The following is a 120,959-nucleotide window of genomic DNA, read 5'->3' on the forward strand; positions in this document are numbered from 1 at the left end:
ACATAAAGCAAGTTATGGGAAAAAATGGACAAACAGAATATTAAGGATGTTTTGAAGTTTACGTGTTGATAGTATTATAATGGAAAGATAATGGCAAATAATGGGTCAACTGCCATTCGACCAAATACTTGACTGAAAACAACCAATACGCCATGCAGACAAAACATTTTGAAGCAGAGACACTCATCTCTGTAAATCATATTTTTGCGAACAGAGAAAGCTGATTAACATTCTCGGAACAAGGAAATATCATTGTATAAACCCAAGAGCTGCAATGAACCGAGTCAGAATGTACAGCAGGTGCATACATAAACACTCTTTACAATCACCAGTATTATTAATGAGTTTGCCTGAAACAATGTGAAAGCAAAGATAACGAAAAAGAAGAATGGAAAGATATTGGCGATACTCTTTCAGATCCGTGAGTCCAATCAAGTCAATTCCTGATGGGAAAAGTTAGATGCTCTGACATCCATTCAGCACCTCAAGAAGTTTGCTATGAAGACAAAAAAGGTTGCAGTTAATGGAGAGAAATCATTTACAGAAGCAGAAACAGAACTTACAAGAAACACAGAAATGGGCTTACATTTAAGCATTAATAGTGTTCTTCAGTGGAGCTTGTATTTCATGCTCAGACCACCATCACATCTAAACCTATTTCTCTTATTACATAGCTGTCTGAAAATGAAAGCCTAAATTTGTATAGTGATTTTCAAATCTTAAACGTATATGGGGATCTGTTTGGGCTGGATTCCCACCTCTTCTGATTTAGGATATGCTACCTCCCTGTAAATATTCATAGATTTCCCTCCTAATTACTGTGCTAGGACAATGACTTATCATCATTATTACTGTGTTTATATTTTGTAGTTTGTTTTCCTAAAGGTATGGTATGAAAGCTTAGGGGCAGTATTAATTTTGCAATTATAGAATAAGTCTTACTGCGATGCTAACTTAGACTTATTATTTTAATAAAATTAACTGAATAATGAAATATAAGGACTACAGCTTTCTTTTTATGTCAGTCAAATTAAAAATTTCTTATTTAAATATATGCCAAATATGCCTATATTTTTTTAATGAATGCGCCAGTTACTTTATTTTAATTTCAGTTTGAGCTAAGATATTATTTACAGCTACGATTTACAATTAGAATATCAGATGCTGACTGCTAATGCCTGTGTTATACACCATTTCTGAGATTGTGAGATCAGTGCAATGAGCTAAGTGTATAAAGATGGAATTGCAACATATCTATCTCTTTATGGTCTCTCCATATGTCCAATTAAAGTGACAGATCCATAAAACCATTAAGAGCATATATTAATAAAACTGAGTTATAGCTAAATAATAAGCAACGTGTGTTGAAATAATTAATCTATAATAGATAAAACACAATAAAATGTCATAAACTTCAACCCAAAGTAAACAAAATTCCAAGACAGTCTAAGAAAATCAGTAGCAATTCAAAATTTTAACTTAATGCAGTGTCAGTGATGCCTAAGGCAACGCTGCTAGCTAGTTAGGAGTTGGAGATCTTTGCAGAATTGACAACTTCTGACAAAATGGATAGAAGATTGCTTCCTAAATACACATTATTTTATTATTATTGGCTATTATTAATACATGCAGCGTAATACGCCCATTAAGAAATTTTCAGCAGATGTCAGTTAACAATTCAAGTAATCCACACATACAAAGAAAGCAAAGCAAAATAAGTTCAGAAATTACATTAAGTGTAGTAGTGAGAATAAAACAGGATAAAAGTACTAAACACCTTGAAGAAAGGAAAATGCATGGAAAATGAGGACACCAGTTCAAATCTGTCAGTGACTGAAAAAATAATGTATCATGATAGATGGACATTAATTAATATGACTCTTTCAGTCTCAGTTAGACTTATGAGAGGTGTCTCACCACCAACACTGTGTCACACAGAAACATTTCATGATTTGTAAAAGTATATTGTTACAAAACACTGTTGATATTGATTTACACACTTTCAAAAGATGTCATTGGTATACTATAATATTTTTATTTGTACTTTGTAGTCTTAACTTATTGTGTGTCATAAGAGAGAGACCACCATGCCATGCACCTTTTTTGGAGTTGATGTCCATAGAATATACATTTGTGTATAAGTAACAAAGCCATTTTAGTATGTTTTACAGCTCTTTTCTCAGGAGCTCTGTCAAACAGGTAGATTACTGTTTATGACCTCTCTTCTGATTATTTTGACACATGGCGAGGCTAGTCAAATGTAACAAACGTCACAATTATGTCACAGTGCTACATAAGGGAGAAGCCAAAATATCTTCATTGATATCAACTACAGCTGTGGTAAAACGCTGACTAACTGAGGCCACTGGATACCAAGCGATTGTCAATAAATTGAATAATAACTTAGCTGTAAAACTAGAATGTATATATACATCTGACTAGATAGACACTGTAGTTTGTCCATACTATGCAGAGATCTGATTCACCTCATAGATCCTGTCAGATCGTCCATCACTCCATCAAAGCTGAGAAAGAGGTAGATAACCTTTCCCTGTGAGGACAAAGGAAGATTCCAGATTGAGGCCATCTTTGCTTTTGATTTTCTGTAAGGCGGAAGTAGGATACCAGGTCTCGAAACACAGTTATCTCATGTTTAGCAACTGGGGGTCATGGGCAGGCTAGGGAACTCATATTAATGTTAAAAAACTCATAAGGTAGAATGTTCATGCCATCCCGGACCATTAACTATCACCCAGTCACATCGCTGCTAGAAATGTTCTCTCAGATCGTCCTGCTGGTGACAGTGATGTTGCTAAGTATGCTTCCTGAGATGATCATGATGTGGAGCCTTTAAAGTGTTGAGGCACGCTATTTGGAGAACCTTTAGATTAACACTCCAGAGTGTGTTTGATTCCACAATACCGAGTTAAAGTAACACTGAACCAGTTTGACTTAATTTCTGTCAGACAAAAGCTCTTAATGCAAATTAACAGAGTATTGTATTTAGTTTTATTTTATTGTTGGGCTATTGACCCTTACACTTTTTTATATTAATATACAACTGACCACTTATCAGTAAAAGTTTTCTTCTGCACTTATATTTTGTTATAAATGTGTTAAATTTACAACACAAGTCAAGGTCAAGAGCCCATCTAAAGCAAACACAGTGATGATTTGTGATCGACAATCTTCCTCTGCTGAGACTTTGATAATTGATAAATATAATATAATTGAAGTAACACAATGTATTGTCATAACTTCACACACTGTGTGTGTAATTTTATTGTTGTTTTTAACACACACATGTTTTTATCACACTAATGTGTCATAAATAACACAGTTTGCGTCAGAAATGTTCTATTCCTAAATATTCAATATTTTATATATTTGAAAAATATCAAGAGTGCAGAAAGAACGATACAGTGAGCGCTGTTGGGGCACACATTTGACCACAAACGGCCACGATTAGATATACCTGGAAAGATTTCTAACAGAGGAGTAAAAGAATTATCAGAAGAGTTGTCAAAAGCCAGGAACCACTTGTGGAGAGCTTCAGAAAGACCTGGAATTATCATGTACAATTGTTTCAAAGAAAACAATAAGTAACTGCTGTAACCTGTGCACAATCACTATGCAAAGATCTATTGCTGAAGAAAACGTCTGTTAAAGCTCATTTTACAGTTTGCTTCACAACATTTAAACAAAATGTAACACTCTGGATGCCATAATTTGAATGCCGTAATGTCAAATGGCACTGTACATCAACCCAAAACATGGTGTAGCACTGGCAAAATTCATATAATTAAGGGAAGGATGAATGGAAAAATGTAGTGAAACATTCTTGATAAAACATCTTCTGTCATCTACCAGGATGATGAAGATGAAATGAAGATAAGAAACCCTCAATTAGGTTTAGAGAAGGAAAGTAAAGCTGGTAGTATTGCCCAGCCAATCATCTTACTTGAAACCAATAGAAAATCTATGGAAAGATCTAAGTTTAGAGTTCATAGAAGAGACACACCTGAGCAATGCATACAACTAGCATACAACTTATCTTAAAGCTGTTAGTAATTTTCAGTTGAACTTTTATGATACTTTTTCCCAGGTAATTCCTTAATTTCTGAACTTATTTACAGAATTTTTGGGGATTTCTTGGTTGTTTCAACATCTGGTGAAAATTTCATGTCAACAGCACCTTACGACGTATATTTATTGAAAAAATTGTCACATGTTGAATCAATATTTTTATCTGCTGCGTTAATTCTTTAAATAGTGTTAAAATAGTTGTGTTGAAGTTGTTTGGCATACTGACATTTATACATTAACTTGTATATTTGACTATCAGGTACACCTGATAGTCCACTTTCAACATTCAACTATAAGTAATGTTTGCAAGTATATGTCAACTAACTCTCATTAGAGTAATAGCAGACTGCAAGGTTATGGTTAGTAAAAAAAAATTGACATTTCACAGTTAAAGTCATCTGTTGAGGGGCTATCAAAGCGAAGTGTTTGCAGACATTAAGCAGACAATCTACTAATGCTTCAATGACTTCTAGTTTATACATAGGCCTGGTTACAATGTTACTTAAATGTTGGAAATGGACTAGCAAAATAAAGTTTTACTTATTTATATAATATCTGATGAATACGTTATATATTAATTCCATGTGTAATAGTCTATATTCAAATATGCTCTTATATATTAGTCAGTGCTTTTGATATAGTATAAAATGTGCATTATTTGTATAAACATAATTTTTTAAACACTAATTAGTGCATACCATTTTTTTTTTCTTCAGCACTTGGGACATTCTCATCAGCAGATTAAAGTGCTAATGAGCAAAACAAGAGTACTTACTGTACAGCGTTGCATGTGCTGTTTTGATCATTCCTATTAATTGTTAAACTTTTCATTAAACAAGACGACGTCAACATGGGGCTGTCTACGTAATGGTTCCATGGCTCTCATGTTAAATATATTTACTGGAATTATTTTCATTTCATTATAACTTAGTTTATCAGCAACTCTTGTCATATGTGACTAATTATGAACAGATGTATCCAGTAGTGATTTAATTAGCTTCAGGCTGATTAAAAGTGTGCTCCTCTTCAGTTCTTAACTTCAGGGATCCCAGATGCTCCTGGGATTTATTGTTTCAGTGCTTGAACAGTCCCCTAGGAAACTTGAATCAGGGCACACACACACACACACATTTGCATTTGTAGTTTACAGGGTCTCGTCATAGAAGTAATTTTTTTATACTGTACAAACCATACAAACCCTGCACCAACTCTAAATCTAAAAACTACCCTAACAGGAAACTAATGGTTTTTTTTTTTTATTTTATTTCATAAACTACTGTTTAGTATGTTTATTAAAAATTTTGTTTATGGGCACACTCCTATGGAAAGTGTCCTCATAAACCATGTTTATGTTGTAGTACCCATCTCATTATACACGTGTGTCCATAAACCACAAATGCCAGTACACACACACACACACACACACACTATATTGCAAAAGTATTGGGACAGGCCCTTTTAATGAACAGCTTTGACTACTTCTGTAATTTCTACAAGTATAAATGTTAATGTTTAAGCATACAAACAACTCTTTTCTATTTCAACATAAGTGTCTCAGTATATATGTCACGTGCGCCTCGTGCGCTCCCTCCGTGCCCGCGCCCACCAGGCTCCATCGTCCCCTCGGCTCCGCCTTGGTCTGTCGTCGACCATCCGTCACCTCGGGATTCCTCTCCTCCGGCCGCCTCGTCCCTCCATCCCACCGGCTCTGTCAGGCTCCTCCTTCCCTCCGGGTTCACCTCAGTCCTCCATCGCTCTGGCTCCGCCCGCGTCCTTTCCCGCCCCCGTCTCCGTGTCAGTCGCCGAAGCCTGTGGCGTCGCCTAGGACCTCCAGCGCCTCGGCGTCACCCTGGCTCTTCGGCTCTCCATCTCCGCCTAGTCTTCTCCACCACCTGCTCCGCCGCCGTCGGTCCCATGGAGTCGATGGCGCTCCTCCCCTCCATGGCTCCTGTCTCTGTCGGCTCCACCGTGGACCACCATAGCTGGGCTCTGGATCTCCTCCTCCTGCCGGACTCCTCCTGTCTCCTCCCTGGCTCCTCCCTGGACTGTCTGTCTACTCCCTCCTGGGGGCCGTCCTCCACCAGAACCTCCTCCCAAGATCCGGTATCCCCAATTCCTAGTTGTTTTGTTTTGATGTTACTCTTTAGCTGTGAGGAGGCACCTTCCGGGAGAGGTGGTAATGTCACGTTCTCTGGACTTTTGTTATGGTTTTTGTCGTGTGCTTGTGTGTAATTCCGTAAAGTATTTAAGTCCTGTGTTTTCAGTTCCGTTTGTCCGATCTTGTCTTTATGTGTGTGTGACTTTGTCGTATCTGCCTGCCTGCCTGCCTGTATTTATATTGTTTATTTCATCCCTGAGTGGATTAAAACTCTTTATTTTCATTTAGGCTAGTTGTGTGCTCTCATGCTTACCACACTCGTGACAATATATGACAATATTTAAAAATAATACAATTATTCATTCAGTCAGAAAGCCATCTAAACACCTATGGTGTGACTTTAAATGCAAAATGTAACCAAAACTCATCACTAAACACCAATCACAAAAGTATTAGGATGCCCCCTGAAAAAAAAAACACTTTCAACACTGTTGCTGAAGAAATTTTTTAAATACATAAATTTATTTTAATTTTTGTTGCCGCAGTTTTGGAAGTGTATAAAATAACTATACTAAACTATACTATAATATAAGTGTTTGGCTTTTGTTTGTTGTGTAGACTATTTGCACATCCTAAATAATCTAAAGTGGAAACTATTCATCAATTGTAAATGCCTATAAACATTTTGTCACGACTCTGGTCCATGACCTTCCATACGATTACCACCAGAGGTTGCTTTTCTATTGTATTGACTCTCACTAGAGGTAAGAAATGCAGGGGCTAAAGAGTAAAAGTCTTGCCATAAATATCTTTCACCCATGAACTCAACAGCTGATCTCACCAGTGGAGGAGGAACCAATCATTACATTCAAGTCACAAGCAAATCTTGAGTCAAATCTCAAGAGATAATTATATGACTGATTAAATGATGATTGTGCATTAGTGATGAACACTTGCTGTTAGCAATCAACATCACTGAAGACAGAATACAAAGAGATATACAAGAACTACAACTGATGTGAAAAAAAGGAAAAGAAAAACATTACCATCATAACTGTGATCAATGTTTGCTTTTAAACAAAGAATACTCATTCATAATAAGTTATAAACAAAAAGCCTAGTTAAGGTGGCAATGTTTTTTTTTTCTTTTGATTTATCCAAGGCTGTGGCTGAAGTGAACTCTAAATACTGTATTTCTTCTTGTTTCTTTTTTTGCTGTTCTTCTCTTTTTTTCAATGATGTAGTTTAAGAGCTGGTGTTCTTTCATTTATTTTTAACACTGCTTCAGTGCTATTTTTTTTTTAACTTCACTGCATTTGGAAACAAATATGATTTCAGTTTTCTCTTTGTTTAACTGAAAAAAGTTTTGGCACTTCCAACTGTTAATTTCATCAACGTGTTTGCAGAGGGAGTCAATGGAGCTAGTCATTTGGTGATAAGGATAGGTAAATCTGGGTTTCACCTCCATAGCTGTGATAGGCAAATTGGTTCTTTCTCATTATTTGAATTAGTGGGAGCATCCAGGCTAAACAAGAGCAGTGCAAGACATGGACATCTACCTAAACTCTTATGCTCACATAATAACCTCTTCTTTCTAAGTATGACCTGTAACACCAGCACTGATATTTTGCCAGAATCAAAATACAAAGTAATATAATTTTGTTATTTTTATGAGAGCTGTCTCTGTGCTGTGCATTCAGAAACCGTATTGGAAACTGTCTAGGTATCCATTTGAGTTTAAGTGGTTGTTCAGCTGATTAAAAACTACTTTTTCAATTAACTTGTCTACAAAAGGTAGATTTGATGTAGAGTCCATACACACTGTATTACTCAAATATTACTTATGGGGGGTGTTAAATACAGCCCATTAAGTGCACTATTAGTATGCTTCTTTTAAACTAAAAATAGGAAAGTACACTTTTAGTCTACATTTTATTTACTTTTCAGAAATGGGCATGGTCTCAGAAAAATACTTTTAAGTATACTTATAATTAGAAAAAGTATATTCAGGCTACATTTGTGCTCATTGAATCTGTATTGAATGGTAGGGGCGCTAGTACATACATATTACATGCATCGACATGCATATTACAATGCAAAATGAGTATACGTATTTCCAAATAAAGCCAGAACTTGTGCAATTTTCTCGAACTCTTTTATGAATACTGAGGATTCAAATATACTTATTCACTTGCCTACTGCCTTTTGACTGCCATATAATAGGTAAGTATGCCATTTTGGATGCAGCCACTATTTTCTTATTAATCTGACTTTATTGAAGTACATAAAACATACAATGATATATCCACCCTTAGTAGGTTGCTAAAGGAGAGTCACAAAATGCATCACACATGGATCCAAAGATATTTGTGTACCCATGATTTCATTCTTTTTTATTAAGAATAAACCAACTCTAATATCTCTTCTAGATGCTTAAGAAATAATTTCAGTATATTTATAATGCAAAGCAATATAATTCAATAATTTAGTGAAAATAAAGAATATAGTGTTCAGGCTACATGGCACTGACACTGTAATAAGACAGTATCTGAAACACTACAGTCTTGACTGGCTGAATTTGAGGTCAGGTGATGTAGTGCAGAGCAAGACCATACAGAGACATTTGTCTTTAGAAATTTAGGAATGTCTTTGTATTTGTGTGCTGTATTGTTTGTCATGTTATTTATCACAATCTGTGTTTTAGGCAGTATGGCCAATAAAAAAAACTAAGAATTGTATGTGACTGTTTTTATGTTCTTCACTGTTCTTTTTTTTAAAGAAGGATGACACAAATGCTATATGGGTTATGTGTTTAGAAGTGGAGCATGCTTAGTTAGCTCTCAAAAAGAGAGACGGTGGCTGAAAACTCGTGGTTTCGAGTCCTGCATTTGCAGCTCAGGGATATTTTGTGATTCTGCACACTAAACTTTCTGTCACGTCTAAAATTTCCCATAATATCACATTACATATAAAAAAATAGTGTGATATGCACCCACAATTGTCCTGTCTCTGCAACTCTTCGGTTTTTAATCTTTTCAATAATAACTACTAATGGCAGAGGTAGAAATAATTATTAAGTTTATGTCATTAACATTTTAGAATAGAGGAAATAAAATGATTAAAAGCTAAACTAAGCTGGTTTACAATAATAAAATGATCTATCTTCTGTTTAATATTCATTACAAAAAAAAATTACTTGAATGGGTTTATGAGGCAAATAATTTTTTTGCGAATATCAGGCAGGTTTAAAGCATAAACAAGTGGGTTGAGGATGGGTGGTATGATAAGAAACTCCAGTGAAAGAAAAACTGACAACCCTACAGGAAGATTTAAAGTCACAACCCGACTTAAAGTGACATCAGAAATAACTGCAACTGAGAAATTCAAAAGGACCACTACATGTGGAATACATGTTTGATAGGCTTTGCCTTTGAATTGTGATGAGCTTCTTTGACAGATGATAAGAATATTTACATAAGAATATAAAATCAAACTTAATGGGATGACAGTAGTTACAATTGTTATAAACATACCAAAAACATTAATAACTATAGTGTTTTCACATGAAAGCTTTGCTAATTCATAATTGTGGCAGTATACCTTAAACAATTTGTTTCCACACATTTTCATTTTTGTAGTTAAAATACCAGCAATACCAAGCAAAATCATTGTATAAGTCAAGTTTATAACTATTAAAATAGTTAGAGACCGTGGTGTAATTATGGTGTGGTACTGTAAAGGTTTGCAGATTGCAGCAAATCTGTCAAATGCCATTAACATTAATATTGTATACTCATTTACTACATATGTGAATATCACAAAAGACTGTAAGATACATAATTCACGGGAGATTGAGTGTATATCAGACAGTAAGTCTGTCAGTACTCTTGGGAAAAAGGCAGCTGTACCAAATACAGAGTTAACAGACAAACATGAAATCAGAATGTACATGGGCTGGTGTAATGTCCTTTCCAGAAATATTGCAAGAATAGTAAGAATATTAAAAAATATGATAGTACAATACAGAATAAATGCCAAACTGAATAATACATATCTTGTATATCCAATATTTTCAAACAACATGAAGTAAAAATATGTTGAATTTTCCATATTGCATTAGCCAAAGTTTTGTCACTGACCTGTGGAAGGATTAGATAAATAAATAAAGTTTGCATGGTTTTTAAATAGCTTACAAGTGAGTATTTTACATTTTTAACATGTAAACAATAAGGCAAATGCGAATATTTAATTTGTTAAAGCCAACAATTTACAGCATTTATTAATGTAGTTGATAGACATTTCTGAATATTCTAATAGCTAGATTTCTAAGATAATTTACCGTTAGTTAATAAAGTATGAATTACCATTATCATTATCAATAAACAATAGTATATTTACAAATTAACATGAATTTAGATTAATAATTGCTGTAAATAATTGCATGATTATACATATAATCTTCAGGTTTATTCAGTTTACTTATCAAACATAATATTTTTGTAATAAACATTGGTCAAATGTTTCAATACCTTTAAAACAAACATTAAATTATTTATATACCTTGTGTGATACACCTTGGAATGATTATTGCTGCTTCTTTATTTGTGATGTGGCGATGTGTGAGAATAAACTGTTTTAGAAGAACTGCAAATCACCAGTATGCTTGTGCTTTTTATAGTGTCTAACAAGTCTCAGGAGGCTTTTGCAAGTATTAGACATGTTTAATGAGGTTTTTAGCTTGTACACTCATTTACTTTCAGCTAAAAATTTATTTACACATTATTTACTCATTTACACATAAGAAATTAAAATTAATCTACAAACATGTCAGTAGTCTACGAATCACTGTTAAACCCTTATTAATCCTCAGTATGTTGATGATGCAGACATGTTGAGACCATATCACCAGTGTAATACTACAGTGAATCACTTCATTTGCAGTCATAATTTATAGGCTATTGTAAAATACATGAATCATGGCTGAAAGCGAATACCATTTATATGTTGTTACATTACAGTAATGGGAATAATCATCCTAACATAAAGATAGCTATGAAACACATCTTTTGGAGGGCCAGTATCAGACAGCAGTTGAAGTGCACTTGTACCTGCAAAATACCTCAGGCCATCTATGCTCTGTAGCCATTGTGATTCTGCAAGTTCCCCTCAAACAAATACAGAAAGGCACTGATGCGAGGTTTATGCAGGAGCTGTACACAGTCAGTGGCGAATATACCACCACTGGAGAGGACCATGCTGCTATTCTGTCAACAAACAATTCTGTAATAAAGCTTTAATACTGAGAAGAAAAAAATCATGTTTACAATCAGGCTTTTAGGCATGAACATTTATCATATGACCTTCAACAGTGTTGACAATAATTATTCATGCTTGATGCATGATGGGCGTTTTTACTATGGTGTTAACCATGCATTGCAGCATAAAGCATATTGTTGATTGTCACCATTGTTGAGATTCATATCCTGCTTCTTGATGTCTGTCTGTACTTAAAAAAATTGGTCTGCCATTTACCAGTAAGTACTGAGAATGTTGTTTACTGTAACTGTTATTAAAGCGCTTTATAGTAAAGTACTTGACTTACCATGAATTCATGCATAAAGTAGTGCATTAATTATGCCTTTCTTCATTCAGTAATGTTTCACAAAAGGCATTTACTCCAACATGCTGTGACTAAACAGAAAACTATTACACAAAAATCAAAACATAATTTTAGGAGTGACTCCTGGAGCTCTACGTGGTCTCCCCCATGGTCGTGGAGCTGGTCAGTTGGGTCTGGCTCGATAGAACTGCTCGATGAGGGACGGATCCAGAATATCCCAGGCGGCTACCCATGATCTCTCCTCCGGTCAGTAACCCTCCTACCACTAGGTATTGGAGCTGACCCCCTCTTCGCCTAGACTCTAGCTAGCAACTCATTTACCCGATAGAGGCGAGAGCCCTGTCTATATCCAGAGGTGGTGGCGATTCTGGGGCCTCATGGCTGGGGTCAACATCCAAGTGAACCGGTTTGAGGAGCGACACATGGAAGGATGGAGAGATACAGTAATTAGCAGGAAGCTTGAACATGTATGTGACTTCATTAATTCTCTCTAGAATTTTGAAAGGGCCCACATACCTTGGGCTGAGCTTCCTGCTTGATAGCTGCAACTTGAAATCCCTGGTAGAGAGCCAGACCCGTTGACCAGGTTGGTAGGGAGGGTGTGGTCGTCTATTGGCTTGTAGTGCTTGAGTTCTGATGGCTCGTTGAAGCCTAACATGAGCACTGTCCCACACCCTCTCACTACGATGAACCCAGTTGTCCACGGCTGGAACTGAGGAAGGTTCTCCAGTCCGCGGGAACATGAGAGAGTGAAAGCCCAGAACACATTTGAAAGGAGTCAAGCCAGTGGAGGAGTGATTCAGGGAGTTCCTTTGCAGTAGGGAGTCCCTTAAGTGGGATTAGACGGCATGATTTAGAGAATTGGTCGATCACAACAAGTATGGTGATAAAATTTTCTGAGGGAGGTAGATCAGTTACAAAATCTATTGAAAGATGGGACCAGGGACGTTGAGGGATGGGTAGAGGCTGGAGGAGGCCAGAAGGTGGTTCCTTTGGTGTTTTGGATTGTGCGCAGACATGGCAGAGTTCTGCACCAGGCAAATAGTTCGAGATATACCGGGTTGTCCCACACTCAGGGAGGTGTGTACCCATTGCATAACACAATGTCTCAAGTTGGAGGGGATATATTGCTTGTTGGGAGGATATTGGTCAGGTGTGGGTTCTTGAACCTGTTGTTTTTTTTCATTATATCCCAGGATACGTGGCGCCAAGACTACGGTGGGTGGTAGGATGGTTTCTGGGTCAGAGCATCTGCCTTACTGTTCTCCAGGTCGATATCTAACAGTGAATTGAAAGCAGGTGAAAAATAGAGCCCATCGGGCCTGACAGGGATTAAGGCATGTAGCAGCCTTTATATACTTAAGATTTTTGTGGTCCATGATCACTTGAAACGTGTGGACTGCGCCTTCTAGCCAATGATGCCACTCTTCAATAGCAGCCTTCATGGACAGCATAGTTTCCGAGAGAAAAAGGCACATGGGTGCAGTTTACTAGACTGTGGTTGCTTTTGGGAAAGGACAGCTCTAATGCCACAATCAGACGCATCAACCTCCACTATAAATGGAAGGTTAGGTTTGGGATGCTGGAGAATGGGAGCTGAAGTAAACCTTTCCTTTAAGGCCTCAAAGGCATGGGTGGCTTCTGATGTCCATCTAAACGTGGTGGGCTTGCCCTTTAGAAGAGAGGTTAGTGGGGCAGCAACCAGGTTATAGTTACGAATAAAGATCGATATCGATAGAACATCGATAGAAATTTGCAAACCCTAGAAATCTCTGGAGTTCTTTGATAGTGTTAGGTTGAGGCCATTCAATCATACTGTGTTGACCTTCACGTCGTCCATTTTGACCCCCTGGTGACTGATGTGGTAGCCCAAGAATGCGGTTTTGGCGCCTTCACATACAAGTGGTGCTCTATGAGTCGGAACAGGACTGTTCTGACATGGGTTATATGTTCAGATTCTGACTTGAAGGATACGAGTATGTCATCAATGTAGGCAATGACAAACTGGTTGATAATGTCTCTGAAGATCTCGTTAATAAAAGATTGGAAGACTGCTGGTGCATTTGCAAGTCCATAGGGTATAACAAGATACTCATAGTGCCCCTAGTGGTAAGGAAAGGCCGTCTTCCATTCGGTAGGTTGTAGGTACTCCTGAGATCTAACTTGGTGTATATAGTAAAAACTATGCAAAAACTTGATATAACTGAAACTATGCACTCTCTTTTTTCTAGCACTTTAGATACAGTTGCTCCTTTGCACTTAAAAAAGATAAAAGAAAACAATCTGACTCTATGGTATAATGAAAACACACGCACCCTAAAGAGAGCAGCCCGGAAAATGGAGCGCAGGTGGAGAAAAACTAACTTAGAAGTATTCCGTATTGCCTGGCGGGACAGTATCCTGTCATACAGAAAAGCATTAAAAATTGCAAGATCTGATTATTTTTCATCCCTTTTAGAAGAAAACAAACACAACCCCTGGTATTTATTCAGTACAGTAACTAAATTAACAAAAAATAAAACATCAACATGTGCTAATATTCCCCAAGAGTATAGCTTGTGGGATATTTTCTATCCTTTGTGAATATATATTACTGATGTTTTATTTTTTATATTATTATCATTATTATATTTTTATTATTATTAATTCACTGTTTATTTTGAGCATTATATTCCGCTATGGTATTTAAATACAAAATAGCAAATATATCTTTTAAGTAGTATGGTATTTGTGCAAGCAATATATTGTGCAAAAGAATGTTAGTTGAACAGGGAACTGTCAGCTAACGTCCCTGGCCTATGTCTGCGTGCAGAGAAGTGATAAGCAAGTTGCATGCTTGGGAGTTGAGAGGGTCAGGGGTCATGTATGTCTCTCTTCAGGTTCTATAGGTCACAGATGGAATGAGGAGGTCAGCTTTCTTGAAAAGAGGATACAACACCGAATGGGCAATGGAGTCAGATAACGTGAGGGGGTGTGAACTGAAGAGGGACGACGATAAATATTGAGAACTGCTGGAGTGTGGACACACTGTCTTGTGTGAATGAACTCAGCAGCTGATGTTTGTATCATATGCATCTGTCGAATAAATGATTTGGAATATAAAGTTATGTCTCCTCTTCGATAAAAGAATGCGCATGGATTGCAGAAAATAATTACTACAACAAGCTGCAATGAGTTCGTGAATTTCTTTACTTCTAAGATTGATACCATCAGAGATAAAATTGTAACTATGCTGCCGTCAACTACAGTTTCACATCAGATAGTGAGCTTTAGATCCCCTGAGGAAAAATTACTCTCTTTCTCTATTATAGGAGAAGAAGACTTGTACAAACTTGTTAAATCATCTAAACCAGCAACATGTATGTTAGACCCTATTCCATCTAAACTATTAAAAGATTTGCTTCCAGAAGTCATAGATCCTATTTTGAACATTATTAATTCATCATTGTCATTAGGATATGTTCCCAAAACCTTCAAACTGGCTGTAGTTAAGCCTCTTATTAAGAAACCACATCTTGATCCCAAAGACTTAGTAAATTACAGACCAATCTCTAATCTCCCTTTTCTGTCAAAGATACTAGAAAAGGTAGTATCCTCACAACTGTATTCCTTTTTAGAAAAGAATGGTATCTGCGAGGATTTCCAATCAGGATTTAGGCCGTACCATAGTACTGAGACTGCTCTCATTAGAGTCACGAATGACCTGCTTTTATCATTTTATCATCGTGGTTTTATCTCGTTATTAGTGCTATTAGATCTTAGCGCAGCATTCGATACAATCAATCACAACATTCTCTTCGATAGACTAGAAAACTATGTTGGCATTAGAGGAAGCGCCTTAGCATGGTTTAAATCATATCTATCTGATTTAATATCCATCATATCCATCTGATCATATCCATCAAGCTATCAGTTTGTAGCATTAAATGAGGAGGTATCATATCATTCACAAGTGAAATATGGTATTCCTCAAGGCTTAGTGCTAGGACCGTTACTTTTCAACCTGTACATGTTACCTCTGGGAGATATTATCAGGAGTCATGGTGTTAGCTTTCACTGCTATGCTGATGATACTCAGCTCTATATTTCAGCGCAGCCTGGTGATACACACCAAATTGAGAATCTAACAGAATGCATAGTCGATATAAAAAGCTGGATGATGAGTAACTTCCTAATGCTAAATTCTGAAAAAACAGAGGTGATAATAATTGGACCTAAAAACCCCACATATAATAATCTAGAACACAGCCTATCACTTGATGGCTGCTCTGTTAATTCTTCATCATCAGTTAGGAACCTAGGTGTGCTGTTTGACGGCAATCTTTCCTTCGAAAATCATGTTTTTAGCATCTGTAAAAGTGCGTTTTCCATCTTAAAAATATATCTAAATTACGACCTATGCTTTCAACCTCTAATGCAGAAATATTAATTCCTGCGTTTATGACCTCGAGGTTAGATTATTGTAATGCTTTATTGGGTGGTTGTTCTGCACGCTTAATAAACAAACTTCAGCTAGTCCAAAACGCAGCAGCCAGAGTCCTTACTAGAACTAGGAAGTATGATCACATTAGCCCGGTTCTGTCAACACTGCACTGGCTCCCTATCAAACATTGGATAGATTTTAAAATCTTATTAATTACCTATAAAGCCCTGAATGGTTTAGCTCCTCAATACTTGAGCGAGCTCTTATTACTTTATAGTCCTGCACGTCCGCTATGTTCTCAAAACTCTGGCCATTTGATAATACCTAGAATATCAAAATCAACTGCGGGCGACAGATCCTTTTCCTATCTAGCACCTAAACTCTGGAACAATCTCCCTAACTCTGTTCGGGAAGCAGACACACTCTGCCAGTTTAAATCTAGATTAAAGAAACATCTTTTTAACTTAGCCTACACATAACACACTATGGAAGAGCATAGCGGAACTTGACAGTAACGTTTTTAAGGCCCCGGTAATCAATACACAGTCTCAACCCTCCACCTTTCTTTTCCACAATGAAGAACCCGGCTGTAGCAGGAGACGTCGAAGGGCGAATAAAACCTGAAGCGAGGGCTTCAGAGATGTAGTCCTCCATCGCCTGATTTTCAGTTTGAGATAATGGGTAGACCTTGCTTTTAGGAGGCATAGCATTGGGGAGCAGATCAATGGAACAATCCTAGGGACGGTGTGGTGGTAGTTGGGTGGCTTTTTTTCTTCCTAAAAACTTCAGACTTATCCTGGTTACAGACAGGGATTTGGACAAGATTGAGGGTTTCAGGACTTTTTATGCTAGTGGTCATCAAGGAGCAGGTTTGGTGGGGATGCAGTGACTATGACAAAAGTCTGACTAAGGTTTTAATTCACCAGCCAGGGAAAGCCTAGGATGACTTGATGCTTAGGGAATCTACTACATACAGTGAAATGTGTTCCTGATGTAAAATACCCACGCGAAGAGTCAGTGTTTGGGTTTGATAGGTGATATCTTTTCCGATGAGGGAGTCATTGATGGCTGTGATACGAATGGGTGGAGTACTTGGTTGTGTAGGAATCTGGAATTTAGAGATGATACTTTGGTCAATCAGGTTTAGAGCAGCTCCAGAGTCAATCATGGCTGTGAGATCAATAGAAAGTCCATCAGTTTCAAGAGTAATGGCTAACATTAGTATTTTGTTGCTAAGTAGAGCAAAATGATCCATATTCACCCAAGATTGTTGGGGTTTTTGCGGGCATCCAAGGCTGCGATGTCCTGCCCTTCCACAATAGAGGCACAGATGATTAATTCGACATCTCTCCCTCTCACTCTCTGAAAGTCGTGATACGTTAAGCTGCATGGGTTCGTCATGTTGGGGTGAAGGCACAGGGATATGAGTAGTTCTTTGCAAGTTCATTCTACTGTTCTTGTGGTAGGGGGTTTGTCTCAGCAAGTTATTTATCTTAATTGTCAAAGTGATAAAATCAGAAAAAGACAAATCTCCACCCTTACAAGCCAGTTCCGTTTGCAAATTGTGGTTCAAGCTGCGGTCAAGCTGCGATAGCATAGTCAGCGGCAGTGCGATTACCTTGAGTGAAATTGATGAGCTGAGTGGAGATATCCTTACCACCAGAAGGGTATTCAGAAACTTCTTGAATTTGTTGAAGGAAGTAATTTGCGGAATATTTAAGATGCAAATCCGTTTCCCACACCGATGAAGCCCAGTCAATAGCTCTGCCAGTCAATAACATCATGAGAAATGCACATTTCTTTTCCTCTGACTCGAAATTACCCCCTTGATGGTTTAGATACACTTTAACTTTTGACCGATGAAGCACCTACATTGTTCCATGTTACCATCAAACTTATCGGGGAGAGCAAATCTTACCGTCTGGGATGTTGGGGGTGCAATGCTTGGATAAAATGAGTCAGATGTTCTATAACTGATTGCAGCTTGGTCAGTTGCTACTGGTAACTCTTGAGCAATTCTCCTTGGTAGGTGAATGCAGCTTGAAGATTTGAAACATCCGCTGGATTTGGGGTATGCAAAGTATTCTGTAACGAGAACGCTGAGGCAGAGTTGGAATCCTTTTGCAGGAGTTTTTTTGAGGTTTGAGACAACAATCATAAACAGGTAGGCATGCAGAAGGTCAGAACCAGAACAGCAATCCAATCAGACAGACAAAACAGAAGGGCAAATCCAACAATCGGAAACAGGCAGGCAGGCAATGATCATACACAAGATAGCAATAGGTAGAATGATAAACGCTCATCAACCCTCTCTCTCTTTCTAGGGACAAAACTTCAGCTGGTAGTCATGGTGAGGCTCCTGCCCAGCTTAACATTATAGACCTGATCCCCTACCCCCTACCTCCTGTTATGCCAAGCCAGCAGAGGGAGCCCTCCCCTCGGAATGAACTGTGATTGCTTCCTCTGCTGCCACTTCCTGTTTGGAGACTATAAATTCTGATCTCTGAGTTGGTTTAAAGTTCATTAGAAATAAAGCATTATATATCATGTGTCTTATGAACCTATTGTTCTTCACTTTCATGTTTGTTCTCATTTGAAAGGTCTCAGTGCAGTTGGTAAATTGGTCTCAATTTCACAGTAATCACTTATATTATGTAAAAGATTAAGAACTTGGTAGAACCGTGTTCTGTTGAGAAGGAAGTGTGTCCTCCTTTTGGGTCTCTGAAAATGTTCCAGCCAGGTGTGACCCTGGAGTGAATATTCTCGGACTTTGGGGCCTTGATTGCCCGTTGTATGTTTTCTGTCTTTGTCTCTGCTTCTTTCAGGTCCTGGTCTCATGTATGCTGCCATGGTCAGTCCAGTCCGCCCTAGAGGGTTTCAGTTCTGGCTCTGCCTGTCTTTTGTGTCTTGTCTCTTCTTAGGGCCCACCTACTTCCTGGGGTCTCCAAGCCACCAGATCCACCCTGGTTGGCATCTGACTCAGCTACTCCTACGCCCGCACTGCCCTGGAGGCTCTCTGCTCCGGCGCGCTGCCCTAGAGGATCTCTGCTCCACATGGGGAGCTTTCGACCATGCTTGCTGTGTTCTGGAGTGTCTCACTGAAGACACAACTTGTTCATAAGGGTCATTTGCACAGTTTGTGGAGTTGTGGAGTTTGTGCCTTAATATCTGTGTGGTCAGTGATCGCGATTGGTTTATTGTGGAGGAAGTGGATATTGCATCGACCACTGTAATGGCAGCTTTGCTATCAACCCAGTTCACAAGATGGCTACCCTGCCTGAGCCACTGCACAAGATGGCTACCACCCCTGATCCCTTGGCTAAGATGGCGGACCACGCCTGAACCCCAGCACAAGATGGCCACCAAGCCTGAGCCACTGTCCAAGATGGCCACCAACCCTGATCCACTCCCCAAAATGGCCACCACACCTGAGCCACTGCACAAGATGGCCGCCTCCCCAGAACCACTGCACAAGATGGCCGCCTCCCCAGAGCCTCGACACAAGATGGCCACCTTACCAGAGCCACTAAACAAAATGGCCACCTTACCAGAGCCACTACACAAGATGTCTGCCTGCTTTGCCTGTCTTTTTTGTCTCGTCCCTTTCTTAGGGCCCACCTACTTCCCGGGGTCTCCAAGCCACCAGATCCGCCCTAGTGGGTGTCCGACTCTCCTGATCCGCCCTAATTAGCTTCTGACTCGCCTACTCCACCTGTTCTACCCTGGAGGCTCTCTGCTCTGGCGCACTGCCCTTTGCTTACTGGTTCTTGTTCACCTCACTACCCTCTTGTATCTGTCTGTTTTGTCAATAAACCTCAATCTGCTAATGGGTTGTCCTTCCAGATCCCTAACACATCATTAAACCTTTTTTAAATGTTTTTGTTCCTAGGAAGGTTGCGGCATCAGCCATTTTAGGATAGTTGTGAATTGGTTTTAATAACTTAGAAAAATCATAGTCGTTTAAACCAAAAATATTTGTTCATAAGTGAAGCTGATACTTGAAAGTTTGATTCAGCATTTCACAAAAATCTTGTAATTTCTTAAAAGCAAATTTCTGTGTATTGCTTAAAGGTCCAACTTTTTTTATATACCTTTTTCAGTTCTATTATTTCTCTTATCACTCTTCAGTGATGTTGATTGTTAACAGCAGGTGTTAATCAGTCACTTAATTATTTCATTAACTTAAACTTTGTTTGTGATTTTTCTTGAGACTTGCTTGCGATTTGAAAGTAATGACTTGGTTCCTTTGCTGCTAAAATCAGCTGCTTAGTTTATGGGTTTTCATGAGATTTTAATCTTTAGCCCCAGGTTTTTTGGATGTATTCTGAGTTAAGAAAGTGTTCTATCTATGCACATTGGGCTGAAGCGGTAGGACATCCAGGGATTTCTTGCCTAATCATTTATGAACACTGTGCTTTTTGAACATTTTTATTTCTTTGCAATCTCTTTTTTTCCTCCTATTAAGTAGGCATATTAAACGTATATGCAAATAAAACATAAAAATAAAATATTCTTTCACAAATACTAAAGATTCAAACATACTTATTCTTTTTCCTACTATATAGTAGGGAAGTATGCCATTTTAGATGCACCCACTATGTTCCTATTCATCTGACTTTATTGAAGTACATAAAACATACAATGATACAACCACCCCTAGCAGTTGCTAAAGGATGTCAATAAATGTATTGTGCATAGATGATCCAACGATATTTGTCTACCCAAGTTTCAATTTTTTTTATTAAGAATAAAATAAAATTAAGAATAAATATAACTAATAATGCTGCTTCAGCAAATATTTTCAGTATATTTACATATGCAATAATTTAGTGAAAATAAAAGAAAATAAAGAATACAATTTACAGGCTCCACGGCATTGACACTGTAATAAGACAGTATACAAAACACTGCAATCTTGACTGGCTGAATTTGAGGTCAGGTAATGAAGCACAGAGCAAGACCATAAAAAGAAATTTGTCTTCAGGAAATCACGTCTTTGTATTTGTGTGCTGTATTGTTTGTCATGTCATCACAATCTGTGTTTTAGACATTGTGGCCAATAGAAATGCTAAGAATTGTATGTCACTGTTCTCCTGCTTTATTATGAAGGATGTTACACATGCTATATGGGTTATGTGTTTGGGAGTGGATGCTTAGTTAGCTCACAAAAAAAACCCTCTTCTTGAAGGACAGTAGCCAGACATTCATGGTTTTCGAGTCCTGCATTTTCCAGTGCAGCTAAGGGATATTTTGTGATCCTGGACACTAATCTGAAAAAAATTTAGTCAGGTCTAAAATATCAAATATAATAAAATCAATTATTAGGCTACATCAGGGAAAAAAACTTACTTGAATGGGTTTATGAGGCTAAGAATTTTTTTGCGAATATCAGGCAGGTTTAAAGCATAAACAAGTGGGTTGAGGATGGGTGGTATGATAAGAAACTCCAGTGAAAGAAAAACTGACAACCCTACAGGAAGATTTAAAGTCACAACCCGACTTAAAGTGACATCAGAAATAACTGCAAATGAGAAATTCAAAAGTACCACTACATGTGGAATACATGTTTGATAGGCTTTGCCTTTGAATTGTGATGAGCTTCTTTGACAAATGATAAGAATTTTTATATAAGAATATAATATTAAACTTAAAGGAATAACAGTAGTTATAATTATTAAAAACACACCATAAACATTATTAATTATAGGGTTTTGACAGGAAAGCTTTAAGCTAATTCATAATTGTGGCAGTATACCTTAAACAATTTGTTTCCACACATTTTCAGTTTTGCAGTTAAAATACCAGCAATACCAAGCAAAATCACTGTATGAGTCAAGTTTATAACTATTAAAATAGTTAGAAACCGTGGTGTAATTATGGTGTGGTATTGTAAAGGTTTGCAGATTGCAGCAAATCTGTCAAATGCCATTAACATTAATATCGTATACTCATTTGCTACATATGTGAATATCACAAAAGACTGAAAGATACATAATTCACGGGAGATTGAGTGTATATCAGACAGTAAGTCTGTCAGTACTTTTGGGAAAAGGCAGCTGTACCAAATACAGAGTTAACAGACAAACATGAAATCAGAATGTACATGGGCTGGTGTAATGTCCTTTCCAGAAATATTGCAAGAATAGTAAGAACATTAAAAAATATGATAGTGCAATACAGAATTAATCCCAAACTAAATAAAGCGTATTTTGTATATCCAACGTTTTCAAACAACATTAAGTAAAAAGATGTTGAATTTTCCATATTGCATTAGCCAAAGTTCTGTTATTGACCTGTGGAATAAATAAATAAATCAATATTATATATATATATATATATATATATATATATATATATATATATATATATATATGTTTCTATAGGTTTATTCAGTTGACAATGTACTTTTTGTTAAAAAGAACAATTTGTTAAATATTTCAATACCTTTAAAACAAACATTAAATTATTTATATACCTTGTGTGATACACCTTGGAATGATTGTTGCTGCTTCTTTATTTGTGATGTGGCGATGTGTGAGAATAAACTGTTTTAGAAGAACTGCAAATCACCAGTATGCCTGTGTTTTTATAGTGTCTAACAAGTCTCAAGAGGCTTTTACATGAAGTATTAGACATGTTTGTTGTTGTTTTTAGCTTGTACATTCATTTTCTGTCAGTCAGTGTTACACATAAGAAATTAGTTTACGATTTTATACATTAAAATGAATCGCCAAACATTTCAGTAGTTTAAGAATCACTTTTAATTCCTTTAGCAAGTTTCAAGTCAAATCCCAAGTCCTAAAAGAGATAATTAAGTAATTAAGTGACTGATTAAACAATGATTGAGCATTAGTGATGAACACCTGCTGTTAACAATAAAAACCACTGAAGAAAGACATATGAGAGCAACTGACTTAAACCAGAACAGTGTTTGCTTTAGTTGGACTGAGACATAGTTTTTAAGCAATTTATAGCAAGCTTTTGTTCAATGCAGAATCTAACTTTTAAGCAGCAAATAAATTTATGTTTTTTAATTGTTACTTTTACATAATTTTTACATAATCTCTGTGTTTTAGCGTTTCTCTGTTTGATTTAATACGCTGGCGCTTAAAGAAATGTAATTAAGCAAATGGATGCTTTAAAATAATAATAATAATAATAATAGTAAGAAAATATGTTTAAGATCAGGCTTATAGATGTGAACATTTATCAAATGGCCCTCAACATTGGTAATTATTGTTACATTGCATGATGTGCTGTGTGAAGCATTTTGTTAATTGTAACCATTGTTGAGATTCATATGCTTCTTTTTGATGTCTGAGTTCACCTTTTTATATGCATATGGATCTAAAGAGAAAAATAACATCTGCCACTTTCCAGCATTGGTCTCTCTGTTTTACAATAGAACATGCATTGTTACAATCAGAGATCGACACACGAGTCAAGGCTCAAGAGCTAAACACTAACTAAAACAAACACTGATCTCTATGATGATACCGTCATTTTAACCAATAAAACATCTACATCTAACCAAATTGTTTTTAATTTACACAAATTTTATGAATCTATGTAAACTCTTTGTGTCGTGTCAACACCACTGAATGAGGAATAATCTATGTGAAATTGATACAACCAAGTTCAACCACCTTAATTTATTCGCTTCCTTGTAACTTAAACAAGTTAAGTTTAATTAACATGTTCTGGATTATTAAAAACTGGCCTAATGTCTTCAACTTTAACAAAATAAGGAGGTTTGTTTTAAACAACTCTAAACTTTAAGTTATGGACAGTGGTTCCATCCAATTGTTCTAGCTACTTTAAAAAAGGATTTCTAATAAAAGTTTAATACAATTGTGTGTTTAAGGAGAAAATCACAATTTGTCCTTTACTTGGGATCTTGACTTGAGTTAATAGCAATTTTTTTTTGGTTGCTGCAATTGAGTTATAGTAGCCAGACAAGCCAAGAGATAAAACAATCATCATCATCATTATCAGATGATGATGATGATGATGATTATGCTTATTACTAAACTTAGACTATTTTGTGTGTGCAGTTCCATAACAGTAGATCTGAAAAATATAGTGATGCCTAGACGTTGCAAGTGACAATCAGTTTGCTTACTTATGTTATTGTGATTTAGGTATTTTTATTTTTGTGAAAATTATTGTAGTAAATACTTATTTGTTTAGTAATGACCAAAGCTCAACATTTAGGTCAGCTCAGGCCTGAAATGGATGTGTCAGACAAAGGAAACATGCAAATTGTACAGTATTCATAGGCCTCCAGCAACATGGTTGGGAACCACAGTAGATGTTAGATAAATAAATCAACTGCGAAAACAGATTTTTATCTAAATACAATAAAAAAAAAAAAAAAACAATTAGATAAAATGTATTTGAATACAATATAAGAGTTCACATTATATGACAATAGACTGTGCTTTACATACATTACAAAAGCTAATTTCACATTTTCACTTTGTAACATCCATTCATCACAGACATTCACAAAGGTAAAACATTTCTTTTCTTTATAAGTTCGTGAAAAGTTCGTCTTAATTCTTTTGTTCTCCACCCATAGATTATTGGGTTAAAACAGCTTGGAAACAGAATGTATATAATGCTCATAAATATACGGTTGCTGGAAGAAACATTACTCCTTATTCTGTAGGACATAAATGCAATCAATGCTGAAGTCAAACTAAGTGTTATAACAATGATGTGGGTAATGCAGGTATTTATGGCCTTTAAATGAACCTTAACAGATCTAAACACAGAGGTAAAAATCACAATATATGAAATTGTAACAAGAATAAAATCAGTAGTTGGGATAATGAAAGCAGACAGAAGTCCTACAATGTTATTAATAGATGTATCTCCACATGCTAACTGAACCAGTGCCATGTGCTCACATAAACAGTGATCAATTATATCTGTACAAAATGACAGTTTTCCTGCTAAAGAGACCATAGTGACCATCAGAAATCCATTTCTAAATAACGGCACGAAAACAAATTTTGCAAAGTTAGCAATTTCCATGTATTTATGATAATTAAGTGGCTTGCATATCGCAAAGTAGCGATCCAGTGCCATCCACAGAAGCAAAGTAGATTGAAATGCTCCAACAAAATGAATGCCAAACATTTGTATCAAACAACCGGTCAGAGATATGCCACTCCAATTGAATAAAAAGCTAAGAAGCATGTTAGGTACAAAAAATATTGGCAAGATCAAGTCTAAGACAGCCATAACACCAATTAATACATACATAGGAGAATGAAGAGACTTTTGAGATTTGATTAAATATATGATAATAGAATTTGCTGTGATAGCCAATAAAAACATCAGAAAAAGGAATAAACAAAAAGGCCGCCATTCTCCTAAATTGTAGAAACCAATCAGCTTAAAGTTTGTGAATGAAATATTTTGTGCAGCAAGATCCTTCATGCTGGATGAAAGCTTTGTTCTGTTTCAACAAGTTGCGTTGATAAAACGGAGAAATTATAGTTGATCAAGTTTCCCACTTAACCACATATGGATACCCTGAAATGAAATACAAATTTACACAATGGTGACAAATATAACCCTGTCTTATAAAACGAAATCATTGTAAAATGAAAACACAAAACAAATTAACCTCAGTCAGATAAGAGGTGTGTTGCGTTTGAAGCTTTCATTACACTCATTAAAATTTATAAGCTCTAAACATACTGTTTTGTTTTCCCACATGTCAGTTTGCTACTCCCATAGAGCAATAGAGTTCATTTCCTATTTGTGATATTTGCTTCTGTCGTAGTGGTCATTGGTGTTTTTTATGACCAACAATAACTACAAATGCAACTAATTTCAAAGAAGTGTACTGTATTATAATTGTGTGACTACATGAAAAGCCACTACCTTTTTTACCTTGCTAGCTTGTCATATGATACTCAGTGTATTTTCAGGCCTAATCATGAGTAGGCCTTTGAACTCTGTGGAGAACAGCAGGAATCAGTTTCCAAATTTGAGAAAAAATAAATAAATCTCAGTATCTCTAACTCATTACTGGACTGTTTACCTGGCTAGATTCATCTCAAGAGCCCTTTGTGTTTCTGTTGCTATAACTATAGTCAGGGTCAAACTGACTTTCAACTCACTAGAAACACACTAAATAGCACTCAAGGGATGCAGGCTTAAGGTCTGAGTTGACCATTAGAGACATTTGACATCACCAGGGGGCCAATTAGCTCACACCAGCGATGTCATGCCCGTTGCAAATAATCACATACCATTTATATTGAGAGTTTTGTCGTTGTCCACAATAATAATGTACATGATTAAAATAATAAAGAGCAACAAATGTTTTCCACATATGGAAAACCTAAGGACCTAACAAAACCTTGTTTGTAACAATCGTGACTGAGCTTGCATCATGACCCAGTTTATGAACATTTGTGTAATTTACCAAAAATATGTTGGTACCACATGACTGTATTAAATATAAGAAAGATTTCGGGGTCATACTTAATCTTACAGCATTGGGATTATTTGTTTTCCTGCTTCATACATCCCTTTGATATGTGCTGTGTCATCACCCTTTAACCCATAGAAACAAACAGTTATACGATATACTGACTTCAAGTAGCCATGCTAGGTCACCCTGGTTAGTCAGGTCACCAAGTTAACAGGCAATTTTCTTTTAACATCAACAATAGCCATTTTTAATTGCAAACCTGGAACAAAAGCTGCATGTGACATAGCATTTATATCTAATTACAAAGACTGTTTAATGATGCTCAGACATGTACTGTATTCACACACACACACACACACACACACATAGACAGACACATACACACACAAGCTCAGATAGTAGTATCTGTGATTTGCATGAATTTTTTATGTTTTAAACAGGGCTGTCAAGTGATTTTTTTTTAAATATAATTATGGTGACGATAAAGTTATCATTAAAGATAAATAAATATTTTAATGCAACATACAAATTTATAAGGAAATATTGAATAATTAAAAAAAGATACTCCAAATGTCCAGAAGGTGGTGACAAATCCCTGTATTACATTATTAAGTGAATCATTCAGTCGATTCAAACAGCTGATTCATTCAAAAACAAAGTTACTGCCTGTATGAATGGTTTACTGAATCATTGATTCAATCGGTTCTTTTAAAAATGTCAATTCATGTAGATTCTACAATACTACGCATATAGTCTTCTTTCTGTCTGACACCCCCCTTCTTTATGGGGGTCAGACCCCTCCATAATTCACACCCTGGTGTTGGTGTGCCTCCAGGAACAGGGTGGGAAACGCTGATTTAGACTTATGCTTTCATATACTCACATAACACCCTCTCTCTTCTAAGTATGACCTGAATCATTTGAGCATCATCCCAGAAAGCCTGACCAAGTTTTTTGGTCTCTCTAGAAATATGTTATAATCGACAGTGTCAGACGCAGCACTAAGATCTAGTAGTACCAGCAGTAATATTTTGGCAGAATCATAATTAAAGAATATCACTTATGATCTTAATTTGTCCTGTGATTTTATTGTTTCTGTGTCATTGCACTGGGAAAAGGCATCACAGAACTGTAAGGGGTGTAACATTTCCATCACATGCTTGATGTATTCAGCCAATCACACCTCACTTCACAGAATGATGAGCTTTGTAAAAAATTGACGTGCTTCAGAAAGGTGGGGCATGAATGAACAGTAATATACAGTATGTGGAAAATGTTGTTGTTTAAACCGCATAAATATATTGCATTACACCAAACATACAAAATAATGTTCTTTTTAGCAACATCATATGATCCCTTTAACCCCTTAACTGTCACTCACATTTTTGAACACAGACATTAGGATGCACTATCCAAACTTAAACTTATAATTTAGGAATTTGAACATTTTGTAATATGATTTTGATGTACACAGCAAAATCACTGGCGTTAAATGAACACTTCCAGGTGTCTATATGTGTCCACACTGAAGCAGTGTTAATAAGGTAATTAAGAGATTCATTGAGTGATGATTGTCCTTTATTGAAGACACATGATAACAAGCGAACCAAATATCACCAAATGATCACCAAATAAAAAAACCACAAGTGGTCAGTGTTTAGTTGGGCTTTTACCCTTGATGTTACAGCATTACATAATGTTTGTTTGCTACAACTGAATGATAATAACCAGACGAGCAAAAGGCATCATGTGGACATGATACTGTTTTTGATATGAGCATCATGACCTGAATAAATTAGATTTTTTGTTGGTTAAGTCTGTGAACTGTGAACAACATAAGACAGATGCATTTACAAAAATTATTTAGATCAAAACCTTACACACATACACTGATTCTTGTCTGTATGTGCCTAAAAGAACAACATTTTTGAAGTTTTTTCAGCTTTTAAAACAGCCTAAGATTTATGTAAAAAAACAAAAAAAATATCAAAATGTTGCTGTAATCACTAAATGAAAATTAATTTGAAGATTAGTTTTAAGGTAACACTTTATATTAACCACTCAATTTTCAGCTAAAGGCATTTCATTGTTGAATGCAGAGACGTTGTTATCTAGATCAGCTCAGTTTCAATAGGATCTTTGTAATGAAACTGATTATAATTACTGGAAATTAAGTGTCCCCAACCAAGAAAGGACAAGGAACCAAAACTCCCATCCATGACATAATGGAGAAGAAAAACCTTGGGAGAAACCAGGTTCAGTTGAGGGCCAGTACTAAATTTCCAGTTAAATTTTAAATGCAGCTATATCAGACTGTGTAAAGGACTCACTGTACTGTGTGAGTATGAGAGAGAGAGAGAGAGAGTGTGTGTGTGTGTGTGTGTGTGCGTGTTACACTGTTGACCCTTAGACCTACCCATACCAGTTAACCTTGCGCTGATTCATGTCATCTTCCCACTTCCCATTAAACTATGACAGGTCCTTTACTGCAAAAAGACGGTCAATGCGACACTGTAAAGTAATGAAACTATGGCACCATGTGCTTTTTAAAACCATTTACATAGGTTTTATATTATATTGTTGGCTCAAAAAATATGCAAATGTAACCAAAAAAACATACAACATGAGTAATTATTTTTGTACATTATTATTGTGAAACAAATTATGTTATTGTATAATGATGTGCACATGTCCAGTCACAGCCACAGATGTATCCCTTCTAGCCTTAACCACAAATTAGACAGGAGAACAGTGGACTTAAAAGTAAAAATCGATGTGTTTCATGGTTAAAATAAAAAAGTTTCTGATGTTTATTCATGCTGATTTTGTGCTTGAAGTAAATGTAAAAAATGTGTGTATTTGTAAAGACATAAATTGTACACTTTTTAATATACATATTGTCTTTAATGTGCATTTATTTATTTAAAATATATTTTACTGGTAGCCTAGCTTTTCTTCCCTCGAAAGCAAAATTGTCTTTTTATATGTATCATTGTTTCAATATAATATAATGCTATCATATACTGCAAACATTCATTTTTCTAAAGAAAAGACCTTTTGGTTTATAAATTTCAGAAAAACGTGTCTTATTTCCTTTGTTCTCCATCCATAGATTATTGGGTTAAAACAACTTGGAACACATAAGTACATGACACTTATAACTATACGGTTATTGGAAGAAATGTTGTTTCTTATTCTGTATGATAGAAATGCAATCAAAGCAGAAATCAAAGCAACTGACAGGACAATTAAGTGAGTGATGCAGGTGTTTAAGGCCTTCGTGTGAGATTTGCCAGATTTGAAAACAGAGGTAAAAATCGCAATATAGGAAACAGTAATGAGAATAAAATCTAAAGCCGGCACAAGAAAAACAGTCAAAAGTCCTACAATGTTATTAATAGATGTATCTCCACATGCTAACTGAACCAGTGCCATGTGCTCACAAAAACAGTGATCAATAACATTTGTTGCACAAAATGAAAGTCTACCAGCCAGAGAGATTTCTGATGGCAACAATCAGCAGTCCATTTCTGATTAGAGGTGCGTACACAAATTTCAGAAAGTTACAGATCTCCTTATATTTATGATAGTAAAGAGGAATAAATAAAATGCCTCCATTCTCCTAGACTGTAAAAAACCATTAAATTTGAAGTCTGTGAATGAGATATTTTGTGCAGTAAAATTATTCATGCTTCAATCTGTCAAAATTCCTTTTGTATGCAGTGTTTAAAGAAATGACATCAGAGAAAAAGAGAAAAGAAATAGTAATTAAGTTTCCCTTTCAACAACACCAAGATACCCTTCAGTGTCAGCCATGGCATTGTGAATAAAAATAAAGAAATGAAACTTTTTAGTATTTAAGATAATTTCCATTTCATATTTATATGTTAAATATATAGTACAGAGCTAGGAAGTTCTTTTCTCTCTCTCACTCTCTTTCTCTCTCTCTCTAGGTAAGACGTCTCATCTTATCAGAGTGTAATGAATGCTTGAGAAATATCACAGAATCTAAATACACTGTCATTTTCCCATGAGCAAAAAGCTATTTTTTTTTATCATAGGACTACCGTTTCTGTGGCAGTGTTGGTTTTGTAAGCTCTGGATTTTAATGACCACCAATTAACGGTCATAACAAATGTTCCTCCTGGTGTGGAAGGTAGCATGGCAAGCATGTAACCTTAGACCTGTATTCAATGAGAGAGACGTCCGTTGTATATATGATGTAATTTTTCAGTTGTAGTGTTATCTTTAAATATCAGACATTCCATAGTCTTTTCCAGAGTCCTAGTGAATATTTTCTAGTGCACTAATTAAATCCCGAAACACAATGTCTATGTATAATCTATGTATGCTCACTGATCAGAGAACCCCCATCATGCACTGTTAGGCCACACTGGTTTTATGGCTTATTTTTAGCACAACCATAGGCATAAACCGTTTTTGTATGTTTGAATAGAAGCTGAAACATGCAATACGGATGTACTCTGATACATCTATAACACAACGCACAGCTGAGGAAATGCAAAACACATTTTAAAGATATGTATAGATGTACCTTTACCAATCTATAGAGACATTTTAAATCACATTTTAAAGTCAAATAAATATAAGGCAATCCGGTTGGGCAATCCACACATACAGAGAAAGTATTAAAGAATAATCCATATGCATTTTATTTGTGAAATAACGTTAATATCCCCCAAGAGAGTTTAAGATTTCTTGAGCCATTTATAATGACAAAATGTATAATATTTAGCTCACAGCAAATGTTTTGTTTTTGCTTTGTCAGAATCACATTTTAAGATGCTTTAAGTGTTTAGGAGAAATCTTTGTTTCTTCCCTCAAAACAAGCTCATTTCCAGTGTTTTGTCATGTTGCTTGTCCATTTGTTCATACAACTCATTCATATTTTTAAAGGAAAGACTTTTGCATTGTTTACACATTTCAGAAATGTTTGTCTTATTTCTTTTGTTCTCCATCCATAAATTATAGGGTGAAAACAACACGTAAAAAATAAGTAAACAATGCTTATGAATACACGGATACTTGAAGAAATGTTATTTCTTATTCTGTATGACAAAAAAGCAGTCAGTGCAGATGTCAAACTGAATGACAAGACAATTAAGTGAGTGATGCAGGTGTTTAAGGCCTTCATGTGAACTTTCCCAGATTTCAACACAGAGGTAAAAAGTGCTGTGTTCCCATGAGTCTGTGTGCTGCTCCCATCTCTCCTTTGTGCTGGTTCGGTTTTTGTACCAGTGGTAGTGCTAGTTTAATTTCCTCTTCCACAGCTTCTTCTTTTTTTCAGCACATATTGTCATGCACTTTTGTTTACCACTAGCAAATGCTGATAACGTTTTATTCTTTAATAGTAACCTGCATTGTAACATTGCACTGTCATACAAGTCATGCCCAAGTTCATTAGCTTCCTGTCACACAGTGTGATTTGTAATGATCTTATAAGATTGTTGAAATTGCACAGTCTATAGAAGGCTAAACTTGGTATCCAAATGCGATAATGACACAGAAGGGTTGCCACTTCATCAAATGATTGCAGAAGGCCGTCTTAATCAGAATGATCCTTGAAAGACAGCCGTGTCTCACCCTTCAATCAGCTGAATTTAACGGATGCTTTGGATGTATCCTTCGTGACCTTCAGTCATCCACAGTTCTTTGTACACATTCCAATAGAGGACAAAAAATTAATCGGTACTGAGCTTGTCTGAATGTATAATTCAAAATTATAAACGTTTTAAGCATTAAAGCATACAGTAGACGTTATCTTTTGTTTTGGTGTGAAATACTGCCAATACTGCCAATACTGAAAAAGTTTTTCCACCCCAGCATCCCTCAACAAATTCCACAGAAATATGGTCTTTCTTCACTGAAATGTGCACTTCACTTTCACGGAACGTTATTGTCTTGCAGAGACCAGCAATAGCTGCTTTTTGACTTTGCCATTGTAGCTCTGAAGGAAGAGAAGAAATCTAGAAGTCATTCACTATGATGAATGAATTATTGGAGATGGATTCTAAATGATTTATTTGCTCTTATAACGCTTGTTACAGCAGTCAGAAAGTCTTTTAACATTAAGAACATACAGTATTGACAACATATTCTGCTCATAACACATGTATTAAATGCAGTAGTTATTTTGTTTTGCTTTGTTTAGAGAGCCTAGGGCAAGTATGATATTTCATGCACTACTGCATGAAAAACAAAAAACAACAAAAAGCAATAAAATAGTAGGCATGCTTTACAACTCTGATACACATAAGTACAGATGCGTTTAATCTTTAAAGTAATTGTGATTTTAACAGAAAAGTAACTAGAATTACCTTATTCGATAATATATTGCGCTTTATTAATGTTAATAATGAATTTATCTGCAAGATATATACAACTTTGTTCCCTCAAAGAAATAGCTTCTTTTTTTTCAATGTACTGCATTATCATGTCAGGATTAGATGTAGCATCAATGTCTTAATAAAAAATCATTCATTTTTTTAATGCAAAGACCTTGGCATTGTTTATAAACTTTAGAAATGATTGTCTTATTTCTTTTGTTCTCCAACCATAGATTATTGGGTTAAAGCAACTTGGAAAAAATAAGTAAATGATACTTATGAATATACGGTTGTTGGAAGAAATGTTATTTCTTATTCTGTATGACAAAAATGCAATCAAAGCAGAAAACAAACTAATGGACAGGATAATTAAGTGAGTGATGCATGTGTTTAAGGCCTTAATGTGAGCTTTTCCAGATTTCAACACAGAGGTAAAAATCACAGCGTAAGAAACCGTAATAAGAATAAAATCGGCTGCTGGTATAAGAAAAGCAGACAAAAGTCCTACAATGTTATTAATAGATATATCTCCACATGCTAACTGAACCAGGGCCATGTGCTCACAAAAACAGTGATCAATAACATTTGTTGCACAAAATGATAGTCTTCCAGCCAGAGAGACCATGGTGATCATCAGGAGCCCATTTCTTATTGCTGGTGCAAAGACAAACTTCAGAAAGTTAGGGACTTCCATGTACTTATGATAGTACAGAGGTTTGCATATCGCAAAGTAACGATCCAGTGCCATCCAAAAAAGCAGTGTAATTTGAAATGTTCCAACAAAATGAATGCCAAACATTTGTATCAAACAACCTGTTAGAGATATCCCACTCCAGCTGAATAAAAAACTAAGAAGCATGCTAGGTACAAAAAATACAGGCATGATCAAGTCTAAGACAGCCATAACACCAATTAATACATACATAGGAGAATGCAGAGACTTTTGACATATGATTAAATATATGATAATACAATTTGCTGTGATAGCTAATAGAAACATCAGAAAGAAAGGGATAAACAAAAAAGGCCTCCATTGCCCTAGGCTGTAGAATCCATTTAATCTGAAATCAGTGAATGAGACATTTTTTGCATTAAAATCCATTGTGCTGAAACCTCCTTTTCAGTGAGCTGTTCTAACTACTGAAGCTGATGAAACTATGAAGAAGAAAAAGGCTAAACAAGTTTCCCTTTTAACCACACAATGATTATCTGTGTACCGTCCTATCCTATCTACTAACATCATTCATTAACCCATGCTGTTCTTATTACATTGATGAATACAGATCTTAATGTTTTCAAAAGAAAATGAAAGCTTCACACATATCATGGTCTATAAATACAAATCTCTGTTCTCAGTTGCTTTCCCATGAGTCTGTGTGCCAATCCCATGGAGGAATAGACCTCAGCTTTTTTCTGAATGCCAGGACTGCAGTTTCTCTGTTAGAGTACTTGTTTTCTATTAGAGCACATGGGTAAAATTTGAAATGTAACATGCAAAATGCTAATAAATTTTTCTTCAACATTTTTGTCAGGATCACTATCATCAAAGATGGATGACAATTAGCACATACATTGGATTGGCAGTATGGCTCTTTTCTGGGCCAGAACTCCCTGTGCAGCCTTGCATGAATGAGAGCAGGGAGAGCAGTGAGAATCCCCAGGGTAAACAGAACAGATCAAACAAATGCTTTAAAGATATTGTTAAAGTTCATGTAAGTTTTAGTGCATGTTTTATAATTAGTCTAATTCAAGGAGATCTTGAGGAGGAATTGGGGATGGAGGAGGGTAATTAGCCATCGAGCAATGTGAAAACTGCTGATACTGAGGGACCTCATATAAGGATTCTTGGATATATGCCATATTCCTATAGGTAGACAGGGATCAGCTTAGAGTCAGCTGATGTGAGCTCGACTAACTGTCAGAACTAACTAACTTCTATCAAGACCACTATGGTCAAAGATTATTGGCAATAAGCATATAGTTTGGATTGGTGGAATGGTTCTGTTCTGGGCGAGAACTCAATCACTCAATCAAATCAAAAAACAAAAGCATATGCTGATATTCCCCAACTCAAACTGATATCAAAATCTCAAAGTCTTAATCATTGGTTAAGACAAAATTATTGATGCTTGAGAACTGACTTTCTTTTGAGAAACAATGACTTCATAAACAGTACACTTTCATATTAAAAACAGGATGTGTAACTCACCTGAGCCACCACAGTCGAAACCTGCATAACATGTAGCAAAAAGCATGTTGCCTTCAGCCTATGATCTAATGAATATCAATAAGCAACATGTTACCAATAACATATAAACAGACTTAAGAAAACATGCTACCTGATTTGTCAGTTGTTCATAACTAATGCAATGATGTTGCTAACAATCAACATAATTGAGGAAAAATAAGGTATCATCAAGGCATTAAGGCATCTCTGAAGAGCTCAGCAGAGGAAGATTAAACATGTTCACAAACAGCTTCACTTCACTTCACTCATTACTAACCAGACTGATTTTATTTCTTTCACACATCTACAGAAGCTCTTACTGAGAATTACAGAGGATCAGATATTGATGCTTTATTGGTTACAATGATATCACCACCATGGAGATCAGTGTTTGATTTAGCTGGGCTCTTGACCCTTGACTCCTGTGTTAGATCTTTTTCTGTAGCAGTACAGTACTTTACATTAAACATATTATGAAAGCTTTTGTGATAACAGTAATTTTGAGGCTGATGCACTATCACGCCATGATCTTCTTCTGGAGCATGATGTACCTTACTCTATTCTACCTCCCACTGTGATATTAGCTCCAGTTTCTTGGGATATAATGGAGGAGATTCAACAGGAACAATAGGCAGAACCAGCCCCTGCACAGTGCCCACCTGGAAAGCACTATGTACCTGAAAACCTTCATCATGCAGCCGTAAGCAACATCGCTGGTGCGAATTATCCGTATTGGGCAGTGTACGTTCAGAATTCCCTCATGAAGGCATTGTCACACGTGGACTCCTTTTGTGTTGTTGTTTTTGTGCCATGTGTTCTGTGACCTACTTAAGTAAATTTTTTAGCGTTTTCACCTGTGTCTTATTTATTAAATATTTACTGTTCAGTTCTATGTTTTATATGGTTTAGTTCACCTGCCCGTTTGCCTACCTGCCCAAGGTACTTATCCTGTATATGTGTATGATTAAACTCGTTTATTTTATATATTCTCGTCAAGTGCTCCTTCACGCTAAACCACACTGTGACAGGCATCTACAGGATTAACCCCCATCCAGTGTGTCCTAGGCTATCAACCTCCTATGTTCCCGTAGTCTATAGAACCCTCTACTGTACCGGCTGTTGCCGAGTGGATCCATTATAGTGAGTAGATGGGGGACAGTGCTCATGTGCGCCTTGAACGAGCCGTCAGGATTCAGGAGATCCAAGCTAATTGAAGACAACGCCTACACCCTCCCTACCAACCTGGACAACGGGTCTGGCTCTCTATGTGGGACATCAAGATGCGGCTGCCCAGCAGGAAGCTCAGCCCAAGGTATGTTGGTCCTTTCAAGATTGTTAAGCAGATTAATGAAGTAAGGTACCAGCTCAAGCTTTCTGCTAATTATCATATCTCTCCATCCTTTCATGTCTCCCTCCTGAAGCCGGTCCACCTGGAACCTGACCCTGGCCACGAAGCCCCAGAACTGCCGCCACCTCTTGTTCAGTTCATATCCAGATCAAATGGTAGATAAGCACCCAGAGATGACGTCCATCTGAGACCAGAACACCAGACATGCACACACACACTGGCCCCAACAGGTTTCTCCCAAGATTTTTTTTTGTCCATTCTGTATGGATGAGGCCTCTGGCTTGCTTAGTTGTGGACCCTTAATTTCTAGGGATTATCATCAATAAGCGCTATATAAATAAAAGTAATTGATTGATTGACTGATAATTTATTCAGGTCAATCCATAATAATCTCCACATGATGATTTTGTTCTTTGTTTTTCTGGTTGTTATAACTCAGTTATAGCAGCAAAACACTACATAATGTTAAAATGTCAAAGTCAAGAGCGCAACTAAAGTAAACACTGTCCACTGTAATGGTGACTAAAAATGTGATTTTCTTCTTTGGTGATTCTGCTTGTTAACATTAGGTGTCTTTAATAAGGAATAATCATCACTCAATAAATCTTGATTAATTCATTACCTTATTAACTTTAACACTGCTTCAGTGTTACTTTTACCATGCGGACATATGTAGATGCCCAGCAGTGTTAATTTGACACCATGGATTTTGCTTTGTATTAGGTGGTGGTAGTAGTATTACTATTGTTATTTTAGTCAGTCACTTAGCTAGTTAGTTGGTTAGGGCATTTTATTTATTTATTTGACTGAAGGTTGAAACAATAATAATAATAAAAAAACATTTACTGTAACTTGAGACTGGGTCTTATTTTCAGGTAAAAAAACAACAGTGGTGTGTTTGGCATAGACAGAAAAATGTAGATCAGCCTTGTGCAGACAAGCCTCATAAACAATGCCTCCCAAGTAGTCATAATGTCTGTTTCTTTATCTAATATAATAGGGTCAGACCGTCTAACATGCGAATACTTCTCAAACATTGCAGAAATAAGAATGCAGTTGACTGATAAACAGGCCTAATAACCAAACTAGTTATTTTTTACATTTTGTGACTACAAATTATTACAAGTAATATGTATAGGCAAAATCACATCATCAATTGTTAACACTGTTTTTGTATTTTTTCATGTACCTGTGAACACAGTTAGAAGCAACATTGATTGTTAGGCAGGCATGCATTTTACATGTGGCAAAATATATAAAATAAGGTCACAACAGAAAACAATAATCCTCTCATGGTGGTTAACTTTACATTAAGCGTAAGGACAGTTTGGCCAAAATACCTAGTAGTACTGAACTGCACATTGTTCACATGCACATATAACGGCACATGAAAAAAGCATTATATTAAATATCTTCATATTAACAGTGTTTTTTATTAATGCAGTATAGTGAAGCATCATCTTTTGTGGCCTCCCAGTGGTTTACATAAAATTAGGGTTTCTACATTTATTCTAAATATCAAAACTTAATTCCACTGAGACTACTGAATTGTTACAAGAATTAGAAAATCTTACAATGTTCAGGGCTTCAGTGTTGACAAAATAACCACATTTTTTCTTATAACATGTTTTAAATACAATTTGATTTTGTAGTGTTTACAAAATGGTCAAATTAAAGACCCAATTCAGGCTACAGGATATTTTTCTACATGCTATTCTGTTCAAATTAAAATTCTTACTGATCTCAGATCACAGATACAAAGCATGCCTTATGTTTTTATTCTGTTTGTTGATGATATATTTTACAAGCTGATGTCATTGTACAGATTACACATATTTGCAAATGTGTATAGGTTACTATTTCTATTATGATTTATAGGTTTAGACATTATATGTATTTGAAATGCATTTATCTACAAAGTATCGTAGAGCTTTCATCCAGATAGCAGCTCCTTGTATCAAGCTTATGTGTCTGAAGTATCATCATGTTGTTATTTCCATGTAAAAACCATTCACTGTTTAATAGGAAAGACCTTTGCACTGTTTATAAACTTTAGAAATGTATGTCGTATTTCTTTTGTTCTCCATCCATATATTAGTGGGTGAAGACAACTTGGAAAAAGTAAGTATAAGATACTTATAAATATACGGTTACTAGAAGAAATGTTATTTCTTATTCTGTATGACAAAAACGCAATCAAAGCAGAAATCAAAGTAAGTGTCATAATAATTATGTGAGTAATGCAGGTATTGATGGCCTTTAAATGAGCCTTACCAGATCTAAACACAGAGGAAAAAATCACAACATAAGAAATGGTAATGAGAATAAAATCAGTTGTTGTTATAAGGAAAGCAGCCAAAAGTCCTACAATGTTATTAATTGATATGTCACCGCATGCTAACTGAACCAGTGCCATGTGTTCACAAAAAGAGTGATCAATAACATTCGTTAAACAAAATGACAGTCTTCCAGCCAGAGAGACCATGATGACAATCAGAAGTCCATTTCTGATTACTGGCCCAACAACAAACTTTAGAAAGTTAGGGATTTCCATGCATTTATGATAGTAAAGGGTCTGCATATCGCAAAGTAACGATCAAGTGCCATCCAGAAAAGCAAAGTGGATTGGAATGTTCCAATAAAATGAAGACCAAACATTTGCATCAAACAACCTGTTAGAGATATCCCACTCAAATTGAATAAGAGACTAAGAAGCATGTTAGGTACAAAAAACATGGGCATTATCAAGTCCAGCACAGCCATAACACCTATTAGTACATACATAGGAGAATGCAGGGACTTTTGAGATTTGATTAAATAGATGAGAACAGAATTAGCTGTGATAGCCAATAAAAACATCAGAAAGAAAGGCAGAAATAAAAGCGGCCTCCATTCTCCTAGACTGTAGAAACCAATTAATTTGAAGTCTTTGAATGAGATATTTTGCGCAGGAAGTACATTCATTCTGGGAAAAAAAAACCTTTAACACACAGAATGTAAATTTGATGAAATCATATAGAAGCTGATCAGGTTTCACTTAAGTTATACAAAGTATAGTCTGCCAACAAATATAATCCCTGTAGTGTTCGCTATCAATTTTCAGTCATATAAGTTACAAAACAGCAAAAATAATTATTGTACAGTGTGAAGCTAAAACATTATTCTAAATTAAAAAAAAAAAATATAAAACATTGTTCTTTTAATGGCAATATAATAAACGCTATTACATACATTAAGTTTTAATACTGTGATGTAAATTTAAAACATAAGTTACATTTATCACTTCAGCGAGTTAGAAGTACAATAAATGACTCAATATATCAATATATTCTATTAAATCTACCCATACGCATTTATGTGTTGTCCCCTCTTATACTGCTAAATACATAACTTATTATTTTTCATATAAGATGTGTTAGAGTGTAACTCTTGTCAGAGTGTAATGAACGCTTGACACATATCATAAGCTCTAAATACATGTTATGTTCCCATGAGTCTGTGTTTCCCATAGAGGAACAGAGCTAGAATAGAGAATAGATCCCTGCCTGTGTTATAGGGCTGCAGTTTCTGTGACAGTAAAAACCATATTAGGTTCCACATACCATTGGATACCACATTACAATATAGCTGCACTAATGTGGGTTAATTCATGTTTAACTAATACACCGATAATCTTGCACTGTAAAAAATATGCTGTTAAATTACAGTAATGTACTGTTCATTTTTCTTCATTTTTACAGCATGTTACTTTATACTACCGTGAAATGAACTCTGCTCCAATTGCTCCAAACAGTACAAGTTTGAATTACTTATTACTACCGTATTTATACAGTGTTATTAATATGAATTCACATTGTTTAATCCATAGAGAAGAAATATGTCTTAATACAAAACATCAAACATTTTAACATTTAACATTTACCCACAAAACTACGTTAAACTGACTTCACCCACAATTTAGATGAAATCAACTGAGACATTAAATCTGATTAAACAACTCCTAAATCAGCATTACCATTTTCATACATTACTAACCAGACCAATGCCATTTCTTTTAGATATCCGCAGAAGTGCTTATTGAGAATTAGCAGAGATTTAAATGTTGTTGATATTCTTTTTGTTTTTGGCCACTACCATGATGGAGATCAATGTTATCTTATTTGGGCTCATGACTGACTTTTTTAAAATTAGTTTATTATTCTTATTATTGTTATTGCTATTATTTAAAGATACACATTTATTATGGTAAATTCTGTGGAAGTGGACAGTTCATTGACATAATTTATTCATGTTGCAATGCATGCTGGGAATCATTGCTGAGAATTGTACTGTGCTAGTACCCAGCATGCATTGTAGCATGAAGTTTTTAAACTCAGCATTGTTGAGATTCATCTGCTGATTTTTTATATCTCTGTGTGTCTTAATGATGTTGTGGTATTAAAGGTTTTGTGCGTAATAAGTCCTGTACAGATTGCTCAAACTTGATTAGTTAAATGCATCAATGTCTGTAAGTCTGAAAGCGAAGAGTCCAGCAAGAAGATTGTTTTCTTTTTTTTGTAGATTTATGATTCATGCATGTTCAGGTTTTGTAGAACGGTATTCTATAATTCTACAAAGTGGATTAATTTTTAATCTATATAACACATATAAATATTTGAAGTCCAGCATTATGTAGACACACACAGACAACAAGAAACAGCATGTGAATCTCAACAATGGTGACAATCAACAAAATGATTTATGCTGAAGTGCATGCTTGGTAACAGCATAATAAAAACTCCCATCATGCACTGCAGTAGGAAATATGATTGTCACCACTGTTGAGGATCATATGAAGTGTTCAGGTCTAAAAGACTGAGGCAATTCAACTCTTTAGTAGTTCTGCCCCTTCTTTTTCCCCAATGTTTAAGTATAATGATGGTTTAATCGCAGTTTTGTATTTCAACAACAAAACAGAAAGTACTTCATGATGTTCATTCATCAAGTGGATTTCTTGTTCTTAGCATACTTTGCATATGGATAGATCAGGAGAATTAATGTAGAAATTACATGCTGTTTAATGTGTTTTTAGTAAAGGAAAGACCTTTTAAAGTTTGTTGTTCAGTTATATTTGTGTTAGGCTATGGCTACATGAGCTGTGAATGTGCTCACACTATTGATGAGAACATTTTTGTTTGATCATTATATGTGTACTGGAAATGATGTCTAATACAGTAAGCATGCAATAAAATAACTATGTCAGATGAGTAGATGATTTACACAGTCTACATGGTTGTCATACTTTCAAATAAATAAGTTCAAATGAATGGAAATAGGTGTCAAAAAGTTAGATCTAGTTAGAGCTATTTTTTGAGTGTATGAAACCAACAAAAAACAACTAAACAAAACACCTCATTAAAGATTCCCGCTGAATGAAATCAGAAAAGCATGCCACTTCATAATAACGGCAATCAATACACATCTGCAAACATTTGTTCTTGTTTTATTTATTTTTTTGCTGTAAGAAGTATTTTTACAAACACATCTACAGCAGCCAGAAAAAAAGCTAGCATTAAAAATTTGAGCAAATGCTGATCACTGCAATGCTGAGGTCAAACAAAACGTTTTCAATAAAACATCTAAAGCCATCTGCCATAGCTGCATTTAAAATTTAACTGGAAATTAAGTTTTGGTCGTCAAAGGAGAACTGGCCCCAACTGAGTCTGGTTTCTCTCAAGGTTTTTTCACCATTCTGTATGGATGGGGTTTTGGTTCCTTGCCGCTGTCACTTCTTGGCTTGCTTTGTTGGGGACACTTAATTTCTAGGGATTATTGTTGATTTGATTACAGAGACCGTCACTGCATTTAATAACAAATTGTTCAATCTCGTTATCATACATCATTGTATTCTGCTATTGGATACTGTTCAGTGCTTTGATACAATCCGTGCTATATAAATAAAAGTGATTGATTAATTGATTGATTAAAGGTTGTGGCTACTGATCAGTTGTAGTTTCATTTCTATCTCTTTCATTTCATCACTAGCTGAATTCACTCGTTAGTGTTCATTCTCTCTGTCAGATGGGTTATATTAGCCTCTTATTGTTAATTCACAGGACTACAAAATGATACTTTCTGTAAAACAACAAATAATACCCAGAATGCATTGTTTTATTTATAAATTCACAGTCTTGTTGTTGAACACACAAATTAAATATATCCATACAAAGAAAGTTAATGTTTAAAAAAGTCCCACATTTTTGTTATAATAAGGTTTAGAATTACTATTTAGCCAGTATACATACAAGTGCACTCAGGAATGGTCCAAGAGACACAGTTAGCCTCAGTAAGGGCCTAATTATCTTATGTCCATGTTATTTAGTCTTTATTCTCAAATGATCACAAGTAATGTCATAGCCATATATGACAAATTACATCATCCAATTGCTGTTATACTCAAATGTTTTGGCTTTATTTAATGTGTTAATTGTACATGTTTGTAATGACTGAGAAAATCAAGGTTGCTGTCTTTACTTCTGAATGGAATGAACAGCCATTCATCTTTTTAAAGGAAAGACATTTGAATTGTTTATGAACTTAAAAAAAGTTTGTCTTATTTCTTTTATTCTCCATCCATAGATTAGTGGGTGTAGACAGCTTGGGAAAAATAAATAGATGATGCTTATAAATATACGGTTATTGGAAGAAATGTTATTCCTAATTCTATATGACAAATATGAAATCAAAGCAGTTGTAAAACTAATTGACAAAACAATTATGTGAGTAATGCATGTGTTAAATGCCTTCATGTGAACTTTTCCAGATTTTAGAACAGAGATAAACATTACAGCATAAGAGACAGTAATGAGAATAAAATCTGCCGCTGCTATAAAGAAAGCAGCCAGAAGTCCTGTGATATTATTAATGGTTGTATCTTCACATGCTAACTGAACCAAGGCCATGTGCTCACAAAAACAGTGATCAATAACATTTGTTGCACAAAATGAAAGTCTTCCAGCCAGAGAGACCATGGTGACAATCAAGAGCCCATTTCTGATTACCGGTGCAAAAACAAACTTTATAAAGTTAGGGACTTCCATGTATTTATGATAGTAAAGAGGTTTGCATATTGCAAAGTAACGATCAAGTGCCATCCAAAAAAGCAAAGTAATTTGCATTGCTCCAACAAAATGAATGCCAAACATTTGTATCAAACAACCTGTTAGAGATATATCATTCCAACTGAATAAAAAACTAAGAAGCATGCTAGGTACAAAAAATATAGGCATGATCAAATCGGCACCTGCCATAACACCTATTAGAATATACATGGGAGAATGCAGAGACTTTTGAGATTTGATCAAATAAATAAGAATAGAATTAGCTGTGATAGCCAATAAAAACATCAGAAAGAAAGGGATAAATAAAAAAGGCCTCCATTCTTCGAGGTTGTAGAAACCAATTAATCTAAACTCAGTGAATGATACATTTTGTGCAGAAAGATTTTTCATCTTAAAAAAAACAAACCTTTGTATACAGTGTATTGTTCGCCAAATGAACCTGATGAAAATAAAAAGAGAAATTTTGCAGAGAACATTAAGTTTTATTACATTAATATAATTAATAATTTACCAGCAATTGTAAAATCTGTAGTGTGAGGCTAAATCCTTTTCTGCTAATAGCAACAGTTATAATACTAATAATAGTACTACTAATAATTATAACAGCAAGAAGAAGAATCACTCATAGAACTTTACCTTTTTGTTTGTTTTTGATTGTTACTGTGATATGAATTTGACTAAGAAAACCTTGACACTTCAGCAAGACAAATGAATGACTACAAGACAAACATACAATTAATATATAACTGAATAACGCATTAAATCAACCCCCGTTATACTTTTGAACAGTTCATTAAAAGCTTGGTCTCTAAATACAAAGTGTTGTGTTCCCATGAGTCTCTTTGTTCCTCCCACAGAGAAATAGAGCTTCACTCATTTTTCTCGCATCATAGGACTATTTTTGTTTCAGATTGTTTTCTAAATTTTAGATTTTTTTTTGTGACCAACAATAAGCAGTGGGTGCAGCGCATATTCAGCTTTTCACTTCGGAGCCGAGTGTGACTGTTCTGCTCCAAAGACGATCTACGAGTATCGGAGTATGGTGTTTCAGCGGAGGTCGTTTTCCGTGGTCGAGTGGATTGCCACAATCAGGCTGCACTACCCCCCTGTTTTTGTGCAGAGCGGCCATCTCCTGTTGCCTCAACACTAATTAGAACTAAAAGAGCTAGCTCACGGGCTAACTCGTGTTTCTGGATGCGGTCGTTACCTGACGCCGGGTGATGGTCACGATCGCTGTCTCACGTGTCTGGGCCTTAAGCATGCTGAGGTGGCTTTCATGGATGAGTCATGCTCCCAGTGCGGGAGGATGAACATCGCAGAGTTGTGGACCAGACTTTGCTTCCTGCAAGTGTCTTCACGAAGTTGCGGAGGCTGCCCTTGCTCCACTGAGAGAACAGGGCATTCGCATCCTCAACTACCTGGATGATTAGCTCATTTTGGCTCAGCCGCGGGCTCAGTTGTGCGAACACAGGGACCTGGTGCTACAGCACCTCAGTCAGTTGGGGTTTCGGGTCAACCAGGAGAAGAGCAAACTCTGTCCAACACAGAGGATCTCTTTTCTTGGGATGGAGCTGGATTCGATCGAACAGACGGCATGCCTCACACAGGAGCGTGCTGAATCAGTGTTGAACTGCTTGAATATGTTCAATAGCAGGACGGCGGTCCCACTGAAATATTTTCAGAGGCTCCTGGGGCATATGGCAGCCACAGCCGTGGCAACATGGCAATCACCGGGTTCAAGTAACACCGGCCTGCCGCCAAACCTTCACCCCGTGGTCAGACCTCTTGTTCCTTCCGGTCCGAGCAGGTCTCCAGGTATGCCGTGGTTTTCACGGATGCCTCCACCACCGGCTGGGGGGCCATGTACAACGGGCATGCAGTGTCAGGGGTTTGGACAGGCCCTCAGCTGCAATGGCACATCAAATGCCTAGAGTTGCTGGCAGTACATCTCGCCCTTAGGGCGTCTCAAGATCTGGCCAGCATGTACTAGTCCACATTGACAAAATACTGACCATTGCGTACATCAACCGGACAAGGTGGTCTACACTCCCGTTGTCTGTCGCAACTAGCCTGCCACCTCCTCCTAAGGAGTTGGAAGTTTCTGAGGTCGCTTCATGCCATTCACATTCCAGGAGTGTGCAACCAGGCAGTCAACAAGCTGTCTCAAGCTGCACTACCCGGAGAATGGAGACTCCATCCCCAGATGGTTCAGCTGATTTGGGAACGTTTCGGAGCCGCTCAGGTAGACCTGTTTGCCTCTCCAGAGACTTCCCATTGCCAGTGGTTTTTCTCCCTGACCGAGGGGACACTCAGCACAGATGCACTGGCTCACAGCTGGCCGCGGGGTCTTCGCAAGTATGCGTTTCACCCAATGAGCCTTCTTGCAAAGACACTGTGCAAGGTCAGAGAGGATGAGGAGCAGGTAAGTCGTGCTTACTTTCTTGCAGCAAGGGTTGGAGCGAAGGCTGTCTCCCTCCATCCTTAAAGTCTACGTGGCCGCAATCACTGCAAATCACGACACCATAGATGGAAGGTCTGTGGGTAAACATGACCTGATCATCAGGTTCCTGAGGGGGGCCAGGAGGTTGAATCCTCCATGGCCCCCAACAATGCCCTCTTGGGACCTGTCTGTAGCGCTAACAGCACAGCAGAGGCTCCATTTGAACCTTTGCCAGCAGTTGAGCTAAAGTTCTTGTCTATGGCGACAGGTAGGGGACCTGCAGGCTTTTTTGGTCGACGAATCGTGCCTACAGTTTGGGCCCGCAGATTCGCAGGTAACACTGAGGCCATGGCCCAGCTATGTGCCCAAGGTTCCCACTACCCCATTCAGAGACCAGGTGGTGAACCTTCAAGCGCTGCCCCTGGAGGAGGCAGACCCAGCCCTGTTGTTGCTTTGTCCTGTCTGAGCACTAAGATGCTACATTGACCAGACACAAAGCTTCAGGATCTCAGACCAGCTCTTTGTTTGTCATGGAGTCTGGCAGAAGGGGAATGCCGTCTCCAAGCAGAGCATGGCCCACTGGCCCACTCAACAAGAGGTGTTGCATCATCCTGGGCGTTGACTCGTGGCACCTTGCTGACAGATCCCCGACAGACCCCTAATGGTGTTTTGGTAGGGATCCCAATTCGTCGGTCATCCGACGTGACTCGGTGTGACCATCTGAAAGGGAACATCTCGGTTACGTATGTAACCCTTGTTCCCTGAAGAACGCATTAGCGCATGCCAATCTTCAATTAGCTCGTTTAGATACACTTGAAGTAGATTGGTCTCTCGAAGTGAGATCCCAATTCGTCGGTCATCCGACGTGACGTCTCCGTTCCCTTCTTCAGGGAACGAGGGTTACATACGTAACCGAGACGTTTTCCTTCTTCAGGGAACGAGGGTTACATACGTAACGAGTCGTTCTTCATATTAGACACATTATTTAAAACTAACTAACTAATGCTACTACTTAAATTACATGTATTTACTGATTACGTCCACTAAATGATTATGCCTGAAAACACTTTTTCCTAATTTTATCAACTTATCCAGACAGATTTGAATGAAGCAGCTCTACAGAGTACCATTTGAACAAAATTAAAAAAAGTGCACTATGAATATGCAGGTAAGCTATACTGTGTCGCTAGTACTGTAATACAATCTGTTGTGATTGGTCTAACTTTTCAAAATAAAACAAAAAAAAAACAACTCTATGCCATTGTCAGTGTTCCAGGACAACATGGTGGCAACATCACATTGTGTGCAGCCATTGGTCATAGAGGTGTTCATAATGCCATCTTGGTCCTTACAATACTACCCACATTATCTCCTTCTTTTTTACTTTGCATGATATTCTCATTCCCAGTGACCCCTGATATGAACCAGACCAGTTGAAGTTTGCTGTCATCTGGGACAATGTAAGGTTCCATCAAGCTTTTCTGGTCTGTAACTGGTTCATCCACAAGTTTTGATGCTACACCTGCCTCTATATTCTTCATTTCTGAACCCCATTGAAGTTCTTTTCAGCATGGCGTTGAATTTTATAGGCTGAAAGTTATAGGAGCCAGCCCCACCAACACATATCCACGGTCTTATATATATATGCTGTTAATCCCAATGCCATTTGAGAATTAAATGATGTCCAGCCTCATATTTTAGTTTATCTTTTACAGATATACTATATACTGAATTATGAATATTTACGTGTATAACTGTATGCTGTATATACAGTATTTATGCACATACTTGTGAGTGTAAGTGCTATGACAAACTGCAGTATGCACTTAACTGCACCAAGCAAAAACAAACAAAAAAAAAGATAAAGATAAAATAAGATAAAATAGTGATGTTACATCCATCATACATCTGTATTTTGAAGTGCATCATTTGATATTTTAAAAAGTTTTTAATTTATTTATTATTATGAGTTATTATTTTGCAGCATTTCCATCTTATGTGCATGTTTTGTGTGTTTAGAGTTTAGAAGAAAAGGAGTCATAGATTATGAAATTATGTGTAATCTCACATAAAGCCATAGATTTATGTGTAATAAATAAATTTAATAAATAATTTAAATAATAATTAAAAATAAATTTTTCCTTTTTTTTTTTTTTTTTTGGACAGAACTGTATTTTTGTGATTATGTGAACTGATCTTTAAAACCTAATAACCTACATTTATAAATCACAGAGGAATTATTTTCAGCATTTTGTGTAGCATAGTATTCCTTGTACACATGCTCCATCATGTGGACAAGATTATGCCATGACATCAACCAAATCTTAGATCTATATATTAGTTTTTATATTTAAGTAAATGTCTTATATTTTCAGTCAGAGCAAAATTAATTTTGCAACAAAAAAAAACTAATATCAGTTATGCTAGTGATTAAGGTAACATTAGAGTGAATATTAATAAATTACTTTATTGCGTGTTATCAGTGAGAATTAAGAGCTGATGTAGTCTTCTAAATAATAAACATAATAGACATAATACAAAGAGAAAGAGGAATAATACATTTTCTGAAAACTGAAATAAAGTTTGGATCACTCTTTTTGTTTTTACCATGTTGATGAAAAGAACCACACAAGCCAAAGATAACACTAGGTGATGACAAATCACCACTAATCAGGACATATATTTGCTAAATATTATTGAGATGTGAGAGATTTGAAGATACTAAACAAATTGGGAATAATTGTACATTGTCATTTGTGCATTACTAATCATGAAATATAGTAAAATAATAGCGTCACAGTACTAAAAGAACAGGTAAAACTACTGTATAGGTTATTAGCACAAAGCAATGGTAGAATTAATTGTCTATGATAATAATAGTACATTTTACAGTCTGTCATTTTTGCTTTTAATCATGTCCTTTGTTGGTTGTAGGTATACATAGAACTGTTTACAAAATTTTTCAATTTTACAAATTTTACAGAAATCCTGAAATTGCTAATGTTTTAGGCACTTTTAGTTTAAGTATGTGTAAATAAGTTTGAGTATAATAGCAGTTCGCTGATGCATACAATCTGCGTTATTTTAACTGCATTTTTTAATCTCTTTGGTTCTAGTACCATATATTACCGGATGCGAGTGGTGACAGCGTTGTTACTTGGACTGATATAAAGACATTCCTCTCACTAGGCCTAATCACAGTCAGTTATATGTCATATATATAACAGAAACAATTGTGGCAATGGAATAGTTTATGAAGATTATCAAATGAGGAATGCAAGTTCCAAGTGCTTTGCTAAACTAAACTAAAAGAAAGTATTTTAAAATAAAACAACAAAATGAAGGCTGAAGCTTCTTGTTCCACATGATATATTACTGAGAGAAAGATTATCACAAATACGTTTGTTAAGTGTGGCTGCATAGGGGAATACTTGATGTCAAATATATTTGACCAGCTACAGAAAAAACAGGAATTAAGTTGCTTATCTTTAGCCAACTTTTAATTTTACTAGGATTCATGATATTATGGTACTGTATTACAAATGGATACATACCTATCATAGGCCATTACTGTTAAAGTAAGTGCAAAGCGTGTAAACACTAAGCAAATAGACCTGAAGAAGACAGCCCTTGTATGAACTAGTGTGCAAATCAGTTAGGAGATTGGAAAGCACTTTTGACTAAACGGCACTGCTTCCGAGCAGTACAGTGCATAACAGGTTAAACAAAACCATATACATTGGTTTAGGGAGACTTGATTCTAAGTTTATAACAAGCATTATAAATATGTTTGCTAAGGTTGCAACTGAGTAAACTAAAACAATTAAAATAGTCAATACATATTTCTGTGGGCCCAGTGACTGAAAATACCAGATCAAAACCAACAGACTTGTTCATCCTTCAGGATGGAAAAGCAAATATAAGTGTATTAATGAAATATCATAATACCAGAATATTATTATTAAAGAACAAATAATAATAATAATAATAATAATAATAATAATAATAAATACAATTACCAATCAGAGTATCTTGCGCTATATGTATATGTAAAATGTGTATTTAGGTTTTGTCTAGTCGGCAATTTAACAGTTAAGGTGAATTCATTTTAATCTATGTTAATCTAAGTTTATAAGTCATCAGCAAAGTACTTGAATGTAATAGAATGCTGTATTCATAACCAAAACTGGTCCAAACTAGAGTTTGTTAAAATGAACACTGAAGCAGTGTAAAAGTTGATGAGGTAATTAAAAGATTCATTGAGTGATGATTGACCTCTGTGTAGCTTCGCTCTTCTATTTATCACTGTATAATTAAGTCAAATATAACTTAATTATCTCCATACATCTGATTCTATCTATCAAACTAACCTAACAAATTTGACTGTTTTTCATTTGCTTTTAATCTAAAACTGTGCAGTGCGTTAACACTCATTAGCTGGTCAGCTTATCACTCTCATTGTCACTCGCGTTTACTAGCCTGTTATATTTTATTTTTTCATTTCTCCCTTGGGCTTGTTCACCCCTGTTGAGACTATTTCACTCAAACGGCTCTTTACCAGGAAGGATCAACTCAAGGCGAAATAAAACACAAGACAAGTTTTTAGATTTTTAAGCTTGCAAGGATTGCGCTGTCGGTTGCAAGCGGGAGAGAAGCGGGTTTCTCCTTAACCTCCCTTTTGCCTCCGGACGGATCCCAGTCCGCCCGAGGCCGGGGGCCGGGCAGGCCCCCGCCTTCCTTTGCCTCCTTCCCTGCTTTGCCTCCCTGCCTGCTTTGCCTCCGAAGCTCAGATCGCAAGTCACTTTATTTATAGAGGAAAGGACAGAGCAAGATAAGTAAAAGCAACAGGCAAAACAAAGACTTCAGCCATGTTCGTCACATAATTTATGACTAGTCACATATCTTTTTGTGCGTCAGAATCTTCATTCCCTCTGATTCCCCTGGCGCCCATACCAGTCTAAGATACTCTATAGAGGCCATGTCATGTCATGACCTAGAACAAGGCGTTTTATACCAGATGGAAGCTGAAACTGAAGGATCAAAGTTGCATAATGTCAATACATAACCCTAACAACCCCGTTTTTACCAACTCATCAAGCAACAATGGTAAGTAAATCTTCCATCACTCACGGTGAGTAAATGGATTCCCCTTGCATTCTCACTTTTGCCACATGTATAGTTTATCTCTCTGTCTGAGATCAGGGATTCACATGTGATAAATGCAGGGAATTATCTAGGCTGACAGAGAAGGTTTTAGAATTAGAGACACACATCTAAACTTAATTAAGGACAGCAAGTATGTGAGGGCTATAGATACTGCTTTGAGTGTGACTAGTTCTGTGAATCATGTACATTGTTCGGTTCCGGCATTAGAGCCACGGCAACTGGATGACTGTGAGGTGCACTAGTTGCGGGTCAACTACGCCGCTCTTCCGTTCCAATCAGAACATCAAACAGGTTCTCCCCACTCAGTAAAGCACCCACTGAGAAACCTGATGAAAGTGATCTAGTAATTGCTGATTCTGTTGTGAGCCACCAGCCACAATAGTCCAATGTTTATTGGGAGCTAGAGCACCTGATATCTTGGGAAATGTAAAAGTGCTGGCTACATTTAGTAAGATTGTTATTCACACCGGGCTAATGATGTTCGACTTCACAAGTCGGAGTTCACTAAAAATAACACTAAAGAGGTGTGTGAATTGTCAAGTATGATGTCAGACATTGTAATATGCTATGGTCCTCTCCCTGCTTAGTGGGGTGATGAGATTCACAGCAGACTGCTGGGTCTCAATGGCCGGATGTCTAAGTGCTGCTTGCAGAATAACATAGGTTTTTATAGACAATTGGATGAGTTTCTGGAGCAGACCTGACCTGTTCATGGCACATAGTCTTAGAGCTCACACTTGACTAACTATGGCCAAGGTTAAGGAAGCAGACAGACTGGCTAAACCAAACCGCCTCACGTCACATGGCAGTTAATTCTCAGCACATATAAACTTTTTCTCCTAGATATCACACCATAGATATGTCACCAAAAACTTCAAATTGGCTGAATTTGAGTCTCTCATTAAGAAACCACATCTTGACCCCAAACACCAATCTCAAATCTCCCTTTTTTGTCAAAGATACTAGAAAAAGTAGTATTCTATATTAATTCTTATAACAATATAACTATATTCATTCTTAAAGAAAAATGGTATCTGCTATGATTTTTAATCAGAGTCAAATCATGGCACTATCTTTGGGCATTTCTGATAACTGCTTTGCAGCACTGCTGAACCTGTATTTTTATTATTATTATTATTATTATTATTATTATTATTATTGTTGTTACAGTATTAATTGTAGCAATATTTAATTTTTTTATTTTATTTCATGTGTGTGCAGTACAATGTTGTTTATAATGTGATACTACAAAGCTGTTATGTTGATGTCCTTGTCTCTCATCCGTGTGGATGCAATTACCCTCATCCAGCATTTTCTCATTATTTAATAAAACTGCTGCTGAAAGATCGAATTTCAACACTTCACTGTTATTATAGTTAGAAAGTTTTAGATAAACGGGGGTAGGGCCTATAACATAAAATACTGTGGAGGTGGGTCTTGTGGATCAAAGCAATATAAAGCTACTGTACAATAGCTCAGATCGTCAGAAGATAAGGGAATCTAGAATCAGTAGGTAAATGGATATTTCAGAATGTATTATTTCATTAAAATATTTGATATTGCATTCTGTATTCTAATGTGAAATGCCTTTGTTTCTTTTCAGTAGGAAAAATGATTTTGCAAAGTTTGAACATCAGTCTGGTTTTTACCAGTTATGGACCTCCTGGTGCACTTAATTATGGAGTTTTTGTAATCTCTCTTGCAGTATATCTTACAACTGTATTTGCAAATGTAATATTGATGCTGGTGATCTGCTTGGACACATCTCTCCATAAGCCCATGTACATATTTTTATTCAACCTGGCTATTAACGGACTAATCGGCTCCTCTGCTGTGCTTCCTAAAATAATGGAGAATCTTATCAATGATGCAAAAGATATACTATATACTGACTGTATTCTGCAAGTATTCTTTATTAATGTTTATGGAACATGTGCTTATGCAATACTGACACTTATGGCATATGATAGGTATGTTTCAATTTGCAAGCCTCTACAATATCACAATATCATGACTCCAGCTAAAATTAGACTTCTGCTTTTCATTGTATACTGTATTCCTATCTGCTCTCTAGCTGTACAGGTGTATCTTACATCAAGGCTGCCAGTGTGCAGGTATACAATAAACAAGTTGTTTTGTGACAATTTGGCGGTTGTTAATCTCTCCTGTGTCAAAAATACCTGGGGAGACCTGTATGGCATATGTCTGGTACTTATTTTTGTTGTTCTACCTCTAATCTTTGTCATCTTATCATATGTGCGGATATTATTTGTCTCTTTGAATGCATCAGTAAGTGCCCGGAAAAGGCTCTAAAAACATGCACACCACACTTGATTACTTTATAAATTTCTCATTGGCCTCTTTATTTTCTGTGATATACAATCGATTTAATTTCAGTCTTTCAAAAGAAGTTAATGTCTTTATGTCAATTCATTTTATCCTCATCCCTCCACTTCTGCATCCACTTATTTATGGAATTAGAACAAAGGAGATCAGCAATAGCATCACAAAAATATTTAAAAGAAAAATACTTACTCTTGGGTTTAATTTAAAAGTTGAACAAAGGTGTAATGATGCATTGTTTATTTCTAAATAAATGGCAATGACATTTGAATGTCTTATTTCACATTTGAGCATTTTTTTCCATCTTTGGAAAGGGACTCTGGAATTGTATGTGTGTATCTGATTTAGTTTGGATGCATTTATTTATAAACATGACAATATATGTAGAACAGATTCCTATGTCTCCTTAAATTTTATGTGGGGTATCTGAATAGCAAATGTTCTTTAATTTTTATTCAGGAGTGCAGAATATGATTCATATAGAACGTAGAAAAAAATTTTCCACTGACACTCTATTCTAGAAATAATATACAAAAACTGTGATTTGAAAAGTATGTTGTTTATTTTTAAATACTTAAATGTGTAAAGAAAATATTGTTACTAGTATTATAAAAGTGCCATAATCATTATTTTGATAAAAAGCAAGTAAGTGTATAATTCCATGATCTGGTACACAGTGCTCTTCAGGCTTGGTCTTTTTAATTGTATATAACTATTTTCTTCTAAAAATAGCAAAGACATTTTTCTTTCCTTCTTTTTTCTTTTTTTTTTTAACAAATTAATAGATGTTTGTTTTTCTGTGTGTAATGTATTTCAATAATTATGTTGCTATTGGATTAAGAAATGTTTTGAGTAACACTTTATTTTGATAGACTACTTTAGACATAAGTAACTTTGCAACTGCATGTCAACAGTCATTAGTGTATTCGCAGACTGTCTGTTTAATATCTGACTATTGACTATGACAAACTTTGCAAGTTTGTCAATTTGCTCTACTAACCCTAAACCTACCCTAACAGTATACTCTGAGCATTAATAGAAAGTGATTGCAAATTAATGATAATTAGTTGTCATGTATTCACAGAGTTAACTAGGTGAGACGTAGGACCCACAATAGATCCAGAGTATCCAGACAAAAATGTGTTACCCATTCTCAGTGCAAAAGTGCCTAAGAAAAATTGGTTAAAAAAAGGTTGCCCAGCAAAATTGCATCCCATATACAATTACATTTAATCATTTAGCTGACACTTTTATCAAATGTGAATTGCAAATGAGAACAATGGACGCAATCAAAATGAACAAAAGAGCAATGTTACCCAAGGACTATAACTGGTCTCAGTTATCTTAACATAGGGCAAATAGCAAGGGTTTTTAAAACGATATAACAAATAAAAAGAAAACAAATAGAATAGAAAAAGAATAGAGCAAGCTACGGAGGCCATTTTTTGCTATAGTTGTATAAGTGAAAATAAAAATAATGTGTTTTTAGCCGATTGTTGAAGATGGATACAGATTCAGCTGCTTGGATTGATTTCATAATTGACAGGTTATTCCACCAGTAGAGAACATTTAATTTGAAATTGATTTTTGTACATCAATCAATAAATCGATCAATTATTTTTATTTATATAGCGCTTTTAACAACACAGGTTGCATCAAAGCACTGAACAGTATAAAGTAGAAGAATACAATGACAGGGATATATAATGACAAGAGTGAACAATTTGTTATTAAATGCAGAGACGGTCTCTGTAATCAATTCGACGATTGGCATAATTGACAACCACCAGGATGTGTTCATGTCCTGTGTTCGCTGCCGCGAGGTGACCAGCAGTGTTTCAGTTGGTCATCCTCTTACTGGGCCCTGACAAATGAGCCCCTTCCCGCAACCTGTTGAATCACATCAAGAAAGTGATTAGGATTATGGGAGGGGACTCACCTTCTCTCCCGCTGTCAGAGGCCAGCAAAGCAGGGCATTGTTGCTGTCCTCTGGCTGGCTTCAATCTTCATCCTTGTGTACACAGGTGATCGTTAAGTAGGTCTTGCTCTCCATACGGGGCCCGAGGACTTGAGCCTGGACAAGGCTGACCATGCTGCCCCAATCCAGTAGAGTCTCTTGTTTACCTTCACCTCCCCTTAAGGGGCTCCGGTTGGTAGGTCAGAGTGAAGAATGAAGCCTGCCAGCCACACATCTGCGTTGGTAGAGTAAGATCCTTGGTGGGCAGTCGACCACCATGCGCTCCGCTACCTGGCTAGCCAATGGAGAACAGCAAGTGCTTCGCAAGACAGGCAAGCTCAACAGCCTGAGCTCGGACAGGTAGGTGGGGCTTGTACTTCTACTCATGGAAGTGCTGCGCCGCACAGAAATGAGAACGACCCAGCCGACCAGGATCTGGGTTTTGCCAGAGGGGCCTTTTAAGCGGCAGCTGGCCTGAGTGCTGCGAGTGTTCCGCTGAACGGCTTCCTCCATGGTAGGGAAGAAGTGCTTTGCCTAGATGCAGTCGGAAATACAGAAACACAAAAAAATTGGTGAGGGGAGATCACTTGTCTAAGATTCTTCAAGCACTTGCCCGCATTCTCCACCAGTGTCACAGAATGAACAATTACACAACAAGGAGTGCTCAAAGTGAAAGCCCCGGAGGGTGGTTTTATTTAGAATAGTGTAATTTAAAGGTAATGTGTCGAGTGGTGAATCTGGTGGTCGGCAGTGCTTTCTCTTTTCCCTCGTGGTGCAGTGGGTCCGTGGGGTGCTCCGTTGAGGCCGATAGGTCACACGCTGCTTAATGGGAAAGCATAGAAGAGATAATGTTGGTTTGTTCTCTCATGGAGTCGATGCTCAACTTCTGGTATGCCTTGTACGGCTTTATAGCCAGGCCGGGATGAGCTACAGGTGTGACCAATCAGTCTGTGATGGGTGCGGCCAGGTGTCCGCAGTTCGTTTCCACTGTTTCCTGATTACCAGTAACAGTATTCTCTGGGCCATGAAGTAGTCTTTGTATATGGTGTTTTTGAATAGAACATTTGGTTTTGACCTGTAAGTTTGAGGTTTGTGCAAGTTGTGTAGTTTTGAGATTTTGTTTACAATTTGTTTCATGAATTGTGTGTTAGCAATTGAGAAAACTGTAATAAAGTTAAAGTGAGACAAACATCATTGTATCACTTTTTGTTTAAAGAAACAACTTTTCTTTGTTTCGTTTTGCATTTATAAAAGTAAGAAACATCAGTGAAACATTTAGAACAAAAAATTATATTTTATTAGTAGTAACCTTTTTATTATTTCTCACATTTTAATTTAGGAAAAGAACAGCAAGTAAACATTATAACATTTCGAAATTGTGTATTCATCAGTAATTATTTACTTTATATTGACTCACTATAGATTTAGATTTTTTTTTAAACAAAAAGACAGTAATCATTCAGTCGCAAAGAATAATAATATTACATACTACTGCAATGTGGGTTTTATGTGGTTTCAGGGTAAAGAAATGTTTTGAGTGCTCTTTTTATCCTAGAAAGTCTCATACCATACATGATAGGATTGATAAGCGGTGTACATATTGGAAAATAAAGTGAGAGTATCACACGGACGCTTAGGGGCATAGGCACCTTATCAAATCTGCTTTGGATAACTTCAAATAAACATCCAACAGAAAAATTCAGTAGCGCGATAAGGTGTGAAGTACATGTGCTTAAAGCCTTTTGGGTCATTTCTCTTGTAGACTTCAAGCAGACTCTTAAGATTTTTGCATATGAAAACAAAATTAATGCTAGAGGAGCAACAATGGTTAGAATGATACCGATTATGCCATAAATGTTATTTGCTGTTGTGTCTGAGCAGGCCAGTTTCACAAGCATGTAGTTGTCGCACCATACTTTGTCCATTACATTTCCACACAACTTTAGCCGTACACTCACCCGAAAAATTTATGGAGAATTTGATAACTGAAACTGACCAGCCCAGAGCGATCAAAGTAGCTGTCATGGCAGGAGACATGATTCTATGATATTCCAAAGGATGACAGATGGCTACATATCTGTCATAAGACATGACTGCTAAATTACAGAATTCTACTGATGCATACGTGTATAAAGTGAATATCTGAATGTGGCAAAAGGTCAGTGAAACTTCTGGAATCTTTGACAATAGCATATTACTTAAAAGAGATGGAAATAAAGCAATGCTGCCATACAATTCATTTACAGACAAACTGCATACAAAAACATACATAGGTTCATGCAAGGACTTCTCCTTACATATTATTCCAATAATTAATTGATTTGCTACAAGGATTGCTACAAACAACAGGACCAAAACAAAGAAAAATAAGTACTTAATATTCCCAATATCAATGTATCCAGTCAATATAATGGTCGAAAAATGCGTTGAATTATCCATGAATGTCAGATGATAGCATTCAATGTTTAAAAGTTGTTCTTATAATCAGCGTACACTGTAGATGTTGTAGCCATTTGATTCACACGTGCTTCTGTATATAAAGGAATAAGTAAAATTAAGTAATAAGACAGCAAGTATAGAGAGTTGCAAAAGCAGAATAAAATTGTTTAGGTAATTTAAAAAAATACTTTTGTTGAATAGAGCAGACTGTCAGTTGAAAGTTATTTTGAAACAGTCATGTAAACCTAACCTACATTAAGAATATTAGCACATTTAAAAACAACTGGTAATAAAAACCTTCAATCAATAATATCAACTTACTAAGTATAAAATCTATCCAGAGTACAATGTTTTAAGTCATCAGACATATAAAGTCAAATTATGCTGTGCTGGCGAAGCACCTGAATTTATAATAAAAGGCAAACACACAAGAGAGTGTTTAATGACATCATTAGTTTCAGGTTTCCAGGCTTCACTTACTAGGTAAATAAATTAGATATGTATTTTTAGAAATATCATTACTTAAATTGTTTAGTGTTAAAAATCAAGTTTAGTGTCAACTGCATTATCCACATTTTCCTCGTTTTTTTCCCCTTCTAATGTGCTGAATATTTTTTTACACGTTATAATAACTACGCAATATAATTAATTAGTTAAGCATTAAGTAAATAGCCAATTCATCATTTTTTAAAGGATTGTTCCTACATTAAAAGGCATTGGTAAGCAATTAATAAATACAGCTATATAAATAATATATTTATAAATATATAATATATTTATAAATATTTAATTCTTGAGCAACTTTAGTAGTTGCCAGTCATCTATTAGCTCATCCAAAGCGGGGACTTTTTGCATTGTAAATCATTTACAAAAGAGATTTATAGGCTCATTTATCTTCAAAACAGAAAAGTTAAAAACAACACAGAGGAATGCAGAACACATTCATATTTGTTTTTCAAGATGCAGGTATTGAAACTATACAGTTGATAAAATGTACACTTGATAAAAATTAAAAATAAACCTAAGGAAATTTCATAGAAAAAAATTGTATCCCTATGCAACCTAGTCTCACAGAATTCCATGTAATGACCACAGACCCTTAACCCTGAATCTGTGGTTTCATCACAGAATCTTAGTCAGTGACAGGCATCAGCCATGGTCCACATATGGATAACCCGGATACGGATTCAAATTCACATTCACATTTAAATTCAAATTCAAATTTTATTTGTCACATACACATACATACATGGTACGACATGCAGTGAAATGTTTTTTACGACCATCCAGCATCGGAATGGAGACAAAATATATATATATATATATATATATAAAATATAAAATATAAGAAGAAGTGTACAAAGTATATAAAATAAAAAATAAAAATAAAGTATAAAATATAAAATATAAAGTGTAAAGTGTAAAGTGGCTGTGTGAATGTCCAATGTAAAGTGACTAGTGCAATATTGTCCAGTGTAATTGTCCAATTGTAAGTGGCAAGTATCTGGGGAAAGAGGGGTGAACATGGTAAGGATATTGCCATCATTGCATATGTGTTGGGGTGTGATTTTTTTGTCACAACAGTTTTATTTATATTACATTTATATTAAATCTCCTGCTTTTACTAATAAATCAAGAATAAGCCTTTAGAGCTGAATTTATAAACTACTTAGTAATAATGTTGGGACAGTGCTTTGAGGGGATGATTAGGATATTTACTTTTGCTTACCTAATAATTCATAGTGTACAGTTATTACACCCTAATTTGATGTCTGCTACAGGTCTCAAAATAGTTGGGATGGGGGCATGTTTACCATGGTGTGGAATCTCCTCTTCTTTTCAAAACAGATTAAAGATGTCTTTGTTATGAGTTTGTGGAGTTTTTGTGTTGGAATTTGGTTCCATTCTTGCCTGATATAGGTGTCCAGCTGCTGAGGAGTTTGTGTTCATCTTTGATGTATTTTTATTTAATGATGCACCAAATGTTTTCTATAGGTGAAAGATCTGGACTAAAGGCAGTTGAATTCAGCACCCAGGCTATTCTACTATGAAGCCATGCTGCTGTAATAGCTTCAGTATGTGGTTTTGCATTGTCCTGCTGAAATACAAAAGGCCTTCCTGAAATAGACATTATCTGGAGGGTGCATATGATGATCTAAAATCTTTATATAACTTTCATAATGCTTTCCAAAACATGCAAGCTGATAACATAAATGTGCTTTATCACACCTGAATTCAATTATTCTATCCACAACCAGGCCTGATTACTGCCACACCTGTTTGCAGTCAAGAAATCACTTAAATAGGACCTGCCGGTCATGAATGAGGGGTCTGAGGCATACGGATCCATTCGCTGGCTTTTATTGAACAAAGGCATGGTCAAAGGAGGCAGGCGTCAAATCACAGCAAACAGGAGTATAAGAGGCAAGGCAACAACAGAATCCAAAAAACAGGCAGAGGTCGGGTCAGGCAGCAAACAATCAAAGTATCAAAAAGACAGACAGGGTCAAAACCAAGGAATCTATGACTCGGGAAACACAAGGAAAACTAGAAACAACAATCAGACAATTAAACAATACAACCTGCAGGTGAGGGGCCTGCTACAGTATTTATAGTCTTTCAAACAGGAAGTAGCAACAGAGGGAGTGAACACAGATCATCCGGAGTAAGAGCTCCTTCTGCTGGCTTAGTGACACTGCCTGACAAGATCCTCAAAAACTACACATTATGTTGAGATCCAAAGAAATTCTGAAACAAAATAGAAAGAAAGTAACGGAGATCTAACAGTCTGGAAAGGGTTATAAAGCCACTTCTAAAGCTTTGGATTTCAGTAAACCACAGTGAGAGCCATTATCCACAAATGGTGAAAACATGGAACAGTGGGGACCTTTCCAGGAGTGGACCAAAATTACCCCAAGAGCGCAGCAACAACACATCCAAGAGGTCACAAAAGAGAGTTCCAAGACAAAACAGGAACATAAAAGCTAGTCTCAGTTTTTGCTAGAAAACATCTTGATGATCCCCAAAACTTTCGGGAAAATACTCTGTGGAGAAGCGAGACCTATTCGGAAGGTGTGTGTCCCATTGCATCTGGTGTGAAAGACACACAGCATTTCAGAAAAATAACATCATACCAATAGTAAAATATGGTATTGGTAGTGTGATGAGGCTATTTCAGGACCTGGGAGAATTGCTATGATAAATGGAACCATGAAAAGGGTTCACCCACCCGCTGGAATCCAGTGGCTGGTTGAAGCATGGATGTGTGTAGACTGTTTCTAGCTCCTCTGTAAAATCACTTATATTGATTATTTTTTAAAATTTAGTTCTGACCTTATATAATTTTGTTGGACTCAAATAGTTTTTTTGCTATATTAATTTAAATGTTACTGCTGATCCCTCTAGTTGTGATTAAATTTGGACCATTAATTAACTATAATACTTCCTAGTTTCCATCCAGTCTCGGACACTTAAAGACCTCTTTGGCCAGAACAGACTCACGACTCATCTGGGCCAGTCCAGGTCTTAGTCAGCGGCTACCCAGTAGATCGCTTACCTTAATGCAGCCATTTCCTCAATAGAATCAAAAAGAATATGTTTTTATGCAATCCCTAAGTAATAGCATGCTAAGCCAGTTTGGTGGCCAGACATCAAGATCTCAAAAACCCCCTGGCTCCGTCCATTGATCATTGACCTAACTCACCCTAGCACACAAACAATGCGGTCACTAACCTACTAGAATAATGATTTTAATGATAATATTATAAGTTAACCAAGATTCCTTTGAAAACCATGTTTGCAGCATCTGTAAAACTGTGTTTTTCTCTAAAAAATATATCTAAATTATGACCTATGCTTTCAACCTCTAATGCAGAAATATTAACTCATGCGTTTATGACCTCGAGGTTAGATTATTGTAATGCTTTATTGGGTGGTTGTTCTGCACGCTTGATAAACAAACTTCATCTAGTCCAAAATGCAGCAGCTAGAGTCCTTACTAGAAATAGGAAGTATGATCATATTAGCCGGTTCTGTCAACACTGCACTGGCTCCTATCAAACATCGGATAGATTTTAATATCTTATTAATTACCTATAAAGCCCTGAATGGTTTCAAGCCTTGCTCACGCTCGCAGTGGCTGGTCTGGCAAAGATCATTGACAAAACATCCCATGTTGTTATGGCTCATCCACTGACTATTTTAACCACACACTCTGTTATGCCATTTGTAAATAGTAATTCATTTACCTTTTCACCACTGAGACAAAGACATCTGGCCAAGGTTTTAGACACCCCAAACCTGACGTTTACACATTCAGAGGACGGAAGGTTAACATCTACAGCGACATATGTTGCATATGTTGTAACTGCCATCACACATTGAGCTGCCCAGGTGGAAGAGAATTGACTATATCATTGCTACGGGACATTCCATCGCGCATGCTAAAGAAGCAGAACAGCTGTCAGAGGCATTGGCCATGCCTGCTGCAGTAGCTGTCATGAAATGTCAAGGTCAGGCAACTTCTAATACCTTAATTTCATTAGAAATGCAGCGGCTGATGAAGCCGCCAAAAACGCAGCTGGATATCTGCCAAGTCAATGCCTAAGTCACAGTGTCATTTGTTTCCTAATTTATCCAGACCTTATATCATTAAACAACAACACCTAGCTAGTCCATCAGAAAAGACTCAATGGTTAAACAAAGGAGCCATTAAGGCACATGATGGTTTGTGGACATCACCAGATGGTCATCCTGTGTTATCCTCATCATTAGCTGTTTCTGTTTTGACCCAAATTCATAGTCCATCCCACTGTGGAGACAAACAAATGTCCTGGTGACACCCTTTTATGCCACATCTTACCTGGGGTACCTGGTGGCACCCTTTCATGCCACGTCTTTGCACTGTTTGCACTAGTTTGCACACTGGGTTTGCACTCTACTCCCTTGCTGTTTGCACTAGTCCGCACACTTTGCACTTTATGTGGCTAAGACACAGTTCTTTTGTATTGTGTTGTATGTGTGACTCCATGTAGCACCAGGTCCTGGAGAAACATTGTCTAATTTCACTATGTTCTGCACAGCTATATGTAGTTGAAATGACAATAAAAGCCACTTGACTTGACTTGACTTGATCTCACACCATATTGCCTTCAATGCGCCCATCAGCTGGTAATTTTCCACTGGCTAGTGGACCAGGTGATGAGGTGGTCATTGATTTTACTGATATGATAGACAGAGTAAATGGTAAGAGGTACCTGTTGGTCATGGTAGACACCTACACTGGATGGCCAGAAGCATTTCCTGTGGGGAAGGAAGACAGCACCGCTGTCATAAAATGTTTGATAAATCACTATATGCTCCATTGTGGTTTTCCAAGATGGGTCAGGGTCTGACAATGGAAGTCATTTAAAAAATGTGCACTTAAGAACTGTAGAAACAGCCTTAGGCTTGACACATTCATTTGGTGCTGTGTTCCATCCCCAATCACAAGGAAAAGTCGAACGTATGAATCTAACCCTGAAACACAAGCTTGCTAAAATCTGTGAGCAACTTAAGATTAACTGGCTGTCTGCTTTAGCACTGGCACTAATGTCTGTCCGATCTTCTGTTAACAGGGTTACGGGCTTTACACCTTTTGAACTTCGATCATTTCCTGGACCAGCAACGGCTCTGTGTCTTGAGCCCATTGAACCTTTGACACATAAAGTGCATTTTGACAAACTAACTGCCTTGATTAACTGTTTTTCCACTTAGGTTTAGGGCATCATGCACTGACAGTGCTGAGCAAACTGCTCAGCCTCGGCCGACAGAGTGGGTAATACTTCGTCTATTTAGGAGAAAGTGGAAGGAGCCTAGGTGGTCTACTCTCCTGAGTCACTGCTAGAACTTCACACTGTGTTTGCCTAGCTGGCAAAGGTGACACCTGGTATCACTTGTCTTCATGTGCAGCCTGTGACCCACCTGAGAGGATCATTTAAACATACAAGATTGGCCCTGACAAGTCAGGACCAAGAGAGGGATATTGATACTGGTAACACAAAAACATTGCACACACCAACAGCAGTACAAGCATTACAGATTATCCACACAACAGGTGATTTATTCACATCTCCTCAAGGAGAACCTTTGGCCCATCGTGTGAGTGCTGACTGTGCATATGGAGCAGGTATTGCAAACCAGTTCAAAGAACGATATGGAACATACAAAGTAAGAATCCAAAATAAAAAACCTGGCGAGTGTGCAGTGACCAAAGAAGAAAGATAGAACTGTTTTCCATCTAATCACAAAACAAGTTGCTACTGAATTACCAACATATGACAATTTCAGGAAGAGTTTAACCTACATGAGAGATTGGTGTATTACTAATAACATCAAGAGTGTTTCCGTTCCCCGGCTGGGGTGCAGACTTGACAAGCTGAAGTTTGAGAGAGTCTTACAGATCCTGAAAGAAGTGTTCACGGACGTGGACATAACTATTACCATATATACTATTTGGATGTTATCGTATCACATTTATCACATTTTTAATACATTACTAGATGTGTTTTTCATTGATTTTTACAAGTAGAAGTGTTTTTATGTTTGTTTTAATTTCATCTCATTATAGAAGTGTTCAACTGTCAATTAATCTTCTATTTATTTTTTACTTTGTGTTTAGAGGTTGAAATTATTTTTACATTATTACTGTTTTAAATACAAGGGACAAATGCCTAAAGCGATATGGGGAATAGAGTTGAACTACTACATCATTCACGTTTGACCTGTGCAGTGTGATTAACTGCAGGGGAAAAAATTGTTCATGGAGAGGGTACGACGTTTATTTGTCAACACTATAATTGATCATAGTTGTAATAATAAAGGAGAATTAGGTCATAAGTGGTGCAGAGGTTGGGACAATGTAGTGGCATATACTGGGGATTGGGACCCCGAAGATTATTGGAAGTCAGGCCTGAAATATAGAATAAAAATACAGCGAGATTATTCAGTCAGGGATAATCCAATCACTGTGTCAATAGGAGATTTACGGGAATACCCAAAAAGGGGCAGTAGTAGATGTAACGGATGCAATCAGAAAGTACTTTACTTGGTAGTGGGAGTAGAACTGACTGGTAAAGATTCCCTAGGACTGATGAAAATCAACATAATAGATCCACCTCAACCAAATAAGACAGATGAGGGAGATAGTAGAGAAAACATGAGCAGGCAACGGAGTTATTGAAATGGACTATACAAAAATGAGGCCTGAGGACATAATAGAGAAAGCAACAGGCTATGGTGATAGCAGCCTATGATTAGATTGGATTGTGAGTACAGCTGAAAAACAAAAAATGGAAAATTGTATTGGATGTGCTAGTGCAAGACCCAGATTGTTTATTGAACCGGCTCCACTATTTCCAGAGGACAAATGGGGATATAATTGTATGTTAGGATTAACTAGAATCGCCACACCTACCAACTGTACTACAATAGCAGCCATTTTTCCACCTATTTCAAACATGACAAGAGCAGGACCTTATGAGGTAAGAAAGAATAATTATACCTGTTTTAATTTTACTAGAGAGGGAGCTACTATCAACAAAGGTGAAATTGATGTGACTTGGTGTACCAACATGACCAAGATTACAGATATATCCGTTATAGGCCCATGGGCAAGTTCAGGTTTTTATTGGTATTGTGGTGACAGAAAACTGTTTGGGAAAGTGAGTGAGAACGCAAAAGGAGTTTGTGCAATGGTGAGATTAGCTGCACCACTGATGATGTTAGGGGAGACTATAGTGAGAAAAGAAGTAAACCCAGGAGCAGCATTAACTAGAAGAAGAAGAAGAAGACATATTATAGGAAGAAGAGATTTAAAAGAACACTTTGATCTGAGACGAAATAGCCCAACTTATATTGATGCGATAGGAATCCCTAGAGGAGTGCCAAATGAGTATAAATGGTCTGATCAAATAGCCTCAGGATTTGAGAAGTTTCCTATATTTTCAGCCATTTTCCCAGTTACACCAAACAGAAATGTTGATCGAATTAACTATGTGCATTATAATGTTATGAGACTGGCCAATCTTACAAGAGACGCAGTGGAAGGACTGTCAGAGCAGTTAGCACCCACTTCATTGATGGCAGTGCAGAATACGATGGCCCTTGATATGCTGTTAGCTGAAAAGGGAGGAGTTTGTTCGATGTTTGGAGATTTTTGCTGCACATACATAACCAACAACACTGGACCAGATGGTTCAGTGACAAGAGCACTAGAGAGGTTGAGAACATTATCAACGGAGATGAAAGAACACTCAGGGATTAATAATCCATTGGATGATGTGTTCACAAAATGGTTTGGTACCTGGAAGAGTATGTTTATTTCTTTGTTTTCCCTTAATTGCAGTATTTTTGGGAATAGTAATTACTTGTGGATGTTGTTGTGTACCATGTATCAGATCTTTGTGTAACAGATTAATTGTGCCCAGCGTCTCGGCGCTCCCTCCACATGCCGTCGATGGATCCCAGCAGCCCCTGCGCTCACCATCTGGAGCTCGCCACGGGTCTGCCGGTCTCCATCGCCGTCGTCCTAGCTCCCTCCTCTCCACCGTGGTCCGTCAGTCCACCAGCTCCACTAGGCTCCATCGTCCCTCCGGCTCCGCCTTGGTCAGTCGTCGTCCATCCGTCGCCTCAGGATTCCTCTCCTCCGGCTTCACCTCGTCCCTCCAACCCTCCGGTTCTGTCAGGCTTCTCCTTCCCTCCGGCCCACCTCAGTCCTCTGTCGCTCTGGTTCCACCGCGTCCTTCCCGGCCCCCCTCTCCTCATCGGTCGCCGAAGCCTGCGGCATCGCCTAGGACCTCCAGCGCCTCGGCGTCACCCTGGCTTTTTGGCTCTCAGCCTCCGCCTCAGTCTCCTTCATCACCTGCTCCGTTGGTCGGCCCCATGGAGTCGATGGCCGCTCCTCCTCCATGGCTCCTCCCCCCGTCGGCTACACCGTGGACCATCATGGCTGGGCTCTGGATCTCCTCCTGCTCCGGACTCCTTCTGTCTCCTCCCTGGCTCCTCCCGCCTTCTGCACCTCCCTGGACTCCTGTCTGCCTACACCCTCTTGGGGGCCGTCCTCCACCGGAACCTCCTCCTCCCAAGCTCCTGTTTGTTTTGTTTTTTCGGTGCGAGGACGCACCTTCCGGGAGGGGGCGATATGTCACGTCTCTGGACTTTGTCTCATGCCACGTGCTCTGTGTGCCCTGCCTTTACTTCGTGTTAATTGTATAATTGTCTTCATCTGCTCCCTGTTAATTTAGTCAATTTCCTTGTGTATTTAGTCCTGTGTGTTTTGAGTTCACGTTGTCCGATCATCGATGTCCTTACGTGGTTTTTGTCCTGCCTGCCTGCCTGCCTGCCTGTTTATATGTATTTTGCCCATTGAGAAGATTAAATCTGTTTAAGTTTATTTTACCTCTCTCGAGTGCTCCTTGCGTCAAACCACAATCGTGACAGATGTACTGAGGCCCAAAGATATCAATGTTTGTGAAAGCAATTATCTGGCCTAGCTCAATATTCTTCCGGCTGTTTAATGGATTTCATATGTACCAGCTATGCCTACATTAATGTATGGTCAAATCCCATACAACCCCCACAAATCCCCACTGACTAGAGATGACCCAGGGTAACAAACCCAATTTGCAAATGCAAGCTCCTGAGACTGAGACAAAAGTCAGTATGTCTGTGTAATTTGAAATGCAGGTTTTGTGCATGAGCATCTGATTTTGTAATACAATCTGTGTTGTGTATATATTTCTCCAATCAAAAAAAAAAATGGATATGATGGAGTCATTACACCAATGTTGTCCCCATACATTTTGTGCATGTGCAGGGTGACAAAGGCTGAATTGAAAAAGAATACATTCGACACAGTATAATCTTTGAATTGTGGCTTGTTTGTGAACAAATTTGTGGTAAAATAAAGTGAACAAAGGTCCAAGTTCTTACTGACACAGTCTGGCACTTCACTGAAAATAAATTAATTAAATAAAATGTAACGTTTGATATCTGAAGAAAGTGTAGAATTAATTTGTACTCATAAATTATTAGTATTTTTAATTTAAAAAAATGACAAAATCATGGCAAGTAACACATTAAATAAAACATAGAAAAGAACAAATAATGAAAAAATATGTTCAGAAGAAGAAACATCAGCCAATGTGTTGTCATAAAAAAAGAAATAGAAATATTTTCCAAATTACAAATACTTTCCAAGTTACACAAATAAACATTTTTCAAAATTGTTCATATAGACTTTTAAGGTACAGAGTCTAATTTACCTCTGCTACAAATTTTTGGATTGTGGTGGAAACCTGAGCACCTGAAAAAAGCCCACACATGCTGAGAACATGCAAACTCTTCTTGTGAGTGTCAATGATGTAAAATATTAAATGTAACTATTCCTAAATATTAAATTTTGAACGTTTAGTTAAATAATTGAATGACAGACAAAGCAGAATCATAGTAAAATAGATTCATGTAAAAGGTAAATTACTGTATGACTTATCTGAGTATAATATGCTTGAATATATACATATTTAATTGTTCATATTGATACAATTCACAATACACTGAAATGCCACAATGACATTTCTTCAAACAGTTTTGTTTATGTAATACCTACTTTTGATGCAACTAGATTTTTACACACTTGCCTGATATTTTTAAGTCTCATTCCATACAGAATAGGGTTAAGCACTGGCTGACACATCAAGAAATAGACTGAAAGCGATTACACGTAACAAAGCTGGCATTCTGATGTTATCAAACCTGCTTTGGATTGTTTCAAAAAGCAGCCCAAAGAAAAGTTTAAAAGAGATATGATGTGTGGTGCACAGGTGCTTAGAGCCTTCTGTTTAGCTTCTTTAGTAGAACTCAAACATATTTTTAGAATTCTTGTATATGAATAAATGATTAGCATCAGTGGGATCAATGCTGTCATCACGATAACATAAAGGCCGTAAGTGTTATTCAAAGTGGTTTTTCGAACAAGCAAGTTTCACAAGCATATAATTGTCGCACCATACTTTTTCAATAATGTTTCCACAGAGTTGCAATTTAAAATTAAAACATAAAAGAATGAAAAATTGAACAAAGCAGTACGACCACACCAATACAATTAACACACCCACCTAAAAGGGGTCATGATTCTGTTATACTGCAATGGATAACAGATCGACACTATATCTATCAAAAGACATAACTGCTAAATTACAAAATTCTATCATTTCATATGTATACAAGCAAAATATCTGCAGGTAACAATAAATGAGAGAAATTTCATTGCTATTCCAAATAAGATTAACTTGAAGGGAAGGAAATAAAGCTGTGCTGCCATACAATTCATTAACAAACAGACTACAGAGAAAAACATACATTGGTTTATGAAGGGCTTTTGCTGAACAGATGACACCAATCAGAAAGCTATTGGCAAACAGGATTGTTGAGTACAGAACCGTTATCACAGCAAACAAGAAGTACTTCATCTTGAGTTCCAAATTAAGATATCCAGTCAGCCTGATGGATGTAAAATTTGTACCATTTTCCATATTATTTGCTTGCTGTTCAGAAAAACAGATTGCAGAAAATTGTATACTGTATGTTTTCCTCACTAATGTATTCCATGCGTCTTTTAGGCAATTAATAAAAAAAAAAAAAAAACCTTTACTGATGAGATGTTTTATATAGAGCAGACTGTCAATGGAAAAAAAATTAAAAGGTCATGGAAAAAAAAATCAACCTACAACGAATTGTGTTTTGCTGGTGAAACATCTGCATTTATAATACAGGACACAGACACAAGGGAATGCTGACGTGGCTGTATTTTCTAATTTATTCCAGACTTCTTATAGTTAGAAATACAATCAATACAGCAAATTAGCTTGAATTAGGGTCAAGTGTAAATAAATTATGTTTTCTGGTGACCTGGCATTCATTTATTAACTATCTACACTACACTGTAAAAAATAAAAAAAAAAAAACAGAAATTGCTGAATTTAAATTTAAAAATGGAAAATTCCGTAAATTTACAGTGCATTCTCCGTACCATTAAACTATTTCCGTTAATGGTTATATAGCAAATTATGAAACTTTGGCATACGGTTTATTCTGTAGCATTAACTAAATCTGTATTGCTCTATATATAATCACTAGTTATGCTCGATATTTAATTTTTATTTATACTAAAACAAACAATATATAATAAACATGGTCCAATGAATGAGAGATGTGTACACAAACCAAACAATGTATGCAATAGCTTTTGCATTACATATGAAAATATAAGCACAAAACTGTAATACTGCAAAATAATTTTCAAAAACACCAACTAATAACGCATACTAGCAACATTAAAACAATGTCCTAAATAGCATTGTGTACAATATTAGTGATGCACTGTCAAAACAATTAGCTCCATTAGTAAAATAAAAGAAACCAAGTCAAAATAATTAAAAGAAAAACACAAAGGGAATAAACAGGAATAAAAACAAAGCTGCAGCTAAATAAATCACACCTACATGCATACATACATACAAGCACTGCAGAAATGTGCAGAAAATGCCTCACTAAAGGTTTTGTTTGTTTGTTTTTAAACAGTATTTGTGTGTGCAATATTAGTGCTGCACTGTCCAAAAGTTGAGCTCCAAAGCAAAACAGTAAAGTGACCAAGTCAAATCAAAATGAAAAAAATAAAAATAAATCAGAAATGAATGCAGCTTTTTCAGGAATTTCATGTCTTGGAAGATTTTGATATTTTGTTCCTTCATCTCAGCCTTTGACCAGGATTTATTCTGAAAGAAATGAATACTAGTTTAACTTCAGTAAAGAAATGAATGACACAGAAAGATTAACACGCAGACAAGGTAGATTAGGAAGATAGAAATCACCTAGATTTTTGGTGGTGTAAATTTATTCTGAAGCAATATTTTTAGTGCTCTATCAGCTTTTACATACTTAAAACTGCATATTTATAAGGGCCTAATTTTATGCATACATGTTTTCATATAAAATAAAAAATTAATCCGTCTGTAGGTGGCAGTAAGTCACGTTAATAAGCGAGTCATAACGACTGAACCGATTCATTTAAACTGTTGATTCATTCAGGAAGGAAAACAGTGCTGTGCCTGGGTTTGTAATGTTTTCTGATGGCGAAATAGAGCAAAAACAGGCAATATTTTATTGAAAAAGCAAGTGTTCTTAATATTTTACCTCAGGGTCGTTAATCCTTCTCTGGGTGAAGTAATCCGTGTGTTGATGACGTTTCCTTCTCCCGCACGCGATTCGCGCCAGACATTTCTTGCACCCACAATAAATTAAATAAATCACTGAAATATAAGGGCACAGTCACATATATTCACATTATCTCCACAAATACCAATTAAATCTGTATTAATGGCGTTTGTTTCTCACACCGTTCACGCCGCAAGGATCTTGCACCCACAATGCAATGCATCATTGAAAGTTACAGAAAAACACCTGTAAACTAAAAATACAGAGAATTCCATCAACTAAAAACAAACGTTTTTACTGTATATTTACGGATTTTTTTTTTTTTAACAGTGTAGTCAATTTGCAGTGGACCAAAACTTTTCATGAATTCTTGTCGAAGGACAACTCTGATTATCTTCTTCATCCACTTTACTTTAGATAAATAATATTACAGGAAAATGCCCTACTGGATTGTACACCTTCGCTATCATCTCTTATCTAATAACAGCAGCTGAAACCTTGCAATATTTAGTGCACAAGAACAAGAGACAACATAACATTTTCATTCCTATACTGCAAATAGGAAAACTTGGAAAAATTAGGAGGTTATTTCAGCTTTTGCTATTTGTAATTAATTGCAAATGTGTTTTTGCCCTTTACTCAAAACATTCAGCAAAACCTAAAACACTTTTTCACGTTTCACGTTTTCCTTGGTACGGGTTGATGAGGAGGGCAGATGATTTTATGATGCAACTAAATTAACAAGGAAATCACCGTATACCCCCTGGCTGTGCCGCTGTCAAGGGTGGTGAAGGAGGAGCAGCCACTGGGGCAGTTTCTGGCAGTGAAAGGTGTCTTCCACATCCCAGGAAGCTCCTCATGCACTTCCGGGAAGAAAGGTACCAGCGTGGGGCCCTGAGAACCAGCGCGAGCCACCCTTAAATACCAATCATCCAGCCTCGGGAGCCCGGGAAGCAGTGGAGGTTTCCACAAGATCCCGATCACCTCGGCGGCCTGGGCAAGCATAGCCACCATTTCTAGATCTGAATTCAGTACAGTCAACGCCTGGTATGCGCAGAGCAAACCGGATCTTCACTTCCAGAAATGTCTGGCTCACCTTCCGATGCAGCGATTGACTTCTGATCATCAGGGGAGCCAAGAGAGGTACAGCTGATACCCCACGTGAGGGTCCAGACTGTCCCTTTTGCAGCTCCACTGGTTGCAGAGTTTAAGCTTTGTGTCACAACGAAATGGAGCCCACCTGTCTGCAGCCAGGATGAGAACCAAGTCGAGCAAACACAAGCTCCGCCCCCTTTTTTTCAAGGTGACAGAGCCTTCCCATCACTGAGATGATCACCTCCCCCGAAAGGAAATGATTCATCCACAACCGCCACCTCAGCTTGCTTAGCCCAGGCACACGAGGCAGCGATTGTGGCCATCACCTAACACCAGGTAACAACCGCATCCAGAAACACACGGGTGTGCGTCGTCTGAAGCAAGACCCACGCTATCTTACAAGACGCGTTGAGTTTACCAGACGTAACGCCGTCTTTAAAAAGACGCACCCGCGAATGCTCTTTTAGTGCTGAGGCAACAGGGGATAGCCGTTTTACACACAAACAGGGGGTAGTGCAGCCTGATTGTGGCAATCCACTCGACGCGGAAAACGACCTCCGCTGAAACGCCGTACTCCAACACTCAGATCGTCTTTGGAGCAGAACAGTCACGCTCGGCTCCGAAGCGAAAAGCTGAATATGCGCTGCACCCGCTGCTTATTTATACTCGTGCTGTGATCAGCGGCAGCTGGATGCGATTAGCGCATGCCAATCTTCAATTGGCTCGTTTAGATACACTCGAAGTAGATTGGTTTCTCGAAGCGAGATCCCAATTTGTCGGTCATCCGACGTGACTCGAAGTGACCGACTGAAAGGGAACTGGCCTGAGAACTGGAGTCTGGTTTCTCCCGAGTTTTTTTTTTTCTCCATTCTGTATGGATGGGGTTTTGATTCCTTGCCACTGTCGCCTCTGGCTTGCTTTGTTGGGGACACTTAACTTCTAGTGATTATCGTCGAATTGATTACAGAGACTGTCTCTGCATTTACTAACAAATTGTTCAATCTCGTCATTATACATCCCTGTCATTGTATTCTTCTACTTTATACTGTTCAGTGCTTTGATGCAACCTGTGTTGTTAAAAGCACTATATAAATGAAAATGATTGATTGATTGAAGATTAACTTTTATTTTGCCAGCCAGTAATATTTTACCAATTAGTGAAATTTCATACATTTACACAACGGATCAGCAGTAAACAAACTAAAATAAAGAAGGCAAACTAACACAAACATATAAAACAAATTCTAAAAAGGTATTAGTCATCATACTGTAAGCCCCTGACCACCAAATTGGTGTGACTAGCTCAGGTTGCAACTGAAGAAACCAACGAGTGACTCGTGCATTTTTCCCCCTGTTTTGAGACATCCATTTGAGCGGGGCATGATCAGTAACTAAAAGAAACTTTCACCCCAACAAGTAATATCTTAATTTCTCAACAGCCCATTTTATCGCAGCAAGACACTCTTTTTCTATGGTTGCATAGTTTCTCTCATTTGGTAGTAGCTACGGCTGATATACATGACAGGGTGTTCCATACCATTTTGTAGCTGGGACAGCACTGCTCCCACTCCAACTTCAGAGGCATCTGTTTGTAGGATAAAGGGTTTATTAAAATCTGGGGCTTGCAGGATGGGTTCACCACAGAGAGCCTGCTTTAGGTCGATGAAAGCTTGCTCTGCTTCCTTAGTCCAGTTTACCTGGTTTGGGTGGCACTTGCGGGTCCGCTCAGTTAATTGGGCGCTTTTGTGGCAAAACTTGGAATAAAGGGTCGGTAGTAGCTGACAAGCCCAAGGAAGGTCCTTACTTGCTTCTTGGTTCGGGGCTGGGGCCAGGAAAGTATAGAGTCAACCTTCTTGGATTGTGGTTTCACGTTTCCCCTTCCGACGGTATACAGCGGCGACAATAATCCTCTACTGCCTTCTTGATGCCCGGCCAATAGAACCGTGTGAGGATGCGCTCGTAGGTCTTCTCCGAGCCCAAGTGACCTCCCAACAGGTGAGTGTGTGCCAAATACAGCACCTTGGAGATATATGCTTTGGGTACCAACAGTTGTTCACACGTTTCCCATCTTCGCTGATCCACTCTATATAACAATCCATTTTTTATTATAAAATGTGGAAAAACCAACCTACTAACCCCCTCTTGTAGTTGACCCTCAACTATTTGCGCATTCTTCCAGGCCTGGGTCAGTACAGGATCTTGCAGCCGGGCAGTGCCAAACCGTCCCACGTTTTTCCCCCGTAAGGTCTCTGCTGGGGGAAATTCAGAAAATACTTCATGGGAGTCTAGCTCTTGACGTACCTGGACTCCTCCTGGGCCTTCTGAGGCCGTGGCAGTGGAATTGGAATTAACATGCTGCTCCTCTATCTTCTTCTGGGCTGGTTGTTCCTGCATCAGTAGTCTCTTCAGGGGTTTGAGCAGGGTTGTGTCTAGACGAACGGCGCCTTTGGGGTTGTGGAGGTCTCCTCTCATCTGCAGCTCGGCCTGTTCAGTAGGCGGCAAATGCCTGACAGTCTCTGCCAACCAAGACTGGGACGGGCAAGCGCTCCACCACCCCTGCTCGTACTTGGAACCGGCCCTGGGGTGTAACTATGCTTATTTCTGCCATGGGGTAGGTTCTAGTGTCACCATGAATACAGGATACAGAGATCTCTCTTCCCACGAGTGACCCTGCAAATTCCGGCCGGACTAAGGTCACCATGCTTCCAGAGTCAACAAGGGCTTCAGTGTCTTGGCCTCCAATCTTGACAGGGAACTTAGGGGCAGCTGCCCCTTCGTGGGCCCAGCAGGTGGTGAGGAAATGGCACTGGCGTCTTGAAGAGTCTGTGGTGCTTGCTGTGGGCCTGTTCTCTGCCTAGGCAATCCCGGGCCAAGTGTCCCTCCCTTCTACATGTAAAACACCGCTTCGTAACCAGACTTCGCAGAGGCCTCTCATCCTTCCTCCTGCCTTGAGTCCTTAGGGCTTTTGCTTGAGTTATCTCACGGGACTTCTTAGGGTACTCTCTGTTGTGATCTCCAGGAGGCAGCTTTATTCTCCTCAGGCCTCAGTAAGCTCACGGTCACCTGGTGGTTCTCCAGGAGAGCAATTAGCGCCTCTACAATTTGCGGTCCCTGTTGAGCCACATACCTCTTGGCATCTGCTGGCAGGCTGCACACGCAACGGTCAATCACTACCCTCTCTATGGAGGATGGCCCGTCCCCTTCTTCCAGCCAGCTCCTCACCATTCGAGCCAATGTGGCTACCTGAGCCCGGGCTGGGAGGATAACCTGGTATCCCCAGCTATGAACTCGCTGTGGTTTGGCAGGTAGGCTAAGTCCATATTGGGCGAGAACCACTCTCTTGACCAGTTCATAACTGGAAAGGAAGAATTAAATTTGCCCACTTCCTCCTTGGCCATCTCTCTCGCTGAGCGGTTCTCTCAAAGAGGACAAAGTAGGTTTCCATGTCATCATCCTCAGTCATCTTGGTTAGATAATCTTGAGGCCTCCTGCCCTGGGCCTCAGTCCTTCGACAGAGCTCTGTGACGACTGCATTCAGGGTGGTTTGGGCCTGCAGAATGGCAGTCAGGGCCTCTTCCATTTTTTTTTTTTTTTTTTTTTAAGTCGGGCTTCTCTCTATGCCCGCATTCTCCACCATATGTAAGCCCCTGACCACCAAATTGGTGTGACTAGCTCAGGTTGTCCACTCAGGAAATACAGCAGGCAGGTTTAGGTGGAACAGAACTCAGATTTCTTTATTTTGTAATAGGGTGAGGGAGAGGGGTTGGAAGAAAACTATAACTAAAGCTGTTCCTTCTTTGCGAGCTGGTCTCTTGGCAGCCCCTCAATTTCCCTGAGGGGAAGGCAGAAGAAAGGTAGTTAGTGGAAGGTGTCTAGGCTACTCACGGCCACCCTGTACTTCTGTGGTTCAGGGGTTCCAGCATTCCGCCTCTGCTCCTCTTTCCTTGTCTCCCCTTACTGAGGCTTCTCCATTCTTTTATGTGGTGGTTTCTGATCGTGCCCAACAGTCTGCACCTGAGGCTCCCTATTATTGAAGTAAGGATGAACACCTGTGTGGAAGCTATCCTTGGTCCTGATTACCTGGTGACCCCTTTCTTGTGGGGTTCTCCATGGTGCTGAAAGTGCTCAGGCTGCCTTGTGGGGGGACCGTTACTCTTCCTGGCCACCACAATACCTGGCAATATAATGCATTTATTTTTATATTTATGGTGAAGGGAGGAGTATAATGGGAACCAATGGTGGGTCTGTCTTAAAGGAGCGAGTTGCGATTCTGACACTGAATCTACACTGGAAGCGAACAGTGACGTTTTCAAAGTACAAGTACTTTGTACCTTTATCCACTTATTGTTCTCTCTCTTAACATGTGTAAATGTGTAAATGTCTGCAGCATCGAATATGCCTAAAGCACTGAATGTGGTCGGGTAAAAGAAGAGCATATTGGTATGATTGCCTCTGTCAGACATGAACAGATGCTTTTGTATATATTTGGTTTATACATAGAGTTACACTCAAGTTGTAACTTAGTGCCCATCGACACATCAAAACTAGGCTAAGTTGTAACTTTCTTACAGCTGGTGCAGTCGGCACCGGGGCACTAAGCCACAACTGGAACTGACTTATGTACTGGAGGCCCAAAGATATCACCATTTGTGGAAAGCAATTATCTGGCCTATATCTCAATATTCTTCCGGCTGTTTAATGGATTTGATATGTGCCAGCTACGCCTACATTAATGTATGGTCAAATCCCATACAACCCCCACAAATCCCCACTGACTAGAGATGACCCAGGGTAACAAACCCAATTTGGAAATGCAGGCTCCTGAGACTGAGACAAAAGTCAGTATGTCTGTGTAATTTGAAATGCAGGTTTTGTGCATGAGCATCTGATTTTGTAATACAATCTGTGTTGTGTATATATTTCTCCAATGAAAAAAAAAATGGATATGATGGAGTCATTACACCAATGTTGTCCCCATACATGTTGTGCATGTGCAGGGTGACAAAGGCTGAATGGAAGAAGAATACATTCGACACTGTATAATCTTTGAATTGTGGCTTGTTTGTAAACAAATTTGTGGTAAAATAAAGTGAACAAAGGACCAAGTTCTTACTGACACAGTCTGGCACTTCACTGAAAATAAAGTTAATCAAATAAAATTTAACGTTTGATATCTGAAGAAAGTGTAGACTTAATTTGTACTCATAAATTATTAGTATGTTTAATTAAAAAATGACAAAATCATGGCAAGTAACATTAAATAAAACAGAAAAAAGAACAAATAATGAAAAACGTAAATATATGAATAATAAATAATGAAAATACGTTCAGAAGAAGAAACATCAGCCAAGAAATATTTTCCAAATTACAAATACTTTCCAAGTTACACAAATTTTTCAAAATTGTTCATATAGACTTTTAAGGTACAGAGTCTAATTTACCTCTGCTACAAATTTTTGGATTGTGGTGGAAACCTGAGCACCTGAAAAAGCCCACACATGCTGAGAACATGCAAACTCTTCTTGTGAGTGTCACTGATGTAAAATATTAAATGTAACTATTCCTAAATATTAAATTTTGAACGTTTAGTTAAATAATTGAATGACAGACAAAGCAGAATCATAGTAAAATAGATTCATGTAAAAGGTAAATTACTGTATGACTTATCTGAGTGTAATATGCTTGAATATATACATATTTAATTGTCCATATTGATACAATTCACAATACACTGAAATGCCACAATGACATTTCTTCAAACAGTTTTGTTTATGTAATACCTACTTTTGATGCAACTATATTTTTACACACTTGCCTGATATTTTTAAGTCTCATTCCATACAGAATAGGGTTAAGCACTGGCTGACACATCAAGAAATAGACTGAAAACGATTACACGTAACAAAGCTGGCATTCTGATGTTATCAAACCTGCTTTGGATTGTTTCAAAAAAGCAGCCCAAAGAAAAGTTTAAAAGAGATATGATGTGTGGTGCACAGGTGCTTAGAGCCTTCTGTTTAGCTTCTTTAGTAGAACTCAAACATATTTTTAGAATTCTTGTATATGAATAAATGATTAGCATCAGTGGGATCAATGCTGTCATCACATTAACATAAATGCCATAAGTGTTATTCAAAGAGGTTTTCGAACAAGCAAGTTTCACGAGCAAATAATTGTCGCACCATACTTTTTCAATAATGTTTCCACAGAGTTGCAATTTAAAATTAAAACATAAAAGAATAAAAAATTGAACAAAGCAGTACGACCACACCAATACAATTAACACACCCACCTAAAAGGGGTCATGATTCTGTTATACTGCAATGGATAACAGATCGACACATATCTATCAAAAGACATAACTGCTAAATTACAAAATTCAATCATTGCATATGTATACAAGCAAAAATATTTGCAGGTAACAATAAATGAGAGAAATTTCATTGCTATTCCAAATAAGATTAACTTGAAGGGAAGAAATAAAGCTGTGCTGCCATACAATTCATTAACAAACAGACTACAGAGAAAAAACATACATTGGTTTATGAAGGGCTTTTGCTGAACAGATGACACCAATCAGAAAGCTATTGGCAAACAGGATTGTTGAGTACAGAACCGTTATCACAGCAAACAAGAAGTACTTCATCTTGAGTTCCAAATTAAGATATCCAGTCAGCCTGATGGATGTAAAATTTGTACCATTTTTCCATATTATTTGCTTGCTGTTCAGAAAAACAGATTGCAGAAAATTGTATACTGTATGTTTTCCTCACTAATGTATTCCATACGTATATTAGGCAATTAATAAATAAATAAAAAACCTTCTTTACTGATGAGATGTTTTATATAGAGCAGACTGTCAATGAAAAAAAATTAAAAGGTCATGAAAAAAAATCTAACTGCAACGAATTATGTTTTGCTGGTGAAACATCTGCATTTATAATACAGGACACAGACACAAGGGAATGCTGACGTGACTGTTCCAACTAATTTATTCCAGACTTCTTATAGGTAGAAATACAATCAATACAGCAAATTAGCTTGAATTAGTGTCAAGTGTATTTAAAGTATGTCTTCTGGTGATTGGGCATTCATTTATTAACTAACTACACTAGTCAACATTTGCAGTGGCTCAAAACTTTTCATGAAAGTTCTCCTAAAACTTAAAACCAAAACGTATTCTTGGCTAAGGACAACTCTGATTATCTTTTGATCCACTTTACTTTAGATAAATAATATTAGAATAATAAAATAATATTACAGCAAATGCCCTACTGGAATGTACACCTTCGCTATCATCTCTTATCTAATAACAGCAGCTGAAACCTTGAAATATTTAGTGCACAAGAACAAGAGACGACATAACATTTTCATTCCCTATACTGCAAATAGGAAAACTTAGAAAACTTAGGAGGTTATTTCAGCTTTTGCTATTTGTAATTAATTGCAAATGTGTTTTTGCCTTTACTCATAACATTCAGCAAAACCTAAAACACTTTTGCCAGTGCCTGTTTCCTTGGTACAGGTTGATGAGGAGGGCAGGCGATTTTATGATGCAACTAAATTAACTAGGGATGACACATTTTGAGACTTTACAGGATAGAAAGGCACATCCTTTTCATGAAATAAGCATCACGAATTTGCATTTTTTCAGTCACCTAATTTAAATAGAGCTGTTTCTTGTACACAGTCATTCTATAATACACAGAACAAAGACAAACTGATACATAAAATTTACAGGGTACAGAAAACTATCTATCTATCTATCTATCTATCTATCTATCTATCTATCTATCTATCTATCTATCTATCTATCTATCTTATTTTGAGTACATATTTTATTGTATATATTTATTGTATGCATTTTGTTGTATTGGCATTCAAGTTATCATTTTGTGCAAAGAGCAAAATGTTTTAGTTTCTTACAAATCCGTTTTGATCATGCTGAAAGGACAGGCAACTTTTTAATTAACTCATTGTATGTGCTTTTTTCTCCATTTAGGAAATCAAGCTGTCATGAAAAATATTTCTTTCATACTAGATGGATACAGAGGAATATATGATCAGAGATATATTTTTGTGGTTGTGCTATCTTTACTGTACCCAGTCATGATCATTTCTAACAGTGTACTCATCTATATAATATGCGTTGAAAGAGGGCTACATAAGCCCATGTATATCTTTATTTGCAATTTGGCATGTATTAATTTATATGGTGGATCTGCTGTTACACCTTTTGTTTTGACTAAAATTCTGACTGAGAATTATCAGATAACATGGCTTTCTTTGTCTTGTGCAAATCTTTAATATTTTTACTTATGGTGGCTGTGACCTAACAAACTTAACAGTTATGGCTTATGATCGATATATATCTATATGCTGTCCTTTAGAATACGAAAAAATAGTCACGCCAACAAAAGTGGTGATAGGTGTGGCAGTTTCTTGGTTTTTGCCATTTGTGCGATCGACTATCACTATTTCAATTACAGCTAATCTTAACATTTGTGGAGCAATTATTGAAAAGTCTACTGTGACAACTTTTCTGTTGTGAAGCTAGCATGCTCTGACACTTTAAGTAATAGTATATATGGAGTTGTTATGATGTCCCTTACTATCTTACTAGTTGTCATCATTTTCTATACTTATGTAAGGATCATCTTTATCTGCTTAAAGTTGTCAAAAGCAGGTAGTGTCAAATTCAGCACATGTGTCCCACATCTAGTAGCATTACTAAATTTTGCAATCGGTAGTTGCTTTGAATTGTTCCAAAGTCGACATTTAATATGCGTCATGTGCCTTACACTGTTCGTGTTGTATTCTCTTTATATATTCTTATTTTGTCCCCTATTATAAATCCAATCATGTATGGAGTAAAACAAAAAGATAAAGGAAGCCATTATTAAAAGGAATGTCATAGATTACACTTAAAACAGGTGGAACCTGAGGAACAAATTCTGTCCACTCTATCTTTAAACAAATGTGAAGTGTATATCTAAATGGCAACACAAATGAATGATAACGTACATATTTTATGCTGTGTACTTAGTGTACATAAAACTTTAGCTTGGCATATGTAAATGCACTGTAATGTTCTTTTGTTTTACAGTGAAAGGTTGCTGAGCAGTTTATAGTTTAAGAAAATTTTATCTGACATGCACTGGCAAATACAATATGTCTCATATTTGTATGTATTAATATCTGCTTTTTTTTTTCTTTTCACAAACCAGATCAAACTTAGGCAGTTTGTTTACATTGAGTGGTATTGTTGCAAAACTGCCTTTGCAAAAAAGCATTTGAAACTCTAAATGTCTGACTTGTCAGTTGAATGGACAGTATATTCAACCACAAAAACTTTAAACTTGTTATAAAATATTTTATGGAATATCTTGTGCATGTTTTTTTTTTTAATAAAAACGAATAAAAAAGTCCATGTGCTGTTTTGTTTTTTATTTATTTTAACCTTCACGTAGTAATGGCAGTTAATGCTTAATGGTTGTAATATACAAATGCCATTTGAAGTATTCAAATGACAGTGACACCAAAGGAAATTATAATATCTTGTTTCAACACAAGGCCAAAACCAGTAGCTAAAATTGTCTTTGCATTAATTTAAAAGATGAATAAAGAGTTTATTTTAAACTGGCTTTTGCACATCTTAAAAAAACAAAACAAAACTCAAAGATCTTGCCAGTACAAGAGAAACATAATTTTCTTATATATATTATTTATTTATTTTAACATTATTATTATTTATTTATTATTATTATATAATATTATTTATTTATTTTAGTTATTCTTTGTATTGTCATTATAAGAAGCAAATGTATTTCCTGATGAAATGAATTCCTGTGAAGCCAAAAATTGAGGAACTCTCATGCTATCTCATGCTATCTCAATCTGATGAAATCCAAGGTAAATTCAAATTAAACAACTCAGGAAGTGGTGTACAGCCAGATGATCAAACATGCAAAAGAGATCGTTCAACAATAATGGCAATGAGGTAAGTAACAGTTTTTTCCTTTCTAGGAGAAACCTCAGGGATAGGTTATTCCGGGAGGGAGAAGAGGGTTAGTGAAAGGTTTGAGCAGGGCTATGTGAAAGGATGAGCAAATTTGTTATCGGTGAAGTTGAAGGTGACATCATTGATTCAACGGATGATGGTGAAGGACCAATATACCAGGTACTCAGCTTCTCCAGCAGGGCAGCCGGAGACGCATGTCTTTTGTAGACACCAGACCTGATCCCCGGTGTCCGCCTGGCATTGATGTCTCCAGACTGCCTGCTGGAGATGGACGTGAGCTGAGTCCCATACCCTCTTACTCTCCCGGAACCAGTAGTCTACCGCTGGGACTTCTGCTTGATCACCGGACCGGGGGAACAGAGGCGGCTGGAAACCTAGGACACATTGAAATGGAGTTTTGTGCATATTCTGCCCAGGGTAGATACTGGCTCCAGCTATCCTGGCGTTGGTGGCAGTAGGCCGAGAGATATTGGCGGATTTCCCTGAATTTTGCATTCAATCTGGCCATTGGTCTGCGGTTGATAGCCGGAGGACAGACTAACTGAGACTTCGGAGGCGGAAGAAACTTTTCCAGACCCTGGAGGTGAATTTAGTTTCCTAGTCTGATACTATGTCTTCGGGAGACAGAAATGTCGGAACACGTTGTGGAATAGAGCCTCTGCCGCTCTCCATGGCTGTGGGCAAGCTGCAGAGAGGAAAACGGATTTGGAAAAACGGTCTAGCAGAGATCAGTGGCGTAAGTCAATGCTTACTAATTGGGTAACTGAGTAAATGCTTGGTGGGCCTCGGGTTCCAGAGGAGGTTCCTGAGAAGCGAGCTGTCGGACTCACGTAGTCCTGGCGAAGACTGCACACATGACTCCGCCCTTACCTGGACCCTTCCCTGAACACTACCCGACCTGCAATCTCTCTGCAGCACAACACCAGTTCCCATTTATTTTGGACACTCTTTCTCCTGACACTTTATTTTGTATATTTTGTGTATTTTGTATATTTTTGTTAATAAAAAAATAAAAAAATAAATAAAAAAAGACTCTCCGAGGTCTGACGCCACACCCATTGTGTCTGTCGTTAGCTCCCGCCACAATATGTAAATGTGAATCATTTGAACAAAAGCTGTTGTGTATATGGACAAACGTTTTAGTTTTTGACTATATCACTGTTGTGTAAACTATTAGCCTCAGGCACTCTGTTTGTGTTTTCCTCTGCTTTGCCAGGAAGGTTAACAATGGTTGATCTGTGTATACCTCTGTTGATCAGAGAAGTTTTAGTGTTTTGATTGTGTTATAATAATTTGAGTCTGCTGTTACTTCTGCACGGGCGTTGTTGGGTTGCCAGGGCAATGGTGACTAGCTCGGGACGCTCATCACACTCCCTAGCGTCGTCCTGGTCCTGCAATGATATAAGAGAGTAGAGGAGATAGGGGTGAGTGGGGAGTGATCCTCGACAGACCTGCAAAGCTGTCCAGATCCGAGAGAGTGCCGGCCAGTGTCTGGCGCTGCCGCTCCAGCTCGGTGACACACAAAGTGGAAGTCCTGGAGGGACCCTGGGGTTGGTGTCCTTGGCTCTGGCCATCCACTGAAGGGGAGCGTGGTAGTACCGCAGCTCCAGTACCGCACTGCCCACTTGACGGCCAGGGCTTTCTTCTCCATGGCGCATAGTTTTTCTTGGCTGAGGTCAACTTCCTGCTGATTTAAAGAACAGGATTACCAAACCCTTCCTGAACCTGTGGCAACACGGCTCCAAGTCCCGTGTCAGAGGCACCTGTCTGCAACAGGAAGGGGCAGCTGAAATATGGGGCTCGGAGGACCAGCTCGGAGGTCAGAGCTTTTCATCACCGGGAACGCCTCCTTGGCGGCTTGGGTCCACACAATCTTCTCAGGCTGCTCCCTTTCTGGTCAGGTCTGTCAGGAGGAAGCTATGGAGGAGAAGTTAGGGATAAAACATCTGTAATACTCGCCAACCCCATGAAAGCTCATACCTTGGTTTGGGGCCTCTGGGTCTTCTGGACCGCTCACACCTTCTTCTTGGTGCCTGATGAGGCCCTTCCACCTGGAATCCCAGGTACTGACTCTGGCGCGAGGCAAGGTGGCATTTGAGAGGGTTGTGGGCGTGCCCTGCATACTCTGCAGCTCCTGACAGCACCCGCTCACAGACACTCAAGGTGGTCTTTCCAGGTCTCTGAGTGAACGACTACATTGTCCAGGTAGGCTGCAGCGTAGAGACTGGTGGGGCCGTAGCACCCGCGTACATCATCCTCTTGAAAGTAGTGAGTGCTCCCTTGGAGGCCAAAGGAAGGGTCCGTATTGCCAGTGGTTTGGGCAGGATTCAGACAGGGGACTTGCCAGTAGCCTTTACCGTGAGGTCCAGTAGCCTACCGGGCCCTTCCCTAGGCAGTCGAGCAGCTCGTCCACACGGGCATGGGTAGCTGTCAAACTCGGAGACCTTATTCGGGTGCCGACGTGCCTCAGGGACACGGTAAAGCCGCTTGCCAGACGGTGACCCATGGAGCCATCCAGATCTTGTGCTTGGACGACATTGATTCGCCCAGGTGAGGAGAGAACACATCAGAGAACTGATGAATCAAGTGCTGGAGTTCCCCCCTTCTGGGCAGCCAACAGCCGTGGGTTGATGTCCACAACCATGGGATCAGAGGTGGTGAGAGCGCAATAACCTGGTCCTCATTCCCAACCCATTTTTCAGCAGGTTGATGTAGTAATTTATGGTTAGCTCTTTGGCGGCCTGGCTGTTGTAAATGGTAGAAGAGCGGGGCCAATCTGCTCAATGACAGTGCGGAGGGCCTGCCAGGTGGCGAGGAATGTGCATGCCACAGTGAAGATGAGGGACCATAACCCGCTCTCTAGGTTGGAAGTCTCGTGGGGGCGGCCCGATTGTAGTGGCGATGTTGGGCTTGCTGGGCTTTGGCTCAGGTGGTCCCGGACTAATGGTGCATGACTCGGTCGATTCAGTCCCTCATCTCACGCATCGTTTCCACCAATCTTGGCGGCTACACATCTCATCATCTGTTTGAGGTTTTGTTGAATCGTTCAACCAGTTCATCGATTTGTGGGTGGTAGACAGTTGTCCAGAGCTGCTTCACCCCAGCAGCCAGCAGAGGTCAGCCATTAGCCGGGACATGGGGGGTTTCTGATCGGTCAGGATCTCCCTGGGGATGCTGACTCAGTTAAACAGCAATAATTGGCTTGGGGAGCAATGGACCTTTGCTGTGGCCTTATGCAGTGCAAGTCTCCGCCTTGCAGAGGGGTAACTTTTCTCCTCCCTCTCCGCTGGGCGACATAGATGAGAGCAGGTAAAAGCGACAAATGCCTGACAAAATGCGTGTAGAGGATGGGACTCCAGGCCGATGTCCTTCATTCCAGGACTCTAATTTGAGGCCAGCAGTGTTTCAGGCGGTCGCCTTCCTTTGAGTCTTGGCGAATGTGAGCCCCCTCCCTATCATCTGTTGAAACACATCAAAGAATGGGGTTGAAGCTTTTGTATGCTGTGGTGGGGAGGAGCCAACGACAGACACAGTGGGTGTGGCGCCAGGCCTCGGAGAGGCTTTTATTAACAGAAATATACAAAATAAAGTTTCCATTGGAAAAAGTGTCCAAATAAATGGGGAACTGGTATCCTCGTTGTGCTGCAGGGGGAAGTGCAGGGAAATTTAACCTTGATGCTTGTGGCTTATCTAGGAGTCCTTATGTTAGCTCAAGAAAGGAACAAGAGAGGATTGACAAATTCTTGATCCTGCATCTTGAAAATCCAGGACAGCAAGTCTTTCTACAGGATAAGGTTGAACCATCTGTGTCAAGTATATGATTTTTTTTCCACCAACTAAAGATGCTGAGGATGGTGATCAAATGTTTGTCCAGTCTCTTGCTATGAGTTTGATGCCGTACCAAGCAGCTATGAGGAGGAAGAACTTCACATACCTACTGCCTGTCAGTTCAAGATCTAATTGAAAAAACAAACTACATATACAGTGATTAATTTCATTTAATTATTATTCTTTAAACTCATAAAATAAGTGTGTCTTTTGGGTGGAAAATTTTATTTCTGTTTGAGTCTTTGTTTAATAATGTATGTGGAAAAAGAGATGCAGATTAATGTGTTTAGAAATAGATTAGATTAGAAAGACAATAGATTGTAACAAAATATTCTTTAAAATTATCGATTACCTGGATTTGGTGTGTTTAATGTTTTTGTTATGCTTTTATCAAAGTCCATCAAACACTAATCTGATAATGATCAGTAAACAAGTTTTTACGCTAGATCTGATAGCTCAATTGACTGAATAAAGCTTCTTGTTTAGATAAAGTTTTTCTGCCATACAAGGTGGGATCTCACAGCATTTACTTATTTCTATCTTCTCAGCTAAAAAGTACAGGGAAATTCTCTTCCTGGACTGTCTAACGGACCATGTTAATTATTTTTTTCTCTAGTGCCCATCCATGTGGCATGGATTTTACAGTTTTTTTTCACTGGCTGCTGGTAAGAAACAGGTGGGAGAAAAAGACATTAAGGGAATTATTAGATTTTGGGAAAAATATATGGACTGAGAATTCATTGGATTTGGATCTTTATTGATCTTCAGTTACATTCTTATTTTAGATAAGATGGGTAAAGTTACCAAATTGATCTTACACACTTAGTGAGTTATATATTTAGTGTGTTTACAAGGTGCACCTGTAGGGCTTTGTAATTGTTGTACTATATGACATTTGTAATCTTTGATAAAAAGTAAGGATGTGAAATACATAAAGATGGAATAACTATACCACAATGTTTTGTGTGAAATAACTTTATTTGTTTCTCTTTTATTTTTCCAGTCACATGGAAGGTGCACATTCCAGTGTGACTTATGTTTTTGGTGGTGGTTTCTGAGTTCTGTAAAACAAGAGGAAATTGGACAGTTAAACAAATAACATTTGAGTAATTAATTTATGGTTTCTTTGTCTTACTTCCATTTTCCTTTGGTGGTTCTTCCTAGTAGGAGGGCGGTCCGCAAACAGGAAGGCCTATTTATTCCACCATCCATGGAAAGGAGAGTCTGTTCACACCCATGTGGATATTGTTTTTTCTTTGACAAATGTTTGTATAGGGAAATACAAGTGAAAATAGTTCGAGATGTTAATGATGTTGTTTGTATCATCTAATGTGTACATTTTTTCAGTGAAGCAGTTTAGAGGAAACTGTGGGATTGGGCTATTTGAAATTTAGGAGGTGCATCACCTATAAAAGTCTAACTTGTTGTTCCAAGAGAGACAGAGAGTGAGAGAGATAGAAGGGGATGCTGAGTTGAGAGGTAGCAATTTTTCTGTTGATGCCCTTTGGGAAAAGAGTGCAAGCCTTGATGTGAATTTTTTGTTGTTTTGATTTATTTTGTACTTTGTTTTTCCGGTTTCAATTTTTTTGGAAAATCATTGAAAAGCTTGTTCTTATGCTGAATGCACTTTTGGAGCTGTTAATTAAATACATTTTTTTCTTGAAACTTCAGAGTTCTGTGCCTGATTTACTGCCCACCCACTGGCTATGAACAACAGCTGCATCACCAATGGTGTCAGAAGTGGATTGCGTGTCTCCATGGTATAACAGTGGGCAGTAGACAACGTTAACTGGAAGTATCAAGATGCGCTGGGCAAGAAAGCCCCTGCTGTTGCTCAAGCGAGTTACAAAGAGCCCATCCAGTACTGTTGCTCTCCAGAGGAGGAGGATATGGTGGAAGCTGTTTTAATGCTGGGGAAATGGATTTGGGCATTGTCTGACATGAGGAGACTGAATTATACCATTCTGCTACATGTGAATGTTCAAAAGTGACACTGAACCATGGTACGATCCAAAACGGTGAAGGTTAGTACCTCTGAGATAAAGCAGAATGATGAATGAACAAGACTTTTTGACTGAAATTAGACAATTTATAAATAACAACAAAGAAATGAGAATTTTGTTTGATGAGTTGCATCACTTAAAGACCACAATACTACAAAGCCCAGGGTGAATGGGGATTTGATGAACAGAACAGAACAAACCCATCATCATCCCCTGCCATCGCCATGACCTTCTTACCACTGCTGGGTGCAGTTGCATCACTAGCATTGTCGACGCATCTGCAGCTCCAGCCCAACCTGTTTCAAGCCCATAAGCAACAGCCAGGTACTCAAATCCTCTTCGTCGATATCATGAGCCACGAATTCCTGAATTTGTAGAGGTGAAGATGAGAGTTTCTTGTTCATTCGAGCGTATAGCAAGAACTTGGGGGTGGCCAACGGATGAGTGGGCTGCTCGAGTGGTTATTCTGTTGCCAGGCAAGGCTTTGGAGGCGTATGCTGGAATGGATGAGCATAGAGCTGGTAACTACAGAGACATCAAGGCAGTGGTACTAGCCACATAATGACGGAGGAGACTTATCAGCCCTGTTTCAGAGGTCTAACCATGCCATCTAGGGAATCGTGAGAGACACTCAATAAAATACACTAATAAAAGGTCTGTATAAAAGATGGATGCGAATTCTGGAGACAAAGACCAAAGACTGAAATTGCAGAGACCATCATTCTAGAACAATATCTGGCGGATGCTTCATCCAGATGTAAGGGGTTTGGGTGAAAGAAAATCTTATCTCAGACTGATGAGGAATTGGCAGAGAGGTATATTGCAGCACACTGAAACCACCGCCCAGGACTACAGTTACTGTGGGTAGGGGTAAACTGGAGGAGTCTGAGTGATGGCACTGCAGTGCTAGGGGAAGGAAGCCTCCTGTTGCTGGGCGGGTTTTTGATTTGTTTTTCTGTCAACAACCTGGCTGGCAAGGCGGCCTCTTTCTGTCCCCTAAGAAATCTAAAGTAACTAGTATGTGTTATGTACTCCAGAAATTACCTGTCAGGTGAATTATTGACCTAACCTGGAAAAGCATAGATACGTGATATCTGTAACAGTAAATGGCCAAACAGCTCAGGCACTAGTAGACACAGGAAGTACCTTAAACATTTGTGAAGCCTCATTTATTGAGGGGCATAATGATGAATTATGGGAAACGGTTTGTCTGGGATGTGTTCACGGGAACAAAAAAGTTTACCCAACTGCTGATGCAACTATAGTTGTAAAATGATCAAGCATATATTTGCTGAGGGTGGGTGTGTGGCTGAAAACTAGCCTAAGATGTGGTGTGCTAGTAAAGATTTTCCACTTTAATTGACCTAATCAATGTATCCTCCAAACCTTGTGCAGTAGTCACACGATCACAGAGCAAGGGTTTGTTACCCTGAGGCTCATCCAGATTTGTTTGGTTCTGGGGTAAGGTTAAGAAGAGAAAGAGAGCACGGAGACAGGAAAACATAGGGTAAAAGTAAGAGCCTGGTGGTCATACCAGATTTCCTGGTCCTGGTCCAGATTTAATTGAACCTCAATGGCAAGGGTCCCTGACAATTTTAGGGAATTGCAAAATCAGATGACACTTACAATCACTGTTTCAAAAATCTGTGAGATTGATGGTAAAGAGGTGGGAGTACCAAAATTAGTGGAGATCGAGCATCTTGAAAGTACAATCTTTTGTATAATGCAGACACAGAAAACCCCCAGACTAAGTTATTCCCAGTAACCTCTTCGAAAATTATTTTGCATTTGGGCCATACTATACCTTGGCTTAGGCAATTTAGGCGGCAGAAAACCTATGAGCGCATTTTCAGGCAACGATTCTATTGGCTCAAATTGTACCAGGATGTACAAGAGTATTGTAAGACTCCAGTTGAATGTCAGAAAGTAGCTCCTGTATGCAAAAAGACAAAGCTACCTTCAGCCTTTACCCATTATAGTACCCCTTTGATCGCATAGGTATGGACATTATTGGGCCCTTGGTAAAGTAGCCTGGGAACTAATTAGCTTGGTAATCTGTGATTACGCTACTAGGTACTCCTGAAGTGTACTCTCTGCAATCTATACAGGCTAAACATATTGTAAAAGTGCTTGGCTGACTTAATTTCAAGGGTGGGAGTACTGAAATTATCACAGACTGAACCAGTTTTATGTCCAAAGTGATGGCATTACTGCAAACAACTGGGGATAAGGGTATTAGAACAACACCATTTCACCCCAAACGGATAGCTTAGTAGAACATTTTAACAGTACTTGAAAAACATGTTAAAAAAAGTTTTCAGGATGAAACAGGTAGAGATTGGGATAAATGGATCCCTTCTCTTTTGTTTGTATATAGAGAAGTCTTCAATGTTCAACTGGATTCTCCTCCTTTGAGTTGTTGTATGGCAGGCAAGTTCGAGGGCCCTGGACATGCTCAAGGAGGGATGGACTCGCAGCAGAGCCAGCCCAGTGCAGTGTTGCATCCTATATTTTGCAGATGAGGGACAAACTGGAGAAGTTCACAAGAGGCTCAAGAGAACCTGCAAATGGCCCAAAAGAACAGAAGAATGGTGGCGACAAACATGCCAGAGAAAAAGACTTGTCACCTGGGGAAAAGTTCTAGTACTGTTTACCTTCTGGTACTTGTGTTGCTAGCCAAGGGCAAGGGACTCCCATGTGGTAATCGGCGCTGGGTCTCTGTAACATATGAGATTTTGTGTCCTGAAGGAAACATCCTACAGATCTTACATGCCAATTTGCTGAGAAAGTTCAAGGAAAGGTTACCGAATCCGAGGAACAAGTGACTATGTTGGTGCGATGTGGATGACTTGGCAGATGAGAAAGATTCACCCTCAGAGGAAAATCAGCTCCTCTATGCACATCTGAGTAATCTGCAACAAATAACAGCTCATGAAGGTATGTCAGTCTTTTCCAATGTTGTTTCAAGAAAGACCAGGCTGATCGCGGCCATCACCCATAATATCATCTTAAAAGATCCTACCTCAGTTCATCAGAAACCCTATAGAGTTCCTGAAAAGATGGTCGAGAAACTGAAGACTGAAGTCAAGATGATGCTAGAGATGGGAACAATTGAACCTCACAGAGTGAATGGTTGGTCCAATCCTTCTGGTCCTAAGAAGGACGGTGAGTAAGATTTTGCAATCGGACTTTAGACAGCTCAATAGTGTGTCCTGCTTCGACTCTCATACCATTGCCCCGCATAGATGAACTCATAGAACGATTGGGTAAAGCACATTATATGATCACCTCGATTTGTGTACCTTGTATTGGCAAGTGCCACTAAACCTTCTTGCAGGCCATATACTGCTTTTGCGTACCCCTGCAGGGTTATATCAGTATACGTAGCCTCTCCGCTGTACGGCTCAGACAATGACTAGGGAAAAGTTTTAAATCAAACTAAAACAAAAAAATGTTCAGGCGAGAGTTACATCTAAATTACCTCGAATATGATTCACAAATTACCTCAAGAATTAACATTCAAATACCACTGGTCTCAGATATCAGTATGAAATGTCAGATGTATGGGATGAATTATAACCTGTATGACTTTTTTAAACTTGCTTTTATTAAATCACTTGAGTAAGCAAGTAATTAAATTCACACAGTTTCAACAATATTTCGAAAACACAAAATAAAAATATAAAAATAACCCAAAGTTCCTGTAAACTCAATACCCAGCTGGATTTTCAATCAATCAATCAATCAATCATTTTTATTTATATAGCGCTTTAACAAATACAGGTTGCATCAGCACTGTACAGTATAATGACAGGGATATATAGTGACGAGAGTGACCAATTTATTAAATGCAGAGACGGTTCTGTAGTCAATCTAACGATAGTCACTAGAAGTTAAGTGCGTCCCTAACCAAGCAAGCCAGAGGCGACATGCAAGGAACAAAACCCTATGCATATAGAATGGAGAAAAACCTTGGGAGAAACCAGACTAGTTGGGTCAGTTCTCTGACCGACGCCCAGCACTTAACCTCCAGTTCAATTTTTAAACGAGCTGTGTCAGATAGTGTAAAATGACTTATGTGTGCGGTGTGTGTGTGCATCAGGATCTGTGATCTGTCGACGGGCGATCTAGGTTTTCTGGTCTCTGATGAACATAATCTCGGGTGCTGATCCACCATCTAGTTCGGATACAACTGTGAAAACAGATTGAGAAAGAAACAGACTAATATTAGCGTAGATGCTTATTCTTTTACGGCGTCACAAGTACATCGTATTTTAGAGTAGTGTTCTGCTCCAGCAAATCTAAGTATCGCAGCTTCAAAAATCCTTTTTAACGGATTTGAATAATAAAAGGTGTGTTGGTGTGTTATGTGTAGGCTGTTAAAAAGATGTGTCTTTAATCTAGATTTAAACTGGCAGAGGTGTCTGCTTCCTAACAGAGTTAGGAGATTGTTCCAGAGTTTAGGTGCTAGATAGGAAAATGATCTGCCGCTCGCAGCTGATTTTGAGAGCTCCCAGGTATTATCAAATGGCCAGAGTTTTGAGAATCGAGCGGACGGTGACTATAATGTGATAAGAGTCAGCTCAAGTATTGAGGAGCTAAAACCATTCAGGCTTTATAGGTAATTAGGATTTAAAATCTTATTCGATGTTTGATAGAGCCAGTGCAGTGTTGATAGAACTGGGCTAATGTGATCATACTCCTAAGTTCTAGTAAGGACTTGGCTGTCATGCTTGGACTAGCTGGAAGTTTGTTTAGCTCTAGTTCAACGCTACGCGCTTTTTAGTTGGAGCTCTTGTGATGAAAACAAACTGTAACACGTTACTCACGTAATCCAGGGAACTAGATTTCACTCATGAATAATAACGCGACCCTTTGATGAACGATGAGATGCAACGCATAGCCTCCATGACGCTATGCGATCCGATGAACTTCTCCGCCCCGAACATGCCAAACTAACTCCACGAAGATCCTCCTCCACCGCTTGTAATCTCCCGACTGACGATCTCTCAGTTCCTGAAAGACGAATCTGTAGTCTTCTCTGGTCGAAGCAGAACTCACACGAGGCTGGGGTAGATGCCTTCGCAAACTTTCTTCTCGGCGCCTCTTTGCGCAGCAGCGCGCGATGTGATAGCGCCTTCACTAATATATATTTACAGAAACGCTTAAACTTAGACCGTCACTGAAATGTCTATTAATGAGATGAAATGAGCTTTTCTCACAAGACACTTCTCTTTGCACCACGCTGCTCTGACTCTCTCAACGGAAAAACCCCGCAGCACGCACTACGCTCCTCTTTAACCCCGCCCCTTGAACTTAAGGGGTCAAAGTCCTTGTTCTCATAGGACGCAGATAATATTAGCAGAAAAATACAACAAAATTAAGTCCTTGTTTTAGTTCTTGTATTAAATACCGCTTTTACACTTTTAGAGAAGTCTTAAAGGAACATATATAAAACAAAAACAAATCAGCATAAAACATTGTAACCAAACAAATTTCTTTATCCTCTTTTAAACAATGCAAACATTTGTTTAGGGCTCTACATTCTCCCCTCAATTATAATCGCTATGTCCTCATAACGTAGGAGAAAAAAAAACATTCTAATTTGTCACAGTGAGAAAACATGTATTAACCTCATAGCATCTTGTTGTACAATTCTCAACTTAATGTCTTAATCTGTTACTTCAGCATAAACAGGTCTCTCTAGGTATAAAAGCAAAAGAAAACCTATATTTGAGCCAACTCTTACAGCACTGACTTATTCAAACTACTGCCGTGGCCTTAAAGTAATTGCACAAGTACTCAACTTTCTGGAGGGCATATTCAACCTCAAATAGATGGTAGAACTGTATCTAACAGGGTTTACAGCTTTCTACTTGAGCAAGGACTGGCTCAACCTTCGGCATACCAAGAGTATCATATGTGAATCTCTTAGTCACAGTTCTGGTTCTCTGAGACCTTCAGCAGATCTTGGCACATCAGAGTGTATTCTGATTTTCATTACTTGATCTCCACCTCACTAGATCTGCACTGGACTGGTAACGTTATCAAAGATCTGGTACTTGACTCACATCATGTAAATCGTCAGTGTCATTGTTCAGTAAATGTTCCTGAATTAGACTCTTCAGAGTTAAGAGTCTCATTTCTTGTATCCCGAAAGTGTTCCACAATCTCTGTGACATTCTCAGAAACTACTGCATCCTTCTGAGAAGTTTCTGTTCTCCTTAGTGTCCACTGACAATCTTCCTGCCTCTGAAACCATAATTCATACACGCTTCATCCTCACTATCAGAACTCCCCAGCACTCTGATCAGCTCTGACTTCTACTTCGCCTTCCAGCTGTATCCTGAACTTCCTGTTCTGGACTCTCACGCATTTCAACATTTTTCTCTGTCTCAGAACCCTCCTTCTAGGCTGAGGGACACTGTGAGGAACTTCTTGTCTCAACTCTTGTCCAATAGGAAGAATGTGATTCCTAAGTGCAGGGATCTTTTAATGTCCAGTTCCACTTCTGGCTTAAGCCTAAAACACAGGCAAGTTAGTGATCTGACTCTTGGACTATTACAAGGCCCAGTACTCCATCTGTCTGCCAACTTATGCTTTCCTTGCAGTCCAAGATTTCTTATCAGCACTCTGTTCCAGGTAGCAGTTGAGAGTAACGTTAGTTTCTGATCATATCTCCTTATTTCCTGCATTTTTCTTCTCTTAGCATTTTCTTCTGCAGCCCATATGCATACTTCCAATTCCTGCTGCATGGTTTTTGCCAAACCGCTGATAAGTCTTTTGTGGAAGTTCCATCACTCTGACACACCAAAACTCAGGTCGATGGGGAGTCTGGCCTCCCTTCCATACATAAGGAAGTAAGGAGAATAATTCTGTAGCTTCGCTTCAGACTGCAGTTGTACACATGTACTCAGATGTCCAATGACGGGCTCCATTGCTGTTTCTGACTTTCGGATCCAGGGTCCCCAACATGTCCAGTAGAAGTGTCCGCTGAACTGCCTGGCCGCGGATCGCTCCTGGGGGTGGTACGGCGTTGTCCGATTTCTCCACTTAACAGATCAAACAACTCACATGGATGAGCTTGTTTCCAAATCCCGAATTCTGTCCGAAAGTATCTGCCTAGGCAGACCATTATACGAATGCAAGTATTTTTCCCACAGAACCTTTGCAACTGTGGACGCCTTCTGTCCTTAGTCGGGAATGCCTGTGCATATCGGGTGTAGTGGTCCGTGATGACAAGACATTACAGATGTTCTGGAGTCCGGCTCAATGGAGAGAAAATCCATGCACACAAGATCCATTGTCCGCTACTGTACAAGTGTGACAAAGTGTGCAGCTTCCCTTTGGCAGAGTCTTCCGCTTACGATCTGGCCAGGTCTGCAGTACCTTGTCACATCAACCTTCATTCGGGGCCAGTAAAATCTCTCTCTTTCACAAACCCACAGGTTTTGTCGAACGCTAAGTGACCAGGAGTCACTATGAAGTGACTTTAAAACTACTGCATGGAACTTCTTTGGTAGACACAACTGTTTATGATGAGATCTGTCTGGGGCTTTAGTGCATCGGGAAACATCACCCCATTCTCCAGCACCAACTTGTCCCATTCTCTCCTGATCACTGCAAGATCCTGATGAATTTCTTTTTTCTTAATTGTGACAGATTCTCCTTTTCAAAGCTCTCCATATCTCCTCAAGACACTTGATCATCTTGCTGGGCAGTGAGGACAGGTCCACAGAACTCAACTCTGGAGTCTGAGCATCCAGTGTGCTGTTGCAGTATGCTTTAGGACTGGACTCTAGAGGATCCTCCTAGTGACGTTACTAATTCTGCTGGACACTTGCCAGGCAACCGGATGGGTCCTGAACTGGGAGCTTACACAACGCTCACTCCAGAGGATGGATATCACCCATTCCTGGTCCTCACTGTCCTGCATGAGGACGACGCGACAAAGCGTCAGCATCAATGTTTTGTCTCCCCAGGCCTGTACTTGAGACTAAAGTCGATACTGAGAGGGTCATAACCACCTATGTCCGACAGCATCCAACTTCTGGCAGCTGTCAGAACATACACGGGCTGGTTGTCGGTCTGTACTTCAAATTTAGCTCCGCACAGGTAATCGCGTAGCTTGTCAACGACTGCCCACTTTTAATGCCGCCAAGAACTCCAGTTTGTGGACTGCAGTTCTTCTCTCAGAAGGCTAAACTTCTGCTGACAAATGCTACAGGTCGTAACCCCTCTCCTTGGTCCTGATACAAGACCCCACCCAACCCCTTCACAGCAGGCATCAACATGCAGGGACATAATGGAGCTGAGGATTTTGCAAAGATCAACACAGGAGCCTGGGTAAGTCTCCCCCTTCAATCTCCTAAAGCAGTCGCAAGCATCAGTCCATCTATTCAAATGGATCAGAGGCTTTATAGTACTCTGCTCTGACTGAGTCCCGCTTTATCTTCTTCAAACTCGCTGTCGCCAGACATCCTTGCAAATAACTGATTAAGTGGGTAGGACACTTTTTGAATAGTCTTTCACAAATCTTCCAGAACATCCACAGAACCCAAGAAAGAACGAGTTCTAAACGTCGGTGGTTTGCGCCAGGACTGTACAGCATCAATCTTTGAGGGTCAGTTGAGACACCATCTGAGACACAATGTGTCCAAATATAACTGACAGAGGTCTGACAGAAGGTGCACTTGTCCAAAGACAACTTCAAACCTTCATCCGCAGGCGATCCAACACCTTAATCAGCCGCTTCATGCTCCTCCAAGGTCCTTCCGAAATGATGAGGTCATCCAGGTAAACTAATACCTCCAACAAATTCATGTCCCCAACTGTCCTTCCATAACTCTTGAAAAGTCGCTGAGCTCCAATCCCTTTGTGGCATTCTCTTGAAACTGATAGAACTCTACCGGGCAGATGAATGCCGCTTTTCTTGATCTGCTTTTACCCAGAGGGATCGATAATATCCACTTCTGAGATCCAAATACACTGGAACCACTTGCTCCCATTCAGGCAAGCCAATGCATCTTCAATGCGTGGACAGTATATTGATCTGGGACAGTACGCTCATTTAACGCCCTGTAATCCACGCACATCCTGATCTGTCCATTCTTCTTCCGTACTACGACAATCGGAGAAGCATAAGGACCTGACTCTGTGATAATCCTGCCCCTTTCAACTTCTCCAAATGCTGCCTGACATCCTCCAAGTCAGCTGGCGGAAGACGCCGTGACCTTTCACGAAAAGGCTTATCCTCTGTCAGTCTAGCGATGCTGGGTACTCCTTTGAACATCCCACATCAAATTCATCACATGAAAAGACTCCTTCCCTTCTCCAACATCTTTTCAATCAGCCGTTGTCTCCATTCTCTGTCAAAGGAGAATCACCAAAATTAAATGAATTCTTGTTCAAGTTTGCCTGACTCACTACTCGTTGGGCTTAGAGATCGTAGGACAATCCCAACAGGAAAACATGAGCAATAGCCATTCTCGCTTAACCGCCATGGGGCGAGAGGAGCATTTCTGATTGTAACTCCAATCCTTTTGACTTGACAACGCCAGTAGACTGCACTTCCGGGGTTACTAGAGTTCCTCAGGAAACTACGGTTCCTCTGGTTTAATCCACTAACAAGGTCTTATTAGAAATAACAGCAGAGTATTTTAGAATCTATAAACCCTAGCATTCTCCTCGAGACAGCCTCTCAGTGGCTTAGGTGAAGATACTCAGACAGTCTTCTCTTCTGTCATCCTCGTCACACTTTTCCACTGCAATGACCTCATTCATACATTTCGATTTCAGGATGGACAGTTAAAGCATGAAGAAAATCATCTCCCACTTTATCTTGCACGCCTCCACCAGCTTTTTCTACTACAGATGTATTTGTTCTACCAGAATGTTGACATCTCCTTTTCATGACAGCTGACAAAAACCAACACAAGTGCATCGATGGATTCTGCTACTCCTGCCACAGATCCTGGAACCCAATTCAAAGACAGACAGCCATCATAGGGGTACTGCTGCCTGCTTAGCCCCATATCTCCAAATTCTATTGGTGTCAATGGCAGATGCTTGCTATTTCTCATAGAAAGATCTTAAGGCAGCAGAGTGACTTGTGATCCACTATCCAGCAAAGCTTTGCATAGATTCCTTCCACCTGGATAGAAGAACAGAGCCAGGTCCCACTCAACCTGCTCGAATATTTGCTGGCTCAACTTGACTCTTGCACATTGTGGAACGTGTCTCTCCCGAGCTTCAGGCCGCTCTCTACTGAGCCCCGGAGAAGTTTCCCCGATGATCACTGTCTCATCTCTGATGAGTCGCTGGTTTACTTTCCTGAGATTTTCTTCATTGTTACAATCACGCTTCAGATGCCCCATCTTCCCCATACATCTGTACACAAAAACACCAGCTTTGATCACTGGTCTGATTGGTGTTTACTCTGCAGTTGCAGATAGACTGTGCATAGTAGGACGATCATGGGTTACTGGTTCTTTGCTGCAGCTGACAAGCGTGACACTTCATTTTTCAAACTCTAATCTCCTTTTTCAGCTTCTACTTGAGTCTGCAAGGTTAGTATTAGCAGATGATTCTTCTTGGTGAGGACACTACAGACACGGAAGCATTTTTAGACTGTAATGAACTCCGGCTGTTCGCTATGTTTTCTTCTCTCACTTCATTAATTCATTAAAAGAAGGAGGGGCACAAAGCTTGGTGGGTCATCCTCAGCCGAGATAGCCACCACAGGATCGTACTCTTGACAGGGCACCTCTGACAATCTGCCAGATTCAAGATGATTCAGGCAGAATATTCTATGCCTTTCTTCCTTAGCATACTGTGCAACATCCTGTCCAACCTCAGCATGTAGGCGGAGAGCTTCTTTCTCCCCATTCTGTAAGTGTTCAAACTTTAACATCAATCGGTGCAGCATCCTCAGTAGTGCCAAATGTTGACTCTACACACTGATAATCACTGAAAGTAGCAGTTGGTTTCAGTCTTTTCTAAATCTAACAACATCGGGCTGCAGGATCTCTGAGACACTCTACGTCTCTGCTTCTTGATATCAGAACACTGCCATTCTTCCAGAATGTGGGTAGTCTGCTCTACCCAAACCTCATAATTTCATTCTCCCCAGGAGGAGTTGGAACATGAATCCTGGAGAAAGGACGCAGCCTTCATCCCACTCTCCTCTGATGAAGCCACATGACACGTTTGGACAAGAGAGTTTATGCATCAACTAATTTAGTGTTGAGGCTGTGGCAGGGAAACAACACTTGGGATGTCAGTTAATGATTTGCTCCTCTTTTTGGAGGAAAGAGATCAATTTAGACTGAACTCTTCCTCTCTCTGCTTAGGGTTTTAGTTGCTACATGAACGACTCATGTACCAGGGACCAACCTCAGGTCCTCCACCTCTAAGGAATAGATATCTCGAGATGCTACAAGCTATTTCAATCAAAAATAAACTGATATTGCTTTTAGTTTCATCAGAGTGACAGATCAAGCACTTTGCATTTTCCAATCTCAGAACAGTATCCAGCACATCATAGACTACTCTGTCATCACAGTTCGTAGGCACCTTGCTTAAAATAAGAACTCTGTCCAACTCCAACGCTTTTCTCTCTGCAATTCATGCAATAATCTCATTAACCTCCATTTGTTCCTGTTGCACCAATGTTCAAAAAAAAAAAAAAAATGGCAGCTGCTAAACAGTCTGAAATTTAATAATCTGAAATCTGACAATCTGAATAATCTGAAACTATCCCGGACGCAGCCCCCACAAATGTAGCCCCTCTCCCGCTGTACGGCTCAGACAATGACTAGGGAAAGTTTTAAATCAAACTAAAACAAAAAAAAATGTCTAGGCGAGAGTTACATCTAAATTACTCCGTGAATAGTGATTCACAAATTACCAAGAATTAAAACATTCAAATACCACTCGGGTCTCTGTGATATCAGTATGAAATGTCAGATGTATGATGAACTATAACCTGTATGACTTTTTAAACTTGTTTTTATTAAATCACTTGAGTAAGTGGGCAATTAAATTCACATGTTTCAACAATATTTCAAACACAAAATAAAATATAAAAATAACCCAAAGTTCTGTAAACCCAATATTACCCAGCTGATTTTCTAAAGGTTCAACGCTACGCTTAGTTGGAGCCTCTTGTGATGAAACAAACTGTAACACGCTACTCACGAATCCAGGAACTAGATTTCACTGGCGAATAATAATCGCGACCCTTGATGAACGATGAGATGCAAACGCACAGCCTCCATGACGCTGCGCTTAATCCAATGAACTTCCCGTCCCTCGAACAAGCAAATGAACTCCACGAAGATCCTCCTCCACCTCGCGACCCTGACTCGACGATCTCTCAGTTCCTGAAAGATCTACCTGCAGTCTTCTCTGGTCGGCAGAACTCACGCCAGGCTGGGGTGTGTGCAGATGCTGCCTTCAGAAACTCTTCGGCGCCTCTTATGGCAGCGGCGCGATGTGTGATGCTGCCTTCAATTAATATATATTTACAGAAACGCTTCTAAACTTAGACCGGCCACTGAAAATGTCTATTAATGAGATGAATGAGCTTCTTTCACAGACACTTCTTCTTTGCACCACGTTGCTCTGACTCTCTCAACGGAAAAAACCCGCAGCACGTGACTACGCTCCTTTAACCCCGCACTTTGAACTTAAGGGGGTCAAAGTCCTTGTTCCTCAGGACGAGATAATATTAGCAGAAAATACAACAAAATTAAAGTCCTTGTTTTAGTTCTGGTATTAAATACCGCTTACACTTTTTTAGAGAAGTCTTAAAGGAACATATATAAAACAAAAAAAAACAAATCAAAGATAAAACATTGTAACTAAACAAATTTCTCTTTATCCTCTTTAAACAATGCAAACATTTGTTTAGGGCTCTAAGCATACGGTAATGCCATTTGAGTTACATGGAGCTTCAGCCACCTTTCAGAGGCTTATGGATGGAATACTTGCTGATATGACCAGCATGCGCATACTCTGGATAATGTAGTGATCTATAGTCATCAGACATGGCCAGAATACCTAGATCATCTTAGTGATGTTCCTACAAAGACTTCAAAAGCTGGACTTACTATTAATTTGGCTAAATGTTCATGGGCTCAATCAGAGGTAAAATATCTGATACTTCCTTGGTCAAAGGCAACTAAGCCACAAGTGGAAAAGCTTAGAGCCATCCAAAATATCCCTAGACTACAAAACAAAAAAGCAAATAAGACTACTTGGGTTTAATTGCAGGTATCGCAGATTTATTCCCCATTTTTCATCTCTGGTCACCCCATTAACAGATCTGACTAAAAAGATTCTTCCAAGTTCCACTGACCAGGGAGGTGAAGAAGCTTCTTGTGGCACTCAAGACTTAACAGGCCAAGATCCACCCTGCAGAGTCCTGAGACTTTTCAAAAAGGTTTCTTGTACAGGTGGATGCTTCAGGATGTTGGCCTAGGAGCAGTTTGGCCCAAGGAGAGACTGGATGTGAGCGATCAGTGTTATTCCTTAGCAGAAAACTTTTTGAGAGAGCGAAGTTATCTCCATCAGAGAAAGAAGGATTGGCAATTAAATGGGCTGTGGACTACTCACAGTACTATCTTCTGGAAGAGAATTCACATTGCAAACAGACCATCACATTAAAGTGAATGCAATCCATGCAAAACACAATACTAGAATACTGCACTGGTGTCTGGCTTTGCAACCCTATAAATTCACAATTGAGCATTGTCTAGGTAAAGAATCTATAGCAGATTACTATCACGCTTACCTTACTAATTCAGTTCAGAGGGGTAAAGGAGAAATGTGATAAAGTAAGGATGTGAAATACATAAAGATGAATAACCATTCCACATCGTTTTGTTTGAAATAACTTTATTTGTTTTTTATTTTTCCAGTCACATGGAAGGTGCACATTCCAGTGTGACTTGTGTTTTGTGGTGGTTTCTGAGTTTGCAAAACAAGAGAAAATTGGACAGTTGAACAAATAACTTTTGAGTAATTAATTTATGGTTTTGTCTTACCTTTCCCTTTGGTGCAAGCCTTTGTGAGGGCTGCCCGTATGAAGCTCCTATTTATTCCATCCATGGAAAGGAGAGTCTGTTCTACACCCATGTGGATATTGTTTTTTCTTTTTTGCATGTCTTTTGACAAATGTTTGTATAGGGAAATAAGGAAAACAGTTCAAGATGTTAATGGTGTTGTTTGTGTAGGTTATACCTTTATTGATTATGATAATTATGAATTGTCATTTGAATCAGCTTTCCAATTCAAGTTTGGGGAATTGAATCTAAAAGATTCACGTTAGTATGTAATTCAAATACACCTTTAAATCACCAATACGTCCAGCGTTTTAGGGCAATTTAATGGTGTTACCAATATGAATTTACTCTGTGATCAGCAAACAAATCAATTGACTTTACTTCGCTTATCTGATCTTCTCGCTTTACTCTATGCAGGTAACAACGGATCTAGGCATGAGTTTGACTTTCCAGTTACATAACACACAAACAAGAATTCGTAATACAATGAAAACATCAATACAATTTATTAAACAGTACCTACTAATTGACAAGACTATACTTCGGAGAAGACTAAACATACACACATACACATACATTCATACACACATTCAATGGTTGGAAGGAAGATTTGATAATTGTCTGTCCAAAGTCTGTTAGCTAGTTCTTGAGATCGCACTTAGAGCTCCAACAAAGCAAAGTTAGGGCTTATTCGCTATATGTGTCTGGGCGCCATCTGTGCAAAGAGATGAAAAGGTAGTTTTACCACTGGCTGGTCTGGGGAATCCCGGCTTGCTGATTGGGCAGGCTCGTCTGCGGATGACGGGTCGGGCTTCGGCTGTCGGAATGAAGTCTCTAGCTTGGTGGTTCGCTTGGATGAACCGGTTGGTTATGGAAAGGGCAGTGGTGTCCATGGAGTGATGTGACGGAGCGGACTGCAGCCGAGGGTATCGGGTCGTTCTTGTTCAGAGTCTTCTAACTTCCAAGTTCCAAAGTTTCTCCGCTTTCCCGCGGCAATTCCTGCAGCTGCACTAATTTCCTTCACTCCGTGGTTCCTACAGTTCTTCTCGACTGACCGACCGACTGCCTCTTCTCAACTCAATCCCGAGTAACGGCGCGGTCCACGCCTGCTTTCGACTGCCTCGCATACTTATCCCAGTTAGAACTGGACATTCGCACTTGTTCCTTATCAAAAGCTTATAAGTGGAATACACTGTTGTGCATTGCACAAACACACATATTCATTCACCACGATATTGGAACATCGTGTTTCCAATCTGATATCAAACATGCTATCTAGCGCTTGCGGAACGCTCTGTTAGAGGATTATTTAACGAGTATATAGCGGTTCCTACATACATCCCAAAACATTTATGAAGCAGTTATTTACAGATGAACTTTATTTGTTTGAAAGGAAAGCATTTAGATTGTTCGTTTAGTAGTTTTATGTGTGTCCTGGCAGTTCCTTTGATTGTAGCGTAAAAGGAAAAAGGCGCGCTTTTATGAATGTATGTTGGGACAGACAACCTCCTGGGGGTTGGCGCGTGAGGCTGTCCTGACCACGTTGATTCACCGCGGAGTCTTATCACCTTTGACTTGGTGGGCTTGGTAGAACTGGTCCCCAGGTCAGTGTGCACAGAACGGTTATCGCATTGGTCGATCAGATGTTGCGTGTTTTCAATCATCCCAATCTTGACGGGTACTCGGATTGGCCGAGCTCACTGCAGCGATACAGTCCCTTGAGAATGTTTGGTAGACTTATGTGCGCTCTGCACGCTTCTCTGTGGACCATCTTGATTGCCTTGAGAACTGGGTGTGGAGGATGCGCTGGACATTTTACGACCTGGTTCTAGAGCGCCATTCCCCTTTTATGGTTCGTGGTCTGTTCATCAAGGCCCTACATTTGTATCACACATCAATGTGTACATTTTTTCAGTGAAGCAGTTTTAGAGAAACTGTGGGATTGGGCTATTTGAAATTTAGGGAGGTGCATCACCTATAAAGTCTAACTGTTGTCTCCAAGAGAAACAGAGAGAGATGGAAGGGATGCCAAAAGGGAGTGGTAGCCAATTTTTCTCCTGATGCCCTTTGTATGCAAGCCTTGATGTGAATTTTCTTGTTGTTTTGATTTATTTTGTACTTTGTTTTTCCGGTTTCTATTTTTAACATTCAGTGCCAGCAGAGGAGCCCTCTCCGATTACTGACTCGAGCCGCTCCTCTATCACTACTTCTGTTTGGTGCTATTTAACTGTAGAGCACCATGCTCTATGCGGGCATTGCCAGCCTGTCTGCCTTACCGAATGCCACCCACGTGCTATTGATCATCATTGTGTATGACCATTGCTGCTTTATCGACTCACGGTTTCACTTGATCTTCTCATTTGTTACGGTAACCGATCTCTATTGAACTTGTTATTGACCTTTGCCTTCCTTCTCACTTTGCCCACAGATATCCCTTTGTGTATGCGTTTGCCTTCCGGACTGATATTACTGTTGCCAACCCTTGCTTGTCTTTTGACCATTCTTTATCTGTGTGTGTGTTTCTAATAAACATCTGCAAATGGGAATCGCAGTCGGCTCCGCCTCCTCCTTACAGAATACTTCGCCAGACCAGACTCCAGCTGATGTAACACACATGCAACGATTGATGGCATACCAGAGAGCGCTGAAAGGTTACTAGTCCTTAATTGAATCAACTGCAGTCGGTGAACGAACACCACCAGTACATTCGAATCTACCACCTACTACGTCTTCTTACGGCAACCTGTCTTACCCGGAAAAGTTTGACGGTTCTGCTGAATGATGCAAAGGTTTCATCTACCAGGTCAGGTTGTATTTGGAGTTTCAGCATGGTAGATTCAACAATGAAGAAACCAAGGTGCATTTATTATGACGCTACTGACAGGAATGTTTATTGACTGGGTGATCAGAGTTTGGGATACAGATCCCCACATCAAGACATCTGGTTAACTATTTTTACAGATGCTACGAGAGGTGTTTTTCTGAATATCCCAGGGGCAAGGACATTCCCAACACAGCTGATGGATCTGTCTCAGGTAAACGCACTGCTGCTGATCATGCTATTGAGTTCCAGACGCTCGCTGCTCAAAGTGGCTGGAATGATATCGTACCTGGGCGTGACTTCAATGAGTCTCACGGCAGAATTACAGAGTGGAATTGGCGCAAAGTGAGGACTTATCCTTCTGATCTCACAACTTAACTATCCGTATTGACAATCTTAAGCGCCCAGGCAATTCTCACAACTAAAATAAAGCGCCGCTCTAAGATCACGAGCCAGGAAAAGCAGATGCTTAATGACACTGAGTTAATGGAAGACTGAACCCATGCAAGCAGACTCCAACGGTTCTATTGAAGAACGCTGAAGCACAGCGCTGCCTTCAACTATGCTTTTACTGTGGAGAAGGAAAACATTATCAGGATGACTGTCCTCACAGACTCCACCACCGCCAACCGGGTAAATATGGATCATTTTTACATGCCCAGCAACAAGGCTCTGGCGTTACCTATCATGCTTGTGAATAAACAATGTAAATGTTATGTTGACAGCAATGGTTGACTTGGCGCCTCGAACATCATCAGTCGTGAGGTAGTGCTCTAGTGCCATCACATTCCTTCTCAACCCTGTGAATCTGTTTTGCTGGATTAAGACCATTAATGACGGCGACATCGGAAGGGGCGTTTCATAGAACTAGGACTTTAGCCCAGGCTGACATGTCTACAAGGAAGCCATTACGCTCTATATTGTTGATCCATCCAAGTATGAAGTAATCGACCCCTGGCTCTCTACACGACCCAATCCATATCCCGGGGTAGAGGTGAGTTGTAATGGTCTCACACTTGTATGTACGAACAGATGCTTTAAGTTGTATCACTCAAAGAACTGCTCACCACCAGTATAGAGTCCAGATGATCAAAGCGAGAGTCAAGATACCAGTATGCTACAGTCAACTTTCAGAAGTAAGCTAGCAAATCAAGGGCAACAGAATTACCACCTCACCGACCATGGATCTGTGCGGATAGACTCCTCCTACCTTCTCAATGGCTGGATGTCTAAGTGGTGCCTGAGAACAACATAGGCTTGAGTAGACAATTGGATGAGTTTCAGGCAGACCTGACCTGTTGAAAAGAGATGGTTCACCCTCTTGGGGTGGTGCCGCCTTCATTCAGAAATATGGTATATAGTCTTATAGCTCCAACCATGACCAACTAGTGCCCAGGCGTCAGAAGCAGACAGACCGCTAAACCGACCGCCTGCTAGCTGCCTCACGGGCCACAGAAGGCAGCACTCAGCACATAGAGACTTTTCTTCACCCAGATATCACACTATAGAGACTGTGTCTGTTCCTAATTAGAATATGCAGAGAACGCCCAAACCTAATCAAAAGCAATAATTTAATTAATGTCCAACAAATTAAAACTACCTTATAATTCAAATAAGCAACCGATAAAACTTGCCTGCTAAATATTAGATCACTTCTACAAAGCACTTCATGTATATGATTTGATCAATGATCAGAAGCTAGATTTGCTTTACTTGACAGAAACCTGGCTAAAACTAGATGATTATATTACTCTAAATGAATCTACCTCCCAAAATTATTTCTTTATAAAAATGAGCTACGTTTAAAAGGTAGAGGGGAGGTGTTACATAATTTATAACAATATTCTTACTTCTCAGAGGGTAGGCTTTAAATATAACTCATTTGAAGTTTTGGTGCTGTATATAACATTATCTACAGAATCATGTGCTAGTGATAAATCTTCTGTCATGTTTGTACTGGCTACTGTATACAGGCCAGCAATTGTGGGTACAGCATAATAGATTTCATTAAAGAATTTGCTGATTTTCAACTGAGTTAGTACTGGCCGCAGATAAAGTCTTAATTGTTAAGTATTTTAATATCCTTTATGTTGATAATGAAAAGACTCATTAGGATCAGCTTTCAGACATTTTAAACTCCATTGGGTTAGACAACACGCCTCTCTGGACCTACTCATTGTCAAATCATACTCTAGATCTAATACTGTCACATGGAGTGGATGTTAAAATGGTTGAAGTACTGCAGCAAAGTGATGACATTTCAGATCACTATATCTAGTCTTGTGTGAACTCTGTATAGTTAAACCTGTAAACTCTGCACCTTATCATGGGCATGGTAGAACCATCACTTCCACCACAAAAAAAGAAAGCTTTCTAAATAACCTTCCTGACTTATCTCAATTCTTAGTTCATCCAATACGATGCAAAACTTGATGATGTAACAGAAACTATGCACTCTCTTTTCTAGCACTTTAGATACAGTTGCTCCTTTGCACTTAAAAAAGATAAAAGAAAACAATCTGACTCCATATAATGACAACACGCACCCTAAAGAGGAGCAGCCCGGAAAATGGAGCGCAGGGTGGAGAAACCAAATTAGAAGTATTTCAGACACCTGGGCGGGAGAGTATGTTGTCACAGAAAAGCATTAAAATAGCAAGATCTGATTATTTTTCATCCTTTAGAAGAAAACAAACACAACCCCGGCATTTATTCAGTACAGTGACTAAATTAACAAAAATAAAGCACAGCAGGAAAGCAATATGCCCCAAGAGTATAGCTGCAAATGAGTTCATGAACTTCTTACTCTTCTAAGATTGATACCATCAGAGATAAAATTGTAACTATGCAGCTGTCAACCACAGCTCTACATCAGATAATGAGCTTTAGATCCTAAGGAAAATTAATTTTCATTATAGGAGAAGAAGACTTACAAACTTGTTAAATCATCTAAACCAGCAACATGCATGTTAGACCTCATTCCATCTAAACTATTAAAAGATCTGCTTCCAGAAGTCATAGATCCTATTTTGAACATTATTAATTCATCATTGTCATTAGGATATGTTCCAAAACCTTTAAACTGGCTGTAGTTAAACCTCTCATTAAGAAACCACATCTTTGATCCCAAAGACTTAGTAAATTACAGACTAATTCTAATCTCCCTTTTCGTCAAAGATACTAGAAGGAAGGTAGTATCCTCACAACTGTATTCCTTTAGAAAAAATGGTGTCTGTGAGGATTTCCAATCAGGTTTTAGACCGTACCATAGTACTGAGACTGCTCTCATTAGAGTTACTAATGACCTGCTTCTATCATCTGATCGTGGTTTTATCTGCATAGTGCTATTAGATCTAGCGCAGCATTCGATACTATCGATCACAACATTCTCTTGGATAGACTAGAAAACTATGTTGGCATTAGAGGCCGCCTTTAGCATGGTTTATACATCACATCTATCTGACCGCCATCAGTTTGTGGCATTAAATGAGGAGGGTATCATATCGATCAAAAGTGAAATATGGAGTTCCTCAAGGCTCAGCAAGCAGGACCGCATTTTTCAACCTTACATGTTACCTCTGGGGAGATATTATCAGAGTCATGGCGTTAGCTTTCACTGCTATGCTGATGATACTCAGCTCTATATTTCTCAGCGCAGCCTGGTGATACACACCAAATTGAGAATCTAACAGAATGCATAGGGTCGATATAAAAAAGCTGGATGATGAGTAACTTCTTAATGTTAAATTCTGAAAAACAGAGGTGTTGACCTAAAACCCCACATATAATAATCTCCAGAACACAGCCTATCACTTCTGATGGCTGCTCTGTTAATTCTTCATCATCAGTTAGGAACCTAGGGTGTGCTGTTTGGATCAGCACCTTTCCTTTGAAAATCATGTTTCTAGCATCTGTAAAACTGCGTTTTTCCATCTTAAAAATATATCTAAATTACGACCTATAAAGCTTTCAACCTCTAATGCAGAAATATTAATTCATGCGCTTATGACCTCAAGGTTAGATTATTGCAATGCTTTATTGGTGGTTGTTCTGCACGCTTTAATAAACAAATCTCAGCTAGTCCAAAACGCAGCAGCCAGAGTCCTACTAGAACTAGGAAGTATGATCACATTAGGCCCAGTTCTGTCAACACTGCACTGGCTCCCTATCAAACATCGAACAGATTTAAAATCCTACACTACCTATAAAGCCCTGAATGGTTTAGCTCTCAACACTCTGAGCGAGCTCTTATCACATTATAGTCCTGCACAGTCCGCTGCAAGCCTCAAAACTCTGGCCATTTGATACTCTAGAATATCAAAATCAATCAAGTGGCGGCAGATCATTTCCTATCTAGCACCTGCAAACTCTGGAACAATCTCCTAACTCTGTTCGGGAAGTAGACACACTCTGCCAGTTTAAATCTAGATTAAAGACACATCTTTTTAACTTAGCCTACACATAACACATCAACACAATCTTTTTATTATTCAAATCATAAAGGATTTTTAGGCTGCACATTTAGATTTGCTGGAACCGAACATTCATTTCCAAAACAGAAGTGTACTTGTGACATCGTGAAAAGAATGGCATCTACGCCATTATTAGTCCTGTTTCTTTCTCAATCTGTTTTCACAGTTTGTATCCAGACTAGATGGGTGGATCAGCACCTGTGAGATTATGTTCATCAGAGACCAGAAACCTAGATGCGCTGGGCTGACAGATCACCAGGATCCTGATGCACACACACACACGCACACACTAAGTCATTTACACTACCTGACGCTGCGTTTAAAATTGAACTGGAGGTTATGCTGGGCGTCCGGTCAGAGGAGAACTGACCCCAACTGAGTCTGGTTTCTCCTGCTGCTTTTTTCTCCATTCTATGCATGGGGTTTTGTTTCTTGGCCGCTGTCGCCTCTGGCTTGCTTGGTTGGGGACACTTAACTTCCAGTGACTATCGTTGAATTGACTACAGAGACCGCTCTTTGCATTTAATAAGAAATTGGTCACTCGCTACTATATATCCCTGTCATTATACTGTACAGTGCTTTGATGCAACCTGTGTTGTTAAAAGCGCCATATAAATAAAAATGATTGATTGATTGATTGATACCTAACGCCATGCCACCCAAAAGCAAGGTATACCTGTTGTCACTCACTGAAAGCCAGGTTAATGGAGGAATATATTAATGAGGCTCTACTTTGGGTTCATTAGACCTTCCACATCACCTGCAGCAGCTGATTCTTTTGTTGGTAAGAAGGATGGAGGCTCGCGCTCATGCATCGACATCGAGGCTCAAATAACGCTACAGTCAAGTTCCCATATCCTACTCCTTTAGTTCCATCAGCTCTAGAACAACTACGTGAGGCAAAAGGTGTATACTTAAGTTAGACCAGAGTGCCTATAACAACCTGATAAGGATCAAGGAGGGAGATTTGAGTGAAGACTGCTTTCATGATCTACTAGAGGGCACTAAGTGAGCATCTCAAGCAGGTCGTATGGGCCAGCTAATGCTCCAGCTGTATTCCAGTCTTTTTATCAATCGAGATCTTCAAAGAAATCCTGAACACATACGTAGTGGCTTATATTGATGACATCCTCATCTACTCAAAGAATGAAGCCGATCACATTGGACATGTCAAAGAGGTTCTTTCCAGGTTACTAAAACAATTGTGCTGTTTGTCAAGGAGGAGAAATGTGAGTTTCATGTGTCTCAAACTTCGTTTCTAGGTTTTCAAATCAGTCACCAGAGAGGAGGATGGACGAGGACAAGGTTAAGGCAGTTACGGAGTGGCCTCAACCCACTACTGTCAAGGAGCAGCAACGGTTTCTAGGGTTTGCAAATCTCTACAGACGCTTTATCCAAAACTATAGTACCGCGGTTGCACCACTCAACTTCTCTCTTAAAGGGAAAAGCCGCCAAAGCTGGGAGATGGAATGAGGAGCAATTAAGGCGTTTTCCAACCTCAAGGAACGTTTTCACCACAGCCTCAGTTCTCAAACATCCTGATCCTGAAACTACCGCTTATCGAGAAGTGATGCATCGGATCATGGAGTTGAGCTGTTCTCTCACTGCTTCACGGTCAACCAGGGAAACTTTACACTTGTGCTTTCTTTTCTAGAAAACTAACAGCAGCAGAGAGAAATTATGACGGGGAAACAAAGAGCCGTTATCCATGAAAGCGGCCATTGAGGAGTGGAGACATCACAGGAAGGAGCAGTGCACCCATTCCAAGTCATCACGGATCACAAAACCTTGAATACATCAAGGGAGCTAAAAGGGCTGAACTTCAGACAGGCAAGATGGGCACTGTTTTTGTACGCTTTTCAATTCACTGTCACCTATCGCCCAGGTTCCAAGAACAGCAAGGCTGACGACTGTCCCAAGATATGACGACCACTGGCGAGGAGTCTCGGATAACATTCTGCCACCCACGTAATCCTGGCACCAGTGTCCTGGGGATATTATGGAGGAGCTGCAGAGGAATTGCAGCATGAACCAGCACTTCAATGTCCCACCGTAACACACGCATCATCTACAATACGCCAACGCATCTCCTCCAATGGGTGCATACTTCACTGAGTTCAGGTCATCCAGCAGGCATCAACAGAATATTACAGTTGGCGTAGAACGCCTTTTGGTGGTCACAATATCCCGGGATGTGACGAACCATGTCAAGGCCTGCCAGGCATGTGCACAATGCAAGACCCCCAGAGAATTACCTGCCAGTTTACTAAAGCCTTGCCCATTCCTCAACGACCATGGTCTAACTCTATCTATTGATTTTGTCACAGATTTACCATTGTCTAACGGTTTCACAGTCATCTTAGTCATTATCGAGCAGATTTTCTGTCATGCCGACAATTCCTATGAAGAACCTCCCACCGCCATGGAAACTGCCCTCTCTGTTCGAGCATCGCCAGGATCTGGTACGGATTACCCGAGGACATAGTGAGTGATAGAGGTACTCAGTTGACTTCTCAAGTATGAGGGCTTTCTGTAAACACTCCTCAACATTAATGTGAATCCCACTCTCAGGTTACCACCCACAGGCTAATGGACAGGTCGAGAGACTTAATCAGAGATCGAGGTACCTTCAACCTATTGCCACAGAGAACAACACAGGTGGTCAGAGTTTTTACCATGGGCTGAGTATGCTCAGAATTCACTAGTCAAGCTAGCTACAGGTATGACCCATTCCAGTGTGTCCTCGGCATCAGCCGCCATGTTCCTTCGTGGTCAGAGAACCATCCAAATGTCCCAGCCGCTGGATGATTGGATTCAGAGGGAGTGAGAAGGTGTGGATAGTGCTCATGTGCATTTTAAAGATCGATCAGGTATCAGGAGATCTGCTAACTGCCACAGACTTACATCCCCCCATATCAACCTGACAAAGGGGTCTGGTTTCTCGACGACACTGAAGATGGGCTGCCCAGTAAGAAGCTGCTTCAAGGTATGCTGGATAATTCAAGATAATAAAACAAGTGAATGATGTCACATACCAACTTGAACTGCCTACTAATTATCATATATTTCCATCCTTTCATGTATCCTCCTCAAACTGGTCCACCGGAGCTGACCCTGGCCATGAAGCTCCAGAACCACCGCCACTTCTGAGATTGACAGGAACCCGCACATAAAGTGAGCGACTACTGGACTCAAGGAGACGGGGTCGGCCCAGTACTTGGTGGACTGGGAGGGTTATGACCAGAGGAGAGATCCTGCAGCCGCTCAGACATTTTGGACCCATCCCTTTACAGAGGAGTTCCACAGAGCCAGACCCGATCGTCCAGCACTCGGCCCTAGGGGAAGACCACGCACCCACAACCCAGATCCATCCCAGGATCAACCACGCCAATGCAGAACAACCAAGAAACCAATCATGAGATTCTGCCCAGGACTAACTACATTTACCACGGGACGCCCCAACGTAAATCAATCACGATTCTGCCCTGACCACCATTAACCACGGGACTTACCGAGATCGCCCACGTAAAAGCTCCAAGAGTCGCTTTCCCAGAGGGGGTTCGTAACATCCAGCCAGCAGAGGGAGCCCTCTCCCGGGACACTGACTCGAGTCAGCCCCCCATCACCACTTCCCTGTTTGGTGCTATGGGTGCCTCCCACGCTGGCGATTACAGCCTGTCTGCCTTACCGAAGGCTTACTCCATTGTGCTATTGACTATCATTGTGTATGACCATTGCTTGCTTTATCGACTACTGGTTTCACGGCTCTTCCTTACTTGTTACGGTAACCTATCTCTATTGAACTTTGTTATTGACCTTTGCCTTCTTCGACTTTTTCTGCCTTACCGGATATCCCTTTGTCTATGTTTGCCTTCCGGATCACTATTACTGTTGCTAACTCCTTGCTTGTCTTTTTGACCATTCTCATCTTTGTGTGTGTGTGTTTCTAATAAACATCTGCAACAATCACAGTCGCTTCCGCTCTTCTCTCATAATTTTTTTTTTTGGAAAATCATTGAAAAGCTTTGTTCCTACGTTGGAATGCATTTTTGGATTGTTAATTAAATCCATTTTTTTTCCTAAAAACTTCAGAGTTCTGTGCCTGATTTACTGCCCACCCACTGCTATGAACAACGGCTGCATCACCATATATTGTTTTTTCTATCATACAACTGTTAAATTTCTTCTATTCTTCTTTGACCTTTCTCATTTTACGCATTAAAAAAACTAGTGTTGATATATATAAAAGAAAAATTCGAATACTGTTTTGCCCCACTTCTATTCAAACTATTTACAGGCTTCATAGTCAAAACCTAACTGGTCCGAATACTTCATCTGTAGTTGCTCTTACACATGATTAGGAAAATCAACATTAATTGATGAAATAAATAACCCAAAAATTTGTGTTGATGCTGACGGGTGTTATATACAGTATGGCTCTGAAAAGATCTTTAGAAGTGTACCCAGGGGTAAAGACACAGAAAATATATATGTGCTTGTAATTTTTCTAAGTTGCATGACTGCAAGATATAGCTTGCGTTATTAAACATAGACTATAGAATGGGTTTATGGAGGTTTACATTTGTGTTATGAGAGAGCATACTCTCAAAGGGGGAATTGAAGAATTACAAATTTAAGAATCTGTTTAAGATGCTGTACTAAGGATGGTGATAACATGAAAACTAAAGTAAAATATTTTGTGTTTTACATTTTGTGATGAAGATGACATTCTAAAAACACCAATCATGCAGCCTAATGAATGCGTTAGTTCAAGGCACAGCCATGACTTTTGTTTCATATGATAACATAAAGGTCTGGGCTGTACTGTCGCTCTGACTGATTAATAATTTATGCATCTAAATGACACTTCTTGTAAGCTAAAATACATTAAGGAAAATTCAGTTGCTGAGCTGATTCCTGTAACGTATCTGTAGACCTCTATCTCATAATGCTGATCCTATCTGATCTGAACTGAGAAACAGATTTCAAGAAAAGAAATAGACTAATATTAACATGTTGTTTTATATAAAAAAATTTGGTCGCCATCATAAATGATCACTGAAAGCAGCACTATGGAATAATTAGGATCTTTCTAAGATCTAAGATAAGTTAAGAGCTTGGCAGCAGAAAACTATCTATCAGAAAAAAACATCATATGTGGTGGATACATCCTTCAGAAGAGACACAGCTACTGGCATGATTGGCTTTGTGGATAGGGGTAGTGAGTATCTGGTTTGCATGATTAGTACTGGTGATTTGTATAGTGTGTGTGTGTAGGTGGAGAACTTGCTTTGGGCATGATGTTGTTAAAGGTCTGGACATAAATAAAGCCAGCATGCCACAATTCAACATTGATTTTTAAACTGATGAAGAAAGATCATTCAGACTGATTCTTATTGACACACATTAGAAATTGTAAGATTCTTTTTTTAATTTTATTTTTATTATTTTTAAGTGATTAACTTATAGACTATTGTATATCCATTGTATATATCATCATAGAATTTCTTACAAAAACAATCCAAACAACAACACATAAATTATATATATATATATATATATATATATATATATATATATATATATATATATATATATATATATACATATATACATATATATATATATATATATATACAATTTATCATTATTAGAATTTTTTGTGAAAAATGACATGCTGCAAAATATTATGCAAATATTGCCTTTATGTTAAAGTAACATTTCCTTAATCTTGCTTTCTACAGGCCATGCGTGCTGCAAAGTGCAATACGTACATTTCTTCACACTGGATGGATATAGTAAAGTTCATGATTTGAAATACGTTTTGTTGTTGTGTTGGGCTTCATTTTACCCAGTCATCATCATTGCTAATGGACTAATCATCTATATAGTATGTTTCGAAAGAAAATTACATAAGCCAATGTACTTGTTTATCTGCAATTTAGCTTTGTATAAATTTATATGAAAGGTACAGCAGTTTCTACATCTTTTATCATGCAACTAAATTCTAATACAGAGTGATTATCAGATAACATGGTTTTCTTTGTCTTGTGCAAATCTACTTTATATATACTCATGTTAGTTGTGACATAGCAAACTTAACAGTTATGGCTTATGATCGGGTATATTTCTATTTGCTATCCTTTAAAGTATGACAAAACAGGACTCTACAAAAGTGATTTTGGGTATTGTACTAACTTGGCTTTTGTCCTTTTCAGAGGACCATCACTCTTTCACTTACAGCCAACTTTGACATTTGTGAATCACCACGAAAAAGTATACTGTGATAATTACTCAATTGTGAAACTAGCATGCTCTGATATTTCATTATAACATATATAGCTCAACATTAATTGCCTTGTGGTTGTATTCCCATTTTTTATAATCAAGCCTACCTATGTAAGAATCATCGTAATCTGTTTGAATCTGTCAAAAGAGGACAAGCAAAGTCTTTAGTACATGTCCCACATCTAATTGCACTATTTAACTTATCATTGGGAGTTTCTTTGAACTTTGCAAAGTCCGGATTTGATATGAGGCATGTGCCCTACATCATCCTCTGCAGTGTAATACTGTTCCTTTGTATTTCCTTGTTCTTTTCCCCACATTAAACTCCAGTCCTTTATGGAATGAGAACTCAAGCAATAAAGGAAGCTTATAATGAGAAAAACTTTGTCATACATTTTACCAAAGACAAACTGTTGTAACATGTGCAATTTAAGATGCTTTTTGAAGTGTTTCATATCATGAGGCAGTCTCAAAATATGTATACAAATATTTGTATGTTTTGTGCATTTTGAGTTGTAAATCTTTCTAAAGTTTAAAAATATTATGTTATCTATCTTCTCCTTATATATTTTATGGTGGATGACATCACAGTGTAAAAATAAATAAATAAATAAATGAATAAAATGAATTCAATTCAGAAGTCTGTTGTCACATTTCAACAAATGTAGGTTGTCCGTGAAAGCAAAATGTGAATACTAAAAGGTGCTGATAATATGCATAAAATACATTGTCTATATATATATATATATATATATATATATATATATATATATATATATATATATATATAAATGGTATAGCTGGTGGTATAAATGAATGAAGTGTGTACAATGCTTGGAACAACAAAATGAACATTTACACATTTACTTTTAGAAGAAAGTTTGATGACATAAATGTAAAAGCTTAATGGTAATTTGGCACAAAAATGGGAAATATGATATAAAATACAGTACTGTACAATACAATACAATACAATACAATACAATGCAATATTTGTCCAGGTGATATTTTTTGTTCTTGTACTTTCATTATACAGTTTGTGCTCAATTATGCAATCAATATTTTGATCATATTCTAAATGCAAGATTGACAAACTACATCAGTCCTAATATCTATTATTAATTTTACATATAATGATTTATAAGGTGTACTGTATATAATTGTTATAAAGGACTGAAGTGTGAAAACCTTATATTCAGGGTGTGCATGTTTATTTATTTATTTGCCTGTAAAAATAAAGAAATAATTAAAAATAAATAAATAAAAAAGAAAAATAATTAGCGCCACAAGAATGATGCAATACAATACTAATGCAATTCTAAAAAGTGACAATCCCATTTCTAACATTGAGAAGATGATTGGGTCCAGAGAGGGTCACAAACCAGGTTGAGAAGAAAAGATGCAAAGTAATTACAAAATAAGGTGATAAAATCAGGCATGAAAGCATCAGGAACTATTAAATACTGCAGAATACCAGAACTGCAACCTACAAGGTGTTAAGTTCTCAGAGACATTGCTATGGTAAAGTGACCATGAAACATGTTATGAAATATTTTATTTAATTTCTTGGTCAAATAAATGCTTTGTTCTACTAATGTACCAAGGATACCAGTATTACTGGGATTGACAGTATTCAGTAGGCATGTGCTTTATCATCCTGTTTCCATCATCACATCAATGTCAATATACTGTATGTTGTATAATGTATTTTGTGTAATGTGTTGCTTTATCTAGAAAAGAACATTGTAAAAAGAGAACAATATAACAAAAGAAATAGAACCTGTATTATAAACAAAACTCAGTTAAATGATTAGAATAAGGAACTTTGAGGCTAGTAAGGTTAAAGGTTAAAAAAAGACCAAATGTTTATCACCAAATGATGCAACTCTGCAAGGATAAACATGTTATTAACAGGTCATTACTGTGTTTTTCTACTTAATACTGTCTCTGGCCATCAAGCAATCATCTTGTCCAACACTTCACCCACTGGCCAAGATAAATGGACCTTTAGGTTTTAATTAAACATTACAACACTTTAATTGAGTCCTGCTGGTCACAAGGTGAAGAGCTAGTCCCAGTGAGGCCTATTACTGATGAGTGTATGGTGCGCAAAGAATATTGTATCATTTCAATGGGAGGTCAAGCTAATATGACCTAGAGGATGGAACAGTGGTGGAAAATTTTAGAGCTTCTTCAGAGCCAAAGAATGTACAAATCAAGTTACGAGTAATGCTAATGTGTGTAATCCTTTTCACAGTCTACCATTTGACCATTTGGAATTGCAAATTTAGGACTGAGATAGTGTCTTGCATTACTTTTGCATATCTATTAACAATGGCACATTATACTAGTGTCACCATCATAAAGGACCAATACAATAAAGAAGGCCATTTCTTGAACACCATTCCTGTCATGACCAAGGAGGCTGGTTCTGATATACTTTACACAGATAACTTTAACTATACTTAGACCTCTATCCCTAGGATTTTATAGGTCAGTGGATAAATAAATAGATTTTTTATAGGAGTGCGATCATACAATATGGCCTGCATTTAATTTCAAATCAAATTTACAGAATTATGCACACTTATAAATCCTCCTTATAAAACCCCTAAAACGGATCGTTTAAACACCCCACTTTTTTACATCACAGATTGGGTTTTTGTGGATACGATCCTATATCTGGATATCTGGCCTATGTCTAAACACATATATCCTATTCCCCTGGAATTCCTAATGCGAGGTGACACGTTTAAAGACAGCGCTTTAATAGCCTACTGGAGTGCTTTATATGCGAGTAGCATTTTATTGAGGCGGAACATATGTAAGAAATTGCACAACATTCAGAGGTGGTTTTGAACCCCTGCCCTATAAATACAATAGCTTTTATAAGTTATATTTCTCACCAAGCTTATAACGCTGCTGTTTTTGTAATTAAATCAACAAGCTTCACTACTACTCGCACTCTCTCTCCATCTCTATCTCTCTCTCTCATGTTCAAATTCATGCGATCTTACAGCACTGCTTTTCTACCACTAGTCCACTATGCTTCCCTGCACACTTTGATTGGCAGGATGTCTGGTCCAATCAGCGTGTAAGCAATGGATTAATCAAAGTATGCCTGCCTTCGGTTTGTCTGATTTATTGTCATAATGTCATAATCTGTTGTTTTGGATTTTTTCAAATTTGATGTTGTGTTTTCTGACATGTTATGTTTTTTGGAATTGTTGTTGTGTTTTCTGAATTGTTATTTTGTTATAGATTTGCATCTGTGTTTGTAATTAGTTATTTTATTTCAGAATTGTGACGTTTTTGCACTTATCGCCACTGTACTAAACAGTGCCTGAACCGACACACAAAAAAATAAAAATTTGCGCTATTAACACTCATGATGTCAGTTTTCATCTCATACTGAAGGCCAGTGGGAGCCCTGGCATAGAAAATGAAGAGAAGATATAAACTTGTTAAATGATAACACAAAGACTGCAACAATGTATAGTTTATTTTATGTCATTGAAGCCATTTCTGTTGTTTTCAAAAAGCTACAACAGATGACAGAAGTAAGCATTTGATTGGCTAGAAAGGTTGATTGGAGTAAAAGGTTATAATGTCCTCTTTGTTGCACGACAGGTTTAGAAATGTGAATACAAAACAAATTTGGCTTTAGACATTTTAATTTAAGCATGTTTTGCTTTTGCCAGTTAATGAAATACTACCTCCAGAGCAAGTGTAATTGCTGCATTCACTTGCTCCTCAGACGCTTTATTTCCCAGATACGCTTTTTAAGTTGGAATGCGAAAACACGCTCACCTGTACTACTACTAGATTTTTATTATTAAAGCTTTCTGCATTTTCTTAGGCAGGACATTATTTTGACTTGGGGTGATGATGCCTTCTCTCTGATTTGGTTCTAGTACATGCCAGTTACATAGATACTTTTAAAAATAAAAAAGTGGAAAATTTTGGAAGTTTATTTTAGGTGTTCTCTGGGACGTCTTCAGACACTTGTCACACTGTCATTTGAAGTAAAATAACAATAAAAGCCCGTTGGCTACATTTCAGTGTCACCTGCCTGGCCTGCTCTTTCTAGTCATGCAATATTATTTGTCTAATGCCACAGAGATCAGCCTCATTGGGACTAGTCTTGGCCATTTGACCAAGGGACTTAATTAAAGTGTGTGTCTAATTAACCTGAAGGTCATTACCTTGGGCCACTGTGAGACATGGTAACACTAATCTTTTCCTGAGATGGTCATGGGACCATATTAGAAATGAAAACAACTTAATGACCTCTTAATAACATGTTAATCTTTGTTGCATCATTTAGTGCTGGTAAAAAAAATAAATAAATAATTTGTAAATGTGAGTGATTTATGATCTGCAGTGACCTTCTATTTAATTATATTATATTTATATAGTTAAACTGACAAACCTTATATCAAGACTGATATATCATAGTAATTAAAATACCTGTTTGCGATGCAGTTGTATTTTACAAATCATTGATATATCTGTAAATAAATGATTTGGAAACACTTTAGTTACTATCACACTACTAAAAATTATTTTACAGGATTGATGTCACATCTCTTGACTTTTTTGTTGTTGTTTTTGTCTCCTTACCTTCTGTTCTAGTTAATTGTCTTCAGCCGTCTCGTTAGTTTAGTCAATTACGCTCTGTATTTAGTCCTGTGTGTTTGAGTTACCTACGTGTGGTTTATGTTCTGCCTTCCTGCCTGCCTACCTACCTGTTTGTATATTTTTATTTTGCCCGCTTAAGTTCATTTACTTGTCGTCTGCTCCTTCCCGCCAAACCACAACCGTGACAGTTGAATAGTATTATTTTTGTATAAATTAACATCACACTAATTTACTTCTAATGTTTTACAGCGAATGCTCATTATTAAGCTTTGTTTAATTTTGCCATTGGAAGAAATGTAGTTGTTTACTACTGTAATTGTAATGGTGATTACTGATTAGAATTTATTTGGGATCTTGGATGTTGTATGTTTCATATTCAAATTGCTAAACTAATTTTACAGACATGAACAAATACCAAATAATAAC

The 120,959-nt window shown here is 38.4% G+C and overlaps 7 protein-coding genes and 5 pseudogenes across 7 annotated transcripts; 1 reads left to right on the plus strand and 11 right to left on the minus strand.

The window, feature by feature from the left end:
* LOC122359372 overlaps positions 1-476 on the minus strand; it is a 9,627-nt pseudogene extending 9,151 nt beyond the window's left edge.
* Positions 477-9,376: 8,900 nt separating this feature from the next.
* On the minus strand, positions 9,377-10,294 carry LOC122359542 (olfactory receptor 51I2-like). The gene has a single exon (XM_043259869.1). It carries the CDS (start codon positions 10,292-10,294, stop codon positions 9,377-9,379), a length of 918 nt encoding a protein of 305 aa, XP_043115804.1.
* An 11,278-nt stretch (positions 10,295-21,572) lies between these two features.
* LOC122359533 lies at positions 21,573-22,491 on the minus strand (annotated as a pseudogene).
* A 2,241-nt stretch (positions 22,492-24,732) lies between these two features.
* LOC122359429 (olfactory receptor 52K1-like) lies at positions 24,733-25,680 on the minus strand. Its single transcript, XM_043259727.1, has one exon. The coding sequence runs from the start codon at positions 25,672-25,674 to the stop codon at positions 24,733-24,735; it is 942 nt and encodes a 313-aa protein (XP_043115662.1). The 5' UTR covers positions 25,675-25,680.
* Positions 25,681-29,713: 4,033 nt separating this feature from the next.
* LOC122359374 (olfactory receptor 52L1-like) lies at positions 29,714-30,852 on the minus strand. The gene is given in 3 exon segments (XM_043259661.1): positions 29,714-30,187; positions 30,189-30,302; positions 30,748-30,852. Coding segments are annotated over 3 exon segments (693 nt in total).
* A 2,326-nt stretch (positions 30,853-33,178) lies between these two features.
* LOC122359249 (olfactory receptor 52N2-like) lies at positions 33,179-34,129 on the minus strand. Its single transcript, XM_043259554.1, has one exon. The coding sequence runs from the start codon at positions 34,127-34,129 to the stop codon at positions 33,179-33,181; it is 951 nt and encodes a 316-aa protein (XP_043115489.1).
* A 4,484-nt stretch (positions 34,130-38,613) lies between these two features.
* On the minus strand, positions 38,614-39,566 carry LOC122359376 (olfactory receptor 52N2-like). Its single transcript, XM_043259663.1, is given in 2 exon segments — positions 38,614-39,170; positions 39,173-39,566. Coding segments are annotated over 2 exon segments (951 nt in total).
* A 3,572-nt stretch (positions 39,567-43,138) lies between these two features.
* Positions 43,139-44,098, minus strand: LOC122359464 (olfactory receptor 52K2-like). The gene has a single exon (XM_043259771.1). It carries the CDS (start codon positions 44,090-44,092, stop codon positions 43,139-43,141), a length of 954 nt encoding a protein of 317 aa, XP_043115706.1. The 5' UTR covers positions 44,093-44,098.
* A 5,245-nt stretch (positions 44,099-49,343) lies between these two features.
* Positions 49,344-52,620, minus strand: LOC122359377 (annotated as a pseudogene).
* A 299-nt stretch (positions 52,621-52,919) lies between these two features.
* Positions 52,920-53,904, plus strand: LOC122359378 (annotated as a pseudogene).
* Positions 53,905-55,809: 1,905 nt separating this feature from the next.
* On the minus strand, positions 55,810-58,047 carry LOC122359379 (olfactory receptor 142-like). The gene is made up of 3 exons (XM_043259664.1): positions 57,605-58,047; positions 57,474-57,561; positions 55,810-56,142 (listed from the first exon to the last, which is right to left on the minus strand). Exons 1-3 carry the CDS (start codon positions 58,045-58,047, stop codon positions 55,810-55,812), a joined length of 864 nt encoding a protein of 287 aa, XP_043115599.1.
* A 10,630-nt stretch (positions 58,048-68,677) lies between these two features.
* LOC122359380 lies at positions 68,678-69,617 on the minus strand (annotated as a pseudogene).
* Positions 69,618-120,959: the final 51,342 nt, after the last annotated feature.

This window comes from Puntigrus tetrazona, chromosome 15, assembly GCF_018831695.1.
Source record: "Puntigrus tetrazona isolate hp1 chromosome 15, ASM1883169v1, whole genome shotgun sequence".
In the NCBI taxonomy this organism is placed as follows: domain Eukaryota; kingdom Metazoa; phylum Chordata; class Actinopteri; order Cypriniformes; family Cyprinidae; genus Puntigrus; species Puntigrus tetrazona.

What these genes read in the sequence shown, in the direction of transcription:
- LOC122359379 (XM_043259664.1), bottom strand. Translation starts at nt 58,047, where the DNA reads ATGGATAATTCAACGCATTTTTCGACCATTATATTGACTGGATACATT. An exon ending in ACTTTGATCGCTCTGGGCTG is followed by an intron (nt 57,562 to 57,604) that starts GTCAGTTTCAGT and finishes TTTTCGGGTGAG; the next exon opens with TGTACGGCTAAAGTTGTGTG. An exon ending in TGGCCTGCTCAGACACAACA is followed by an intron (nt 56,143 to 57,473) that starts GCAAATAACATT and finishes GACTGCATCTAG; the next exon opens with GCAAAGCACTTCTTCCCTAC.
- LOC122359542 (XM_043259869.1), bottom strand. Translation starts at nt 10,294, where the DNA reads ATGGAAAATTCAACATATTTTTACTTCATGTTGTTTGAAAATATTGGA.
- LOC122359429 (XM_043259727.1), bottom strand. Translation starts at nt 25,674, where the DNA reads ATGAAGGATCTTGCTGCACAAAATATTTCATTCACAAACTTTAAGCTG.
- LOC122359464 (XM_043259771.1), bottom strand. Translation starts at nt 44,092, where the DNA reads ATGAAAAATCTTTCTGCACAAAATGTATCATTCACTGAGTTTAGATTA.
- LOC122359249 (XM_043259554.1), bottom strand. Translation starts at nt 34,129, where the DNA reads ATGGATTTTAATGCAAAAAATGTCTCATTCACTGATTTCAGATTAAAT.